General features: G+C 39.2%; 1 protein-coding gene across 1 annotated transcript; it reads right to left on the reverse strand.

Annotated features, from left to right (window-relative positions):
• Window positions 1–18,806: 18,806 nt before the first annotated feature.
• LOC145979826 (retinaldehyde-binding protein 1-like) lies at window positions 18,807–99,151 on the reverse strand. The gene is made up of 8 exons (XM_083112852.1): window positions 99,090–99,151; window positions 58,336–58,515; window positions 55,207–55,298; window positions 53,250–53,400; window positions 26,139–26,332; window positions 25,609–25,719; window positions 23,967–24,111; window positions 18,807–21,469 (listed from the first exon to the last, which is right to left on the reverse strand). The coding sequence occupies exons 2-8, from the start codon at window positions 58,490–58,492 to the stop codon at window positions 21,402–21,404; spliced, it is 918 nt and encodes a 305-aa protein (XP_082968978.1). The 5' UTR covers window positions 58,493–58,515; window positions 99,090–99,151; the 3' UTR covers window positions 18,807–21,401.
• Between the last annotated feature and the right edge of the window lie 24,626 nt (window positions 99,152–123,777).

Raw genomic sequence — 123,777 nt, forward strand, 5'->3', positions numbered from 1 at the left:
ACGAGCGGGAAACATATTGGAAATCAAGGACGAAAATTATGAACAGCGAATGCATGCTTCAGAGGAGAGGGGGTATTCAAAAGGAGGTGGAACACAGTAAAGCTCTTCCTTGATAATTTTTGCTTTCTGATCATAAACGCTGTTGTAATTATTATTATCATCATCATTGAATGGTTAATTAGGTGCTCGGTTTACGCTGTCCCTCCGAATGAAAGATGAAATATATACAAGCCTGCGCCTCCTAAATTCATCGTGGATATGAGGATGAATCGCGAAATGAGACGAACCGGAAACTTCCAATATTTTTTTTTTTTTCAGAATATGCTTCGTTAAGGAGGTCAAATGACAAGTTCCGTAATTGGATTGCTACTTGTTAATTTCATTACGAACGAAGAAAGAATGCATGGCACTTAATGCTGTAATATTATTGATTAGATCATCGTTTATCTTGTCCGAATCGATTAATCTCCTTACGTTCTTCTTCTTCGTCTTGTCGTTTTTCGTCGTTTTTCGTCTTCCTTAACGAAGCATATTCTGAAAAAAAAAAATATTGGAAGTTTCCGGTTCGTCTCATTTCGCGATTCATCCTCATATCCACGATGAATTTAGGAGGCGCAGGCTTGTATATATTTCATCTTTCATTCGGAGGGACAGCGTAAACCGAGCACCTAATTAACCATTCAATGATGATGATAATAATAATTACAACAGCGTTTATGATCAGAAAGCAAAAATTATCAAGGAAGAGCTTTACTGTGTTCCACCTCCTTTTGAATACCCCCTCTCCTCTGAAGCATGCATTCGCTGTTCATAATTTTCGTCCTTGATTTCCAATATGTTTCCCGCTCGTCAGTCAAAAGCATGTTTCTTTGGTTTTTTTAGCACAGCTCTTCATTTCCATTTTTTTGTTCAACGCACAAACTCATGTTATCAAGTCAAGGAAATTCTTCTCTTCTTTTGCATCGCATAATTGAAGATTTGAAGTAAAGCAGGATGTAAGTGCTATTGGTAAACTCACGAGGAAAATGAGTTTTGTAGGAATTCCCTTGTCAATATGAATACCATGTTGCTGCCTTTTGGTTTCTGAAATATGTGAAATTATATTACATTGAATACCAATTAACTATAACTAACTCTCTAGCCTTCTTGAATCCGAAAGTTCATGGCTGCAGCAATATGGGTTTTCCATTTGTAATTATCCTGAGCAAGATTTATATACATTCTATTCCATCTTTACCGATTTCTTTTAGGTCCATCTCCATCTTCGTTTTGGTCCCTTACAATCAGGTTTCCCAATAACAATCCTGTAAACTCTTCTTTTTTCCTTTCTCATTCGTGCTCACCTAAGTCTTCATGATTTAATCATCAATCTAATAATATTTGGAAATTAACAAAAATTATGTACTTGTAACCTTCTCCATTCACTTGTTTCTTCATCCCTTTTAGGCTGAAATATTTTCCTAAGGATCTTATTTTCAAATACTCTCAATTTATCTTCAAGGGATCAAGTTTTCGCATCCATAGGCAAAATTACTGTTTTGTATATTTTAAGTTTTAGTTTCTTAGATATTAAACGAGGAGCCAGAGAAAAAAAATAATACATGCATTTTCCGAATTAAGCCTTCTTTTCATTTCCTCTTTAATATAATTTTCATTTGTTAGTATTACTCCCAAGTACTTGACATTGGAAACTGGTTCAAACGAGTAATTATCACTTGGTTTTCGGCCTTTGCTAACTTCCTTAGCATTATTCTTAATTGTATTTACATCATCTGCATATGCTAACAGTTGAGTCACATCGTTTAATTTTAGTACTTCGTTAGTTTCTTTTACCTTCCTAACACCATATTCTAAGGCAAAATTAAAGAGCAATGGATATGTTGCATCTTTTTTTTATAACCTATCATGAATTGTACATTTGTCATACATATTAACAAGATTCTAAATCGATAATATATTTTGTCTCTTTTGACGGAATCATATGCTTTTTTTTAAAAAAGAAAAGGATGGACATTTTGATTATATTACCACTTTTCTCAAGTGTCTATCTGATGTGAAAAATTTGATTGTTACGTTTAAATCCACATTGATAATCACATATATTTTCATTAGCATATGAGGTTAGTCTTGCTAAAAGATTATGAGATAATATTTTTATATTTTGTTGAGAGTAGAGAAAAATTCCACGGTAATTATTTCAGTTCATTTTATCACCTTTTTTAAACACAGGAACAATTATGGATTCTTTCCACTGTTGAAGGTTTTCTTCTTTATTCCATATTAAACAAATCAATTTATGAATTTGACATATTTATTTATTTATTGAGAAAATTCCAGATACAGCACAGGTGGCTATTTTACACTGAAATTGTCAACAACGAGAAAGCAATAATAATAATAATAATAAGCAAAAAAAATTAAGAGTAACAAAACAACATAAAAGTAAATATCAAATTGACAAAAAAAATAAGTAAAAAAATGGCACTATGTGATATTAATTACAAGCATTTCTTCTGATGGAAGATCGAAAGGCAAACTCGGAGGGAAATAGTACACTGTGTCCATAAATATACTGTCATACTTTAAAGTGGTATTACGCCGCTTTGGATAATCGTATTTAAATAAAATTTGTGACATTTTTGAAAGAAAAAACTCAAATATTTTTGTGCATGTCAACAATGGACACCAAATATCAGCTATAGACAACAATGAACGAGATCAAACATAAAAAACTGAACACTCCTGACAACAATGGACAATGCAAGTTTATTGTTGGATATTTAGCAGGCAGGCAGGTTACATGTGAATTGTTTCCTTTAAAATTGTGTTGTTATTACAGTAGTAGTTGGTGTGTTTTAGAATATCATTACACGCAGAGTTTGGTGAACGTGTTGGTATGTTTTATCATTCCACGCTGAGTTTGGTGAAGGTTCAGCGTGCGGATTGAAATGGTTATGGCGACCCCCACAAGAACGTAGTTGGTGTGTTTTACAATATCATTCCACGCAGAGTTTTGGTGAAGGTTCAGCGTGCTTATAGGCGAAGGTTTCAAAATCATGCTCCTTCACACACGTCAATTTTGAAGTGGTACCTGAGATTTTGTGGCATATGTCATCAAAGGAAAGGCCATTCAGGGAGACCATCTGTCAATGCGGGAATTGTGGAACAAGTGCTTGTTCTTAGTCCTAAAAAGTCTGTACGTAGTTGAACATCCCTAAATCCACCGTATCTAAGATCCTGCGTATGCGACTAAAGTTTCACCCCTACAAACTGCAATTAGTGCACAAGTTGAAACCTGATGACCCTGTAAAAACGGTTAGATTTCTCTGAACATTTTTTATGTTACTAATGGAGGATAACGTAAATCTGTCAGGAAGAATAATTTTCAGTGATGAGGCAACATTCCACGTTGGTGGAAAAGTGAACAGACATGATGTAAGGATTTGGGGGGAGTGAGAATCCACACGCAAATTTTGGAAGTTGAAAGAGTGTATGTCGTATCGAAACGTCAAGTCATTTTTCTTTCGAGCGACCACTGTGAAAGGTCCTGCTCACTGAATGCTTATTTCCACAATTGGAAGAAATTGAAGGCAATTCATTTATTTTTCACCTCCTCGCTGGTATTTACATGTTCGGAAACATCAGAATGAGCAGCTTGGATTGGACGTGCCGGAAATGATGACAATTGGTCGCCGAGGTCACCTCACTTATGGATCTGTGACTTTTTTTATGGGGTTACATCAAAGGTTGTGTCCATTGCCTCAAAACCTGCAAGAACTGCAAATTCGCATCACTTCTGCAATCCAGTCCATGTTGAAGCGTGTGTGGCATGAATGGGAATATATCGCCTTGATGTCTGCAGGGCCACTCGTGGGGGGCCACATTCAATGTCTACGAGTTGTAAAATAAAATATTTGAGTTTTTCTTTCAAATATCACCAATTTCATTTAAATACGGTTATCCAAAGCGACGTAATACTAATCTGCGAGAAGAGGTTAGAAATTTGGCATGAATCTATTGCATAATTTGTAAATCAGAAGACAATGACTAACAGCATCAAAGGCTTTGGCCAGATCAAAATATATAATACATCTAATTGTGAATTATTTGAAATGCATGTCTGTGAGAGTAAAACAAACAGGAGCTATCAGGAAGAAAACCATGTTGCTTAGAGCTTAAGTACGGAGAAACAAAATTTTTGTACAGTCTGTCTTTGATTACTTTTTCACAGCTGATGGAGAGAGGGGAGAGTGAGGAGATTGGTCTGTAAGATGAAACAACATTTTTGTTACCACCTTTGTGAATCGGTGTGATGTTAGCTTGTTTCCAAGCTTGAGTAAAGATGCCTTCCGAAAAACATCTGTTCAAGAGAATGGAGAGGGGGATAGCACAGGGGATTGCACAGTTTTCCTGGGGAACATGGTGTTGAAATCGTCCGGTCCTAGGGCACGGTGAGCTAAAAGAGACGACACCTCATCGGGTGTAGTGACAAGCGTTGTTAGAGAGGAGGAACACACTGGTCTTACGTTTTGGGTTCAACAGGGGTGGGGGTAACATATCACTCTCACAACCTCTGAAAATTTTACAAGTCCAGCGTTAAAAATTGCTAATATCTCGAAAAAGGTGAGCGCGAAAATAAATCGAAAAATCTCCCCAAACACCACCCCTTGTCGATTTTTGGTGATGTAGAGTACGTGTACAAAAGTTTGGTGGTCCAGGGTGGGCCAATTGCCGAAAATATATTTTCATCGTCCAAGAAATAATCGTAGAGGTTTCTGTCCCATCATACCAAAAAAATTGATACGGGTCGCGTCTCTGAAAATTTTCCAAGTCCAGCGTTAAATATTGCAAATATCTCGAAAACGGTGAGAGATAGAAAAAAAATCGAAAAATCTCCCCAAACACCCTCCCCCCTTGTCGATAGCGAATTACGCCGGCATAAGCTAAGTACGTGTTGCTAGAAGGCCTTCGTCGTTGCAAGTCACCTAACCCATTCACTAAGAAATAAGAAAAAAAAAATATTGACGTACTGAAAAAAGTTGACTTGTTCACCGAGTTCAGATGTTTACTCATTGATGACTCCGTGGTTGTCGTCTATCAAAAACCTAAGTACTTTGGAAACAGTGAGAGTTATCGAAAAATCTCCCTTGTCGATTTTTTTTTTTGGTGACGTAGAGTACGCGTAGAGAGGTCGGGTTTAGTGTGTCGGTCGAGTCTCGGTGTCCTCTGTCCTCCCATACCAAAATAAACATAGGTCATCGCTCAGCCCACGTACAAGAACTTCACGATACTGAGCGACACGTTGGTATTGATCGAAACGTGCTCTCCGTCTCATAACATTCGACAAACCAATCGCCGTGGGAGTCGCGATCCTCGAGTTGTCGAAGCTGGACATGTACAAGTTTCACTACGACATCATGAAACCACGCTATGGAGAGGCGATCGAGGTGGCGTACACCGACACGGACAGCTTCGTGTACAACATCCACACCGATGATCTATACGAAGATGTCAAAAGCATGAGCCAGCATTTCGATTTCTCCAATTATCCGAAAGATCACGCTCTCTTCGACAACAGCCAGAAAATGACGATCGGGAAATTGAAGGATGAAGTCAACGGCCGCATCATCACAGAGTTTGCGGGTCTTCGAGCGAAAATGTACGCCGTGAAAATCCAGGACGAGACCGAAATAAAGAAGGCAAAGGGGGTGGGGCGTTCGAGCACAAAGAAACTAACCGCAGAAGATTATAAGTCGTGCTTGTTCGACAAAAGCAAGCAAGGCATGACCTAACATCGGATCACGAGCACCATCGACCAGTTGCGTACATCCACGATCAACAAAGTGGCGCTTGATCCCCACGACACCAAATTGAGGCTACTGGACTGCAACATCCACACCCGAGAATGGGGATGCCATGACAAGGAAGAAATCTGCTCGCACCATTAGACTTTCGCATCAAAAAAGTAACTATTTTTTCGTATTATTTCTTTGCACCACTTTTTTTTTTAAAAAAAAAACAATCATTCACACTAATTTTTGCATTCACACTCTTTTTTTTGTATTTTTCTATCATATTATGTACACTATTTGAGTATATTTTTTTATTTTTTTCAGATGCTGCACCCTACGGAAACTTTTTTAGTTCTTACACATTCCATTCTTAACCAAAATTTTTTCTTCTCTTCAATTATAAAACACACACATTACACACGGAGGTCCTCTGTAGGGAGTCATGGGGGGGTTAAAAAAAAAAGAACCCATGAAACTCTACAGAGGCATGGCTTTGATAGCCGTGGCCATTAGAACTGTGTTGGGCACCACGCACCCCTGGCGGGATATTTTCTTTTTTTGGGGGGCCAGGGATTTCCTTAACAAAAATAATTTTGATTATCACACACACACACACTTCGTAGAAGATCACACATGAGTTTTAAAAAACAAAAACATCGTGGCAGATTACGCTGAGAGCAAGGTCGTGGTAGAATACACTGAGGGAGCTTACAGTAAGAGGAGACAGCAGCCTTATAGGAAAATGTCGTAAGTCATTTCAAAAGTAGGTCATAGGACGAGTTAGCATAAGAGCAAAATTTGCAGGAGGTAAAAAATAGCTTTTTCTGTCCAACTTTTCTCTCATTGTAGGTTAGTTTAGTCCGTAAAACGTCGTAAAATAAAAAGGTCGTCAAAGGGCTATGCCAGAACGAAGCATTTCACTAGGAGGTAAAAATAGCTTAAAAAGTGATGCCAGAGCTTTTTCTGTCCACTTTCTCTCTCATTGTAGGTTAGTTTAGTCCGTAAAACGTCTTAAAATAAAAAGTAGGTCAAAGGACTGCGCCAGAACGTTGGGTTCATACTACTTTCATGGTATAAAAATAGTAAAATTGTGGGATTTTTTGGTATTTTCCCCTTGGAAAATTAGCTAAATTCGAGGTATATAAATAAATAGAAAATAAACGTTTACAAACGAAGCAAATACACTTCTCATTTAAATTATAACTGGATTGTATAGTCTGCAATATACGTATGTATATTGTTGTAGAGAATTTACACTAAATATCTTAATGCTCGTTATTGTCTTAATGTTCTAATTTCTCTATTATGTAAGTTTCTTACATAATCGTGTTTCACTGTAATCTTCGAATGCAGATGATGGCAGTTTTGGAGAAACTGCTTACATGCGAAACCTCTGTCACTTCTGCTAGTTGCTTGTTGTTCGTTTGATGTCACTTTCATGATGACGTCACGCTACTTCGTTCCTTGGCCGCTATAATAGGAGATGTATGTGTTTTGTTGATATCGCTCTCTTCCACGTCGAGGAGGCGAGTGTTGCAATCTTCATGAAAAGAAACCAGTTTATTCAACGAATGACAGTTTGGCGTGGTTATCACGAAATTCTTTTTTTGGAAGAGGACAGTTCCTGTATATTTTGATAAGATTTAACAAAATAAATGCATTTAGTTTTTAATTCAACATGGATGCTTCGATTGGACTGCTTGTTTTGTAGCGCCGCTTTTCTTCCACTTTGACTAATCGCGACAATGACGATGGAATGACAATGATCTGTCCCATTTGAGTTTCTGTGGAATTATGTCTCTTTGACTTCTTTCTCTTCGGATTCTGACTGTTCTTCAGACATTTCGTCGATTTTATCATTTTCTTCTTGTATTTTCTCCTTTTCTTCGAAGAAGGGTTTGACTCTTGTTATGGTAAATGTGTCGATTTTATCCTTTCCCCGCTGTCCTTGTAGATTATTCGTACGCTGTTGGCATTTTCCATTTCAATAACTATACCATGTATTTTGAAGTAATTTTCGAAGTGCTTAGGTACATTTCGTTTCGGTACTGTGTCTACAATTAGCACTTTTTGTCCAGCTTGAAATTCAACATGCCGTGTGTGTTGATTTGAGTACTTTTTCTGTGTTTTAAATTTCTTCTGGAGATTTTCCTGTGCTTGTTCACGCATCGTTTGCAATATGTCTAGGCGTTCCTTGTTAGAGTGCTGCAACGAATTTGGATCTATTCCTAGCAATGAATCCATCGCAGTCTTTGGTTCGTAACCGTGCATAAGGTAATGTGGAGAATATCTTGTTCCTGAATGTACTTCTGAATTTATCGCAAACGTTATGGCCGAGAGATACAGATACCACTGTGCACATTTTTTCATTACATACGGTCTCAGCCTTTGCTTTAATTTCTGAATATGTCTTACGGCAAGTCCAAATGTTTCGTGGAAGTCTCTGTTTGCGAATCTGAGTCTGACGTTCAATATTTGACTCAATTGTTCCATGATTTTTGAAGTGTGCGCTGGTGCACGATCAAGCGTGATGTTGTCTGTCACACCAAGTCGCAAAATGATATGTTCCATTAATGCATTGGCAATGGTTTCGGCGTCGACTGAAGGTATAGATGTCGTTACCATGTACGTGGTCGCTTGATCAACGCAGTTGAGAACGTAGCGAAGTCCGTGGTTGGCTGTGGCCTGCAGTGGACCGCACTTGTCGATGACCCACTTCTTGGCTGGGGTGGCTATCGGTTCGAACGTCTGAAGGGTGAGCTTCATTGGTCCGAAATCTCTCTTCGACATCTGCCATTCGAGGCAACTTTTTGATTTCATGTACACCCATCGTTTTAATCCTGGGAAGTAAAATCTTTTCCTGATATTTTCATACGTGGAAGATGGTGAAGCATGAGTTGCATTGTATTCACTGCAATGAATCTTCTCGAAAAGTTCGTCTTTTAATTTGTGTGGAATGCACAAGAGAAGTTCCTCTGTCTTGTATCGATGACGTCTGTACAGTTTGTTGTCTTTGATGACGTAAAACTGTGCTGCTCGTACTACTCCTGGATCTTGCATCGGATCGTTGTTGATGACAATAATGATAGGGCCGAATAATGGATCCCCTTCTTGATGTTATCGAATGCTGAAGTTTTCGTCCTCTAGGTGGAAAATTAGTTCAGAGTTGTCTTCACTGTCGGCAGGAGCTTCCTCTGCTGGATAGCCTCTTAAAGTGTCTACAAGGGCATTTCTGATGACTTGACATGTTTCACATCGAAGGAAAACTGCTGTAGTTTCCGAGCTCTCCTGTCAAATTTGATGCTTGTCATAAATATGATATGGAGTGATTATCAGTTAATAAAGTAAAATGGCTGTTTAGCAAATAATATCTAAACGCTTTTACTTCATAGACCACTGCGAGAAATTCTAGTTCAAATATTGATTTCTTCTTCTCTGTGTTGGTTAATCTGCGGCTCGCAAAGGCAACAGAGTGGCGTGAGCTTCCGTCTTCCGAATCTTGCCAAATACTGGCTGCGAGGCCAACTGTAGAAGCATCGGAGATGAGGTAGATCTTCTTGTTTTGAAAATACGGTTTGAGAAAGGGAGAACTGAGAATTTTATCCTTTAGTTCATCGAACTCTTTCTGGTGCTGCTCTGTCCACGTGAACGGAAAGTTCTTTTTCAAAGGTTTATATATGATATCCGATAAAAATAAGAATCCGGACACATATTTTCTAATGTAAGAACAAAATGCTAAGAAGCTCTTCACGTGTTTCTTATTGCTAGGTGTTGGAAAATTCTTGATTAAATTAATGATTTTGTCGGAAATTTTCATCCCTTATCCAGAAAGAAGATGTCCCAAGACGATGGTTTCTGAAAATGCGAACTTACATTTCTTTATTCCAACTGTCATGTTTGCTTTCCTAATCCTATCAAATATTTGTTGAATTGGGGAGAAATTCTCTTCAAAAGTGGAAGTTGCTATGCACAAATCATCTAAATCATCTACTTGATTGTCGGGAAGACCACTAAATACAATGTCCATTAGCCTATTCATAAAACTACTGGATGTCTTCATGCCCATAGGTAAACATCGGTAACAGAATGAACCACAACCTGGAATTGCGAAGCTGGTAACTGGACGTGATTCTTCTGATATTGGAATTTGAAAATAAGCTTGATCCATGTCCACTGTAGTGAAAAAAATTTACCCGCAAGACGTGCTAAAATGTCATTGCAATCTACAGTGGGATATGAAACATTGTATATTACCTTATTAATTTCTGAAATGTCTGAAACTAGTCTGTAGGTTCCATTTGGTTTCTTAACTAAGAATATGCGATGACGAAATGGTGAGTTTTCACAAGGTTCAATGATCTGTTGTTCTTGAAGCCTTGTTATTTCATTTTTCATTGTTTCCTTGAATTTATGGGTATGGGAATTTGCGTAGCAAATGGAGGAACACATTCATCAACATCTATGTGTGCTTCCATTGCGATTGTTTTAGAAAAGCACTCAGGATTCTAATACATGATATCTGCATAAATGTAAATTAAATTTTGAATTTTGAGCTTTTGGTCCTCTGTTAGTTCTGGATTTATATCAATTTGTTTAACATCATAAAAGCTCCTATGTTCAGTGAGTCGTTTTAAGGTTTCCTGGTCTAAATTTTCGTCACCTTGCTCGAATGAATGATGTACTTTATGATCACTATTTGCATTCGAATTGACGTTAGTGTCATAAATTTCAGAAATTATTTGGTTACTTCCTGCTGAACCAATTGGAGTGTTTTTCTGTATTACTAACGGATGATTATTTGTGTTTGTTAGCAAAATGTGGGGTTCTTATTCATTAACTAATGCATAAGGTGCTAAAACATCTAATGAGTTCAACAATTCTTTATTCGGTTCAAATGTGTTATATTTAGTCCCAATCTGAACTAGCCGTAGTTTTACATACGTTGAGGATTTCGGTTTTAATGTTATTTCATGTTGTGCTACAAATGTTGAACTTTGATTTAAATCTAACATTTGAAATGTTTGATCAGGAATGTTGTGTACTTTGCTTTCGTCACTAGAAAATTGCCATTTTGGTGAATACCCTAATCTCTGCAATCAGATCGTATTATCTCCTAACGATATATTTGCTTTGGTAACAGTAGTATAAGCCGGAGACGGATTTCTTAAAATTTACAGGAGAAAAGACGAGAAAGTACTTACGAAATTGCGTTCTCTAGTTTCTGAACGTTTGTGCACTATTCTCAAAATTATTAATTTGGAGTTCATTCATTTTAATTTCCAAATCTTTTAATAATAATAATAGCCGGAAATTGTTTGAGGTGGTGGCGGGGGAGAATGTGAGCCCTTTAGAAAGGACGTCAATTTCGGTGGTGATGAGGTTGTGACTGGAAAGGTTCAAGACGGAGGTGCAGTCAGTGGGTGGTTGTGGGTGAGGATTGTCAATCTGCTGGGGGCATGTTTTGTCCAAGGACTGGTGTTATTCTGTGGTGTGGTGGGGGTGGAGTGGGTAGAGGCAGGGGTGGGTGAGGAAGTAAGGGACATGTCGATTGTTGTGGTGGGAGGGGAGGGGGCATCCTGCATTCAGGGCTTGTCGGCAGAGAATTGATAGCTTCTCCGATGACAGTGTGACTTAGGTCACAAAATATCAACGTATTTCTTTTACTGTAGTAAGTGTTTACTGTCTCCTTCATCATTTGTATTTATCTGCCCTTCTGGCACCTTTTCTCATCCTATTCCTGTTTTTTTTCCTATCTGGAAATATATATATATTTAGCCCAAAAGGGCTAAATAAAAATCAAAAAAGGAGAAAGGAAACACTCACTGGACAGTGGAAAAATTCAGAATTTTCGATAACTTAGTAGCATCTTCGGTGTGAAAAAAAAGAGACTGAACCAGAAGTTGGGGCCCTGTAGAGTAGCCAGGTCCCCATCGAAGAAGAATCGGTACGTAGAACGGAAAAAAACACAGTTTCGTCACCAGGCTTGTCGAAAACTGTGAGTGTGTGGGATGGGTTGTTTTGGGAGGGTGGGATGAGTTGGGTTGGGAGAGAGGGTGGGATTAGTTGGGTTGGGAGAGACGGTGGGGTGAGGTGGGGACGTTATGGGTGGCCTTGTTCAGGCCAGGTGGAGTGGTTGCACTCATGGCTGATATATAGGCCCTCTCCCATCTTTTGCGAACAGAGGTGTTGGCTGGTTGGGGTAGGAGATGGATGATCGCTACCCGGAAGCAGTCGTTGAAACGGATGTTGTGGTGGTTGGTGTGGACAGCGACCATAGACAAACTACTAGGAGAGACTTGTTAACTCAATGTTAAAATCTGTGGCCTTAATACGTCACGGGCGAAACTAGCGACACCTATTGGCAGTGCACCCAACTACGTTGCCGATTTGCTTCTCTGTGGGCACGCTAGATGGCAAGCTGTGTAGAGGAGAGGGAGGGGAGGGGGTTGTACCAACAAATATATTTTAAATATTTTTCTGTTTCTCCTTTTTACCTTTTAAATATCCTACTGTTAAGATCATCTTCTCTTCAATGAAAGCATGAGCGAAATAACTCATTTCGCAGCTATAGGTTACAATAACAGTGCATTAAACTGCATCCACCCACTGCCGTTGCTAACGAGTCCAAAACAAAGCATCCTCCATACATCACGACCCTTCGACCCTTGTCTATCCACGTCTATTGTCCAACTGGCGGTGACAGCCGTTTCAAATTCAAAGCTGAGCTCGCGGGGGCTGGCAAACGTTGAATGAGTGTTGCTAACTCTACCCGCAGAAAATGAGCTAAGCACTGGATGACAGAAAAAAATGTTTTGTGTAAATAAATATCAATGTGAAGCGCTGTGTAATATAAGCTTCATATTACAAGCAGCAAATACCAAGGATTAGATATAATTCAGAATTAATACTAATTAATAAATAATTAGTTCTAAGATGTCTACAGTATTCTTTGGGAACTCAGGGCCACATTTCGAGTTTCTTATTCAAGGAAAGAAGTTCAACACTGTATTACATAATGCACATGATGAATAAGACCATGTCGCATCCCGGATGGCGTAATGGTAACTTCGTTGCCATGTAATCAAGGTGTGTCGGGTTCGATATCATACTGGTGGAGACTGGAGAGTGTGTTCGAAATGGAAGTTTTTAGATGAGGGAATGTTAGCTCGAGCCGTGAGTTCAGTTGTTGAATGCTCCTATATTTTCAAATAATAAATTATAAAATAGGACAGATTGGGATGCTTTGCGTAGATATTTCTACCTTGGAGATACCCCGCACATCGTTGTCCATTTCAAGCATTTAATGGTGTGATCCCACTTTAACCTGCTGGGCCAGTCCCAACTAACCTATCTGTGCATGAAACAAACTTAAAATTCAAGACTTCTTCTGGAGATATTCCTGCGAGAACTTTCAAGTAGATGTCCTAAAAACGTTCAATGTAACTAGGATCAGCAAATGTATATTGTGTTTGGTTTCACTGTTAGCTGGCGATGGAGTGACATCTAGCGTAGAACTATGAAATACTTCGCGACTGACAAGCGCATAACTTGGGTGCACTGCCAATAGATGTCGCTAACATCGCTGACGTCACGAAGACCACAGCTCGTGGCATTAGAGTTTCACCCCCCTGACAGCGACAGTGAAGTCCAGGTTGTGGGTGGAGGAGTGGTGGTTATTGATGCGGAGGTTGAGGGCCGTTGATGTTTCCCCCAGGTGAAAATCACCACAGATGTTGCAGGTGAGGATGTAGACCAGGTTTGAGACATGGCAGGTCCCTTTGTGATGGAGGGTAAATTTGCCAGTGGCCGTGTGCACCTGGAGGGTGTGAGAGGTAATGAGGATGGGGCAGGTTTTGCACCTAGGGCGGTTGCATTTATGGGCAGGGGGGTGTTGGTTGTGTGGTGACGGAATGTTGTTTGAATTACAATTTTGAACACATTGGCATCACACAGACTAAATATATTTGTGTGGGTGGTGAGAGGTGGTAATAAGTAATGTTGAAATAGAGAAAACATCTTCTTGTAGCCTTCAATTCTCAGGAATTATACTTGAATTTTATCATGTTCCTACAGTAGCCACCCTGAAGCAATCAGACTGTTAGTTATCAATAATGATCATCAGCATTAGCTCAGCCATACCTTGATTATTTAGTAGTCTAATGTGTTTCTGTTTGTCTTGTGTAGTATCGGTGGTGTGTATGTATGTGTCTTGTGTTGTAGTTGTGCTGTATATTATGTTTGTGTAGTAGTTGTGCTGTCTAATATGTTGGTTTTGTTTTGCGTAATAGTTGTGCTGTCTAATTTGTTTGTGTTTGTCTTGTGTAGTAGTTGTGGTGTGTTTGTGTTTATATTTTGTTATAGTTGTGATGCGTTTGTGTGTGTCTTGTGTAGTAGTTGTGCTGTCTAATGTGTTTGTGTTGGTCTTGTGCAGTAATTGTGCTGTCTAATGTGTTTGTGTTTGTCTTGTGTAGTAGTTCCTCCATTCATATTGGGGGTTAGGCGTAGAGCTAACAACTCTGCACGGTAAAAACACATGTCAAGAAACAACAATATGAGGCCATGGATGTTCCCAAGGTAAAATATTCCGGAGGTAAAATAGTCCCCCGTTCGGATCTCCGGGTGGGGACTACTTTGGGAGGTCTCTGGATTAAGGATAAGATCTACATTAGGAATAAATATATTAAATTAAGCACCTGAAATGTTCTGAGCCTTTACCGGGCTGGGGCATTTCAGTGTACAGTTAATGAGATAGTTAAGTATAAATTAGATGCAGTAGCTGTCCAGGAAGTTAGGTGGCCAGGAGAAGGGAATTGAAAAACTAAAAATTATACTTTTTTTCTATGGTAGTACTGAAAATCATAATTTTGGAACAGGCTTTTTTATAAATAATAGAACTATCTCGGCTCTTAAAACAGTACAATTTATTAATGACAGGATATCATATGCAGTTTTACAGGGTAGGTGGTGTAAAATTATTTTAATAAACATACATGCACCAATGGAAGATAAAGATGATTATACTAAAGATGATTTTTATACACAGTTAGAACAGGTCTTTGATAAATTTTCTCAGTATGATATGAAAATTCTGTTAGGTGGTAAAATTCTCCAGATGGTAAAACTCATAATCAGATAGATCATATTCTCATTGATAAGAGAAGGCATAGTATAATTGACGTTCGTACACATAGAGGTGCTGACTGTGCCAGTGACAATTATTTAGTAATTGCTAAATTAAGAGAAAGACTCTCAATGATAAATCATAAGCAACAAAATCTAAAAGTTCTAAAATTTGATACAGGAAAGTTTACTGATGAAAGAATTAAGAAAGATTACCAAATTAAACTGTCAAATAGATTTGATGTTTTGCAGGATTTAAATGATGATGAAAATATAAATGAAACAGACGTAAATAAGAATTGGGAGCACATACGTAATGCAATAGAATCAGCAGCTAAAGAAAGTATAGGATACCATAAACCGAGAAAAAGTAAGCCATGGTTTGATAATGAATGTCATAATCTTATGGAAATAAGAAATCAGGCTAGACTAAGGTGGTTAAATAACTCTGATGATACAAATCTAAACAATTATAATAGAATAAAGCGAGAAGTTAACCGCACGTTTAGAAGTAAGAAAAGAGATTACTTGAAAAGCAAAATTAACGAAATTGAAACAAACAGCAAAAATAAAAATATCAGAGATTTATATAAAGGTGTAAATGAGTTTCGAAAGGGGTGGCAACCTAAAGTAAACTTGATAAAAGATAAAGACGGTGATTTTCTAGCTGACCCAAACGATATTCTAAATAGATGGAAGAACTACTTTAATGACCTTTTAAATGTCCATGTAGGAGATAAATCAGAAGTAAATGAAGTACACACAGCAGAACCTTTAGTTCCAGAACCTAACTTGACTGAAGTTAAAGATGCTATTAAAAGGCTAAAGAATAACAAAGCACCTGGCATTGATTTAGTACCAGCTGAGTTAATTAAATATGGTGGAAATTCATTAATATGTCAAATTCATAAATTAATTTGTTTAATATGGAATAAAGAAGAAATCCCTCAACAGTGGAAAGAATCCATAATTGTTCCTGTGTTTAAAAAAGGTGATAAAATGAACTGCAATAATTACCGTGGAATTTCTCTACTCTCAACAACATATAAAATATTATCTAACATTCTTTTAACAATTCTAACCCCATATGCTAGTGAAATTATAGGTGATTATCAATGTGGATTTAAACGTAACAGATCAACTACAGATCAAATTTTTCACATCAGACAGACACTTGAAAAAAAGTGGGAATATAATCAAAATGTCCATCAGCTATTCATTGATTTTAAAAAAGCATATGATTCAGTCAAAAGAGATAAACTATATAATATATTAGTCGAGTTTGGAATACCTAAGAAGCTTGTTAGTATGATAAAAGTATGCACCAGTGAAACAGAAAGTAAAATTCGTGTGGGTATTAATATGTCTGACAAATTTACAATTCATGATGGGTTAAAACAAGGAGATGCATTATCTCCATTGCTCTTTAATTTTGCCTTAGAATATGCTGTTAGGAAGGTAAAAGAAACTAACGAAGGACTAAAATTAAATGGTCTGACTCATTTGTTAGCATATGCAGATGATGTAGACTTACTGGGGGATGATGTGAATACAATTAAGAATAATGCTAAAATATTTTTCAAAACTGCTAAAGAGATAGGTTTGGAAGTTAACAAAGAGAAAACTAAATATATGCTTACAGGCGGAAACCAAGTGTTAGGTAATAATCAAAATCTAATTATTGGTAACAACTCGTTTGAACCAGTTTCCAAATTCAAATACTTAGGAGTAATATTAAGAAATGAAAATTATATTAAAGAGGAAATAAAAAGTAGGCTTAATTCAGGAAATGCATGTTACTTCTCACTTCATAAACTTTTGTCTTCTCGTTTAATATCTAAGAAACTAAAAGTTAAAATATACAAAACAGTAATTTTGCCTGTAGTATTATATGGATGTGAAACTGGGTCCCTTACATTGAAAGAGGACCATAAATTGAGAGTATTTGAAAATAAGATCCTTAGGAAAATCTTTGGACCTAAAAGGGATGAGGAGACAGGTGAGTGGAGAAGGTTACATAATTTAGAACTACATAATTTTATTCGTGTCCAGATATTATTAGAATAATTAAATCAAGAAGACTTAGGTGGGCAGGCCATGTGGCACGAATGGGAGAGGAAAGAGGAGTTTACAGGATTCTTGTTGGGAAACCTGATGGTAAGAGACCTGTAGGAAGACCAAGACGAAGATGGAGGGACAACGTTGAGATGGACCTAAGGGAAATCGGTAGGGATGGAAAAGAGTATATAGATCTTGCTCAAGATAGGGAAACATGGAAGGCTTGTGTTGCTGCAGCCATGAACCTTCGGGTTTAAGAAGGCTAGAGAGTTAGTTAGTTAGTTTAAATCTTTTAATTGATCTTGTGTTACAAAGTTTTTTTTCTGTTTGCAGTTCACCGTTTACTTCTTGTTGATTATTTGAGTTAGTCTGAGGTCCTTTTATGGGAGGTTGGGTTACTATGTTTTGCAATCCTATCTGATTTGTTGATGCAACTAGACCTTGGGTATATTTATGCTCCGCTAATTCCCTAGCTTCTCTGTACGCTTTCTCTTCCAAAAGAGTTTGCTTTCTTTGTAAGTTGTTGATGAACCGTAGAAGTTCATCCACCGAATTAAAATTCTTGTCGGAAGCTACTTGAAGGTACTGCGAACGTAGTTCCCTCACAATGTAATAAATTACATGCTCCATTGATGCTTGGGGGAGATATTTCTGTATCAAGGCATGCTTACGCAAGATGTAAGCTTGCGGAGTTTCCTGAATTTGTTGGACTTGTTCCTTTAAAAAATCCTCAACCAGGAGAGGTTGACCAATGTCCGTAAAAGTGTTGGTAATTTCCGTTTTTAGCGTTAGATACTCCTTATTTGCATAATCTGGTTGAGATTTTATTCCCGTTATTAAATCTAAAGCGATTCCAGTGAGGAATAAAGGGAAGGCAAGACATCTTTTCTTTTTGCAGGGGTCCAAGTTAATGCATCCGCCATATTTTCAAAAGTTGTGAAAAAATTATCAACTTTTAAGGGTTTTGCCGCTGAAAACTTTTCAGGTTGAATAAAATTTGGTAAGTTCAATGTCATGACTTCAGTATTGTTGACAACGGTGGAAGGAATAATGGCAACGCAGTCCGTGGAATGTGCAGTGTTTGTGGAAAACTGCTGTATGTATCGCGACCTTGCCCTGGTGACTGGACGAGACGGTGAAATCTGAACCGTTAGTTCCGCCAGCTGTTGAATCCTCGTTAAAGATAAATTTAATTCGTGTTCATTTTTCCTTAGGATTCCTAATTCGCGTTCTGAAGCACATATTTCCTATAAGGAACTAGCACCTACAACTAAAAGTTACAAAAAAGACCGGTGCCTCCAACCATGTTTCCTCTTTCCCATACTTGTATTTTTTTAATACCGGGATCTAAGTATAGGGTGAAGAAAAGGGACTAGCGAGAGGTTGTGTAAATAGACTCAGACCTTTATAAGTTCGGAGTGACGCCTCCGTCCTCCAGGTACATACCTGCGCTCTTTCTTCCACGATGTTGACTCACTCAAGCCAAATCCAAAATTGATCTCCAAATTTCCTTCCGATCTTCTCAGATCGGTTCGGTTGCTTCGCTATACAAATTCCAATACTGTCGATTCATATCCGTCTGTCAGGCTGATACCTTTCCACGGATGAGGCAAGTAATGGAATTTGTAAGGTCTGCATTCCAAACCGACGAGAACATCCTGTCTCCGTAATGTTTCGTTTTCAAGTGCACCTTCTAATTTTTACCTACAAGTCAACATTATATAAAGAATCTCAAATGTTGATTGAATAAAACTTCATACAACACTTCTTAAGTGTGTAGCTAATAAAATAATTGCACAAACATTTTTAGAGAAGAAATCGAGAAAACACAGCATGCATGGTGAAATCAATAACTTAGTTTATTGCTCCTTCAACACTTTCAATTGGTATCTACTTACAAAATTGCTATTCAAATGAACCCTCACGGACAAAAAAAGACATGGTAAATGTTGGAATGTTGTAAAATTATTTCATTTCCATTGTAAGAATCCAATATAATAAATAATATTTTCTTTCACTGTCATTTGTTTGTGCTCTTAGACAAGGCCTGCTTTATAAAGACCGGAACCCTGAAATGTGGCAACGCTGTCTCGCCGGCCTATACATCCAGCTAAGTAGTATGGACGCGAATAGCAAAATTGATGTTGACTCTTAAAAAAAAAACACTGGAATCTGTGTAAAATGTTTTCCTTTTTCCAAATCTGGATAGAAAATTGTCATTACGATGTAAGTGGAAAACATACATTAACAATTCAAATATAAATTTGCAGTTAAATAACTTGAAATAAGCAGAATATTCAATGACAACTTTGCATTTCATACGCAGTATCAAGTATGGCTTGCCCTTATTTTATTTGATAGCATTTCGGAATGAAATTCGAACCTAACAACTAAATATTTAAATGATGGAAGATCTACCATACTGGACTTAGAGTTCTAGAAGTAAGATGTACGAAGAAGTTGTGGATGTGATATACAAGCATGAACGAGTGTTACATTCAGAGTTTTAAAAAATCTTATGTAGCCTACATATTCTGTACAACGTCTTCATATTAGCAGTCTATGACATAATTGCAAAGATTTTGGTCAACACACAGCACATTGTAATTACGATGTGCATATATACATATATTTGTTTCGTTCGCATATAGCCCATGTATGTACACGGCTACATAATGCCGACTGCTGGTGACATTCTAGTCCCTGCAAGAAATTGGATAATTATGCGTGGATTAGAAATTAAAAGGTATTATATTTCAGTTGTTGTTCTCTTGCGGAGATATGTTACAGTGAAGGAATTAGTGATTTTATGTTCTACAATTTTTGTTAGGTTAGGCAATTTTATGCTCTTATCGGCTTGTTTGAGTTTGTATTGTTTCCCGAATTCTTGTTTGAATGTTGTAGTGTAATCTTTGTACTTAATACAAGTAAAAGCTTAGCATGTGGTGCCTCATGCCCACAACTTTTCTCAGCATTAGCGTGGAATTTGTTTTTTGCGTAAACATGTTTTAAACCTCTATGTCATGCTTATATAACAGTATATTATCAGTTCAGTAAAACAATAATCGGAAAGAAAGAAGTGGCAGTAAAGACAAAAATGCAGCTATACAAATCAGTATTGGTCCCTACATTAACATATGGAATGGAAAGTTTACCACTTCAAGATAAACATCTGAGTAAAATTCAGGCTAGTGAAATGACATACCTGAGAAGAGCTGTTAATAAGACTAGGAGAGAAAAAGTGAGGAATGAAAGAATAAGAAGAGAAGTGGAACAGGAGTCGCTAGAGAAAATAATTGAAAAGAGACAGCTAAAGTGGTGGGGACATGTATTCAGAATGAATTAAGACAAAAAGGTAAAGCAAATTCTAGAAGTAAAGGTGCAAGGTAGGAGAGGTAAAGGAAGACCAAGGATAATGTTTGAAGACAGAATGGAAAAGATTGGAAGAGAAAGGAATAAGACAATAAATATGATGAAGAGAATGATGAGAAGCAGACAGGAATGGAGGAGATGGATCGAGGCAACCAACCCTACGCTATGATGGCAGAAGGGGACTAGAGGAAGTAAGTAAGTAAGTCATGCTTATAGTTCTTTGACGTCGCCAATTTATTTTGCAAATGATAATTATGAATATTAATGACATCAGTAAGGGATATTTATTATATTCGATGATTCACCACATGTGAAATGTACGGAATGCTCCGTGAAATGCTGATATGCTGCTCAAAACATATTGTTGGTTGGTTGATTTGGTGTTTCAAGTCCACTTGATGCACAGTAAGGCTAATTGGGACTGGACCTACAGTTTAAAGTGGGATCCAAACCACTATGTCCCTCCACCGGGTATCGAACCCGGGACCACTTGATTACAAGGCGACGACGTTACCACTGCGCCATCGGGGAGGCACTGCTCAAAACATGTAATGTATAGTTTTAACAGCTTGATAACATTTTCCTTTACTTAGGAAAAATTACGTTCAATACACTAGCGAATACAATTTGAGCGAATGAAGTTATTACGATATGAATAGGCTACATACAATTATTATTTTTCTTTACTTTTGGACGTTCATTCTCTAATGTTTCTTCCGAGAAACATCGGCCGGCTGATGTCACGGTTTACAGGGTTGCCAAATTGAAGGTTCCGGCCTCTATTAAAGATGGCCGTTGAGTTGAGTTCGTTGGTGTTTTAAGTCCACTTTATGCACAGTAAGGCTAATCGGGACTGGACCTACAGTTTAAAGTGGGATCCGAACCACTTGTGCCTCCACCGGGTATCGAACCCGGGACACCTTGATTACAAGGCGGCGACGCTACCACTGCGCCATCGGGGAGGCCCTAAAGATGGCCGTGTCTTAGAGGATCTCATTTCTTCTTAACTTTTTCAGGTAGTTGAAAAAAGGTCATCTCTTCTTAACAGTGGTAAGCAATTTATTTCTTCAACTTTTTCTTGCCTTTCTCCTTCTTACCGACGTTTCTCAATCCATATGGAAGCATTGCTGGAAATTAAAAAAATATAATTCGTTTATATATTTTATTATCTAAAATTATAAATCAGAAGGAAAAAATATATTTTTCACTGTTGGACGAAGAACACCTACATTACCATTTAACGTGCAAGTTTTACACCAATAACAATATAAATACATTGAAGTAGTACCACGGTAGAGCATAATGCAAATATTCAATTGTACAAGTCTTTAATCAAAGTTCCAAAAACTGCCAGTTATTAAAAATGTTTGCATGTATTGCATAGACGCTGAGAGTGCGGTTTTGAAATGAACCTGTTTGAAATGAGATCAAGACGTCAGGCGTCAGTAAAATTGAGATGAGACTGAAACATAACTTCCAAGGGTACAGTCTTGTACAAGAGTATATTAAATTGAAGGGTAAAGTATATGGAAATTAGACCTTGCGAAACGATATAAAGTAAAATCAGACGCTATTCGCCCCTTGTCTAAAAGCGCAACAAATGTTTATTTATTTATCGAATGACTTTACTCAGTTACGTAGAATCAAATCACAAGTTCTTATGTTCTGATCCTGCTCATTCTTAAATACTTTGGTCAAAGTCATTTTAAGTCAACTGTACGTAGCATAAGATATCGTGTATGTTACAAACGCGACCCAAAATATAGAGTCGTATTTGCTCGGTGACCAATATGCTCCATTGGGAATTAATCAGAACTTGGTCATGTTCCCCGGCTGACGAAGATTTTCGAATGAGGGTATTTCATGCCACAATTAAAACTAGCTTTCCAAATAATTCGATAAACAATGTTCAGTTATATTATCAGCATATTATTGTAAAAATACATTTCCACATATATTTAATGCGTGTTGGTCATCATTATAATGCTTAATGTAATACAATGCAAAGCTACATCTCCACAGATAACATCCGACGTACCCAGTTTTGGCACCCAATCGCCACCATACTCTCCCTTGGTAGACAGTGCTTAGTATTAAGAAGTCGTATTGCAGGGACAAATGTGGAAGAAAGTGATGGGAGTAACTAACTGCCTCTCCACGAACCCCTATTCGGTAGCCTTACATCCATGGTTACAAAAATAAAACTCCTAAATATTTCAGAATACAAACATGTGCAGCTTGCATATGCACACATCAAACACGTTGATTTAGCCAAGCACAAAATTGAAACTTTTGCAAATTTGAAAAATCTTCGATGTTCTTTTCGCAGTTTATCATAAGTTCCCATTTAAGTATTTCATAGTTCGAGCTAATGGAAGGTAGCATGGCCCCCATGGCACCTCCACTGCGTATGGGCCTGTATGTAATATGTTAAAAAATGTTAAAAAAATCTATTTTAATTATCACAAAGAAGTGCATATACTTGCAAGGACGGCTTAGAGGGCGGTCGACTCGATCGACTGACGGGGTGCCGCCCTCAGGGGGCCAGAAACCGGATATTCCCCCTTGAGTGGCGCCCGAGCCAGAGCCAGAACACGTTTTCGGATCTGACTTCTCCCTCAAAAAATGTATTAGAAAGGAGGGGAGAAATGGAAAACTGTTAAAAATGAGGCAACAATTGCAAACCATAAAATAAGCATGGCAGGAACATAGAGACACACATACATACTCAATTTAGTGTGAGTATGGAGAATACGGTATGATATGTCATAAGAATGATAGAATCCCCTTTGAGTGCAGTATTAATTAATTTATATTGTAGAAAATCTCTTCTCTTATCCGGTTTTGCAGTACCCCTCTAACTTTTTTTCCATAGTGAGCTGTCTGTGGCAACAGGTTGAACATTTTAATTACCAAGTGTCTGTAAACATGTTGTATTGTGCTTATTATAGTTGATCGTGTGTCTAAATTATAACTGAATTTTGTGTTGTGTCAATTCCGGGGGTCTTAGATTGAATTCATGAACATTTTCTTTGGTAAACATATGTGGAAAAGAAATTCCCCATTTGCATTTTTATTACTTGCATTCATAATATCCTATGCTTGCATTTTCTTTTAATCAAATGTCCATCCAAATTTCATGTACAAACAGAGCGAAATAATGTAACAACCAACTAGGTAGAATATGTGTGTGCGTATGTGTAAAGAGCGAGAGAGAGCGAGCGAGAGAGAGAGAGAGAGAGAGAGAGAGAGAGTCAGAGTCAGTCGTAAGGAGCTCGCAGACTCCTCCGGATCCATCATCTTGTGGAACTTGCAATGTCATTAAGCAAACAATTATAATTTGAAGTGAATTTGCATATTCAGATGTGAAGAAATTAAAGCCAATAGAGGATATAGTTATGTTTATTAAAATTGTATTGTAAAAAGCCAGCAATGGAAGAAATGAAGCAACTTTTTGCAATTTTTGAATTTCTTTGAGATATCTTGGATATTGAAATTCAGATGTGAATTGAATGTTCTGTACTTTACGTAGGGTACACAGAGTAACTCATCGAACGACTACAAATTAAGAACAAGAATAAAAATTTGATTAATCTGAAGCACAAAAAATATATATGTTTATACCTTTGAACAATTCCTCGTTATCTAAAAGCTTATTATAGAAAGTGGAGTTGTCGAAGGATGGAGCCAACCCTCCGATATCAACTGGTATGATCTCGGGATTCACCATTTCCAGAAAATCTTGCAGGTTACTTCCATGGAAGTGTATCTAGAATAGGGAATACATATATGTGATATAAATCTATTTTCTAAAAAATATATCAGTTTTGTATTAATTAGGGCTAAACAAATACAACTTAAAACAGATACCTATACCGATACCGATACTTATACCGATTCCCACCGATACCGATACTAACTAACTTCTTAAAGCCAAAGGTTCATGGCTGCAGCAACACAGGCCTTCCATCTGTTCCTATCCTCAGAGAGATCAATATACTCGTTTCCATCCCTATCGATTTCCTTTAGATCCATCTCAACGTTATCACTCCATCTTAGTCTTGGCCTTCCTACTGGCCTCTAACCATCAAGTTTCCCAACAAGAATCCTGTAAACTCTTTTTTTTCTCTCTCCCATTCGTGCCACATGGCCTGCCCACCTAAGTATTCTTCATTTAATCATTCTAATAATATCTGGACATGAATACAAATTATGGAGTTCTGAAATATGTAACCTTCTTCACTCACCTGTCTTCTCATATGTCCAAATATTTTACTAAGGATCTCATTTTCAAATACCCTCAAACCTTGTTTCTCTTTCAATTTAAGGGACCAAGTTTCACATCCATAGAATACTGCAGGCAATATTACTATTTTGTATATTTTAACTTTCAGTTTCTTAGATATTAAAAAAGAAGACAAAAGTTTATGAATAGAAAGGAATCATGCATTTCCTGAATTAAGCCTGCTTTATATTTCCTCTTTAATATAATTTTTATTTGTTAGTATTATTCCTAAGTACTTCAATTTGGAAACTGGTTCAAACGAGTTGTTTTCAATAATTAGATTTTGATTATTACCTAACACTTGGTTTTGGCTGTAAGCATATATTTGGTTTTCTCTTGGCTAAATTACAAACCTATCTCTTGAGCTGCTTTGAAAAACATTGTAGCATTATTATTGATACCGATGTTGATACTTTAAAATTGCAACACAAAATTTGTTCAAAACATTTTATTATTTGATTAACATTTATTTATTTATTTATTTATTAGTGAGTGAGTATTCCTCCAATTGCAAGCATTAACGATTTTAAAATACCTTTTATGTAATCACAAAGTACAGTTTTTTAAAATAATATTGCTAAAAATCAATGTAAACCTCGAATTTTGCAAAATTTTCAGAATAATTAGTCTCCGAAAAACTGTAGCTAGACATTTTGTCAGACCCAGCGAACGATGAAAATGCCGGAAAAATATCGGTAAATAAAATTTAACCGATACTTTCCGATACCAATTCATCGGCATAGATACCGGCTCAGCCTTAGTAATAATTTTTAAAAATAATGAGTAAAATAATTTCACTTTTCTCCAGTGAAATATTGGATATTTGAGATTTTACGTCGAGTTTATGCAGAGTAGGATAATCGAGAAAGGTTATATATAGCTTATAGTGAGACTTATGTAATGTGCACCGAAGCCGAGACACTTACATCACAAGGAGGCCAAACCCCCACTATCACTACTTCATGTTGTATGTAGACTTACCCTACTAAGAAGTTTTCCAGATAAGAAGGGCTTGAACAAGTTGTAAACTAATCCGAACCAGAATGGTTCGTTTATTACATTAACTTGTTTAAAGCGAAGTGGGAAACTATCCTGTGAAGAGGTTAAAGGAAAATGTATTAAATGCATACTCTTATATTTATAACGTAAAAATCATTTTTTAAATAAAAACAATGTTGCTTAAAGTTTTCCAAGAAAATTTCTATGCTAAGATTTACATAGAAATCTAAGAACCAGAACGGAAAATTGTATATTTACACAACAGATGAACGTGAAAATTTAAAATAACATAATTCACTACCATAAAAAGTAATACCAGCCCAGCTGATCGCAGACATGAAAACAAGTATTATGTTTGTTTTATGCTTGGAGAGCATTTTTCTGTTTGCCTTAAAGTTCCAGTTATGGATTTAAACAAAAAGGATTCTGTAACTATTTTCAATGAAAGTACATTGTATTCGTTATTCGGATTCGTACGGAAATAGTGCAGTGAATATATGTAATGTAATCACCTGTAGGAGACTACTCCAAGAGCGTATCACCTTGGGAGTGCATATTCGTAAGTGTTGAAGGCCAAAACCTCCCATATCAAATACCATCACAACACCAGACACTTGAGTGATGGGGTCCATGGCACACTGCTCCAATGCGACATAAATTCCATTGAAGGACTCAGTTGGAGAAACCACACTGAAATCAATCGGACCTAAACGAAAGTACGCATCAACGTTACTTACTCGCAAACGTGTGTGAAAAATATGCATGTATGTTTTTACATGTTTACACAATCACACAATACCCCCCTCACACACACACGCACACCACACACACACACATACATAAATTAGTATCTATTGGTGGTCTTAGGTTTGTACATATATGCATGCTTCATTTTATGATATATCAGGCTTGAAATTTTAAAGATAATTGTGTTCATATTTTCTACATTTAGTGATAATTCATTCAGAAGGCATGTTAGTTTATTAAAACTAAAGCATTAGAAAAATAAAGATATATATATATATATATATATATATATATTTTAGAAAACGCAAATGGATAATTTATTGTTTAAAGACAATTGGACCATTCAATGGGCTTGTGAAGAAGCATCGAAAGGGAGGTGGTTCAAACTGACTGTCGCCTGTTGCAAGTTCACAGGCCTGGATATAACCTCGTACTCCTCACTCCATCATCTCCAGTAAGTGCATGCGAGGTGAACTCTAGGCAAGTGTGGCCCATGTAGTCTGTGAACAAATTAGAGATCCAAGTATTCGGTTAAATTTGAAGGTTCAAATATTAATTTATGTTGGTGTGTAAGGACAGCAAAAATCATGATTGCAGGTAATAGATATGACTACCAATCAAAAATTGTGGATGTTTACTGCTAAACGACCATATTTCGGAAAGGAATGGTTCTACTTAAATGTAATGTGGCTTATTTGTCTGATCATATAGAGTTTTTTTCGACAATACCAGCTGCTAATTAATACGTCATGGATTACCAAAAAATATATAATTGTTTCTGTATTAGCTTTATGTTTATCCTAAAATTACAAAAAACAAAAAAACTTGGCATCTTAGAAACAATATTCGGAATAAAAGTTGTAGTGTAGGTGCACGTTCTCAATTCGGCATGTTACATTTTGCTTAACGTTCACACGAAACGAATCTATTTTATAGATTGTGCAGAATGCATGAAACCTTAAAAGGCCTTAATTCTATTTAATTGTACCTAATATAGCTGAAATTTACTATTGGGAATCGCACTATTGTTGGGTACCTGCATTACTTTGCTTCTTTTTTTGCTGGAAATAGGTATTAGTAGCGTATACAATGAATTTCGCTTTGTTATTGGTGCCCATGGAAGAATACTACGCCTAGCAGACTGTTTATTAGTTATTGTAGACAAAATGTCTGCTTTCAATAAGTACAATCTATAAATAAAGATATATCTGAAAGGTGCGGATTTTGCATCACCGAATGAAGTACTTATGTCCACCAAAAGACAGTTTGTTCAACTTTTCCGCGAGTAGAAATTTTGAACAAATATGAAATGAAATTTTTATGGCCAATGTTAAACTAGATTTACAAATATCAAAGTCTTAAGAAGATTAGAATCGGAAGCTTTATCCCCCTATTCCAGAAAATTCCTGCTCATAAGTCAAGTTGAGAAACGCTTGTAATGAACACTCACAGACAAAAAAACGGTGTGTTTATGTGAGAAATCAAATTCATGAAAGAGGGCAGGACAAGTGAAAGATAGAACATCCACCATTTGGATTGGCCGTCATTTCTATTAGCTAACGCTTTCACATGGCTTTCCGTACTCACCCATATAAAATTGGTAATAATGGAAATTTTTGCATTCAAATAAAGCAACATCATGGCTGCCCTAGAAACTAATAGGAATTCCGAAAACAATTGCTGCAATATAGTACGTTTATATCTCTTACTCTCGAGGCATTTAACTACAAAGAGAATGCGAATAGAGTCCAAAGCATTTGAAGAAATTCCGACATCGCGAAGTGCACAATGCGTCGTAAGGGGTTTAATGTGATTGTCAATAAACAAAAACGTTATTGTTATGCATAAATTATATCTACAAAGTCTGATGGTTTTCTTGAGAACCAGTGTTTCCGCATGGGCTATTAGCATGGCAAACTATTACGAGAACTTGAAGCTGTGTATCGGACAAACGTCCAAAAGTTTCATCACTGTACATAGGCACAAAATACAATTAGAGTGTCTGCAAAATTCCAAAGTGTGAATCAATCATAAGATAACGTAACGTCGTTCAGACAGAACAATTGTGAAAAAATAATAGTAGAGATAAAAAGGAAGTTCTGCAACAGAAAGTGATAATTTTTTTGCAACCTTAACGGAAAACATCATAAGGCAAACGCGAAAGTGATTCGCTCGTGTACTTTTCTTAGTCTAACTTAACCTAAAGCAAAAAGCTGGCAACCTTGCTTTAGGTTTGTCTTATGTAGTTCCAGTGCATAAAGCAATTTTGTCAACCTACTGGGCTTTTTCCATAGCCTTTTACGATGGGGGTTTCCAGGAAAAAAATGGGATTTGGCCCACCCACTTAGGACCACCAAACTTGGTATAAATCGACAAGGGTGGCATCTGGCAATATCTTTTAATATTTTTTATTTATCTCTAACCGTTCTCGAGATATGGTCCACTGACGAAATTTCGGGGGTGTGCCATATTAATCGTAGCGCGCTCAAAATTGGTATGCGTATTCTCTACTATCATAAAATGTTTCTTTGAAGTCAAAATTGCAGTCTGTTTTGCTCTATCTCTTACCGTTTACGAGATATTTAAGTTTTTTTTATTGAGGAAACCTAGAGGGGGTAAATTTGGTTCTATGACGACCTATACCAATTTTGGTAGAGGAAGACAGAGGACACCGAGACGATGTTAACGCAAGAAACCCCACGTCTCTGCGACCATCCGTTCGAAAGTTACGAAGTCTAGAAAAAATACAAATTTTTGGAAGTTGGCCCACCCCTTGACTTAGGACCACCAAACTTGGTATACGTAATCTAAATTTACCTAAATCGACAAGGGGTATTGCCATTTTTGCTCTATCTCTTACCGTTTTCGAGATATTTAGCATTTTAAGTTTTTTATTGAAAATTTTCGGAGGAGGACAGCTGTTAGCAAACAAAGGAACAATCTGAGATGGGTGGCACTGTCAGCACCATCTATGAGGAAACAAAAAAAACTAGGTGTTTTGGTGGGTAAAAAAGGACAAATAGGATCTTGCCTGGTATGTTGATTGTGTATTAGGGAATATTGTAAGTGGTATTGTCATATATTAGAGCGCTCTTTTGATAATTAACTTATAACTGCACACAGGCTGTCGTAATTAACATAAAATATCCCGCCCCTCGTTTCTTCTAGCTTGTGCAATGTCAGTTTGGGTAGGATCATAGGGTGAAATGTGATTCTCCTATGATAATATCTGGCTGACTAGCATATGCGATTACGAAGGATACATGGCTGCGCATGTGACTTCTAGGATCAAGCCTATGAAATTGGGGTCCTAGTAATTTGAAGCAAATGGCGGGATATTTTGCAAAAATTTTCCTTTACAGTTAACATTTTTTTTATTTCACACATTAGGTGAGGAAAATTGTGGCTTCTACAGCTTGACAAGCAGGGATGCTCTTTCAGCGCATGCCATTAGTCACATATGAGAGAGAAAAATAATATTATTTGACAGTCTACAGATCTGAAAAAACAAAACAAAAAAAAAACAGTTTTTGGTTCAACTTGCTGTCGAGTATAAAATAAAATAACGATGCCTATGAACTTGTTTGGATTCAAAAAGCAGACTGTCATGGAAGCACCGAGACAGGCTACTACGCCAAGCTTCGACCTGTTGCCGTCCATGCTATCCAAACTGAGTGGCTTGTTTATTATTCACCTGAACAGCATTTGGACGAAATACGACGAGGACGTTGGCAAAATATTTTACGTCTTCAACAATAATTTAAATTTCTACAAGTTCCCAATCAGCGGTAAATTTAGGCTAACTGTCAATCTAGAGAATGTAGGTGAAGTCAAGGTTTCTTTCGGCAAGAATATTTATCGCCTCAAGCACGATAGGATGAACAATGTCACCATGTACGATGTATCTGCCGACGATTGCTTGTACGTGGAGTTGCTGGGTGATTACGACAAACTCATCCCGCTTTTTGTGGAGCTTCAAATAACCTATCCTATAATAAATAAATAACCATAGTAGCAGCAATGCCTAACGACATTTTCGGTCACACGAAACGCGACGGCCACGGCGACGAGCTTCTCATGCTCGACGTCAGGTCAAGAAGCTGAGAAGCGACCTGCAGGCCCTGCAGTCCACGCTCAACTCCAGCCTCCAGTCCGAGATAGCCAGCCTGCAGTCTCAGTGCCTGGACCCTGTACTCAAGATCGATGCAGAACTCAAATTGCTGTTGCAAAAATACACCGATTTGGCGTCGATAGACAACCTCGAGAACCTGGCGCTGAGCGTAGGCAAGCTCCAAAATGAACTTCTGAAGCTGCAGCAAACGCAGACCTCCGACGTGGAACAGCTGAAGCAACACTTGCAGGACCAAACTTCCAGCATCCAAACCGAGCTGCAAACTTTCATCCAGAGCATCAAAACACAAGATGACTACGATCGCGTTAACGCCAGCATTGCTAAATTGCGCAAACAGTTTCAATCTTTCAAAATCCCTACGTTGGAAAGTATCAAGGGAGAGCTTCAAACGGATGCTTTGCACGCAGCCATCACCGACGCTCAAACTAAACTACAAACGCTGGAAGACTTCATCAACAATCTACCTTCGTCCAGCGAACTGAATGCTATTGCACGCAGCGTTGCCAACATCAAGCTCCGGCTCGAGATCTACGAGGACTTTGGGAAACTGCAAGGTACCATAGCTCACATCGAGGATGCACTTGCCGTCATCAAAAATGATCTAGCGAATGTTCACGAGGCACTTGAATGTAAACTGCCAGGTATCAGGAACACTTTGGCCAGTGTTCAACAACAAATTACCAAGCTTGAAAATCTAAACACCGAATCAGAGTTGTCGCATTTTCATCACTTGATTGACGACATACAGACTAAGCTGGAAACACTTCAAAAATCCACTCCCACCCAGGACGACATAACACAACTGCAGGAAGGTATAAGCGCGGCAGCGAATGCATCGGAGTTGGATGCTGTGAAGAAAGCTCAGGAATTGCTTCAGAACACGGTGGCTACCCTGCCTACTACGCAGGAACTAAAAAGCGTGAAGAGGACCCTGAACCGAATACTCAAATCGGACGACATTAAAAACATCCAAACCGAAATTGCAACGCTTCGGGATGCTGTTGCTACCTTGCCTACCAACCAGAACGTCGGCGAGCTACATGCCTTGTTTGCAGAAATTAGGACCCAGGTCCACGACCTTGCAGCTCAAAACTCCAAGTTGACACTTGTGGAGAGCCTGCAGCAAATTATCGCCAACGTAAAAGAGCAAATTGGTAGCATAGAAGCAGGCCAGGAATCTGCTATATCTAATTTCAGTACCCAGCTGCGCGAGTTAAACGAAAAATTCAAGAGACTTGTTGTCGACGTGAAAATCAAGCCCGACTACGACACTGTTGTTGGTGCTATCGAGGAACACCTGGAATCGGTAAACGGTAGATTTGAGGATGTGGAGAGCGAGGTTCGAACCAACGTAAACACCCTGAACGCCTGCATTGACAATATTAAGTCCACTATTGTTTTAGAACTGTACAGCATTCCGAACAGAGAGTTTACCTCCCCCTTCAATCCGAGGGCCAAACTTTACATGCTGACCCCTGCCAAAGCCTATCACCAGTTTTTCATCGCTGGTACACTCCAGTTTGCCAAGGTTTCATACTGGTCTTTGCCTCATGCAACCCACTACCCACCCATGACCGTAACGAACATTGGGGACGAGCCTAAAATAAGAGGAGTGGAGTTGGTTGATTTCACCCACCCCGAAAGTCGCGAGACTGCCTATGCCGAAAATGCCACTCAAATTATCGACATAGAAATAGGTGATAAGCTGTACATAGAAACCCGGCATTGTCTGCGGCCTGAAATCCCATCCAAGCTATATTCTTATTTTCACGCAATGTCTAGGCAGGCTATTGTGAACGAGCTGCACAAACCTGCACGGTGAAACTACAAACGACTGGCGGTAGTGACCAAAGGCATAGACGACTTGTGGCAGGCTGACCTTGTGGAAATGGGCAGTGGCAACTTAAAAATTTTACATAAAATCAACAAGGGATACAAGTATCTTCTCACCATCATAGACACATTTTCAAAATTTGCGTGGGCTTTACCACTCAAGGCAAAAACAGGAACCTGTGTAGTGGAAGCATTCAAAACTATTTTTGATGAAAATAGCAGGCGACCTCGATTTCTTCAAACAGACAACGCAAAAGAATTCTACAATTCTGTCTTTCGCCAATTTATTCAAAAACAAAATATTCAACATTACTCCACTTTTAGTCACATGAAAGCGAGCGTAGTGGAACGTTTCAACCGAACTCTGAAAACACGGATGTGGAAACAATTCACGCTTCAGGGGAAGTACAAGTGGCTCGACACGCTTCCTGAACTTGTTAACAGCTATAATCACAGTTTGCATCGCACGATAAACATGAATCCAGCTGACGTCAACAAATCTGACGAGCGACGTTTAATTTCTACGGTTTAGTGTCCAAAGTTCAAATTTACAAGCAAGAAACCGAAATACAGAATTGGAGATCAGGTGAGAATCAGTAAAATTAAGCGTGCGTTCGAAAAAGGCTTCACAAAAAATTCGAGTACGGAACTTTTCACAGTAGTTCGAGTCTTAAACGGAAACTGTCACAAGTATATAATAAAAGATAATCGCGACGAAATTCTAAAAGGAAGATTTTACGAAGAGGAACTTTCTAAAACAAAATACCCCGTATCTTATTGAGAAAGTATTGCGTAGAAAGAGTGACAAACTGTTGCGAAATGGCTGGGACTCGAGGAAAAAAGTTGGATAGACGCAAACGAGGTGATTGTGTAACGGGTGCTTGGGACGTGGTACGGCGACTGCCAGATTTTCCATCGGAACATCAGGATAGGAAAAATGGCGAGCTTCTACCCGACAACATTCGCTGCATTATTGTTGGACCTTCTGGATGTGGAAAAACAACGTTACTTATTGATAATTTTCTTCTTGCGTCCAACTGGTTAAACTGGAGGAACAGGCACCTGTATGTTTCCTCCAAAAGTTTGGAGCAATCGAAGTATCGCCAGCTGTCGAAACTGTACGAGCGACTAGACATAGCTATTTTTGCTTCTGAAGTGATACCACTAGACTGCTGTCTCGAAAATTAGGCGGTGGTTTTTGACGATGTGATCCTGGAGAACCAGAACGAAATTCGCAATTTTTTACTCAGGGTCGGCACAGAGGCATGGACTGCTTCTACCTTGCTCAAAACTTTTTCCAAAATCCCCAAGCAGCTACTCTGAGACAATGCTAATTTTATTTGTTTGTTTCGTCAAGACTACACCAATTTAAAACACGCTTACGATGATTATGTAGGTGGGGACATAAACTACAATCAGTTTTCCAAATTTTGCTCTTCATGCTGGAACCAAGATGATTTCGGATTTGTCACAATAGACATGACGAGGAAACCCAATAACGGAAAATACAAAAAATAATTTTCTTATCATTGCAACGTTACAAGAAACGTCTTGACCTATTATAAATAACTACACACCAAAAAATGAAACGCAAACTTGCAGACGACAATCTGAAGCTACGTAGCTAGCTGGCAAAACGGTTTAAGGATTGGAAATCTGAAAATCGTGGAATTTACGAAGAGAAAACGCGTTAGGACCAACCTATCATCGATGCCATCAGTGGACTTGGTAAAGAAATCAAAGATGTCACCGAGCAAAACAAAGAGTTAATCAACGAGCTTGTACCACTTACTGCTCGAAATTATACCATACCCACACCTATATTAGCATTCACACTACTCCGTTCGAACTTACTCCGGCTCCGAGACGTCAGGCCCTAGGCAGTACCTCTTCGGACAAGCTAGTCGAGCTGGGTCCGTTGGCGAGGGATTACCTAAGCACCGGGAAATTCGAAAAAGACGAGGTGTTCGGATTGTACCCGACCATGGAACATAACGAGGGTGTAGTTTGGAAAATTGGGAAATCAAAAGTCACGTTCGAGGGTGACGACGTGAAAATCAATTTGGGCGAGAAGAACAGCTGGACTAGGTATCCCGGCACCGTGGGGCTGTGGGAACTTAACACAGAAAAGCAACGTAAAGATTATACAGAAGAGGATTACCAAATTTACACAGAAATTTTAATCATGACGGACGCCCTGTACCCAAAACAACAAAGCAACACAGAATCGCGTGAAATCTAGCAGTGGAGAAAAGTACAGGAACCTCATCAATATGGACCCAGCTCAAGACTGGCAGATGTGTCAAACTCTACAATACCCTACCTAAAGAGTTTGTTTGGGTAGACGACGTAAGAAAGCTTGTAGATCGATTGCTGGTTATCGCAGGCGAAGAGAATGCAGGCAATCGCAACTTCCACAACGAGAAGGTGGGCATCATGGACATGATTAGCACCAAGCTTAGCAACTTCATTGTCAACGACAGCAAAGGTATAGGTTACCTCATCAATATCATCAACACCCTGCCTCCCAAATTCTGGAATGTAGCCGAGGGTCGAAGTCTCGTGAACGATATTATCAACAAGCTACCCTTCGAGATGCACCTGCCAGGTTACCAGTACTGCGGTCCGGGTACCAAACTCGAACTGCGACTGGAAAAAGGAGACAAGGGAGTGAACCCACTGGACGCTGCATGCAAGGATCACGATATTGCCTACAATACTCACACAGATCTCGACGCACGTCATGATGCCGACAGGAAGTTGGAGCATGCAGCTTTCGGGAGACTCGTCAGCAGAGATGCCTCGCTAGGTGAACGGGTTGCTGCATTGGGTACGAACATCGCCATGAACACAAAACGAAAATTGGGGTGGGGGCTGTAACTAAATAACTCTTGTGAAGAAAAAGCAACTTGTATAACCAACCTATCATCACTTCATTGCATCATGGGGCAAAGCCTTACCTTTTCACGATATATATAAATAACATACTATCACCATGAAGCCCAAAGGTGTCGTTTACCAAATACCCTACGCAAACCTCAAGTCTCTCGGAGCTCTTGATGGATTGCTTACCAAAAAGCAGCGCAAGAAGAAACATTCCTGCTTGGCAAAAGGTCATGGAATGAAATTGCTGCTTAGCATTCCTCAGTTGAGGAAGTTACAAGGTTCGCGAAAGCAGCAGAAGACTGGAGGTTTCATATTCAGCATCCAGGCTATCTTGGCAGCATTGGGTCCTGTAGGCAGCTTGGCAGGAGGCAGTGCCGCCATTGCCAAGACCGTCATCGATGCAAAAAAGAATAAAGAGCAGAAACGTCAGAACCTGGCTATGGAGAAGAAGGGGAAAGGTGTGACCAAAAAGCGAAAGAACAACCTCGAAGCTTTGAAAAGGTTTAAGAAAAAGAAAAGCCCCTGTCCAACTTCGATATTGAATATCTGATCGAATTGTTGGGGGTCAAGCACTTCAGGGGCTTTTCATGTCTGATTCTCTACCTTCTGTTGTGAAGAAAAAAGAGTATGGTGTGGTTAACCTAGACCGTTACGAAAATCCAGATACACATTGGATATGCTACCTCAAAGCCAACAACAACAAAGCATTTATTTTCGATTCATTCGGAGGCACGCCACCTGCTGGGTTGGTAAAGTATCTCAGTGTTGCCAACCTCTACTACTACTATGACGAACGCATCCAGGATTTCAGCGATGTGAACTGTGGCCATCTCTGCGTTTCCATTCTTGTCTTCCTCTCGCAATTAAATAACCCAACAATCGAGGATTTCCAGAAAGCATTGTGGCAAATAAAGCACTTTAGGAGTATTCCATCTCACAAGCGAGAATTCGCTTCTGAAACTCACATTGCATGACGATATCATCTATCCTAAATCTATTGCTCTTCGTGCATTCTACAGCATGTACCTGATACCTAACGTGACGGTACACAACAATACCATCAAAATTGGCAGCGAAAAAATCAGCATCACCCCTGGCCAGTACAACCTGTCTACCTTGCAGGCTCAATTGCCAAGAAGTGTACTGCTTGTCGCAAAATTCTGTAACTCACAGGGTGGAACTGGTGTCTGCCACGGAAACCGTAGACCTGGGTACCATCGGAGAGGTATTGGGATTCGAGAACAGCACAAAGCTCGAACCTGGCATCAAGCACATTGGTGCTAACATTCCTAAACTTCTAGCCATCGAGACCCTGAACATACATTGCAATGTGACAGAAGGTATGATCACCAAATCCTCGGACGGCATCCTAGGGAGTCACAAGCAGACAAGTATTATCGCTACGTTCAAACCAAACTCTGAGTTCATGGAGCCAATTATCTACACACCCTCCCCACCGATAAACTTTCCTGTATCTCGTAATCGCATAGACAACATAGATTTGGCTGTTACCAACGAGAAGGGGAGGTGGTACATTTTGCAGGAGCCACGACCGCAAGCCGTCGTGGAGATTAACATATAATAAATAACCATCATGGAGCAAATCGAAAGTTACGAGTAGCGGTCCTTCCCTCCCAATCGTCGCACGTTTGCCAACCTTAACGAAGCGAATCGAGAGATAGAATACGATGTGGACGTCGGGGATGGATTCATTCACCCTCACAGAGCCGATTTGTATATCAAGTTTGATGTTGTGAAGAGAGACAACGGCGAAGCATTCCTTGCTAATGCAAATTTAAGACTTGTAGATAATTTTGTGCCTTACTTATTCTCGCAGGTGGAAGTTAGAAAGCATGGCACCGTCATCGATAGGGTTGACTACCCCGGGATTACCTCTACAGCTGTGGGAACACTGAAACTCTCCAAGACCGATGCAGCATACTACCAGGCAGGGGGATTCGAAGCAGGTACAAAAATCAAAACTCAAAGTCACACAGTACTGTTTCCTATGCGCCTGCTTCCAGGCTTCTTCTCCGACTACACAGAAATTATGTGGAAGGGTGGTTTGCGCGTCACTTTTCGCAGAAGCGCCAATGACAACAGTGCGCTGATGCGTTACACCACCTTGAGTGCAGACGGTTCGGCACTTCGCAACACACTACCCGATCGTGCCAAGTGCATCATCCAGTCCATGGAGTTGCGCATGCCCGTAGTGGAATAAGAAACTAATTACGCTCTCAAGTACAAAGCAGACATTTTGAAGAATCCGCAAGTACCCATCCAATTTTACGGTTACCAGTGCGTGCAGAAACCTGCTTCTGGCAACCATTTTGAATTTGACGTGACCACACAGTTTAACAGTATCCGGTACGATATGCCAGAATTTGTGGTCGTGCTCTTCCAGACTGGGGAGGACAACAACCAAGAAAAAGATTCGAACCAGTTCGACAATTGTAAGATCAAGAACATCTACCTCAAAAATGGCAGGAACGAAGTTTTCCCACGTGAGAACTACAACCTGAACATTGCAAACAACGACTACCTGAAACTGTACGAGGCATACACAGCTTACAAGAGAGTGACCTCCGGCAACGTGGAAGTGTACTACAACCCCAATGAGTTCATAGCTCGCAGACCCATGTTCGTCATCAACACATCTAAAAGAAAGCAGGTGGTTGTTAACGATCGCACCAACATCAAGATTGTCTGTGAGTTCCACGATGCTCTGCCTGCGGACACACTGTGCAGCGTCATCCTTATTGCAGAGAAAACTTTTGTGTATGATGTCAGGAACGAGTGAGTGACAGAGCAGTTTTAAATATGCATAGGAAATAACAAGAAATAAAAAAAAGCCATGCTTGAGCGCGCAAAGGAACTTCCCCTTTGGCCCTGCACATGCCCCAAATTTTCGCCCCGTAGGACACGGCGGGAGTTAGTTCCGTTAAAAAATATACATAGTATATATTTAACAGATATTGTTAATTTTTTGTATTATTTTGTGTAGGTCAACAAAAAATTCTGTTGATTGAATATATAGTATGTATTACAAAAAACTGTGAAATTAATATTTTGAAAAAAATATCCCACCTCCACCCCCTCGTTTTGTATTCGAGGCCAAGAAAAAACACTAGTAAATCAAATTTCTTTTTATTTTTATTTTGGGCACACAGAGCAAGTTTTACCTGTTTTCAGGCGATAGTGACCCCACGGCAGGGTATGAATCCCACATTCGAGAATACATCTCTTGTCGTCTCGTGCATCAAGAGCAATTTTTCTGACGGTGTTGGTTGTAAGTATATGTTTAACACTCTGGATGCGATACTTTTTTCGCAGAATCGGCTTTTTGGTTTCGAGACACTCGACGTAGTCTTCAAACTTGCGTTTTCTCTGAACCACCTGCTTGCCTATGCCTTTAGCTTTTTTGGTCACAGAACTCTCAGCTCGAATTGCATATGCTTTGGCACGAAGACCAGCAAACTCTAATATAATATCCCCATCTTTTTCATCCTTTAGTTTGCCAGGCACTTTTTTGTTTCGAGCCAAGATTTCATATCGATTTGGTTGGGGATAGCTCGACGTGTCGAACAAGTTAACAAGGGCTGGAATCGTGGTGATATCTTTATATGCGTTAGCAGTGTGGGCGTGATATACCAGACTGTCCGTATCTGTGTAGAGAAGGTTGATGTTGGTACCATAGTGCAAGCGTAGTATATCATAATATATCGCGAACATTTGCAGCTTGCTTAACTCTAACACTGTGGCACATACATAGACTGGTTTGTTGAGCTTTACCTCACTACGATTCATGTGTACCAAAGCAAGCTGTTCGTTGTAGATTTTTCGATATTTAAACAGTGGGCTTGCAACAAGTTTGCGACAACGGTCGACGCTAGTAAGCAACCTTATGTCTTCACGATTTCGCGTGTTTTCCATGGTTTTACCAAATATTATATTATTCATATCCTTAAAAAATTTGCGATCAAGTTCCGAGTTAGCAGCAGTACGATGTTTAGTATTGAGGTCGATGTATCGCTTCAACCAATTTGAATGGTTGAAAGTGAGGACTCGGTGAATTGCTGTAATCGTGACACCTCGTTGCATCAACCACATGAAGATTTCGGTAGTGCAACCCGTAACGCTTTTTGGGTTTGAAATCCATAATAAGTTTTCTCTGCTTCGACGCAGGTGGACACTTGAATTCCGATGCTGGTGGTTGGTCGCAGAACACATCCTGTAGCTTCTCGGAAAACTCGAGGTCTACCTCGACAAAGAAGCCTCGTTCCGAGTCGTCGAAACCTTCTACGTCGAATTTGGAAGGATCAGATTGCTCAAATCCTCCAAATGGAAGTTTTTGCACCATGGAGTGCCCGTAAAGATTATTAGCATCCGTGTACATGATGTAGCTGGATGGTTGAGAAGGGTCGTTCCCGGTCGACATGTGTTTTTTGTTGGCGCGAGCATACCGTTGTGACACCTGGACCATGCCATCCCGAACAAGCTTTTCCACAAAAAGCATCATGTCCACATTGGAAATAAGCTCGAGCTTGATTTTTGTTAGAAGGAGCATGGCCGACCATGCCAGCCCGGGGAGACCGTAGAAGTATGCAGGGTCCAGCTTGTAGATTTGCATTGCATTTGCGCGAAACGCTTGAAAAACGTCTGCAAGAAGTGTTACATCACGTTTTAAGTAGGCATCGTGGTATTCTCCAAAATTTCGACAACCCAGCTTGAGCCACATAGACTGAGCATGCTGATATTCTTGATCGCTGATGCCCGAACCTCGCAGCCGGCTGTGAAACTTAGCCTGGGGAGGCAACGACTTCTCCTCGAACTTGGAAGGGTCGCTGACATACTCGTAGGGGTAGACCCCCTTACACCTGAAGAGACTAGCATCCTAGTTCGGGAAATTGGCTGAGGTAATAATTAGTTGATTGTTGTTGAGCATCCCAGCAGGAGCATCGAGACCTGCCTGGAGAAACCTCAGAGAATCGAGAAACCGAAGTTCTATGCCTTGCAGCCATTTAGAGATGGCAATGTAGTGCTCCTCATTTTGTGCTACAATATTAATGCGCGCATCGTCGTATGCCTGATAAGGTGGTGAAAATCGTACCCGGAGCCGTTATGGAAGAATACGGGGACGAAGCGCGGGTCCTTAGCTTTCAGGTTGCACCCGTTACACCAAGAATCAATATAGCTTCCGGTGAAGTGATCGTGGTGTCGAACTTTCTTTTTTTTCCTACTATCAATAAATTTTTCGTTATAAACTGGACAGTGTGTAGCCTCTTCGTGTTTACGCTTTTCTTCGGGAGTTAAGTCTCGCATTGCTATAGGATCTAACAATACTTCTCGTATCTTGTTCACATCTACAATCATCCTCTCCAGAAAATGTTTGGCTGCATCGGGGCCGCGATATACATATGGCTCAGGGGCAATTATTTGATTTCGTCGCACCACAACATAGGCAAAACTAGAGACCTTGTGAATTTGACAAGGCATGGTAGAAGAAACTTCTGGGTTGGGTTTACAGGTGGACAGCGGTTGAAGGAAGGCCTCTAAATGTGCAATAATAATAGCAGGGTGCTCTCCCATAGCACTATGCGCCCAAAATTGCTCCACAGTACCAGGCTCGGGTAAGACTGCAACCCCAGGCCTGTTGTCGTTACAATAGCGCATGTGGTGTGCTAGCTTCTGGGCAGCAATGTCGGGACCTTGAATGTGTTGGTAATCTTGTGGATTTTGATTATCGAACGTGGACAAGCACCTGCGACAGACTTCTATACAACCATCATGAATGCTTGACACAATTCGGTTGCTGATAAATGCTTGCTAGGCACACAGGTACGACTATGTCGTGCATAATTAGCACTGGAAATATTTTTTTTACATGTAATACAAATCTTCGTAGGACGCATTTTGGGGGGGTGTTTATTTATGTATGTAGATATGCTGATGTATGATTTTTTAGATGTTGAATCCACACGTACTGTTGTACAATTAGGTACAATATGTTGTACAATTAGGTATAAAGTGCAGTACAATTAGGTACAGAGTATTGTACAATTAGGTACTGAGTGTTGCACAAATAGATACCCCAAAAAAAGCAATACAAGAAAAAATAACTACTCTTCAATTAGTCTCACAAAAACTCAACTTCACTGCACTGTGTATACAATTTTTAAAAATCAAACAGAAAACATCACCATGTAAGGCAAATCTACAAGGAACTCTGCGACAGGACGTCCGTACTCTTCAAGCTGCTCTCGCAGACTGTGACTGACTGCTCTGGCCCCCCTTATATAACCTCGGTTTATTTATGACGTATTTTTCCTCCAATCAGAAGAGCCCACATTAAGTATGACGTATATTTCCACCAATCAGAAGAGACCACGTTAGATATGAGTCATCATATTACCTCATAATTTGTTGCGCAATCAGAAGATATGAGCCATCACATTACGTAATAACTTGCGCAATCAGAAGATATGAGTCATCACATTACGTATTTTTTAACTAATCAGAAAACACAATACCAAAAGCATTCGCCTCTAGCGCATGCTAATTACTGCTTATATATTTACAACTTGCAACCACTCAGATTAATGTGTAATGACCGATATATACAAGTACATAGATTCTGTTATTATTTTGAGGGGTCCTATATTGGACACACGATGGGGTCCGACATAGGGTCATCATCTATATATAAAAAACATCGCCCGTGTCGCTGTTAGGTTGCAGGTGTGGATATTATCAAATACAGGTGGGGGTCCGACTTTGTTCAATTTCTTCTATATAATTTATTTTCATGAACACAATGTCAAGAGCATCTACCTCTAGCGCAGGTCGCTTGTTGCTGATATATTACAACTTACAGGCTAATAAGAGCTTATGCGAAAGCACCCCTGATTGTCGAGCTGTAGAAGCCACAATTTTCCCAACCTATTTTTTCTTATTTGTAAAAATCCGAAATAAAAAATGTTAAGTGTTTAAGGAAAATTTTTGCAAAATATCCCGCCATTTGCTTCAAATTACTAGGACCCCAATATCACAGGCTTGATCCTAGAAGTCACATGCGCAGCCATGTATCCTTCGTAATCGCATATGCTAGTCAGCCAGATATTATCATAGGAGAATCACATTTCACCCTATGATCCTACCCAAACTGACATTGCACAAGCTAGAAGAAACAGGGGCGGGATATTTTATATTAATTACGGCACCTTGTGTGCAGTTATAAGTTAATTATCAAAAGAGCGCTCTAATATATGACAATACCACTTACAATATTCCCTAACACACAATCAACATACCAGGCAAGATCCTATTTGTCCTTTTATACCCACCAAAACACCTAGTTTTTTTTTGTTTCCTCATAGATGGTGCTGACAGCGCCACCCAGCTCGAGATAGTTCCTTTGTTTGCTAACAGATGGCGCCCACTGTCCTCCTCCGAAAAAATTCAATAAAAAATTTAAAATGATAAATATCTCGAAAACGGTAAGAGATAGAGCAAAAATGGCATTTTTGTCGATTTAGGTAATGTAGATTACGTATACCAAGTTTGGTGGTCCTAAGTCAAGGAGTGGGCCAACTTCCAAAAATTTGCATTTTTTCTAGACTTCGTAACTTTCGAACGGATGGTCGCAGAGACGTGGGGTTTCTTGCGTTAACATCGTCTCGGTGTCCTCTGTCTTCCTCTACCAAAATTGGTATAGGTCGTCATAGAACCAAATTTACCCCCTCTAGGTTTCCTCAATAAAAAAAAAACTTAAATATCTCGAAAACGGTAAGAGATATAGCAAAACAGACTGCGATTTTGACTTCAAAGAAGCATTATATGATAGTAGAGAATACGCATACCAATTTTGAGCGCGCTACGATTAATATGGCACACCCCCGAAATTTCGTCAGTGGACCATATCTCGAGAACGGTTAGAGATAAATAAAAAATAGCAGAGTAGGTGGCCGGGTTCACCAACCGAAAATGGGGCTCGGTGGGGCTCGCAGTGTTGCCAACCGCTTATTCGAAAAAATCACCAAGGTTTTTGGTCTAACCTAACCTAAAAAAGCAAGGAGTTGGCAACTTTGCTTGAGAGTTCAGAAACCGGAAGTGGGGCTCGGTGGGGCTCGCAGTGTTGCCAATATTTTACTCGAAAAAAATCACCAAGGTTTTTGGTCTAACCTAACCTAAAAAAGCAAGGAGTTGGCAACTTTGCTTGAGAGTTCTGCAACCGAAAGTAAAACTCGCAGTGTTGCCAACATCTTACTCGAAAAAATCACCAAGGTTTTTGGTCTAACCTAACCTAAAGCAAGGAGCTGGCAATTTTGCTTGAGGCTTGTCTTACAGTGCATAAAGCAAGGAGCTGGCAACCTTGCTTGAGGCTTGTCTTACAGTGCATAAAGCAAGGAGCTGGCAACCTTGTTTGAGGCTTGCGTGACAGTGCATAAAGCAAGGTTGCCAACCTACTGGTACTTTTACCATAGCTTTTTACAAAAGAGAGAGAGGGAAGAGTTAAACAACCGACGGCCTACCTACAGCTTTTTTGGTCTAACCCAGCCTAAAGCAAGGAGCTGGCAACCTTGTTTTATGCACTGTAAGGCAAGCCTCAAGCGAGGTTGCCAACCTACTGGTACTTTTACCATAGTTTTTTACAAAAGAGAGAGGAGAGAGAGGGAAGACTTAAACAACCGACAACCTACCTACCTACAGCTTTTTCTGGTCTAACCTGGCCTAAAGCAAGGAGCTGGCAACACTGCTTTATGCACTGTAAGGCAAGCCTCAAGCGAGGTTGCCAACTTACTGGTACTTTTACCATGGCTTTTTACAAAAGAGAGAGGAGAGAGAGGGAAGAGTTAAACAACCGACAACCTACCTACCTACAGCTTTTTCTGGTCTAACCTAGCCTAAAGCAAGGAGCTGGCAACTTTGCTTGAGGCTTAGCCAATTTATATACTGGCGTAACATGCACACACTAAACAAGAAGAGCCGGCAACAAATATATACTGCCGTAAAAGAGAGAGAGATTTATGGCTGGCAACAGTAACAAGCGAATGCGCCATATCGTAATTTTCCAACTCCGTATATCGTAACCTTTGTAAACCTCTCTCTCTCTCTCGGGGGAACGATGTGCCACACGCACACACACACACACACACACACACACACACACACACATGCATGCATGCGTATGTATTGCGACGCAAACAAACAAACAAAATAATAATTGTTGTTTTTAGGATTCCTGGCCCCTATAACCTCGCCAGGGTGCGTGGTGCCCAACCAAAAAAAATAAAGATTTTCCCGTACGTCCTTCGAACGTAAAATTGATTGACGTGGGGGTCAATTTGTACATTTACCCGTGTATACTATTTATTATTAATTTAGCCGTGTTCTGTTTGGCTTCCACGCCACCGGTATGAAATTCATGATCCCACGATAAACATCAACTTCTGTACCGGGTGGAACATCCACTCCGACGACGTGAAATTCGCGCCACTCCCAAGTTCACACTGAAAGGGGGGAAACCAGCTACTATACGTAACCCCCGACCAGCTTGTGATAATGCTGCCGTGGGAAACACAAATATTGCTTGTTCTGCAACGCTTTGCTGAAATAATAATACGAGAAATGGCAGTTGAGTTTGCGCCCTCGAACCTGGTCCGCGCGCAACACGCTCTGGCAACACAATTCGGGTTGCCCTAAACTCAGAGGCCTAGTGAGTTGGCAATACTGACACGACCTAGTTTTTGCTTATATTGTCGCCGCAACCGGATGCGACTTTCGTTTTCTGTGGAAGCTTCTAGACAGAACAGTGAAGTTTTTGCGACTGTGCGCGATTATATTATTATTTGTGAGTGTTAAATTGCTAGCAGCCTTTTGTAGGTAAGTTTTGTTTTTTGTTATTTCTTTTGCATGTGTGTGTTAATAATAATAATTACGAGTGGCGTTAGTGAACAGAAAGTGTTGTTTTGATTAAACATCGAAATTTACGATAAACAAAAAAAGAATATGAGCATACATAACGTGCGCTTGAAAAAACTATTCTTCATCGCGAATAACATAAAAGCGAGGTAATAATCGGAGAGAGTGATTATGATCATGTTAGTTTACTCATGGTGGATGGTATTGACGGGTGTACTCTAAGTTGGATTTGTTGTTTTATGCACAGTAAGGTTAAGCGAAACTGGACCTACAGTAAAATCTACCGGGTATCGAAAGAGAGCCTTCCCGTAACTTACTTCATGTACAATTTATATGATTTTACAACTGTGAAAAGAAAGCATATGTGTTCTGTATGCACATATTTATTCTTATTTTTCGAAGTTGAATGAAAGCACATGTTTTTACGTTCTCGTAATACTAACCTTGCTCCACTGATTTTAAATTGCTTCCATCCGGTTTTTTTTCTGTGTTATTTCCGCATGCACGCAACATTCGCTTTCAATAGACAGAAGGAGTGTTAGTATAGCAGGTTCCGAGTTTACAATTTATTAAATTAAACAATAATTTATGTAAGAATATACTTGTACTTAATCTTTTCCATTTACAACAGTATAAAATAAGAGGAATGTGTGACAATATCCATATTAATTAGGAAGGTATGTTGTATGCTAGGTTGGCTAATTGTGTCTTCTACAGCTTCACTGTATAGAGGGAAGATGGAAAAAGAGAGCTCTACGGAAACTAACACTCTTAACAATATTGTACGCCCGTGAAAATTATATATAAATAAGACTTAAGCGTATTATCTGCTTTCATGTCAGATTTTCCCAACCTGTGAGCTGTAGTGTTTAGGTGACAAGCGACCTCTTGAGGCTTGCCTTACAGTGCATAAAGCAAGATTGCCAACCTACTGGTATTTTTGCCATAACTTTTTACAAAAGAGAGAGGAGAGAAAGAGGGGGAAGAGTTAAACAACCGACAGCCTACCTACAGCTTTTTTTTTTTTGGGTCTAACCTAGCCTAAAGCAAGGAGCTGGCAACTTTGCTTGAGGCTTGCCTTACAGTGCATAAAGCAAGGTTGCCAACCTACTGGTACTTTTACCATGGCTTTTTTACAAAAGAGAGAGGAGAGAGAGGGAAGAGTTAAACAACCGACGGCCTACCTACAGCCTTTTTTGGTCTAAGGCTGCGTCCGAATCGGCAGCAGATGTCACCTAGAGCACTGTTCCATCGGAGGATCCAACCAACCTCTGTTGTCCGAATTTGCGGCAGACGTGGAGTCTGAGGGAAGAGCAGAGAGGCGCGACAGATGCGCGCTTGAACTCGCTGTGACGCTGCGCTTGGCAGCCATATTCTAACCTTTATTTTGTCCAGACAACATTTACTGATTAGACGATGTAAAACTCAGTTATACTTTAACATTTTATCAATAATACTGAATGTAGAAAAATTGTAAATGATAAAATAGCGTGTTATATTTTTAACTAGGTGGAAATTATTGTCATGTTTGTTTGGCGTCTGCCTTCTGCTTCCGTGAGATGCGCCTGCGCCCCAGAGCGCGGTTGGTGAAGTTCGGGCTGACACCTGGCGGGAAAAGTGACAACCGTACTACAAGGGGACATGTAGATTCGGACAACTTGGACGCGACTTCTACGGCACTCAAGAGCAACAGTAGAAAACAAGACGGAGTGCTTGCCAATCTGGACACGGCCTAACCTAACCTAAAGCAAGGGGCTGGCAATTTTGCTTGAGGCTTGCCTTACAGTGCATAAAGCAATTTTTGTCAACCCACACACACTGGGCAAGAAGAACCGGCAACAAATATGTACTACCTTAAAAGAGAGATGGGTGGATGGCAACACAGTATGCTCCGTATGGAACAATGTGCCACACACACGCATGCGCGTGCCTCTTATTATTTCTGTATTGTGACGCAAACAAACAAATAATAAGTGTTGTTTTTTAGGATACCTGGCCTCTATAACCTCGCCAGGAGTGCGTGGTGCCCAACCAAAAAAAGTAAAGGTTCTAACGGCCGCGGTTAGATAACCACATACCTCTGTAGAGTTTCACGTGTTTTTTTTTTCTCAAAAAATCCTATGGGACACTTCTGTTTATCAAAAATTCGAGATATATTTGCAATTTAACGCTGTGGTTCGTTGAAACGTTTCTCACAACGTTGCAACATTTAGAAAGTCGTTGATTTTGTTTCTGTATTTTCTATCGTTGGGTTTCCTCGTCATGTCGATCGTCGCGAATCCGAAATCGTCACTGTTCCAGCAAGAAGAGCAGCGTTCCGAAAATTGATTGATCAACAGGCCGTTGAGTTTAGTTCGAGAAAAACGAGGTTTTCGGATTGTACCCAACCATGGAACTCAACGAGGGGTTGGTTTGGAAGAGAGCACCTGTCTGATGTGACCGCTCTCTGTTTCCAACTTCGCCACTGGACCGTTAACAAAGCCAATTTCTACGCAATTCATAACCGTTGGTTGATATGTAAATATATTCAGCAATACTGAAAACACACAGACGTGATGATGATTCAAGCAGATCACGATACAGCCGTATGCATGTAAAACTATTTTCGTCACACACAGGCAAAAAGATAAAAAATAACATTTCTCTCCTTCCCTCGCTTTTAGCCATCTTCAAATAAAGTAGCGTCCAGTATCCTTCTAGATAGGAGGTGAAACATGACTAGCAAAAGTAATGAAATCGAAGTGTGAATTATTTTGTTATGATCTCCCTCCCTTCTTCGCATGCATGTTTCATATCACGCTCGCTGACATTGAAATAAGCAAAAACAATTGCAAGACAGCACAGATTATAACCCATCGTAACTAGGTCTGTTTTTTTTAAAAAAAAATAATAATCGTCGGTCCATATGACAATGCTTTTGTGACGTGCACACCCTTTTTTTTGGTTGTTGTCCGTGATTAAATTTTTTATCATTGATAGGCCGGGGACTGAGCTTCTAACTTTCCACATTTACAAACAATATCGTTTACAATAATACCTTCGCTAGAAAGCACAGTACAATAAATATCCTTTTTTATATATAAATATTTTAAGTTATGCAATAACTTTGGACAGCAGCTAATTATCATGGCATTATATTCGCGTCCATGTCTGAAACTAGTCTTTATACACACAGCCAACTCACTCATGCAATATAATATCTGATGTAATATAATACAAACAGCTGTGGAAGGTTGTCGACTCTTCGCGAAACAGGACGTACACGTCAGAGTTGTGCAGAAGATAGGGTCGACCCCCTTGTCGATTTTGGTGATGTAGAGTACGTGTACGAAATTTGGAGGTCAAGGGTGGGCCAATTGTCAATTTCTTTTCGATAGGATCATCGTAGAGACATGCGCTAGCATTGGCTCCTAACAAAATAAACATAGGTTATCATGGTTGAACCCCCTCTGTCTGAAGCAGCAGCATGATATTGACATTTCGTAGATGTAGTATGATTATTCCTTTATATTTCAATTTATTGATGAGGTAGATAATTATTTACTTTCCAAGTCCAGCGTTAAAAATTGCAAATAACTCGAAAACGGTGAGATATTGCGCGAAAATAAATCGAAAAATCCCCCCAAACACCACCCCTTGTCGATTTGGGGATGTAGCGTATGTATGCCAAAGTTTGGTGGTCCTGAGTTCAAGAGTAAGGGATGTTTGCACACACCCTCCCAAAACTTTTAATCACTCGTAACTTCCGAACATGTAGCCATAAAGAGGTCTGGGGTTTAGTGTGTTGGTCGAGTCTCGGTATCCTCTGTCCTCCCATACCAAAAATTTAGTATAGGTCATCATCATAAAACCAAATTTTCATCAATCGAAAAAATTTTCCAAGTCCTGCACAGCCCGTTTACGTTTGTCGCGACTATCTTGAATTAACTAAGCAAGTCCAGATAGCGTTGGCATTATTCTGCCTTCAGTTTCTTCACAGTAACATCAATTCATATTAACAACTTACGAGAGAACATCATGCATCTCATTTACAACAGAGCAATTTAATATCCTCGTCTAGTACGCTGCACTTCTTTGACATTAGATGCAGTGCAGGTGTATCCCGGTGTCAGGCTGGTGTAAAAAAATAACGTTCAACCAAGTAGACGAATAGCGGTGTTCAAGTTCAGAAGATTCAACAAATACCTGTCTGCTGCTTTAAACGTTCATTTGATTAGTTAACCACTCACCACGTGGTCATACATCTTATTACACCTCTCCAAGACGTGGTGCAGACACCAAATACACTACATGACACCAAATCAACAAGGTAGGTTGCACCGTGTAACCAACTAGACGCATGAGTGCAGTCAAAAAATGCAGCGAACTAGACGGAGCTATTTGAATCAAAATAATCACGTGGCATATCTTTGAATCTGACTTCACCCACCCCTCTTTTTTTTTTAATCCTTAATCGCGACAATAATTGACCGACTTTTTAAGTTTACTCTATGCACAGATAGGTTAATCGGGGGACTGGGCATACAGTTTAAAATAGAATTGGAATCCAGTAGGTATCGAACCCGGGACCCTTTGATTACAACGTGACGACTTATTGACAAGAAGAGATATTTTTTTTTGGTGACGTAGAGTACGCGTAGAGAGGTCGGGTTTAGTGTGTCGGTCGAGTCTCGGTGTCCTCTGTTCTCCCATACCAAAATAAACATAGGTCGTCATGGAACCAATTTTTTCATCAATCGAAAATTTTCCAAGTCCACAGCGTTAAATTGCAAATATATCTCGAATTTTTGATAAACAGAAGTGTCCCATAGGATTTTTTGAGAAAAAAAAAACACGTGAAACTCTACAGAGGTATGTGGTTATCTAACCGCGGCCGTTAGAACCTTTACTTTTTTTGGTTGGGCACCACGCACTCCTGGCGAGGTTATAGAGGCCAGGTATCCTAAAAAACAACAATTATTATTTGTTTGTTTGCGTCACAATACGGAAATAATAAGAGGCACGCGCGTGCGTGTGGCACATCATTCCCCCGAGAGAGGTTTACAAAAATCACGATATATAAACATTTGGTCCCCCGGGGACTTAGAAAATTACGATAAGATGCATTCGCTCACCATTGTTGCCAGCCGTAGGTCTCTCTCTCTTTATCTTACAGCAACGTTGACATCTCTATTTTTTTAGTTGCAGGTGGTTTGCCAACACTCTCCAGTTAATAATGCTACATATTATACACACACACGCACACACATACTATATTACCATCCACCCATCTCTCTCTTTTACGGCAGTGCGTGTTTGTTGCCGGCTCTCCTTGCCCAGTATGTGTAGGTTGACAAAAATTGCTTTATGCACTGTAAGATAAGCCTCAAGCAAGGTTGCCAGCCCCCCTGCTTTAGGTTAGGTTAGACCAAAAAAAAAAAGCTGTGGGTAGGTTGTCGGTTGTTTAATTCCCCCTCTCTCTCCTCTCTCTTTTGTAAAAAGCTATGGCAAAAGTACCAGTAGGTTGGCAACCTTGCTTTATGTACTGTAAGGCAAGCCTCAAGCAGTGTTGCCAGCTCCTTGCTTTAAGTTAGGTTAGACCAAGACAAAAACCTTGGCGATTTTTTCGAGTAAAATGTTGGCAACACTGCAAGAAAATAGAGTTTATGCCTTACAAAAACAAACCATTAAGACGAGTCCCACCGAGCCCCCACTTTCGGTTTGTGAATTCTCTATTTGGGTCTACTTCAACCTGGGAGAGAAGATAATGCCCGAGGGCGAAACCGTGCAGACGCTCTACGAGAAAAACAAGATAGACGATCTGTTGCAGTACAACGTCCAGGATTCGATGCTTGTGAGAGACGTGTGTTTCTGAAAAACAGACTCGTGCAAACAATCGTCTCAACATATTGCCAGAGCGTGTTGCGCGCGGACCAGGTTCGAGGGCACAAATTCAACTTGCATCTCTCGCATTCAGCAAAGCGTTGCAGAACAAGCGATGTTTGTGTTTCCCACCCGGCACGGAAGTTGATGTTTATCGTAGCGTCACGAATCCCACACAGGCTGCACGGAAGCTGATCTTCACGTGTATTTCTCACAGGACATGCTAAATGCCACGTGCATCTGCAAAATCATAGCCTTGCGTAAAAAATCAAAAAATTTAAAAACAATAAAACTTTACCGCCGGGCAAACTGCTCGAAATAGATGCCAAATAGAACACAGCTAAATTAATAATAAATAGCGTGTACAGGCAAATATACGAATTGAAAAACATCCCCGAAGAGATTCGCCCCCACGTCAATCAATTTTACGTTCGAAAGCCGTACGGGAAAACCTTTACTTTTTTGGTTGAGCACCACGCACCCTGGCGAGGTTATAGGGGCCAGGCATCCTAAAAAACAACAATTATTATTTTGTTTGTTTGTTTGCGTCACAATACACGCGTGCGCACACTATTGTAAGAGAGATGGATGACTGGGAGGGGGGCACATCGCCCCCGAGAGAGAGAGGTTTACAAAGGTTACGATATACGGAGTTGGAAAATTACGATATGGCGCATTCGCTCGTTACTGTTGCCAGCCATAAATCTCTCTCTCTTTTACAGCAGTATATATTTGTTGCCGGCTCTCCTTGTTTAGTGTGTGCATGTTACGCCAGTATATAAATTGGCTAAGCCTCAAAAAATAGTAGCTTTTGCTAAGTAAAAAAAAGCTGTAGGTAGGTAGGTTGTCGGTTGTTTAACTCTTCCCTCTCTCTCCTCTCTCTTTTGTAAAAGGCCATGGTAAAAGTACCAGTAAGTTGGCAACCTCGCTTGAGGCTTGCCTTACAGTGCATAAAGCAGTGTTGCCAGCTCCTTGTTTTAGGCCAGGTTAGACCAAGAAAAAGCTGTAGGTAGGTGGGCTGTCGGTTGTTTAACTCTTCCCTCTCTCTTCTTTCTCTTTTGTAAAAAGCTATGGTAAAAGTACCAGTAGGTTGCCAGCTCCTTGCTTTATGCACTGTAAGACAAGCCTCAAGCAAGGTTGCCAGCTCCTTGCTTTATGCACTGTAAGACAAGCCTCAAGCAAAATTGCCAGCTCCTTGCTTTAGGTTAGGTTAGACCAAAAACCTTGGTGATTTTTTCGAGTAAGATGTTGGCAACACTGCGAGTTTTACTTTCGGTTGCAGAACTCTCAAGCAAAGTTGCCAACTCCTTGCTTTTTTAGGTTAGGTTAGACCAAAAACCTTGGTGATTTTTTTCGAGTAAAATATTGGCAACACTGCGAGCCCCACCGAGCCCCATTTCCGGTTTCTGAACTCTCAAGCAAAGTTGCCAACTCCTTGCTTTTTTAGGTTAGGTTAGACCAAAAACCTTGGTGATTTTTTCGAATAAGCGGTTGGCAACACTGCGAGCCCCACCGAGCCCCATTTTCGGTTGGTGAACCCGGCCACCTACTCTACTGATATTGCCAGATGCCACCCTTGTCGATTTATACCAAGTTTGGTGGTCCTAAGTGGGTGGGCCAACTCCCATTTTTTTCTTTCTAGAAACCCCCATCGTAAAAGGCTATGGCAAGAGCCCAGTAGGTTGACAACATTGCTTTATGCACTGGAACTACATAAAGCAAACCTAAAGCAAGGTTGCCAGCTTTTTGCTTTAGGTTAAGTTAGACTAAGAAAAGTACACGAGCGAATCACTTTCGCGTTTGCCTTATGATGTTTTCCGTCAACGTTGTAAAAAAAGAATCACTTTCTGTTGCAGAACTCGCTTTTTATCCCTACTAATAATATTGCACTTTTTTGTTGGATGAATTCGTTTTTTGCAGGAATTCACTTCCACAAGCGCCATCTTTCTCGCGTTAAAATGCCCTGCCTACTGTCAAAACGTCGAATTTTTTGTGCATGCGGCTTCACGCCACCCGCGTGTGCATTCTTGTTTTATTTTTTTGGCGGGGGGGGGGGGGGGCATACAGTACAGAGGTTTCTGTCTAACTTATTGCTGTGAAAATGAATTGCTAGGCGGAGCAGAGGCGAATTTTGGACCTCATAAACGAGCTGATTCACCAAGCAAACAAGTAATCATGCATGCATTGCTATAGGATAAACGGGACCAGTTTAAAGTGGGGTTGAACCCGGGGACTTTCATACCTATTCGGTAGATGAAGACTGTTCTCCCTTTGTCGTCCCGTTCGTCCAATACGGTGAGGGCCTGTTGGTCGTAGAACCTCTTCAACGGTCTCGGACTCTCCGGCCGGAGGGTGTCAGGGTATCTCTCTTTCAACTCGTAGTATCTTTTGAGCTAAATAAAAATATAATTACTGCTAACAAGTTTAAATTGACTCTAGTGCGCATTTAAATTTCTTATAAAATAACCCAAACTACACAAATAAATTTCACGATGAATCAACAAAGATATAAAGAGTACGGTTGGATCTCTAACCAGATATGTAAGTATCAACTTACTTAACATCTGCATTTTCCTTTTCAACGTCATCTTACTCATAAGACAATATATTTATTATTATATAATGAACCAATAATATTATTCTCAAATATGGTATTTATAACTAGTGTAATTTTAACAGAAGCCTATGTATTCGTGTACACATTGACACGCACCCACCGGACTGTGTAATGTTGTAATAAGATTGTTTCTCTTCACAATCGAACTTTTCAGAGGTTTGGCAACGAAGAGGGACACCGACTCACTTTACAGCCAATATACGTGTGATATATACTTTTATCAGTTCAGTTCATATAAAAATATGCATTTAATGTCTAATCAAAACAACACAGTTTCCAAAAACTTATAACATGAATTATATTTTAATCTTCTGCCGTCAGGAAAAGCAACTCATTTGCACACAAGATAGAAACAGTATCTCCAACTCCAATATTTGAAATATAGAAGACATAATTATCATTAAACTTACATTTCATGGCATCTTCAGTGTCGTCCACACAACGAACATTTACCTTATTCTCTTTCGTTCTATCTTATCCATAATTAACAAGTAACTTGCAAAATTTCTCCATCATTATGCTTTTTCTTACAATAAACCAACATCTTCATTATCATATTTCTTTGTCACCATAGCCGAACAATCTGTGGCCGAACCTTTTAGATTATTACAATTTTAACAGTCACATACGAAGGTCTGTCGTTAACCGCAATTTCAACAGAAATGCGTCATGCTGTTGAAATTGTATCGATCACTGACAAGGCCGTTATAACATATTACAAATGCAATACCTAAGGTAATAATCACGAATGTGTAACCTACATCCCTTGCATTTCCTTTGGAGTACACCATATCAATGAAAGTGTGAAAAATTCAACAGTACTCCTCAAAACATGGCTGAAACCCCTAAAGAAAGATAAAATGGTGTCCAATTTTCTCTGTAAATGTTCATATTTCCTCTAATATCCTAAGACATTAACTAACTGGTTAGGCAAAAACTGTTTATAAAATGTTCCGCCTAAATTTATCTACAAAAAACAAAATGAGTATTATCCTATTACCCTTAACGTTTACCTAAAAAATATATATAAATGTACAATCTTGATTATTTCTCTGTCTTCAATTTTTAATTTTAAGGTGAAAAGAATATATTTTATTTCACCAATACATTACTAAACATTTGCTGAGCAGTGTCTCAAGATACAAATTAGGAATTCTTCAACGAATATGTTGATCACGCAGAAAAATAGTAACAAAAGGGCACATCATTATATTTTCCTAGACTTGCTTAATTTATCATCGACACATGAAAATTGGTAAGCGGTAATTGTGAGCAAATTTTATGTTTGTATTTCGTACATTAGAGATTTCGAAAGTATGGGGGAAAACCCCTAAACTAATTGACACAGAGCTTCGACTTACCCTATTTTCATGACCTCTACCGTGACTATAGCCTGTCATGAAATTCACCATATTATCTATCTGAGGCTGCAAGCATATTTGTATGATGAAAATTTTCGCATCTAATTAATCGAAGTATCTGCTGACGTAGTACTTAGGTTGCAACTTCCTGGTAAAATCGTGAGTGAATGAAAAAGGAGCTTTAATAGAACAAACTGATTATGTATGATAGAAAAACTTACCAACTTTATTGCCCTCTCCTGTTCAAATTTTCTAGCTCTAAGAAACGACAGCAGGAAGCAGTCATCTAACCTCGAGTGAATTCTTTCCAGCCCTGTAATATAAATATGGAAAATTCTAACACATTTTATATACCGGGTGAATCACCTAAAACTTGCACCACAAATTTTTCAGAAATGAAAGGTGCTATTGATGTGCTGTTTTCACAGAAATGAAGTGTAACCAAGGGCTCATAATTGTAGCCCATACACAGATTTTATAATTATAATAATGAGTATTTATTTTACCGCTGAGAAAAAATCTAAAAGGGTCAAATCTTGTACAGGTCATCTTAGTCGAATCCAACGATTTGGAAACAACCGGTGAAGATAAGCTGTAGTACATCGTACACTATGCGCTGGACAGCCATCATGCTGATACCACATGTTCCTCCTAGTCTGCAGTGGAACGTCTTCTATCATCTGTGGAAATTCGTCTGTTAGGAGGTTGAGATACTTTTGAGAATTTAGTGTTCCTTCTGTGAACAAAGGGCCAATGAGCTGATAGTTCACTATCCACACCACACATTCAAAACTCCATGGACGCTGACGTTCCACCTGACGAAGGCAATGGGGATTGTTTACGGACCAATAGTGCATGTTTCGGAGGTTTACTTGGCCATGATTTGTAAATGTTGTTTTATCACTAAACAAGATACATGATAAATCTTCTGTATGTTGTGTTAATGCCCATGTACAAAAGTTAACACGATTCTGTTAATCATTTCCATGCAGCTGTTGATTGAGAGAAGCATGATACGGATGGAACTTACGACGGTGGAGAACGCCTGAGTCATGCCACTTCCTCGTACGATTGCATAGGAATTAACGTGTGGATGTACAGCAACAGCAGCGAGAACATTAATTTCACCCTCTTCTCCAGTTTGTTTCTGTTACGGTTTCTAGGTTGTTACATTTCCAGTTTCACGTAATTGGTTGAAGAGGTTCACAAATAATTGTCGCGGTGGGTTACGTCTATTCGGATATTGTTCCGCGTACAGAGCAGAAGCACTAACAGCATTATTCCTACATTCTCCATACACCATCAACATGTCGGTTGTTTCAGCATTGGTAAACACCATCTTCAACCACGTCCGACTTATTGCACTATCATCACATAACTGACAAGGAAGTCGCAATGCAATGAGTGGACTGTAAAGGAAACAAACATACTTACATCATAGCTTTGTAACTAAGCAGTTGAATAGAGCAGACAACTGCCGGTCTGTACAATTTTCAAACTACGCTAGCTCGAAAACTACTTGTACTAGAATCCTGAAAGAAACACCATTGACATTCTAATTTACTCTAGTTTAATTTTGTTACTGTCAATAGGAAACAAACATACGAACATAATAGCCTCGTAACTAAGCAGTTGAATGGAGCAGACAACTACAGGTCTGTACAATTTTCAAACTACGATAGCTCGAAAACTACTTGTACTAGAATATTGAAAGAAACACCATTTACATTCTAACTTACTCTAGTTTTCATTTGTTACTGTCATTGTTCCATTTGAAAAATGTAACTTTCTAAAATAAATACACATTCTAATAATTATAAAAATCTGTGTATGAGCTACAATTATGAGCCCTTGGTTACACTTCATTTCTGTGAAAACAGCACATCAATACCACCTTCCATTTCTGAAATATTTTGGTGGAGGGTGCAAGTTTTAGGTGATTCACCCGGTATATCACAAGATATTATAATATTTTCCCACCTTGACCTGTCTCTTTGCAAAATCTTCTGCCCTCGCCGTCGAAGTTTTCGGACAGGTTTTGTGAAATCTCGTGTTAGAGATGGGATTCCTCATTGCTCTTAATTTATTTCAAAAGCTCAGCATGTATTACTCGAGAAAGGAGAAAGTTTGCTAGTTTGAAAAATTTAGAAGTAATGTTATGTGCATATGTGCTCATAACGTTATTTGCGTACGTTGGTGATATAGTTTCCATAAACACTTCACAATATCAACACCCATCACGCACACACTTACACATTCTTAAACAGCATCCCACACTACTTCATACACATTGACACCCAGCTTCACATTCTGTTGTTTGGATGGCTGAGCACATTTAATGGTCTATTTAGTATGTCACAACCGAAGTTTCCTAGTTCGAGTCAAGCTCTGAAAGTGCCTATTAATTCATCAATTATATATATTCATCACGTATCACCTTGTAATGAGCTGTAATTTGAAGTAAACTGGCATGTTATATCTAGGAAAGAGTCCTTTCTAGCAACCGAACGAAGTTGCAAATTCCATTTAACCAAGTTAATACTTAACGGTGCAAAAACATGATAAACATTTTTCACAATTATGGTATTACAGTGCCTCCCATTCTCAACCATTCATCACTTCGGCTCGATCACCTACCTCCCCTCCCCCTTCCCTCCTGTAACGCTCCAATTAAGATACGACACCGGTCATAATTCATTAACAACCAGGATTTCCAAACATTAAAAGCTGTCGAAATAGGATGGCAAACGGAACTACAATTTGGAAATATGGACTAACTAGAAAGTTGAAAATCTAATATCCACTTCATTTATGATATTTCCGAAAGTATTGTTTTACATTTGTGTTTAATTTATGTTAGATAAATCTGATAAATTGTGTGAATATAGGATATGCTAGGTTAGGTAATGCAGGACAAAATAAAGATAGATAAATAAAGGAATAGTATGATTAAAATAAATTGATTAGATCTGATGATAGGTAAAGATAAATATAAAACTGAAGTTAAAATTATAATAATAAGTAATTCAAGAATCTTCGTGAATGTAGAATGCTTTAAAAATGAAATAATAATAGGAAATATTATTTTCACATTATTAAAGGAAAGTACATTAAATTGACTTAAAACACAAACAGCAACACTTAATATGGAACAGATTTCGTTTTTAATATAAGCAAGTAAGCCCTTTTTTTGAAAGTACAATAGATTATATGGTTATAACACTTTAAAGAGATATAGGTACATATGGAATGTACGTCTATGCCTCGGTAGTACTTAATTCACACATAAAGGGGTCAAATTATGTGGATATTTAAAAATTAACTAGAAGGTGAATCAACTTTGCAATTACCTTGAACTTTCTCCCGAAATATTTGGATTTCCTGAAGCACTGTTTCAGAGTTCTCCCCTAGTTCTTCCCTGGCTTTTTCTGCCCATTCTGCTGGAAGGGGAGTGTATCTGAACCTTTCGTCAGAAAACAAAGATGACACGCGGGGTTCTAATGTCATTGTCGTTGGCAAAGCTCATCTATCTGAAAGGTAAACGTGAAATAATTTAGTGGTGTTATGTTATATTTGAGCACACGCAATACTCGATTTTTCTCACTTTTTGTTATTTATTTTTACTATCTTTCCTCTTTAGACTGGGAAAGTTTTGTCATTGAGTTCTCCTTATAAGGAATAAAATTGAGATTGAACTTTGTCCTGGACCAGCAATGAACAGAACCACAGTGGACCTGTATTAAGACTTTTCGTATGTGTCGTTCCAAAATATATATATATATATACAGGGTGTCGCAAAACTATTTCAACAACGCTTGGGTGCTGGTAGATATCATAAAAACAAGTAACTTTTCCCTATAAAGTTTACCTCGAAAGCGCTTAGTTTCTGTGCTATAAGCGCTTAAAGTCTATCCTGTACGTATGCAACCCAACACAGCAAACGCTTGCTCTGACATAACTAGCAGGGGCACGTGGCAGGGTTGCCACTAGCGTTCCTAGTTAAGAGAGACGACTTAAAAACAACAACTTGGGAGTCTTGCCTGAGCAAAATCCAAAACATTAATGATACTTGCGATGTTGTAAGAAGGATTCACAGTATTTATAAACTAACCAAAACAAATAATGGGCAGACTGAAATTCAAGATTACTCATTCCAAAATATCTCCATAATTGATTGATTGATTTGGTTTATTTTAATTCGCTTTTCTGCCAGCTTTGGCTAATCGCGAAGATGAGGATATGATGAAATAACAAATGACACCAATGTCTAGACCAGGATTTAAACCCGAGACACCTGGCGCCGTAGCGAGCTGTGCTAACCACATCACCACGGAGTGTTTCGTATATCATGTAATATCAACAATTGCAAGGGACACGTGATATAGGGAAAATCCACGAACGAACAAATGTAAGCATGATGTGTTTGCTGCCTCGTTTCGAACACGCAGACTGTAATGTAGAAATATTCAGCGAAAAATGCATGCTCGACCAGGACTCGAACCCGGGTTATACCAATTTATTTGAAAATTATTCCTATCTGTAATAGCGTTATTGCTAATCGTGTTTGTCTCATAAGGAAATAATTGCGAGGCTCTTGTAATTTAATGATTGATTCATTCATTGCTTGATTGATTTGCTTTATTTTACTTAGCTGTTTGTGCCACTTTTGGCTAATTTACGAAGATAGTGATGAGTGATGATATGATTCAATTGATGAATGGACACTCACAAACATACATGCCCAAGCCGGGATTCGAACCCAAGACCCCTAGCTTATTTTAGAAAACAGTGACAACCTATAAATTTTACCGACAACTGATATGCATGTAAGAAAAATTGTGTGTTTCAAAAATTGGTATCAAGAAAATTCGGGGAAACTGCCCCCCTTAATCGCCGCCACTGTTTCGATTTATCGTTTCCGCTTAACATCCCCCTCTCCCGCCAATACACCCAAAAACAGGGAAAAATTACTAAGGTAAACAATGCATTATTTCCAGTTTGAATTACTGAAATGCCTTCTTCTCTGTTTATTTAGTGTTGGAAATTCTTTAACCTATTTCTGAGAATTAACCCCGCCACCATTTCCTATAACCATGATACCGACGAATTATTATTATTATTATTATTTTCAATTTCAATAGCTATTTGTAATTTCACAGCAGATTTCCTATATTTCATTATCAAGTCTCTGGCAATGCTCAAACTTCATGATGCGAATTGCAATTCGCGATACTTAAAATTATTGTTTCAAATTTTACCTGTAGGAGTTTATAAAATTTGCCATGATGTCTGCTGATTTTGGTGATATAGTGAAAGCAAAACCTTCGCCATGCAACTGCAAGGCTTTGGCAACGAGAATAGGTTTTGGGCTTTGGGTGCGCTACAACTATTTGCAATGGAGTTATGGAGGAAGTTGGCGGCATTAATTTTTGGCGAAATGAATTGGAAAGGAAATATATTAGGCAAAAGCATCGAAGATCTTATGAATTACTAAAACAATACACACAGTGCTTGCATTATATCTTAAATACTGCTTACTTTTCTCCAAAACAAAAGCTAAAGGAAACTAAATATAAAATACTTGGGAATCGCAAAATAAATCGTTCCTCCGCCGCTATCCGCACATTCGTTGCTGCAATCTGTTGACAGTTTCTTTCGGAAGGGTCACGTGCTCCGATATCCAGTTTCCCCCGTTGGTTTCTCTCGGCTTGTTCGGTGGAGCTCCTATAACACAGGAAGAATACAGCAGAGAGAGTTCATAGCGCCAGATGCGCGCCGAGTTCTCGCTGCCTGATCTGGTGAACCTATCTTGTCAACAGTTGGAGGAAATTGGTCAATTTGAAGTATTGTGAGGACTTTATGAACGAAAAAAGTTGCTTTATAAAATAAGTATCTTGAAATGTAATGTTTTATACAGTAGAGAAGAAGACAAATTGAAGATTTTCCGTTTTCAGTTGGGGGTTCTTGAGCTCCGTGAAAACCCTTCAGGCGAACCTCTGCCACGCTCTTATGGGACGAGATGTTGACACGTCAAAAAACTTGCATGGTATGATCTTATTGATTGAATAAATGTTGGATGGTGATATCTCTTTCAAAGCTCTTTTTTAACAAGTTTAGCTTCTCATGAAAGACACGGTAATAATGTCAATATAGTAAGTTACACAGTCGAATAATTCTTGGGGTATTATTCTTCGGAAATTCAAAAGTGTCTGTAAACTTGCGAGAGCTGCGACACACTTCAGTGTATATTCTAATCCGTCGCTGCAACCTTTGCGATGGAATGTTGCACAGAATAAATGCTTCATGATTTCATCTTGTGATGAGCCCAATGTAACAGAGACACGAAGTAAAATAAATCAAATCAATTAAGGGTCTAAATATTTTTTTTTAATATTTTTATCTGCCATCGTTCCTCTTTAGACTGGTAAGGTCTTGTCGTTGTGTTCTGCTTATAAGGAAGAAAAACTAGATTGTACTTTGTCCTGCACCAGCAATGAACAGAACCACAATAGGCCAGTATTGAGACTTTTCTGCTCCTGACATTGATGAAATTACATATTCTATGGTACTAAATGTTCCACAAGATGCACTAAAAATGTTATGTAAAATTTTCAATCATATATTCCTATCGGGCAAAATTGCTCTCAAATTATTATGCCAATTCTAAAAACAGGAAAATATCCTTCTTAGGGACAGTCATATCGCCCAATAGCTCTTAGTTCCGTATTGGCAAGAATCTGCGGGAAGCTTTTATTAAAGAGATTACAGTGGTTTATGGAATGACAAAAGGTATTTCATCCCAGACAAAGGGCATTCCGTAAAGGTTATGGAACCCAGGACTCATTAGTAACATTATCTACTCATATTTATAGCGTTATTAAAAGGAATAAATCAATCCTATCAGCCTTTATCGATATCCAAAGTGCATATATCAATGTAGAATTACTTCTCTATTCAAACAACTACAATTCAATTCAATGGTCTTTATTCTTGGGCGAGGTTCAGCAAATGCTGATCTACCACCTAAATCGAAAAAGAAAGATGTAGCAGATTACCTAGGTACATTGTTTTACATCACACTACATAAATGAAATAACATGAAAGAAACTACAATAAAAAAACTACTACTACACAAAGAAAATCACAAAAAAGAAAACAGATGTCGAAATGTATACAGTGTGTGTGTGTGCAAATAAATGAAAATATAATAATATACATGTATTATTACTTACTTCTGGTTCACATTTTTTTTCAATAATTCACAGGAAACAGTTTTCAATCATATGTGGTATTACTTTGCTTCTGATCATCAATCAGTGAATCATATACTGCCCTACGAAAGTGTTTGTAGTTCAGTAGTTTCATTTCTTTCGGGAGTGCATTCCAGATTTTAGGTGCCACGTAACTAAACGACGATTGCGAAACAGAAGTTCTGCAGCGAGGTATATGGAGATTAGCGGCGTTTCTGGTGGAGTATGAGTGCGTTCCACTCCTGGCTCTAAGCTTTACACTCAGATGTTTTGGGATATTTTTATTTATAACATTGCAAGTATTGCAGGTCATGTGCAGTTTCCTCCGTCTTGACACGTTGAGAATTTTGTGCTGATTAAGCACAGGAAGAACGTTTTCGTGATTTTTAAATCTGAAGACATACCTCATGCATGCATTTTGAACTTTCTGAATTTTGCCTGAGAGCCTTTTTGTGATTCTTGGCCCTTAAAAACATCGCAATAGTCAAAAAGAGGATATATTAAAGATTGGACCAAATTTAATTTAATTATGGCTGAAATAAAGTCAACAAGCGTGTAAAGGCTCTTTAGCACCGAATATCCTTTACCACACTGTTTCAGTACATGTTCAGACCAGTTTAATTTTTATCCATGGTCAAGCCCAAATTTCTTATTGTTTATGAGAATGTTGTGTTCTTTGTTTCAATTAATATTTTACATTCGCTGAAATTAATTTGTTTCAGGAGATTATTGTTTCCGATATTAGTAAATGTAGATTTATTTTAATTTACAACTAAGCCATTTGATTCACACCAGTTGCTTATATTTTTCAAGTCTGATTTAATAGTGTAATTGCATTTTGTAAATTTAGTATATCTGTCGATATATAAATTGCATGTCATCGGTATAACAGTGCACTTTACAGTATTTCGCTGACGTAATCAAGTCAGCAGTTCTTAACGTGAATAATAAAGCACCCAGAATTGAAACCTGAGAAACGCCAGCATTCACTATCAGAGGTGATGACAGTTTATCTGTTAATACACGCTGTTGCCTTCCACAGAGATGCGTCTCGAACCATTTGAGTACTATTGGGGAAAATTTGTAATATTGTAGCTTTGGAATAAGTAGTTTATGTGGTAGCGTGTCAAAAGCTTGGTTGACGTCAAGTAAAACTAACATTGTTACATGGGATTTGTCCATTGCATGGAAAATATCGTTTGTCACTTTCAGGAGAACGGTTCTGTACTATACTGAGAACGAAAACCGGATTGTTGTGGAGGAAGAATGTTATAGCCGCCAATGTACTTACGAACTTGATCGTTTACTATTTTTTCAATGATTCTCGAGAGTACCGGTAAAAAAAAGGTAAAGTGTTCCCCTGTGCATAGCACCACGCCATGAAGGCGTATAGGGGTATAGGGGGTGTGGGGGTAACGCCCCACACTTTCTTGATCCGGTCGTGAGTGGGGGTGATGTGATCAGCATCACGCCCCTGACCGCCTTTACCCCCCAGGGTTTCCCCCAGGTACCCATGTTATTCGACGCTGGGTGGGCGCCGGGGCCGCTTCCAACGTTAGAAAAGTTCCCGGATTTGAACCGGCCGGGGATCGAACCCGGGACCTTGAGCATGGTAGTCAGACGCGTTACCGACTGAGCCACCGCGGCCAAATATTAATGGGGCGAATGTCATTTGTAGAGCTCTGTTTCTATTTCTTAGGTAAGGGAATGACCTTTGCCTCCTTCCACGAATGCGGGAAACAGCCTGTGATGAGGGAATAATTAATGATATGCATTAATGGCGGAAGGATTTTGGGAAGTGAGAGTTTTATCATTTTTACAGAAATGCCGTCAACTCCGGCCGCTTTCGATCGGATTTTGTACACTGATTTTCTGACAACGGATTCATTCACTTCATTAAAAATCAAATCAGCCGCACTCTCGCTGAAACAGCTAGCGTTATACTGGTCACACTGCTGAGAAACTTTGTCGTGGTTTATTTTCAAGTCGCGGCATACATTTTAACAAAGTGATTATTTAGCACATTAGCAACATTTAATGTGGGAGGAAGTTTCCCGATTTTGTTTTTACCACTATAACCCCAATTCCGTACATGTTGCCATATGTGCTTCCAATCATTTGACGAATTTATGATATGTTCGAAATACGCTTTTTTTCTCTTGCCTTATGACCGATGTTGCGAAATTACGTAATCTCTTGTATTCGGTCCAATGTTGACAATCATTTGCCTGCTTAAATTTCAGTAACTCATGATCTCCTAGTTTCATGATTAACTTAACATTTTCTGTTATCCAGGGTGCTTTTCTCTTAGTTGCGCGAACGGTTTTCAATGGAGCATGTTTATCAAACACCGCATTCAATTTTTCGGAGAAGAAACGCACTTTATCTTCAATGTTTGCAAATTCCATCAACGTATTCCAATTTATTTTGCTTAGTCCGTTTTCGAGGCTGTCTTTCACTATCGCATTATGGTTCCTGTAAGTAACTGTCGTGGCCTTAGGTTTTGTTTTGTTCAAACACAGATAAAACATATGCCAAACAATGATCGGAGTTGCTGACTGTTACAGAGACACCAGAATTTATGACATCAGATAAATTATTTACGAAGATCGGATCAATGAAGGTTTGAGTGTTATGCGTAATACGAGTGGGTTCTGTTAAGATTTGGGAGAGCTGGAACTGTTCAGAAAGTGACCGGACGTATCGTGTGTCGGGCTCATTTGGCTTTAAAATATCTACGTTTATGTCACCTAAGATTACTAAGTGATGGACTTTGTGATATATATATTCGATACAATATCTTCGATGATTGATAATTTGGAGTACGGAATATCACCGGGCCTATAAATGCCGCAGATGCCAATACTGCGTTGCTTTTGACGGATCATTATTACGATAAATTCAGTATTATTAATCTCTTCAGGAATAATTCATCTCTCTTCTACCGCTAGCTCCGAACGCACGTAAAATAAAATTCCGCCGGCACCTTTATGCTTGGGGTTTTTCCTAATTACCTTGAATCCTGGTATGTTGATTATTTGATCATTTGTCTGTTCCAGTGGCGGTCCCTCCATGGAACAGAGGGAACAGGCTGTTCCCTCCTACTTACTGCGCTTTCGGGCTATTTAAATTATTTATATTAACATAATAGAACACTTCTTTCTCCCGAAATCAACGTTTCCAAAAGTAACACTGAACAAAATCTTTCACCGTGGCTGGACGTTTGTTGACGTCACCTATCCCCAACGCATCATGGTTCTCACCCCATGCTCTGCCATGGTCTCTTAGTATCATGCCCTCTACTGTCTGAAGCCGAGTATTTCCGACCACGCGCGAAAGTAAACGATCCCCACGGCACCACGGAAGCTGAACGCTCTAGCTGTTCCCTCAGATAGATATTGCGGATTCACTTTTCTTCCAGTTTTTGCTTTGTGCTGAAGTTTAATCGCGTCATAAGTGATACTTTTGAGTGTAGAAAGTCCATAACTTCCTAATCTCGTTGAGAACTTGCGTCTGACATTCATAACGAACTGAAAAAATCTTCTACAGTCTAAGCGTCTGCTAAATGCCTTAGCTAAACGCTGCGAAATAGCTTCCGAGGGAACAGCTCACATCCACCTGTTCCACCAACCCCAAGACCAAAGTTCCAAGGCACGCAGCGGCAGGACAAGAAAGCGAATGTTGCGAGTGTTGTATGATCGACCGGCTGAGTACGAAAGCCTGTAGTTCATTGAACTTTGCAGAAAATACAACAAACCAACACACATCCTAACTGAATTAAAAACTAAAACGAAGTCATACACAAGGCATTTTCAAACGAGTTACTACAACTCTGTAAAATGATTAACTGGATATTCTACCAGTGCAAATTATATTGTTGTCCTTGTTTAATCATGAGAAGGGAGTCTGGAACAGGTCGGGTTTTGTCACATTAACAACTTCTACTAACAGGGTGGCTACTCACCGGGAATTTCTTGAATTTCGGGAATTATGCGTGAATTATTGGCTCCGGGAATTGTGCGTGAATTCTGCTTGAAATTTTCTCCGTAGACATGAAAAATTGCAACTTTTTAAAATCCCAATTCCATTGAATTTATACATATTTATTAATGACCTGAAACAAGTTTTTCACAGTTTAGATTTTATTTTTATCAAGGAAGAAAAAGAAAGCTGCGTGGAAAATGAAACAGAATTCTCCCAATCCGTTTACTTTGTTAGTGTTCTTTGCGGAACAATCCATCTGATGGACGGAAGATTATTGCAAGATAAAATATCTTGAAGTTGATTAGGTAAATTTAAAATTCTTATAGAATTAACAATTTTTCGTAGATTACTATTTCCCGTAACATTTGTAACTTGTGTTTGTAGATGTATTTATAGTCCCGAGTAGCAGTGGCGTGCCCAGGATTTTTGTAAGGGAGGGGTTACCTATACTTTTTCTTGGTAGTCGGCCCTCTTTTTGTTATTTTGTCGTATTTTCCTACCATTGACGTTCTTTTTTAGGAATATTAAACCAAAGGGGGGGTATAACCCCTACCAACACCCCCCCCCCGGGCACGCTACTGCCGAGTAGTTATGTGAAATGACAAATGTAAACTCTGCGCCTTAAATTATATATATGTACCGTCCAAGTGAATTCGAATTATTGGATTCATTGGAATCGCACAAACCATATAGGCCTATTGTTAATATAAGAATTTGTTTGTGTGTATGTGTGTGGGTGGTGAGAGACGGCAAAACCTTAGTTTGAAATAGATAAAACATCTGCTTGAATTTTTGTAAAGTTCGCCTTGAAAACCGGGAATTAAACTTGAATTTTATTATGGTCCTACAGTAGCCACCCTGACTAATCTAGCGAACGTCATGAAAAAACCATCAAAAATCTGCTTGCCATTATTGCATTGACGAAGTTTGAATTACAAGAATACTCAACTCTATGAAAAAACGTCAACTTAATCTACGAATAAAGAGATGAAACAGTTCACGACAAAATATTATTTTCTTTCTCTGATGACTCATAAATTTATATTATCAAATTTTTCTTTGTTGCGCATCAACAATTTTATTTTTAATGCTTTATTTATATTATATCACATTTGCTTTAAAATTATTATTGTCATATAATTTTAACGTGCCTCATGTTTGTCACTTCTGACATTTCAATAAGGGTTGAATTTTACTTGATCTATTGTATTATATTAAGACACCCATGCGAGGGGGAGCAAGTGCAGGTGACCTGTTCCCCTGCCTGATTTATCACCGCACGCCACTTGTCTGTTCCTTAAGCCATGTCTCGGTTACAAGAAGAGTGTCCAAATTCTTTTCTTCTACCGTGTGACGTATTTCGTCAATTTTCGGTACCAGGGAACGGACATTAACATGGGCGATAGTGAAGCGAGACGTGGGGGGGGGGGGGGGAGGGCAGCCCAAGTTGCACTGCCTGCGGGTGACTTTCTTGGAAGGAGGGAAGGTTGTTTTCACAAATTTGAGAGCACAACGGGGGAGCGGGTTTTTGAAATGCACTGGGCCGATGAAGAGGCAGGTCTAACCAGGGGTGGCAACATTTGGAAATTTAACATGAAACAACACATGAAAAGTTACGACGAGAATCAAAGTAAAATTTTTACCTGTGATATGAATTGCATCTGGTTCAAACAATGATCATTGTTTATTTATTTATTTATTTATTTATTTATTGAACTCAACAGGTACATACCTAATTACAGAGCCCATATGAAGGATACATAGTCATTACAATTACATATATTTCTGTAATATAGAGATAGAAATTATATATATATAGACATATATATATATAAAAATATATTAAAATATGTATTATATATATATATATATATATATATATATATACATATACACACTTTATCACACAATTTCAATACAAACTTATGTGTTTTATGTGTTTAAGCTTAGGCCATTGTGTTAATAGTGGCTTTACTGCACATTCTCCACAATGGAGATTTCTTTTTAATTTCGGATCTAGCCTTCTTTATAAGAAAAACTTCATTCTTTAGTCTAGTTTTCGATGACGGGATTCGAAAATTAATCTGGCAGAGTAGATGTTCAGCATCTATTTCGTGATTTAACAATTTCCACAAGAATACTATTTCATGTAACCTCCTTCTGTTACACAGCTTTGTAAATCGACATTCATATATTAGGTTGTCGTAGTGTTCAAATGTGGGGTAAACTTTCTGAAATTTGTATTTTAAAAATCTAAGAAATCTCGATTGGACTTTTTCAATTGCTACACTGTACTTTGCTGTGTCTGTATTCCATATAACAGATGCATATTCAAGTTTGGGTGTTACATATGAATAATACAAAACTTTTAGTGTCTCTATACTCTTGAAATCCCTCCCCATTCTAAGAATAAACCCAAGGTTCTTGAACGCTTCACTAATTATTTGTTCTACGTGTTTATTAAAAGTAAGATTTGAATCAAAAGTAACCCCTAAATCCTTGACTGTAAAATGTCTTGCTAGAATATTGTTGTATATTTGATACTGAAATTCAACTGGGTTTTTCTTTCGACTATATATTACATAATGGCATTTATTGATATTTAGTGTTAAATCATTGATTTTTGTCCACGTTTCTAACTTTGTAACATCATTTTCAAGTTGCACACTGTCATCTTGTTTGCTTATTTCCTGTAAAATTTCAGGTCGTCTGCAAACAGCAATTTGTGTGAGTTTTCAAATGAATCCGGCAAATCGTTAATAAGTAACGTGAAAAGAAGTGGCCCAAGGTTAGACCCCTGAGGTACTCCTGAGGTGACTCTTATCTCGTCGGATGTGTGGCCTTTATACGTCACGTACTGCTTACGGTTCTGCAAATAAGAAGCGAATAGTTGACGCAGTGGTTCAGAAATATTGACGTATGCTAATTTACTTAATAGAATATCGTGGTTAACCAAGTCGAACGATTTGCAAAAGTCGGTAGATATTACATCAACCTGACCTCCTTCGTCCAATGTTGAACTAATACAATTGGTAATATCGAAGAGATTGGTCAACACCGATCTACGTGGTACAAAGCCATGCTGAAACGATGATATTACAGGTTTTACGTGGGTAAATATGTAACGGTGCATGATTTTTTCGAATATTTTTGCTGGGGCTGATAATATACTTATTGGTCGGTAGTTTTGTACGTCATTAGTGTTATTGCTTTTGGGAAGTGGACAAATTGCAGTGACTTTCCATTTTTCAGGAAATTTGTGTTTTGCAAGAATTAAATTGAAAATGAGATATAACGGGTATTTCAATATATCACTGCAACCTTTGACTACATAGGGCGGTATCTTGTCCGGTCCGACTGATTTCTTAGGTTTCAAGTTTTTAATTGCTTTTTCTACGTCTTCAATTCGTATCTCTGTAATATTAAGATTATCCAAAGTTTCATATTGTTTATGGTTAGGCATTACTTTCATGTCATATCTGGGGGATCTTTTTTATACACCGACTGAAAATGCTGTGCAAAAGCTTCGACTACCGATAGTCGGTCTGACAACACTTTATCTTGGAACACTACAGGATCTTTGTTACTTTTCCTGCGTTTATTTGTAACAAACGACCAAAACTGGGTGCTATCTTTTGCAATATTTATTTCCGAATTGGCAACAGAACTGTTGTATGCATCAATAATTTCCTTCCTAACTATTTTTCGAAATTCGCTAAATTTATTGTAGTGGAATCGAAAGTCTACCGCCTGTTTTTTTTCACTACTTGTGGTGATAATGTTTCCTACTTATATTTTTAATAATGCTGCTCGTAAACTAACACGGGTACTGTCTTTTGCGGCTTTTCTTTAAGGGGATACATTCATCGAATATTTTATATATAATTTCATAAAACAAGTCTGTAGCTTGATCAACGTCATTCTTTGTTTTCAATACATTGTCGCGGGTTTCTTTGACATAATTAATATCTACTAGCAGCGAGGGATGGTGTGTGTCTTTAGGAACTAGTGGCTGTGTGTTTCGTGTTACTGTTATTTCCTGCCCATTTATCAAAAACAAATCGAGTGTTTTCCCATTGCTATTTTTAATGTCGTTCAAGCTTTTTAGTTGATATACATTAATAAAGTTGTTTAAGTCGAAATACGTTGTTGCTGATGAACTAGTTAGATTGTAATTGCTACCAGTTATATCTGTCAGATTAAAGTCCCCACCTATCAGGAGTTTAGCGTCACCAGGTTGACAGTGCTTTTCTATGAACCTAAAGAATAAAGTGTATGTGTCTTTGTTACTACCAGGTGATATGTACACAACGCAAATGTACAAGTATATAGTTCCTAATCCATTTAACCATAGTTTATTCAAAATGCAGTCTATATTCGGATGTAAACACGGCGAATCTATTAATGCACTCTTGACGTTTGATTTCACTGCAATTATTACACCACCACCCATTGTTTTACCAGACACTTTTTTTGCTTCGGTCCCCCCTATATACAACATATCTTTCATCGAAAAGTTCACAATTCTCGTGCTAATCTGCTAACCAACTTTCAGTTATCATTATTGCACTAAACCTATTACAAAGGACATTCGTGTAAAATTCTCTTGTTTTGGTTCGGAGACCCCTAACATTTTGGTAACATAATTGAAACAACGAAGTGTCAAGTTCTTCTGAAATACATTTGGAGTCGCCTGTACTTACTTGGCCGTTATTTTTGGTGAGATCTCTTTTGTCACCGGGTTTGCTAGCCTGGTACGCGGAGGGAAATCTTCTATTGTGCCTCGGGGATAAGTTATTGTGACTCGTTGAGGGATGGGGAGGATTGAACACTCTTCTGTCCTCGATTCCTGCTGCATACCTGCTGCGCCGTTCTGCATCGCTGATTGTGGTGCGTCTAGTTTCCTTGTTGCTTCACTGTATGATTTTCTATTCTTGGTTTGAGCTTTTTTGGGGGAAGAGGGTGGATGCTGATCAGCAAAGTTCTGTGATGATGATGATGGTTCTGTAGGTGATTCAACGGGGAGAAGGGGCTGGGTGCGGAGATGTTCAGTTTCTCGACCGGCACTAGGAGAGACGACACACTTGTCATTAACTAAATGATTTGAAGTTTGATAATTGGCAACACTTTCACTTATTACGTCACTCGCTGCACACGGAAGTCCATTTTCACGCAAATAACTTAAAGTGTACGATCTGCCTTCTATCACCAACTTATCAAACCTTATGACTGCATATAGGTTCTGTTCTCTTGCCTGTTGCAAATAGTTTGCCAATTCCCTCCGGGTTTCGCGCACGCCCCTTGCAAAATCCTCATGCACACTAATTCCTGTTCCTCTAAATAAGCAAGCCCTTGCAAGAATCAACTGCTTGAGTTTATAGTTAGAAAATTTAACTATTATTGGTCTCTTAGACCCAGTCCCTAGCCTTTCAGCTCTATCTATATGAAAATCACCGGTGTCTATTTCCAATAAGTCCCACAAAGCATCCCGCACTAGACGTTCCAAGCAGTACCACGTTTCACCTAGCATTTCGTTGAACCCTCTAAATATCAAATTATCTCTCCTCGATCGGTTTTCGAGATCATCTAATTTGTACTCACAAAACTGCAGTTTTTCCTTTAACATGGCGTTTTCTACCTTTAATTCTCGCAGTTCCATTGTTAACGACCTTACGTCATCTTGGACGTTTGATGTTGTTCGAGCCATATTGTCAAGTTTTCCGTCAATCGATTGCAACTTTTGGATAATATCGTCAGTAGTGTATGGACCGGGATTCTATTCCACACCCGAAATAATCAATGTCATTACGATCACCAATCCCAGGAAGAACAAGCCGCTTAGATTAAGAACAGTTTTTGCTTCCACATTTGTCACTGGCAACTTCCTGGCCGATGCATTCCAAGCACCGATCGCACAACGCCACTGTTCTAAGGAATTTCCCATCTTCACACACTTCACGCTTCACTGAGCACGGGAGCCTCGAGATAACACGTCTGTACCGAACGAAAACACACGGCACCCCTTTTGATCATGTTAAAGCGTCGACGTCTTCAGGTGATGCAATCAAACAGCGCCGTCCTTTGTGTGACACAAACACTCGCCCGTCTTGGCTCCAAGCACTCCGTGGTCCCACTCGATCCTCCTTCGCCGCACGTAGTAGCCTCTGCCGGTACGGGGTTAGTGATTCCGTGCTTAACAGTGGCGAGTTCTTCAAAAGCTTCTTCTCCTTCCACACTGCGTTTCTGGAGCGGTAACTAACAAATTTGACAATAATTGGTCGTTTTCCGGATCTCACTACTTCCGCTGCCGATCTCCTTGGACGACCAATTCTGTGGCAACGGTCGACGTGTTCCAGTCCCAGGTGTTGCAGCTACAGTTTGTCGTGTACCACCTGCAGGACGATGCTGTCCACATCCTCGTTTGGTGTTTCGGGGACTACGTGCACCAGAATGCAGTTCCTTCTTCAATATTGAGACAGGTCGTCGATGTCGACACTGTTGTTCTGTAATTGTTTGTCCATAGCATCCAGCTCTCGTCGTAGGACTGCAATGGAATTGGTTGTTGTCTTCTTGAACACCATAAATTCTTCCCTGAGATGGCGAGAGATTGGTGAAGGTCGGCATCGCTCTATGCTGGTCCATGTTGAGCTATCAACACATCAAGCTGCTCCTGGAATGACTCCATTGTTTTTCCCATCTCGTCCACTTTGTTAGAGACAACGGCAATTGTAGGTTTCGACATATTGCAACCAGGAGATCCACGAGAGAAACTATATTCCTCTGGCAGAAAATATGACAACGTAACGACTGTGGAGAGAAGAATGCCACGGTCACATAGGGGTGCTAACGCGGAGCTCTATTCACGCACGTCCATCTACTTCGACTACCAAGTATAATATTACTAAACGTGCCACATCGTATACTCATAATGACATGGAAATTGTTCGGTAAAAGGGAACTTTATTTTCACTTTGGTTCAAAAATGTTAGGTCCAAAATGCAAATATATTTGACAAGGATTACCAGATTGAAGTCCTCTGAGCCCATTATTATTTCATTATTACAAATTCCAATTGTTTCGCAAGTAAATTATCTAGTGGTATATTTTGATCATTTATTATCATGGCAGCGTCAAACCAATATGATGAAAAATAGATTCGAAATCACATTTAATTTACTTAAAGCCATGGAAAATACTAAATAGGGTGTATGTACATCCTACAAGCATGTTCATGTCTGTAATGATGCGATTTTACTGGATCCTTTCTTAAGTTATAAATTGTGTATGTCTATGTTTTCCTGTACGTTTGAGATCTTGGCCGCTGGGATAGGTAGATGTGTCGCTGGACAGCCGACCAGCGGTAAGTTTCCAGTACAGCGCCTTGAATAACGTAGTGTGGAAAACGACCCAAGAAACTGGTTCCCCAGACGGATGAGAAACATAGATGGCAGTGCGATCAATGTCGGTGCTAATTTTCTTATGAAAGTAATGCGGCTTAGTTAGTTTTTTGAATATATTATGTAGATTTGTTTGTCTTGAAAGGCGGTAAGTGAATTGATGGAAACAGTTATATTTGTGGAGTGATTTGCAGTCACGAAATGGCATTAATTTGGAAAGAAAAGTAAAATAAAATTAATAATTAATAACATGCGTGCGTAACACAAGAAGAAACATCGCAATGTGATTCCGGACGTCAGGTCTTGGACTGTGTATTAGAGTTTATTTTTCTATGTTATTAAAATATAAATAGTATCCTTAGAGATTTTTCATACCGAGGCGACAAACCACAAGTGTCGCTTGAAAGCGAGCAGTCGGAAATCAATGCAGCCTTTCGAACCGTAGGGACATAAGCTCTGACTGCACCGTTTCCTCAAGGGGATTTTACCACGCGACACGCGACAAACAATACGAGGATTTCATACCAAAGCGACACGGGTCATTCGATCAAAGGTAACTTTCATACCGAAGCGACACATTTTGCTTGGAAAGGAGCCAATCAAGAGCAACAGTTCACATCGTAGCAGCATGACGGGATGCACAGGCCAGCGGTCGGTTGGTGAAATCCTCAAGCGATAAGTGTCGCATGCCGCTTGTCGCTTTGGTGCACAATCTCACTAAAGCAAGACACTCATTGCATCGCGTATGCGCGAACAACAAACCACGGCAACATGTTGCAAGCTATTGAGGAAATGGCCCAGTTTGAGCAACGCAGAAGCAACAAAGCGACACGTGTGGCTTATCGTGTCGCCTAGATCTGTTGTAATGTGCGGTTTATCGTGTCGCCTATCTGTTGTTCGCAAGCAACGCTTGCTAATAGACTGAAGGCACCATGTCGCTTGTTACTTAGTTGGGAACTCCCCCTGTAGCGCGTTGCTTCGGTCTCAGCACCCTTCCTTTAAGGAGCTTTCCGACCGAAGTAACAAGGAGCACACGAATACGCCATATGAACGTGTCGTTTGCTGTTTGGACCCTCATGTGCAATGAATGCTATTTTACAATGTGGAAGTGTGTGTCACTAGTGTGACAGTGTGAACATCCCGTGTCGCTTGTCCCATTGGTTTGAAAGTTTCCTTAGACTCATGTCGATGGCACTAAGAAAATTTTGTGGGGTTCCCCTTGTCGTTTCACGCAATCATCATTATCATCATCGCCGCGATTAGTTTAAAGCGTAAGAAAAGATACAGTAAATATCAAAAATATAAATGCTTCAGTGTGTATATCTTTAAAAGAAATGATGATGATGATAATAATTCATTCATTCATTCATTGTTTTCTGCCTAATTGGCAGGTTTTTCACTGCAATCTCCAGCTTTCCCTGTTCTCTGCCTTACGCTTCGTAATAGCATACGACCCAGTTAATTTAATATCATCCATAAGCTGATATCTCTTTCTTCCACGGACTTTTCTTCCTTCAACCATTCCCTCCAAGGCATCTCTTAGCAGGCAGTTTCTTCTTAGACAGTGTCCTAACCAGTTTCTTTTCCTCTTCTTGATGGTCTGCAGTATAGATCTTTTTTTCACCAACTCTTTTCAGTACGGCTTCGTTTCTTACCTTGTCCGTCCATTTTACACGCTCCATTTTTCGCCATGTCCACATTTCAAAAGCTTCGAGTCGTTTCTCTTCATTTCTTCTCAACGTCCAGGTTTCTGCACCATATAGTGCTACACTCCACACAAAACATTTCACTAATCTCTTCCTTAGACTTATGTCCATGGGTCCACAAAAAACATTTTTTTCTTCTATTGAAAGCTTCTTTTGCTATTGCGATTCTCATTTTCACTTCTTGGTTGCAGCTCATGTCACTGCTTATAGTGCATCCGAGGTACTTGAAGCTATCCACTTGCTGGATTCTTTCACTGTTTGCTCTCACATTAATATTCCTTGGTTTCCCTCCCATAACCATTGCCTTTGTCTTCTTTACATTAATCTTCATCCCATACTGCTCACAGCTGCTGTTTAACTCTTCTAACATACTATTTATGGTTATTTCATCCTCAGCGAATAATGCCATGTCATCAGCAAATCTTATGCAGTTTATTCTTCTTCCTCCTAATTTGATACCTCCTGTGCCCTGGAAACAAGTTTTCACTAGATCTTCTAAATAAATATTAAACAAAGTAGGCGATAGGCAGCATCCTTGTCGTACTCCTCTTCCAATTTCAAAGCCTTCTGTCATTTCGTCTCCTGTTCTCACTTTAACTCGTTGATTCATGTATAAGTTGCTTAGAAGTCTTCTCTCTTTCAAATCTACACCAATTTTCTTCAGAATTTCTAAAAGTTTAACCCAATTCACTCTATCAAAGGCTTTCTCCAGGTCTACAAATACTACAAACACCTCCTTTCCTTTCTCTAAAATGATAATAATAATGAATCTAATTCATACACAAAAATTTAGTTGCCAAGAGCATTCCACGCGTATTTTTTCTCCCGTATTATTAACGAAAGTATGACGATAACAGGACGTGGTCGACTGTCTAGAATGTTCGTTAATATCTTTGCGACCACTGTACCAAATATCATAGCAATTATCACATTCATAGAAATGCTTCATGTAAAAGAATCAGACGTTGCAGCGAAAACTCACTTTACTTCCATTATAAGCAGACGAATACCAAGCACCGGGTTCAACACCAGCGCCTCTAGCGGATTATTTTCGAGTGGAACCAGCCAGAGAAAGCAGAACCGTGCCGTTTTCCACACTACGTTATTCAAGGCGCTGTAGTTTCCAGTAACGGGTTAAGCAATTAGCCCGGCCTATAAATAGGAAGGGCCGGGGAGCAGTGGATCTCAGATGTTTGGCGGAGTACAGCGATGTAACAGGTATCCTCTTCTCTAAGGAGAGTGGCTGGGCGAGCTTTCTTTCCTTACTATGGGAACCGACGGGGATATTAACTTTCTTTCTTTAATACACACACTTGCTCTTTTCACATTATTTCAATAGTTCATTTCATGTGGAAAACCGGGTACCCATGTACACATACCTTCAGCCACCTTTTTTGGTACTGAAGGGTTTTTTTTTCACTCGTGAAGCCAGTAGCTACGCGAGTCTACACACTCTCATCGGGAAGGGGGGACAGGGTACACCGAAACGTCCAAGAATTAACTAATGTAAATATAATATGAATAAACATATATATATAAGGAAATGGGCGATAAGTTATAATTTGAAGAAGTACCTGTCCATTGCCTAAACTAGCATCCACAGAACTTCAGGTACTGCAAGTTTTGAACCTAGGGACAAAGATTCAAAAATATATGGTTGTGTATATTGTGTATGTTGCTGAGAATGGCCTTAAAAGCACAAACTATACCTATGCATAATGGGGGCTCAGAGTTAGGGATATGTTTTTTGTGAAAAGTACTGAAGGCATATGTTATTGCGAAGTGGAAAGAAAGCAACAGAAGACAAAATGGCAATCTAAATAGACAGGGAACACATTGCCAAATTGCTATGCAATACGAACTTGGAAAGAAGGCCTGAGGAAGATATTGTTGAGTAACTTGAGAGACTTTCTCTAAACCTTACGGAAGGAACTTCGGCAAGGACGGGTGAGGAGAAAATGAGCAAAATCCTCGAAAAAAGCAACATTAACATTCCGATCTTTAAGGGAAACGTCGGCGATGTAAGTCCACGCGATTATTTGTATGAATTGCGCAATTATCAGGAAATTATGGAAATTGGAGATGCTTTTCTCTTAGATGGAATCTTGCCGCTTTCGTGGAAGGAAAACGCCGCAGATTGGTTCAGATTTTCGAGACCGTTCGGCACTTTTATTGAATTCGAGAAGGGTTTTCTCGAAAAATATTTTAGTGTCGATTACGAATCGGAAATAGCAAGGATCATTCAGAACAATTACCAGTCACCAGACCAGTCTCTTCTTGCATTTATTCGACACACGAGGAAGCTTTTCGCAATGAGGGAGAAACGGGGGACAGAAGACGAGATCATCCAGCATGTTTTGAAATTTTCCCATCCTAAATTCAGAAGCACCTGTACGATAGAATCTTTGCAACCTTGAAAGATCTGGAGATTCGTGCTATGGACATTCAATAGATATTGTATTCAGAAGCCTTCTACTATTGCCCGGAACTGAGGGACAACAGTTCACCACATGTGTCCGCCGCATTGACTTCAGGGAGTGGCACAAGGTAATTAGCAGCCGCGGGGACAACGAACCCTTTCAGCCTAATCGGAACAGAGGTATCAATGAGTGCCATAAATCCAGGTCTCTTCAACCGCCTAAGCCTTTCCGGGAATTTTGGAACCCCGTCGAGAGCAGAAGAACCAGCGAGGAGAAGGGGGTATGATGGTCCGCAGAAAGGCGCCACCTGTGCCGTTTCTAAAGATACCGTTAGACCAGAACAGATAACTCCGGTTCTTGCACACGTAGAAGGAAAGCAAAACAGGGAGAGGAATAGGGAAATACGCAACTGCAGAAATTTCACTTCTGGTGACAAAAAACCGTTAGTCACCTGTAAGGTTCAGGGAAAGAACTTCTCGCTATATTTGGATTCTGGTGAGTCTGTTGAGATTGCAAGAGAACTGGAATAACAAGGAAATAAAATTAACAATGAACGTATTAATATTTCTTTGGGAGTTGGCTCCGTACAATCATGTGGGGAATTGTATCTTACTGTACATTTGAATAGGATGAAATTTAAGCATAAATTCGTCGTTCTGCGCAATTGTTTCACGGAATTTATCGTAGGTCGTGGGTTCATAAGGAAGGCCGGCATATCGCTAAATTTGAAGCAGGGAGGCTACAGTTTTGAGGACAGTAACGTCATTCATTTATTTTCTGCCTAGAAGAGGGAAGTGGGAAACAGGCTTCCGTTCTCACAGCAGAGGAGAACGTCGACAGTGGAAGCTGGAATTGGACTAACCGCGACGATGACTGCGACGATGGAAAGAAATTAAACTGTTACTGAAGCAACCGGGACAATGGGAAATTGCAAACCACATCCCAAAACTGAGGACATGCTTGACCGAGTTGAATGTTCGACTGACACTGGGCAGAATCAGTTGCAGATTTCAGCGCTTTGTGTACTGCAGAAAGTACGAAGCAAATGAGGAAGAAACAGAGGGAAAATTTGCTTCGGAGCACAAAACTGCCCATGGTTCGTCTCTCTGAAAATAAAGAAATGGAAGATTCTTCATTGTTGCTGTTCTCTGCCACGTAGGCTTCTGGACACAGCCTACCTCATTTCCGAGCAAATAAAAGACAAGTTTCTTGCTTACGTAGCGAGAGCTACAAGGAATGAGGAGGTGGAAGGAACGAAGAGGTACAAGGAAAAGGTGAAGACCCAGTCCAAATCTTCGTACTTCGACAACGAGGGAATTCTTAGGAGAAATTTGCCTACGGAAAAGTGTAAAGAGAAGGGAAAAGGAAAAATATGGGCACCTGCATCTCTACGTTCGCAAATTCTCGTGTCGTTGCATGACAATGCATTCGTTTGTCATCTTGGGAGATTGAAAACCTTAGCGCAGGTTAGGGAACAATACACTTGGATAGGCCTAATTAAAGACGTTATCCAGTATTGTAAGTCGTGCCAGGCATGCTGCGTATTAAAAGATGATAGGAATTAGAAGCAAGATTTCATGTCAAGTAAGGAGGAAACGAAATTCAGGATAGAAGACGCCAAGAAGAAAGCTTGTGATAGGAAACGCCGCAAATGCACGTTTGAGGTGGGGTATAAAGCTTGACTTAAGGAACGTCCTATCTCTGATAAGGCCCGCAGAGTAACCAGTAAACAGTCGGGGAAGTCCTCTGGACCACACACAATTGTGGAGCAAACTTCGGCAAATACTTTCAAAATGAAACCAACAAGCTCGGGGTGAGTTGGTTCTGGATTAGGTCTAGCTTGGCATTTATAGCTGTATGTAGGATGTCCTTCAGAGTATGTGTTGCATTTAGGCGGATTATGTATGTTCGTACAAGTATTGGTAGAATGTGGTCCAGAGCAGTATCTACATATGGCTGAGTTTGGACAGTTGGTTGTAATGTGTTGATTGTATGTTTGACAACGTTCACACCGCACTGGAAGTGGTGTTGACGTCCTGGAAGGTTCGACTCTGTGCTTTCGGCAGTATATATAGGCTCCATTATGCAGTAGTTCATCGATGAATATCTTTATCTACTGTCAGTATGCGAACCATATAGGTTGGTCCGCTGCCATTTTGAATTCTCATGCATGTATGGATAGTGTGTATCTCCGTCTGAAGTTCTTCAGTGATTACTGCGTCGGTGTATTTAGGGGGCACTGCCCGAATCACCACTGATAGCAATTGGGCTTGTTTAGGCGGAGGAGGTTGCTTTGGACGTGTGGGGGTCAGTGGCTTCATATTGCCATTTGTTCCAAAAATTTGGTAGAAGGCCTTGTCTCTGATAATGCTGTAGAAATGTGGGTCAGTAGATTTTATAAGTATTCCGTTTCTGGTGAATACTATTTAATTAACTGAACCTCTAGGCACATATTTTAGGATTTGGTTTAGGATATGTTTTAGAGTCTTGTATTATGTGTCAAAGTTGGTGAGTAGGAATTTACATAAGTTGGTATCATCTTGTTGTTTGGTGTCTAGTTGTTTTGCAGGTCCTGTATTTGATGGTGGATTTGCTTCATGAGTGGAAGTCTTCTCATGGCTGGTATGTTGGTTTTCTCTTCTCACTATCTTAGTTGGGAACCTGGATCGAGATCCATGTGTGAGAAGTGATCGTTGAGAGCTTTTTCTCCTACGTTCTTTTTCATGAAAACGCTTCTCTTGGGTGCCACTCCCAGCTGGTGTTCGGGGAGGTGATTCTGGGATGGTGGCAGGTAGACCTTTGTGGTACCCGTAAGGTTTGATGCATGTTGAGCCCGTTGGGCTCAAAGCGGAATTATTAGCAAAAAAGATCCCAGAAATCTTTGATTTTCTTCTAAGCAAGGCAGAATTCACACAAGTGCTATAAACGGGAATTGTATGCACTGTTTGCTGCAGATATAAGCGCGTGCTTCAAGCGTGGGTTGCAAACACAGGTTGCTATAGTATAAGCACGTGTTGCAAGCGTGAGGTGTGCGAAAACGGTTTCCTTCAAAGTAAGCCCTGGAGGATTAGGCTGTTGGTTACCAGAGCTCCACCATTAGATGTTTGGGGGCTACAACCTAGTTGCTGCCACCTGAAAAGTGTCTTTCAAGCCAGATATCCATAAGCAGCATGGCGTTCAACAAACTACCTCAGAGACTCCAAAACACTGTGTAGACTACAATTACCTCCAATCGTCCGTTCCAAACGTACTGAAATTGCAGTCACAGCGAATATCCCGAGGGGATTTACTTTCGATGCACTGACGTGATTTTTCAGCACACATAGCTCCTGATTATATAGTCATGAATCAGCAGGTTTGGTCGTGGGAGATTCACTTTTATTAACTACATTACATTTTCTTCTCATCCTCGTAGCTTAATGTTCACACATCTTTCGAGGGGTGTTAAAACACAATTTTTAACTATATTTATAATCAAAGATACCATTATTTGTGGTACGAAAATTTTAGTTTCTTTTATACATTTTGTCAGTCCCATCTAGCGACTTCAGGTAATATCAACATCATAATGTATCTACATTTCACTTCATAACACTGTATTTCGGTTTTATATAATTTTGTCATTATTGTTGATGTCTAATGAGTATGTCTATTATTATATTATATGAGTGTGACTGTTGTTATATTTTTTAAAAAATGTACCCACTCACGCGAAGTAATAATTACTTAAACTTGCGTCCAGCTTACCATAAAAAGCTTGCTATCGTAAGCTTTCTGCAAGCTTGTGTGATATCTGGGAATATTCCTTGGAGATTTGTGATGCTATAAGCGAGCATTGGCCCTATTCTTGTATGCAGTGTATTGCAGCGTTATGATTCTAATATTTTAAAAAGTTTCAATCGCTAAAAGTAGCAAATTACAAGACGCTCACCAAAAAGAAAAACAGTCAGGAGCTTCTGATTCGCTCAGGCCTCAGGCGTAAAACACACGAACTGAAAATGATGTTCAAAGCTACTGTCTATGCTAAGTATATATAAGGAACGGGTTTTCCCGGTTGAACTAAGTAGGATTTACTTGATTTTAGTCTCGATTGTATTGTAGCGTTTAGTAATATTAAATCAAAATTTTCTGATTCTAAGAAGAAAAATATGAAATAACTAAATATAACAAGTAAATAAGTTTAGAAACGCTAATGCTTCCATGCAATTATTGTTTCAATTCCAAGAAAAAGTGTAAAAAAGTATACACAACAAGAATACTATATGACCATTTTCTAGGTGTGTGCGAGACAGAATTGTTTGGGTCGGACGGGAAATGTTTTTAATCCCGACATTTGGGACGTGTTGGGAAATTCTCAGGACGGGAAATATTCAAAATTTCCGGAAGCTCAGGAAATCTCGAATTCTACAAGTCATTTTTACTTTAAATGATTGTTTTTGCATTTCTGGTACAAAAACGAACACTTTTCGATAAGTTACAGACATTTACAATGCAGAAATAGTCAACGACTTTCAAAAATGACCATTCGGTATTTTCCGACTGCTCAGGATACCAAAAAGTCAGGAATTCATTTCCCGAAGTCGGAATCGGGTCGGGAAATTATTTTCCCAATCCTGGTCCCGATTTTTCTGGATCCCGCACAACCCAACCATTTTCTAACATTCAAAGCATATCCTATTTATGTTCATTGTTGAATAACAAGTTCTGGATCAGTTCTAGACGTGAATTAGATATCCAGAATTGGATATTCAGTTTTGGAAGAGATCTGGCGACGTATTTGATATTCGGAATTGGACAAGGTTTCTTACAACCAGTTCTACACACGTTTAGACTGGGTATTAGATATCAAGAATTTGTCGAGTTTTAGATGTCCAGTTCTGGAATCCTATAGACGTCCAATGGATATCCAGTTCTGGAATCCTATAGACGCCCAATGGATATTCAGAATTTGTAATCCAAAATGGATATATAATGAACATCCAATAGATATCTATAATATCCATGGATCTGATCTGGACATTGTGGATATCCAATGGATATCCCTGGGAGATTTGTGCTGCATGGGTAACTAAGATATGAGAAAATGTTTGATTAATGAAGTGACAAAACTGCATAAAGCATGGTGAAATTTAATCAAGACGTTATATGGTATAGAATACAGGGTGGCTCAATAAGTCACTTAACACCCCCGGTACAAGGCCACTGCAGCGCGCAACATAGAAATAGTGATGACCAATCTTTATCAGGCCAAGGGGAAACCACATTGACGCCACCCACACGGTTGGTGGCCATCTTGATGTCCGCCATCTTGAATTCAACTTCAGAATTTTAAATGGGAAGGGGGTCGTGCGACATATCAAAATGGGCTAGAATTTCACGAGAAATGCAATGGTGAAGGTTTTTTCGACGTATCTTTAACCAGTAAAAAGTTATGACTGAATTCTTGTACCAATTAGCTCCTTTTCGAGGTGTTAGAAAAATGCCTTAAAATTTGTTTAGCGCATCGGTAATGCATCGAGATCAAAGTGACGTCTAGGGAGAGACGTTCGCATGCCATTGCACATTATTTTAATCGGATACATCCATGAAGAGCTGCTCATTATGAATGGTTGTCGCGAACAATTTACAGTGTGACGCTTCTATTGAATTAAAAGTCCTTCACAGTGACAAGGCTAATGTTTATGTTCAGAAGGAAGTTCATAAACAGAATATTCGATGCTTTTTATCTGATAACCCATTTTTGACAGATCAAAGCTGAATGGTTAGTGTTTGTAAGTTAATGGTGTGACGTGCTGTGTGGAACACGATTGGTTAGTCAATTTTCCATCAACGGAACCTTAAATGCTTAGGGCTACTTGGATTTGTTAAATAAACAGTTTTTTTTCATCCTTGCTTATGGAAGAAGGTACTTTTTACAGAGTTTTTTCAATAGGGAAGAACACCAGAACACTTATGGGAACGTTATGAAGCAGTTTTTGTCCAAAGTTAGTTATCAGATGACAAGGGTCACATATTCTGTTTATGAACTTCCTTCTGAACATAAACATTAGCCTTGTCACTGTGAAGGACTTTTAATTCAATGGAAGCGTCACACTGTAAATTGTTCGCGACAACCATTCATAATGAGCAGCTCTTCATGGATGTATCCGATTAAAATAATGTGCAATGGCATGCGAACGTCTCTCCCTAGACGTCACTTTGATCTCGTTGCATTACCGATGCGCTAAACAAATTTTAAGGCATTTTTCTAACACCTCAAAAAGGAGCAAATTGGTACAAGAATTCAGTCATACATTTTTACTGGTTAAAGATACGTCGAAAAAACCTTCACCATTGCATTTCTCGTGAAATTCTAGCCCATTTTGATATGTCACACGACCCCCTTCCCATTTAAAATTCTGAAGTTGAATTCAAGATGGCGGACATCAAGATGGCCGCCGACCGTGTGGGTGGCGTCAATGTGGTTCCCCCTTGGCCAGGCAATGATTGGTCATCGCCAATTTCAAATTCCATGCTGCAGTGGCCTTGTACTGAGGGTGTTAAGTGACTTATTGAGCCATGAATGAGAATGCATGAAATTAACAATTTTTTTAGTGCAAAGACACGTGCAAAAAATTTTGAAAATAGATGATACTTCTTTGACGAAGAAAAGAGATTTGTATAGGGTGAAGTTACCCCTAACAGCTACACAACCTTGCAATGACGTAGCGTTATCTACAAGGTGATTCACGAGTTCTACAGCCAGCTGGTTCCATGAATAGGACTGCGAACCTCTGGAAATGTCTTTAGTGGGGATCGCGAGATAACTCGTCTCCGTAAGACACTACAGGATTTATGTCTGGGGACCTTGGTGGCCAGTCCATGCGGTGTATTTATTCAACTTCCAGAAAGCATCCACCAATTTGGTTCGATGCGCACATGTATTATCATATTTTCATTCTTGAAGTTGAAGTCTGAGCCAACTGCGTCTCTAAAAAGTCGCACATGTTGTTGGAGTATCTCGTTTGTGTGCCTATGGGCAGTAAGAGTACCTCCAGCAGAGAAGTGCAGCTCTGTACGTCCATTGAGCAGTATGTTCTAGACCAAACTGGTCCCTTTCCACGATATTCCTTGGATTAAATCGTGATGGAGGTTCACTCCAGATAAATGTGCAACGGGAATCAATTTGCAAACTGAGTCTGAACTGATATGTGAAAGAGCATATCCTCCGTTCGTTCAGGGTTCAATTTAGATGATGTATGCGGAGCCTTCTGTGAACTGGATCAAGCGGGACACACATAGAGACCAGCTGTCCTGAGTCTCCAGTACACAGTTAGGCGAGAAAAACTCTAACCACTGAGGTGGTTGCAAGCTTTGAGGACACTTGTCTTGCAGGCATCGTCCGGCTTTGTCGTGCAGTTAAAGCCAGATATTGACCTTGTTGTGGCGTTGCTACTCGTTGACAACCTCTCATACCTTGAACATCTAATGTGTCATGAAACCGTTTCCAAAGCCTGGAAATGACTGTGGCACATTCAACGTTCACGTGACTTCAGTCTGTGTTTGACCTGCTTCCAGACGTCCGGTGATTAATCGCTGACAACCTTCTGTCATGTTCTTACTGTACATTGAACACTTTACCAACAGATTATCCTCGGATCACAATGAGCGTTCTATACAGAATGAGGCAGTCTTGTTCTGATATCTTGTGTTTTGTTTACCTTTCAATCACGGGCCTATTTGACACTAGCAATACTGTTGCCTTTGAGCGTAAGTTGAGTTACACTCCTTGATGATTATGTATGGTGGTAGTCCAGGACTCCCCCTTCCATTTTTCTACTTCTTGGTTTATTGTTGTTTATTGAGTTGGTGTTTTTAAATCCACTTTATGCACAGGAAGGCTAATCTGGACTGGACCTACAGTTTAAAGTGGGATCCGAACCACTATGTGCCTCCTCCAGGTATTGAACCCGGGACCTCTCCTTTTTTGACACTACCGCATTATGGTAAAGGAGTAATGACGTCACCTGTGATCATCAACAGCCTATCGAGATGCGTAGACTTGGATGATTCTTTTCTGCTTTTTGTTTTACTACAATACTTGGAAATAACTCCTTCTGATAAAAAGTGTGATGGGAACTTAGGTTGGAGCATGACGTGAGCCTTGAACATCCCTTTTCGCAAACAGATACCATCGTAATTTGCCGAAATATTTGATTTTGGTGTCATGCAAAATCCTGTCATCATATTCGGGGTGTAAGAGACATCCAAATATCAACCTCACTTCCACGAAGTACACTCTGGACTGTATTTTGCACACCAACATTGTTCTGACGTCTAGGGCTTCCCCGATGCCACAGTGGTATCGTCGTCGCCTTGTAATCAAGGGATCCCGAGTTCATTACCCGGTGGAAGCATATATATCGGTTCAGATCCCACTTTAAATTGTAGGTCCAGTCCCAATTAGCCTTACTGTGCATAAAGTGGACTTAAATGAAACACCAACTCAATCAATCAATGCTATGGCGTCTGGACCCATGGGACTTGAGTTGAGGGCTGACTATATATGTGTTTGTGATTGTATTTTTTTCTATTTCATCTTATAATTAATTTTCATCTTTGAAATTAGCCAAAAGTAGCAGAAACGAGAAGTAAAATAAATCAATTCATTCATTCATTCTGACATCTTATTCATCGAATCAAGGAGATCCAAGATTTGCAAGAGATTCAGGCACATCATCTTCTGCGACATCAAATGCGTTCAACAACAACTTTTTTGCCTTCTTTGCAAGTACAAACATAAACTTGGATACCATTAATAGATAGTGTGAACACTGCCGCCAAAGTGACTCTCACACCTTTCACCAGGAGGAGTTATGTCCAAGTATTGCAGTGAAATAAAAGCAGGAAAGAAACATCCAAATGTATCCAGCCCAGTAGGCTGTTTAATAGAGAAAGAAGAAAATGAGGACGACAAAGGGATCATTCTTGTCAGATTTACAATACCTAGAACTTCAGAGAAGATTACAGTTGACATGTGGTTGCGGAAAGAGGAAATGTTCATGCATATGCCGGGATCAGTTCCTGCAACGTACTGAACTTTGTCTTTGTAGTGCAGATGAAGAAAAGTGTGAAAACATTGACTTACAGGACAGAGACTCAGATAAGAGTGACGAGGAATTTTAATAAAGTGACTATATTGATGACATGGTATTTCTCAAATGATTACAACCACTCTCAATGTTGATGACAGGTGAGCTGCTTAAATTTCAAAAGACAATGCGGAATTCACGGTGGAGATGTTATTACTCCTTTACACTAATATTTATAATAATAGTAACGATAATGATAATAATAATAATTAACATTTTTCACTTGTTATTTATTAACAGAAAATGCCTTTGCAAAAATCTGATAAACGAACTCTAAATCAGGTTATGGATAATGTTTCATGTGCAGAACATCCAAGGTGGCCATCTTGAATTTGGGAATTCCTGTATGATCTCTGACACATTATCCAGCATGCCTCCAAATGAAAGCATCCTCCATACACATGTCTTCCGCTCGTGTTAAAACCCAACAAACGTACAAATGGTCAAAATTACTCCTAAAGGGGTTAAGGAGAAATGGTCTTTCTTATTTGCTAATGTCTGAAGAGGCTGCCATCTTGGATGTATGATGTCACACAGGAAATACGCCATAATAGTAGGCATCAACCAAATATCACAGGCAGTAATTTAACCCCTTTATAAGCCAGAATGTCAAGTAAAATGTAAAATATGCATAGAATCCTTGCAGAAAAGGGCACGAAATAGTTTCACTACATATATCTCCATAACAGTGCGAGATATGAAAAAAACTGTAAGAATTAATTTTGTTCCATTCTTAATGGTAAGCAAAACATGTATATACACAAAGTTTTCCAAAACCACTATTAAAGGAGTTATAATGGAATTTCTTAGTTAGTGCATGAAGCGGTAGCCATCTTGGATTTATGACATCACACAGGCTTTCTGCAACAATTGCGGGCAAAACACCTGCCTGGTAGTACGTTATTGTGTACCACACTAGAAACATTTTACCGGTAATCATATGTTCTATTTATTCAAAAACTCACGGGATTACAAATGTCCCTGGACTATATGAGGAAGCGATTGTAGTAAAACTGCCAAAATTAAAAACTTAACAACAAGGTATTCGATTTCCGGGGAAGCACACACATGTTTCCTTCATTCGTGATTATCATCATCGTATCCTTTAGCCATTGCGCAAACTTCAGTAACAAGTTCTACAGTACTCGCCTCTGTGTGAATGTAAGACATTTAAAACGGAATGTCACATTGTGATCATCGCATGATGCTCTGCAACACATCGCACCGGCTGGAGGAAGGAGGGTGTGGGGGTGCATTTCGGGCACTCGTCAGAGGTCTGGCGCTTCAGAGTGTCCCGCTCCAGTTAAAATTATTGTTTGTGACCAGTTTATTGCAGGTTTATATGACCTTGGCTTGGTGGTTCCAATAAATCAACTAATTTGATTTTTTCATAACTTCATGGGTTGTTTTGACACACTTAAAAGGATCCAAGGTTACTTAAATCATATTGTGAACAAATACTAAATTAAAATTGTGTATTTAAATCAACTAATGTTTATATGCAATATTCGTTTAATTATAGAGTGAAGTCAGGAAGTGAAAATGTTATTTTATTATGAAACAATATAAATTCGCTACAGCATGAAAATTCAATGAAAAGTAAACCAAAAGGAATTGTGAAAGAGGATGGTGATGAAACTTTTCCACATTCATAGGTATAACAATTGTTTGATATTGAACACACAGAGTTTTCTAATAAAATGTAATGAACGTCGAACCATGAAAAGAAGCACCAATTTACAAGCTCACATAATTCTTGGTTTTAACGTTCAGCATGTTCTGCTTATTGCTCTTAGGTAGTAGCACGAAATTGTGATTTTATAGAACACCTGTACTTCAGACTAAGGAACAAAAATCTTCGATTTTTTTAGACGTCTGAAATATTTTGGTTGTATATTGTATGACCCCACCTAGGGCTGTCTGGCCCTGAAAGAAGTTAAAATTAGCTTTACCAGCTTTTCAAAAAATCATTCGGCTATTAAAAATTTTGAAACAAGAACATTGTTTTTAAAAAGAATTAAGTCTATTTTTAATGGATTGTATCATCCTTTAACTGTTTATTTGGAATAATTTAGTGACGGTTCCGAGAACAACTTAATATTACAAAAACTGGCTGTTTACCGTCGATAGCGTAGTGGTTAATGCAGCTGTCTTATCATTAAAGGGACAGTGTTCGATTCCTATGGAGAGGGAACAATTTCACAGCTCAGGAACTATTACAATTGACGGTATCTGTAAGTGACATTCTTGAAAATCCATGACAGTTTCGAAACGTTTTTATAACGTCACTTATTTATAAAATCAGATTAACCGCAACGGCAACTGAAAAGCAGTAACTCTCCAAAAAAGGAGCGAGGAGGTTAGCGACGAGCGAGACTATTTTGTGGGTGCAGATTCCATTTTCATATGGCCTATGTTCCTAAATAGCTATCACATGTAAATTTCTCTTTTGCGGACGAAAGTTCATTAAACTACCAGGTTATTTACTACTGGAGTCTTCACTGTTGAAAAACCGGCAATGAAACGGGAGAGAAATGTCCCTGTCTATTAATTATTAAAGGTGGAACATCAAAGTAAAATATAAGTGAACAGTCTGGCATCTTTAATCACCCGAAAGCCATCGGCAGCAATTTACAACGATAGTACCCATATGGAATCTTACAACCTGCCAATCATGGAAGCATATACAATACCTTCAAGGTAGAATGCTATTCACATGCTTGCCAGTTACATTATCACCTCTTCTACATGAAATATCAATGAAAAATTGAAACCAGATATTTTTTTAAAAAAATTTAGTTCTTGCGTTTATTATTCGCAAAAATTACATAACAGTAATTCAACTTCACATTTCTTGATTTTAAGTAGTGTCGATAGGAAACTTCCTTAAGTTCAAACAGTATAGCTCTAATGAATTTCGAGCTTTGAAAATGCATTCTTCTTATAAATGATTTGAACATTTAAACGCCTGTACACATAGCAAACTGTTTGTAAGGAACATGCGTTTAGTGCCTGCAAGCAAGAATTTGACATCACTTGCGCTTGCATCTGACACTTTGAAAACGGGAAGGGGAGGTTTCAGTTTCGGATCCTGGGCCACGCATGAGTGTGTTATTGTTGTTGTTGCATTATCTACTAAATCTAATCATTATTCATTCTCAATATCACGATTAACTCAAGAAATAAAATTGCGACAAAAATTGAATAAAATAATAATATTCCCTGGATGTCGACCAGGCTAAATAAATAGGCTTTTGAGAGCTAGCTTATCATTCCTATCATTAACTCCGAAAACTTGATAACATCCCCACAACGATATCTCGAGATAACCAACTTCATTCAGCAGCATAAAACTTCAAGACGTATTTTACGTAATACTTTTCTTTGTACCAAATGGCCCCTAAAATATCTCCTTTATTTTAATACGACAATCGGGAGTAATTCTACAGTATAAATTGGAATATTACAGTACTATTCACTAGCAAGATCTTCACCTGCTGTTGGACCAGGGACCGTTTAATTAGAAGGTGATATCTCTAGGGCGCACAAAGGGAAGTTCAAAGGTCACTTGACCGCTTTACAAGATAAAATTACGGCTTACTTTTCCCAAGAAGAATCTGGCGCCTGGTCCCACAGCCATTAAAATCCTCTGTGAGGTTATGGGTTGTCCTTACGTGTGCTGAATGCCCTTTTAACAGATTCAGCTTTTAGAAAATATTTGGAGATTTTAAGAAAGTTTTATGAGTTTTAGTCTTAGTAGGGAGTTCATCTCCGATAGCCTATCTATGTGTGTATATATGTGTGTGTACACACACGCACACACACACATTGCAAAATAAATATTTAAGTCTTTATTTTCTAATTAGAAACCCTGTGGAGTCTTGTAGCCTGTTGAGCTACATAATTCATCACGTAAAAAATCAATAAAATATGTAAATATTAGTCTACCATCATTGATATGTTATTGCTTAACATTTTAACTATTACATGAAAACCAAATATGGACGAAGTTCTTGAACATGTCTTTTTGACTCATGTTTCGAATCAACACTGCACAGAATAAACCAAGACGTTTTGCTGTCTAGAGAGTAACTGTTACCCTGACATCAGAAAAGAGGCGAAACTTGATTGTTGGTACACCAAACATACTTACGATCCTTTATATTCTTTACGAATATTGCAATTCATACGAGTTATTGTGCAATGGAACAGCAAAATCAAATTAAATACATGATTCATATGTAATGAAGATATCCTGGATTCGGTTTTCAACGCTGGTACGCAAGGTACCTTTATAAGGTATGCCATTCCCGAGGTTCCGAGATTTATTCCCATGATGCTGTGCGCGCTATGACGTCATTAAGCGGACAGAATGGAATTTACTTCGTTAGCGTTTACGGAAGCTTGCCATAAATGTATTGATTTTTATGTGTACGCACCTTTTCTTGAAGTGCCCGTATAATGAGTACAAATCATCTTGTCTGTTCTGTTGCCACGTGCAAAAATAATGGAAGGAAATCGTCTGGAATAAAATACCATTGCTTCCCAAAAAATAAGTTGCTGCAGCAGGAATGGGTGAATCGTTGCAAACGAAGAGAGAAGTTTAACGTTAACAATTCACGTGTATGTTCAGTTCACTTTTTACCTGAAGATTACAAAAGAGACCTGAAAAATGAATTATTAGGGTTGCCTTTGAAAAAAGAACTTCGAGCCGAAGCAGTTCCAAATCAGCACGTTCCTAATTGGCACGGAATGCCAAGCACATCACAAGAATCTGTAAGTAATGCATTTCTATAAATCAAATCAATGTAAAGTTAAGTTTAGATTGTGTAATGGTTCTTTGCCCTTACCCGTGTGAGATAGGTCAAGAATGGTCATTACAATTTTATTGTTACATACTTAGTGTTGGTCTTAATACTGGGTTGGAAATGTTATGTTTAACAGCCTTATTATTATCCACGCTTTTAAAATGCCTTAGACAGCAGCAACTTACGAGTTGCACAATTAACTTTTCATAAATTATTCAAATTAAAGAGGTTCAATTTGTTTCTCCAAACTTCAGACTTATTTCCACATTACTCCAAACGCCCTCCACATCATCACATGTGTAACTTCTAAAAACCACTACACGATCAAAACTCAGTTTCTGGTTATTTATTTACTAAATATTGAGAGTAATATAGACCCTTTCAGCTTTGAAGCTCAAACATCACCGAGAAATAAATACTTTGATTATCCCGTGGATAGCCAACACTAATTTTAATTTACACTTGTATTCACATTGTGCTCGTTTGTAGACAAATTTGTATTATACAATTAGTTGAGAAAATTTAATATACGACTTATAAAACAGACGTTTTGCCCTTGCACATCCTTTGAACATTCTCGTCAAACATTGAGGTTGTAGATAATAGCTAAAGAAGCGAATCATTGTAATGCATACGTATCAAAACGAATAAAGTTCTATCAATGATATTTTAATTATAATATTATAACACAATATATTGTCATGGGAAGGCGAACAAGCACCAAAAACGTAAAGAGTCAGTCACATTACAATATATATTTATCATAGCATAAATAAATATATAATTTAAAGACACCATACAAAATCTAATACTTTGTGTTTCTGGATTGAATTGAATTTATTTTATATAAGCTCAAATGAGCCACAGTGGTCCAGTCGGTTAGGCGTCTGACTGCCACGCTGAAGACCCGGTTTTTCCATCTTTATACCGAAGTTCCAGAGTTCAAGTTCCAGCGTGGGCATGAGTGTTCTTTGTGAGTGTCTCTTCATCAATTTAATATAATCACCACTTATCCTCATCGTTAGCCAAAATGGAAGGAAAGAGATGCTAAATAACAAAAACACAATTACAAAATCATCCTAATCGCAATCAACTTGGAGAATCTGAAGAGTAACGTAAAATAGCTAACATACAAATACATACCATCTGTATGAAAGTGTTAATAAACTACAGAGTGGGTGAAAAATAACTCATAATTAGAAATATTTAATAACCATAATATTAATTGATCGATTTTAATGGAACCAGTTATACGTCGCACAGTAGAATGGCACAACTTTACAAGTGCTAGAAGTTCACATAGGCACAATTGTTAAAATTCCACATGTGCCAGAACATGCCGAATGCAATTCTCCAACTGATCCAAAGTCTTTGGCTTTGTTTTATAAACTTCTTCCTTCGCCCACTTCAACACTTAAAAGTCACGTAGGGTGAGGTCAGGGCTTCTTGCTGGCCATTCATGTGGACCGCGACAACCCAGCCAACGTCCCGGTAATTTGATGTCGAGTCAGTCACGAACAGTGCGTGCAAAATACGAAAGGGCACCACCTTGCATGACTATGACTTCATTTAAGTTTTAATAGAGAGTTATTTCTCACCCACCATGAACTTAGCAATTATTGTGATACTTACAATATTGTCTTTTTTTATGTTGAAGCAAGAAGACAGCGCCTTCAATCAAGAGAGATAAGAATCAGGGCAATGTCGAAGCTAAAGGGACTCTCACCAATTAAACTAAAATGCAGTCAAATGACTAATACTCAACCTATCATAAAGTTACAGGAAGTTACTGAAGCTCGTGAGGAAATTAACAAATTAAGATCTGAAATCGAACGTTTAAAGAAGATTAATTCAGCGAAAGACACGGCGTTAAAGAAATACGATGCAGCTTTAAAGAAAGCAAAATATTTAGGTTCTGTGAAGAATGCACGGAAAGTGCTATTGACAAAGACTTATAAAAACAAGGTAGTGAATAAGGAAGTATACAAAATATTGTCCAGGTGTTTTACAAAAGGGCAGGTTAAGTGCTTGTTAAGTGAAGGGAAACGAGTGAGGTGGAATTCAGAAGACATTGCAAATGCATTAGCTTTGAGGGCTCTCTCAACAAAATCATATTCATTTTTGAGAAAACGTAACGTTCCACTTCCTGGACGTTCAACTCTTCAAAAGTGGACTAAATCATTTAAATGCAGACCTGGAGTTTTAAATGAAGTATTATGTTTATTGAAAGCTAAAACAAGTGATTTTAGCGACATGGAACGCCTTACTGTACTTTCGTTTGACGAAATGAATATTGACTGTCGCATCTGCTACGATTCGTGTGATGATAAAATATTAGGACCACATAATAATGTCCAAGTAGTCATGCTTAGAGGTTTGTGCGTTCAGTGGAAGCAACCTGTGTATTATGATTTTGATATAACCATGACAAGTAAATTGCTTCAAAATATTATCGAAGAATGTGAGAAATCAGGATTGAAAATTGTAGCAGTCACGTGTGATATGGGGGGAAAGAATGCCAAGGTGGCGAAGGAATTGTGTATTGATACATCGAAAACTTTTTTTTCGAACCCTGTTGACTCTAACAGGAAGGTGTGGTTTTTCTACGACGTCCCCCATCTTCTAAAGCTTTTGCGAAACCATTTTTTAGACGAGGAATTTATTTTACCCAGTGGTACAGTAATAAAGAGAAGTCTCATAGAAGAACTTCTGGAACGCCAGGCATCAGAACTGACAGTAACTCATCACATAACAGATGCTCACATAAATGTGAAAGGTCGTGCCCGTCAAAATGTAAAAATGGCTGCAAGATTATTATCTCGCCACACAGCATGCGCCATACAACATGTGTTACACAAAGACCGTGAAGCAAAGTTCTTCCAACTAGTAAATGATGCCTTCGACGTATTAAATTCTAGACGTCCTTACGACAACAAAACGCCATTGCGTAGTGGTTACGGTCTTAATATCCAAAGTCAAGAAAATACCATAAAGAGGTTTGCAGAAATTTGCTCACAATTGCGTGTCGGAAAGAGAAGTAGCATACTTCCATTTCAAAAAGGTTTCCTAATATCAATAAAATCTGTGATTGGTTTATTCGAAGAAGTCAAAGCATTCAACGTACCATATATTCTTACCTCCCATCTGAACCAGGACTGTTTAGAAAATTTGTTTTAACGAATCCGAGGTCTTGGCATTTTTCATAATTGCCCGTCACCTTTCGAGGTGCGCAATAGAATTCGGTTGCTCATTATGACAGGAAGTGCTTACGACATTCCCCTCTCTACAAGTGCTCCAGTTTCTGCTTCTGAAAAACGCCAGGAATGTGCAGAAACTACCGAAGATCAAGAAGAAAACTTAAAAGATTTTATAACTAATGAACTTTTTATAGGAATTGTTGATGAGAAAAATGTAACATCTTTTCAGAACACGTCACAGGTTACAGTAGATCTAGACTTACTTTCACATGAGACCTTACATGCAGACTCGACAACTTTACAATGTGATCAAGACGTTAATTTGGATGCATTGCGTTATCTTGGTGGATATATCGCACACAAGTGTCGCCATATCAACAAACATTTGGGAAAGCCAGGCACAACATTTCCAATTCCTGACGAAAGTTCCAGTGACAGTGATTGGATAGCCATTATATCTCGTGGAGGGCTTACAGTTCCATCAGATCAATGGATGGACACCATAAAACAGTTTGAGATTACATTTGCACTTTTCCACGGAGAAAGATATGCAAATGCTCCCAGCGTTATGACTTCGTTGTGCAAGATATTAAAGGAAAAATTCCAGGATATTCACGAGAAAGTTATATCAGAATATGTCCGGACAAAAACTTTCATTAGAATTAGACATTTAAATAAGTCTCTCCAAACAGATGCAATAAATAGGTCAGCAGCAAAGAAAAGCCGGCAGTGGACTACATCGACAAGAAATCACGCAAAATAATGTATGATGAAATAAAAACTATGCATTGTTTTGGAATAAATGTATTCTCCTATCGCGTATTTCATCTCTTGTTATCAAATTAAATTAACAGTTTTGGTCAGGCACGTATTTAAACATTTATTTCGGGGAGGGCGAACCAAGTGTCTCAGAAATAATAATAATAATATAAACGCTTAAATTAAAATAATTATATTATTATTATATTAAATTAAAATAATATTAATTAATAAATATTAAATTAATATTGTAGGTAAAAATCGGTGTATGAATAGAGATATAAAAGCATGTATTCATTATCTAGCCTACGTGTAATTAAGATCGCTAAATTTGTATAAAAGCAAATGCCCTGGCAAGGAAATCAGGTTCGAATCCCGGCCTGGGTATGGATGTTTGTGAATGTCCATTCATAAATTTCATCATCACGACTCGTCCCCATCTTCGCAATTAGCCAAAAGTTGCAGAAAAGTGAAGTAAAATAAACCAAATAAAAAAAATAGATTTAATATTTCATATTTGTGTTGATTGATTGAATTCGCGTTTTAAGTCCGCTTTTTGCACAGAAAGGCTAATTGGGACTGGACCTACAGTTTAAAGTTGGATCCGAACCACTATGTGCCTACACCGGGTATCGAACCCGGGACCCCCTTGACTACAAGGCGACGGCGCTACCACTAGGCCATCGGGGAGGCCATATTTGTGTTGCTTCACAAGACTTATTTTCTAATTGCGCACTGTATTATTAGTAAAACACATTTTATGTGTGTGTTGGATATGGTATGAGATTTAATTAGGAAAAGCGATGGATAATGTAATATTTATACAAAGTAAATTAAGGTATTATGTTCTTACAACAAATGTAACTATTGCAGAATAGGAAGCCAGTGCCAAAATTCCTTTTTTTTTTAATTCCTCGCAGTAGTAAATATTGTTACAAATAAAATTTAAAAATTTAGATCCTCAACTCAGGTGGATAAGAGACCAAATTATAATTCTCAGCTTGCATTTACCTCCGATTATTAGAAGTATCATTCGACCGAAAAGCAATCTCTGACTGTTGGCTGATAAATGCGACGTGCCTAAAATACAGGAAAACGTAACAGCATAATCGTTCCATTATTTTTTTTTTGTATTTGTATTACTTTTGTTTTATTTCAAGTATAATTTACCTCTTGGCTAATCGCAAAGATGAAAATGAATGGTGAGTAGATGAAATGGATGAAGGGATGATCACAAATCCATGTGGATCACAAACAGCACAGAGTAATACACAGATTGTTGGTTGTTGATTGTTGGATTGTTGTTGATCCCTTCGGCCCTCGACCCGAACTAGCACTACACTGAGGCTCCGGAAGATCCGCTGTCGTCAATGTCTTCAGCTTTGGACCCCAACTGGAACTAATAGTAGACTTCGTTACTTTACGGTATTTAGTCCATTTCATCTTAGAATCACTAGATCTTATAAAGCCACCAATGGACACTGACGGATCACCAATCGACAGTATGAATGAACTGTCACACTTACCTTTGAATTCTCATTAACAGATTTTGTTGTACAGATCAACTTGGAAATTGAAGCCACGTATTTTAACCTCATTATATTCTAGAATGTTCCGCAGATAAAACGATTCGTTAATGTTACCAGTATTTCGACTCCTTCTCTTATTCATGAACTTTCCCTCTCGCGCTTTCCAGAGATTAAAAAATTACCATGAATCGCCCTACGTGTGGCGCTACGTTTGCAGCTTCCAAATGCTGACAAGTCTTTACATAGTGCAGCGACAACACCGAAAGCTCAAAAAAAGTTTTAATGCAATATTATCAACAACAGGGTTATAGAACAGTCTCCGTATTGCCTTGGTAAGTATTTCTCTCCTTATATCATCGGCACACTATTCAAGAAAACAAAAACCTAATTTTATGTAGTGTAAACTGAAAAAAATTAAGGTGGACTCCAGCCCCCTGATCCCACCTTGGGTGCGCGCTATTAACAATAACAGGGTTATAGAACATTCTGTGTCTTGCCTCGATAATTATTTCTCTCAAATTATCATCACATTATTTAAGAAGCCATGAACCTAATTTTATGTAGCGTAATTTCCTGAAGGGGGTGCTGGAGACCCCTGATTCCCACCTTGGATACGTGCTTGACTCGATAATTATTCCTCTCCTTAAATTATCGTCACATTATTTTATTTCCGACCACAAGAAACCAAATACCTCATTTTATCTATTGTAAACAGAAAACTTTTTGGGGGGTTCGAGCCCCCTAAGCTCCCCCTTGGATACGTGCCTGCTACGAGTGTCCCTTCATCAATTTAAACTAATCATCACTCATCCTGTTCGTCGCGATTAGCCAAAAGTGGAAGAAGACGATAAATAACAAAAACAAATTTATCCTCATCGTGGCGATCAACTGGAAAATCTGAAAAGTAGCGTAAAAATATTAAAGGGAAATTCCAGGACATTCAGAAAAAAGACATATCAGAATATGCCCGGACAAGAACTTTCCTTAGAATGAGACATTTAAAATAAATGCAATAGGTTAGCTGGAAAGAAAAGCAGGCAGTGGACTACAGCCTGCAGGGACAAGATATCACGCAAAAAATAAACTATGCATTGTTTTGGAATAAATGTATTCTTCTATCGCGTATTTTATCTCTTGCTGTCAAATCAAATTAACAGCTTTGGTGTATAATATCAAAAGATGCATGAAAACACAGCGTTTCATGGGCCATCTGCTACATTCTACGCATAGCTTTCAACCGCTCGTGTCCGCTTGGTGACGTCACAAGCTCTAGCCAATAACGTGCAAGTCGCGGAGTGGCCCCCCCTGGCTGGTACGTACATATCATCCAAAGACTTCAAACTTTCAGACAGTTGTATGGAAGGAAACCTTCAAGCCGTATGTGAGATTATCAGTGACAACTGTGGGATAACAATTGCCAGTGCATGCAGTCAATACCAAAATTCCATAAAGAAAACTGTACAAATGGTTTGGAAGCAGTGGCGGCGATTGGATTCGAAAACTTTTGGCGGAGTCAAGGTGCAAAACGAGTAGGCAAAGACACATTTCTTCCCTTTCTAGATAAGACTTGGCATAGTGAAGGGGCAAATGTGTCAAAAAGCTGGGGGCGGGGGGAGGGTAACGGGCCCCCCTAAACGCTGCCAAAGTTCGGATGAGTTAAGTGACGCCACAAATGACGTCAAAGGTGGTTATGTTATGAATTACTGAAAGCATAAAGATGAGAAATTTCAAGTTAAAGATCCTCGTTGTCCTTACACATGATAATTAAATGCTTATTAAGAGTTCGTGTCTTTACAATTATTCAAATAAATTGAAACATGTGCAGTGTAACACTGCATTATTTTGAACTGTGTTTACAAATTATTATTCTCAATTATTAGAAATTTACAATAAATAACAATACATAAAGAGGCATATGCTTACCTTCTGCTGGAAACGTCTTCCTGGGATCTGCTTAAAACTGACAAAACTATCACTTGGCAACACATTATATTTTTTTTATCGTTATCGCAAGAGTTTAAGGAGCAGTTATTATCTCTTAGCATTCAAGAAGTTTTAAAATTATCTGCTCGAACACACATTTGGAAAATGATCAAATATTTGTGCGTATCATAGTAATACACACAATACAATATTTACTTTTTATTGAGCATATCACGACAATCAGTATGACGAAATTGTGATAGAGAAGTTATGGTAACAAAAACACACCTGAAATCCGATTCAATGAACATTGTAATATAATCGTAAAGGAATTTAGTATATCTTGTGAAATTCTTCGGCACAAAAACGAACGAACGAACTGAGAGACAAATATTGCAAGTCACTTATCTTATATTATGCTTCCTAAGACATTTTTTTGGTACCTTCTTACAAATTCCCATTCACAAGCGTACGAATTATTTAGTTCTACATTGAGATTTGTGTCTCAGTTATTCAAATCGATAAAACAAATATATCATGTATAATTTCTATACATTATACAGTGCCCTTTTTAGCCAACGTGCCCGTGGAGCGGCGGCTAGCGCGACGGGAAGTAAGATCGCATAAGCCGGCATTTAGACGCACAGCTGTACGCTGACTTGCCACTGGACGCGTCAGTTCTTCATTTTCCAGGTGTCCTGTTTGCACGTGTTTGTGAAGTGTTAGGGTGTTAACAAGTGTTTTATGAGGTTGGACCAAATGAAAACTGAACAGTGGATGTATTGGGTTACATTTATGTAGGTATGTGTGTGGCGACAACCCTGTGTAGAGGTAGAGTGGGAGGTAAGGAATATAACCCCTAATGCATAATAGACTCGCCCTAGATAGTCGCGCGTGAGCAGTCCTGATAATGCCACGTACAATTTAAAACAACAAATATTTATGTACGACTCTTCTTTCATTACTAATTCCTGCAGGGAAGTTATAAGGTGTTTTGCAGCAGAATTCCTAGAGGTTCCCGTTCCACACAGAGAGTGTGTTCGGAAACTTGTAAACACATTTATGGAAACAGGGTCTGTTCTTGATAAGAAGGGAAGGTTGGAAAGCGTGTGCTTGCTGAGGAGAAATAAGACGACGTTGGAGCACAATTGGAACATATGGCTTAGAAATCCCTCCGACACCTAACACAAGAAACATATCCATGTCTTCTGCGCAGCGAGTTACCAAGCTTTTAAACTTGAAACCATACATTAGAAGAATTCAAAGAAAATATCGGGGTAGTAATTGAAGCAATTTTGGAAGAGTAACTGATACTATTTAGTGAAAATTTCTTTTAAAAAATGCCGAAAATGAGTGGAAGCAGGAGGACATCATTTCCAATTCCTCTTGTAACAAGATACGTGCTCATTTTTATTGTAACTGTCAATGTAATTGTACGAGCTTATTTCATTGCAAAGCTAGTGGTTCGTTCCACTTACGCAGATGTTGCATCCAGTTTGACAGCGAGGCTAGGAGAGGCACTATATATATATATATATATGTGTGTGTGTGTGTGTGTGTGTGTGTGTGTGTGTGGGTGGGTGTATGTGTATCACGTTCCTCGACAGACAGGATACTTGATATTGTTAGTTGAGAGGCTGTAATTCGTTATCTTATTTCGTATTTATGGAATTTACTACAAAATGTAAGAAAGATAAACATAAGTTCAAATTTATTTCATTGTGGAGTTTTGTAATATTCTTGACTGGTAAAGTGCACGAAGTTGTATCGAAAGGATTACTAATTAGTGCTGCCATCTGGAGAGCATTTGCAGTAGCACTATCTGAAGGAAAATTTCAGTACTAGCATGTCAACATACAGGGCGTTCCATTCAAACCTCCCACATTTAATTCATCATTGCTAAAAGGATATGAGACATAATGGAATGCGAATGGTGCTAGATGAAAGAGAACTCAAAGAATTTTATTGCATGACCTCGAAGTCCACCGTTCTCTAACTATGCAGCGCCACAATCGCATAAAGCACAATGATGACTCCGCAGCAGCACGCACAATCTGTAAACTGGTATGCAGACCAAATCAATCAGAAATTACTGGGGAGAATATGAAGGTGAAGCACCTTATGGGAAAATCATTAAGGCATGGTGTGCGAAGTTCTTGGCTACTCTAAGTGTTAATAAACAATCCGGAGGTTCTCAGATCGAATTTTATTCTAATTCAATTGTATTTGTTAATTTTTTAGGAAATTCCAGATGCAGTACATTGTGGCCATTTTACACGGCTGCGTTATATATAATGTTCTATTGCCCTTGTTTAATAAATGAATATATATATATATTTATTTATTTATTAAGGAACAAATGGTAGCAAGGATCGAAACTAGGACAGTTTTCAATATAGTCAATAATTATAACGAGTGTCCTAGTCTGTTGGAGTCTGTGTTCCCTTCCGTCCCGGATTTTGTACAGGATCTAAAGGCTTTCGAGAAATTGCAATTTCTTATTCGGAAGCGCAAAATCCAGGATTTATTGTCGGAAGCGAACACCGACTCCCTCCTCGCCCAGCTGCGAGCGCCTTACAGCACGCACGTGAGACCGGAAGCGCCGGTGCTCTCTCCCGAGGTTGCACGCTCACGCGAATCCCCGGAACTTGATCTCCGGGTGAAGGCCCTCCAAGCGCAACTCGACGCGCTCCAGCACAAACAGATGGCCACATCGAACCCGCAACCTGTCCCTAAGGAAACGGGCCTTGAAGAGCAGCTGAAGAGTCTGACTCTTCGGCTGGATGAGCTATCCTGTCCGTCTCACGGCCAGCAGTCGCCGGGCGACAGAAGACGGAATGACTTCTACCACCCCCGCAATAATTATCGCGGTCAGACAAACAGAAGATTCTATAATAACAATAGATCATTTTCTTGTCGCGGCCAAGGCCAATACCGTCCCCGGTCTAATAACTTCAATAGGTTTGACCGAAATGACCAACGCCAACAGTGGCGACGGGGTAACTCGCGGTCAGCATCTCCCAGTTTTCAATCATCTGCGTCGCGACGCGGACGGGTGGAGCAAGGGGAACGCTGTAAACGGTGTTTGTACCCCTATCACACTTCGGATGTATGTCAGGCCACCGATAGTGATTTAAACGGCCAGTAGCTACTTGGAGACGAGACGTCCAGGTAGCCCCCAAGATTAAATGTCTCTCCGTAAAGACTTTTCCCCACTCGGAGTTAATTTAAGTCAGTGCAGAGCTGGACGGGCAATCACAGAAGTTCATTCTTGATATCGGATCTATAATTTCTGTAATTGGTGCGCAGGACGTTCCAGCCAGTGCGAAACGTTTCCAAATTCACACTCTCATACAGGGTGTGTCCAACACACCCCTTGCGGTAAAGGAGATCGCGCTTTTGACGTTTTCCTTAGGTGGATATCAAATTCCGACATCCCTTTCGGGTTCTTCCACATTTTCAACAAAGTGTAATTCTGGGGAACGACTTTTTAACGAAACAGAGGGCTAATTTGGACTTCCATAGAAATCGTCTCATCCTGTATCGTTTTGGATCTCCAGTAAAGTCTTATCTTCGGGCTACTACCCACAGGGCTTTCGAGGTGTCTCTCAAACTGGCGCACATGATCCAGGCTAATCTTATTCCCGAATTTGTCGCGGCGCGGAAGATAATAGTGAACCCTCGCTCCCACCTTTGTATTCCTGTGCTTTTGGTGAATGGTATCGCCGATTCCGACACGTTATTGGAACCTGACGTGCCGTTTCAATAGAAATCTGGCTTATTAATACCTCGGGCAATTCCAAATACTAAGACCAACCTTCTCTGGATTAGCAATCCATTGACGCATAGAATTACAATTCCCAGAGGTCAGCGTATCGGCGCTGCTGAAGTGTGGGAACTCCCCGTCCCGGTGACCCACACCGGGACACCGGTCGCCCCGACCGGGGAATGTGCGAGTGACACCGCCGGTGTATTTCCCACCCCGGCTCAGGTGAATGTCACGACAGAAACTGAAGATGCAAGTCACGCATCTCCGGTTGACAAGCAGTTCGACATTAATCCGGACCTTACGCCCATACAAACACAACAATCATTGCAGCTCTTGAATAACTATTCCCACGTTATTTCTTGGTCCGAAACTGACGTGGGTCGAGCTACAAATTACGTACACCGCATTCGCCTGAAAGACGATGTTGTTTTCCGGTCAAGGCCGTACCCGGTGCCCATTCATTTGAGAAAAGAAATGAATGAGCAAATCGTATCCCTGTTACGGCAAGGGGTCATCCGGGAATCAACGTCCCCTTACAACTCGCCTGTGTTTCTCGTGCGCAAAAATAATGGGAAATACCGCATGGTGCAGGATCTTCGTGCACTGAACTCGAACACCATCTTTGATGCCATTGGTATGAACGATCTCAATGAGACTCTATATCAAATGGGCGGCAAACGTTTCTATTGTAATCTTGATTTGCACCAGTCGTATTTTCAGTTACCCCTGTCGGAAGACAGCAAGCCGTATACGGCATTCACAGTGCCAGGAATGGCCATTTTGAACTTAATTTTGCTGCAATGGGCGCCAGCACCAGTCCTGCCGGATTAACAAGGTCGATTCACCTGGCTTGAGCACAAATGGATCCTTCCACGCCTCCTACATGGATGATCTATACTGATTTGCCGACGAGTTCTCGGTCTTATTGACCACCCCCGAACAACTGTTCAAGTGTTTAGAGGCGGCCGGTTTGAAACTTACCCCTTCTAAATGTTCCTTCGGTTATAGCCAGATTATCGCCCTCGGGAACCGGGTTGGCCTTTTTGGTTATTCTATCTCGGATAAGGTTATCGACTCCATTACACATTACGTCCAGCCCAAAACCGTGCGTCAGGTGCGCCGCTTTTTGGGTCTTACTTCCTACGTCTGGCGGTATATCAAAAACTAGTCGGACATTGCAGCACCGCTTCAAGTTTTGGTAGGAAAGAATAAACGTTTTCAATGGGAAAAGGAACAACAAGACGCCTTTGAAGCATTAAAAAAGGCTCTTATTACGGCCCCCGTTCTCTTGCCGTATAAGCCTGACAAAGAAGTTCGGGGTTATACTGATGCATCGACTACCGCGATTTCCGGGATATTGATGCAACAAAACTCTGAAGGGGCGTGGCTCCCTTGTGCGTATTGCTCACGAAAATTGAAAGATCACGAGACTAGGCTCGGGATCATTGAACTTGAACTGCTGGCCATTCTTTATACGTTAAAGAGCTTCAGGTTCTATCTTTTAGGACGCCACATATTTTTGTTGACCGATAACAAAAGTATAACGTATCTGCGCACCGCTAAATCTCTATCCCCTAAACTCTTACGTTGGTCCTTATCGATAGATGAATATTTTTTTACGGTTTCCCATTGCCGCCGTACTCAAAATCCGGCGGACCCCTTGTCCCAAGATACTAGTATCGAACCGACCGACGACGCGCCAGAACTGGAAGAGACCAAGGTTTTATTCATGCAGGATAAAACCATTGATATTGCCTCTCATCAGCGCGCGGATGAAACCCTTGGCAGTATCATTCGCATTTTGGAGGATCCACAGGGGGAGGGCAGCCGAGCTCCCGCCCCCTCCAACGGCAGGCGTGTTACCATTCCATCGAAAATGGGTTGCTCTATCGGCTCCATCGAATGGCCTCGGGTGCACAGAAGCTTCTGTGCATACCGACCGCCCTCCGTGACACCTTGATTGAATCTCTCCATTCATTGCCGACCGGAGGCGGCCACATGGGTTTTTCCAAAACTTACAATCGAGCCCTCAAAGAAATTTATTTTCCCTTTATGAAGAACTTCATGCAGCGGGAAATCAGCGAATGCGCGGTGTGCCAAGCGAATAAGAAGCCGCCCGGTTATCCGGCCGGCGAGTTATTAACTTACCCGCCGCAAAAACCATTCCAATCCATCGCGATTGATTTCAGTGGCCCTTATCCTGCTTCAGGGCCGCTCAGACATAAATATATACTCGCGGCGACTGACTTCTCAACCCGGTATATGGTCGCACGTTCTACTCTCGACGTGTCGGTTCAAACGGCGGCCGACGTTCTGTATGAAGAGATTATACTCCGGTTTGGGATCCCAGAGACCATCCTTACCGATAAAGGAAGCGCATTTACCTCTAAACTTTTCCAGGAGTTGAATGAAAAGCTCGGAGTGAACCTCAAGTTCGCGCCCACGGCGTGCCATAATCCGCTGGGCCTCCGGGACAAAGGACATTTTTCCTTGCAGCAGATTCTTAAAAACTTAGTAAATAATGCTCACACGAATTGGGATATGTATCTTGGCCCCGCCCTATTTTCATATAACACGGCCCACCAGCAGAACTTGCGTTTTTCTGCAATTTATCTATTGCATGGTTTCGAACCTCGCACTCCTTGGTCTGCAATGTTACACAGGAGCGTCTGTGCAAGCGTGGAGAAACGAGACTTAAAATCCTAGACAAAGCGCGTGCCGGGGCCGCGGAGCACCTCCAAGCGCGCTATCAAGCCGTTAAGCCAGCTTATGACCGACGACATTCTCAAATCTCGTTTAATAAGGGCGATGAAGTCCTTATTTTTGATGCCACCCAGCGCATCGGAACGTCTAGAAAATTTTCTGGACGTTTCACTGGGCCTGGTACTGTAATAGAACGCGTTAACCCCAATTCGTATCGTGTCCAATATCCAAATAAGCGGGGCGTTACTGTCATAGAGGAGATTGGCGTACAGCGTCTGAAACTGTATCATTCCCCCACGCCTGAGTCCGAAATTCAGGATTAGAAACCACCAGGACGAAAAGGACGTTGTCCCCCCCCCCGCCTACGTAGCTTACGAACCGGTCATCTCTTTTTCTTTGGTTACAATCAGCGGTCAATGAGCAGCGCCGTCCAGACAGGCAATTTTTTTGGGGGTTCATTTTAACTTAAAATATATATGGCTAATCAATAACAATTTACCTATTATGCGAGAATGTTGTGAAAAGTATTAGTTAGAGCCAGCCACCACAGTGGCGCTTAGCGACACCGTGAGTCACCCACACCAAATTCCAGAAGGCTCAGAAGAAGCAAAGTCTGTTAAATAACACTAAGAGTGTTTATACGTAGCGTACAGTGTAGTAGTCTCAACGATATAAGTTAACAATTCAGATAAAAGGCGCTTTTTTTTCCCTACGCGTCCCCTATGTACACTTCGCAACATCTTATTTGACCGCCCTGAAAAATTTCGAAGTCCGGAATTCGTAAATTTGGCAGCATTGCGCTTCAGAGCCAACTAAGAGTACCCAACTTTGCAACATTTCATCTTCCTGAATGAAAACGCTCGTGATTTTTTTTTCATTCTTTCACATTCCATAAAGTAAAGATACCCTAAAGCAGTAATAAAATATATGAGTAGACAAAAAATTGTTAAGTAGAAATACGAATGTTGAAAATCTTTCAAGATTCTTCGTTCTGAATTTGAAAATAGGAAAATGTATGTGCATTGTGAAACACTGAACAGGTTCTCATCCACCTGGAAAGAATTGCGGTAACATTTGAATGCAAGAAGGCAAATTTATGATGATGTTATGCGAAATGTTTAGTAAAGATACCTTGCACAACACCAAACGATTCTGCAAAGTGTGTCTTTTCCTTGGTTCTTGGAGAAAAATGGTTCGAAACTCCGGCACAATGTTGCTTCAACTGAGATTAACGTGTTTTAATGAGCTTTCTGTTAGCAAGCCCCTGGAGTAGTTGGTTAGATGACAGCATTTTCGTTTGTTTTTTTCTGTTTTCGTCAAGAACGAAACATCGTAGGTTCAAATCCCACCCTTTCCTTTTTATTTTTTCCTTTTTATTTACCGAGTACGAAGTGTTCTAGTAACATAATATAATATTACATGATATTACTGTAAATATTTATACGATGCATGCTCGGTGGCGGCGATTGGGTTTCAAAACTGATGGGACAAAGTGGGGGGAGGGGGAGAGCAAGGACAGTTTCTTTTCTTTGGTAGATAATGTTTAGCATAGTGCTGGGTCATCTGCCCCTCCACACTCCATAATCATCGCCACTGTGCATGCCTCAAGTAATGCTTCTACTAATGTTTTTAATCTTTCAGTGATTGGCAGGATTTTAGGAAATACTCTTCCTTTCATTCAGCTGTTATAAGTTAACACATATTAAGAACTTACATGTCAACTTTCTGCATCCGGAAATGCTGGACATAAATCGCACAAATATCAACGGAAATATCCAAGAAACGTAGATAAGCATTCTCGTCCAAAGCCGTTTACTTCCCGAAAAAGATTTTGCAAAGAAGTTGGTTTGAACCCATGACCTTCTATTCCATAAGCAAACGATACCCCTACACCACACGGTTCACGTTATTTTCTTCACTCGGTTCGGATCCAACTTTAAACTGTAGGCCCAGTCCCGATTAGCCTTACTATGCATAAAGTTGACTTAAAACACCAAATCAACCAAATTCATCTCCTTTCAAAATGGGCCTTCTATGATACTGTAGTCGGCCAGCATCCGAAAATACAGTTCTGCTTCGCGTATACCAGAGTGTAATTGCATTTAATATTGTGACTAATTTTACTTTAAAACTACAGATTAGAGCGATAATAGTGTCCAGAAAAAGAACCTCAAAGTAGATCTCACACAAAGTATTTTAATCCATTGCCAAACATTTCAGTTAAGAATAATATTATGCTTTTCCATTAACCGTATTTTCGATTCATGGTGAATTTGCTAAAAGAACCATGTCAAGAAATCTAAATATGTAAGTTTTACTAGTAAATGCATTTAAAATGCACGAAACAACAGGGGAGGAGAAAAATAAACCTCAAAAATAAGTAAAAATGCAACAAAAACTGTTAAAAATACTGACATTTAAACTAAAAGGCAAAAAAGGCCGAAAAATGAAAAAAAATGTAAAATAGAAAGTGTTTTCCGGCTTTAACTGAAGGGAAACGGACATGATATCAGGTTTTTAAGGGTCAGAAAAAAAGTTGATTTTTCATCAACTTCCGGACCCTAATTAGTAATTATGACCATTGATAAAGTTGGAGGTAGCTTACTTAAAATTTTCTTGCTGAGGGATCGTATCGTCCCATATCTCCACTTCATAATAAAGAAAAAACATGAAGTTCATATGTCTTCCTCTGTAGTCGAGCGGGTAGTAGTCTGCCTGCAAATCGTGCAGGAAGCAGTTCGTAGCGAGCTCCACTCTTCGCGTGAGAAGGCTTAGTGATCGAACTGTCCGAGTTAGCTAGGGCCGTATACGGTTTGCTAGTGTTGTGTTAGTTTTTTTTTCCCCCTTTGGAGTGCAAGCAAGGTTTTGTCTACAATTACCGTGAGCCAGTGAAGATACGATGAAATAGTTCACGATGAATACGCAAAGAGAAAACACCTTGAAATTTGTTTTCAGTGATGTCAAAACGCGACCTACGTCATTGGATTTTCATCGATGGTTTCATGATGTCTACCAAGTGCCCACGAACCAAGTGCTCAGTTTTGAAATAGATTACTTTCGTAAGTGTTTGTACGTGAAATTTGCGACAAAAGTGGTAGGAGAACGGTTACTAAATGATTTTGGTGCTGAGGTAATTTATAGTGACGTAGATGGTGACCATAAGGTTGAAGTAGAATGGGCCCACCAGCGACATGTAATTGTCAGAATCCATGTAGTCCCAACTGAATTAAGTGCAGAAGTGATAAGTAGTGTCATGAGGTCTTATGGGGAAGTGTTGAAAATCGAAGACGAGACATACTCTGCAGATCACATTTACCCTACTCGAACTGGACGTGTCTTGATCAAAATGGTACTACGTAAACCCATACCCTCATATGTAAACATGAATGGAGACTCCTCTTGGGTAACATACCCTGGGCAGGTTCGTACCTACATCGCGTGCTCCGAAGAGGGTCACGTAGTCGCTCAGTGTCCTAAGCGTCGTTCCTCTGGAAACCAGCCCCGCAGGGGGCCGGTTAATATACCCGCTGACAATGTCCCGATGGTATATGAACCAACTGTGCTACCCGTACGGACTAAACCAAGAGATTCATCTCCACCAGTTGCAGAAGTCCCTGCGTCAGGAGATAACAATGGAGGGAACACGGATAGCCCCAGAATCACCGACGAGAAGACAGGTACCAGACAGGAAGTTAGTGTGAAGAATGCACCAACAGGAAGGGAAGAGATGGAGCAGCCAACATTGACCACTTCGGAGGAGATGCATCACATACCCCCGCCCCCACCCCCAAGTGCTTTGTTCGCGGAGGCAGAATTCCCCGTAGTTACCTCTCCTAGGAAATCACGGTCAAGATCTGTATCAAGGTTACGGTCAGTGGCGGAAGAGTCCATGGTGCTACGTAGAAAGAGGAAGAAAAATAATGAATGCGTAAGTTCCACAATAGTTCATAACGAATTTAGAGTAGAACCTGGTACCCCAAAACAGGATGTTTCAAAGGTTAGTTTAACAAGTAATTCAGGAAATGGAACTAAAGAGAAACCTTCGACGAGTAACAAACTTACCCCAGATTTATTTAGTGGAAAGCATAGTTAATGCATTATAGGCAGAAATTAGAGTTTAGTAATGTTGAAGAATGTAAGTAAGTTTAGTTTTCTTTTGTGGACAGTTATAATCATGCAAACATTTACCTTGGCATCTATAAATGTGAATCAAATGCAAAGTAAGACCAAACTAATTGCTCTCAATGACATCCTCATTAAATCGTCTATTGATGTGGCCCTCTTACAAGAGGTAGCCATAGACGATTTTTCTGTACTGAGCATGTTTAAAGTATACAACAATTTTACTCCCTTTGCACAAGGGACTGCCATAGCATGTAGGCGACACTTGGATTTACGTAATGTAGTGCCCCATCCCACGGGCAGACAAATAAGTGCCAAATTAGGCTCAGTGTTTCTCTGTAATGTGTATGCTCCGTCAGGAAGCCAAAACATACGAGAAAGAGAAGATTTTTTTTCAACAGTTGTAGGGGCCGAGTTGACATCCCACACACTAGACACTATACTAGTGGGAGATTTTAACTGCGTAATTCGTTCACAAGATCAAAATCCAGGATACAACTTCTCACGTGCGCTCTATGAATTAACGCAGGGGTTACAACTGCGTGACGCTTGGATACACTCCAATGGCGAAAGTCAAGGTTACACACATATCACCTCCAATAGTGCGTCAAGGATCGATAGGTTTTATGTCGCACCAAGATTTCAGGAATATATAATTAGTGTTCAAAATTTTCAGTATGCTTTAGTGATCATAGTGTCCCAATTCTCAAAATAAATTTAGATTTGATCAAACCCCGACAAGGTAGCGGATACTGGCTTTTAAATAGCACATTATTACACAATGGTAGTTATGTCCAGCTAATCAGGGAAACGTGGAACGAACTCAAGGCCTCTCGGCCAGTGCAAAAGACCCTAATCGAGTGGTGGGAAACTCGAGTTAAGCCTAAATTTCGTCAGGTCAGTAAATTCTTCAGTGCAGAGGTTAGTAGAGATCAAAGAAACAAATATAATTTTTTGTATGCAGTCTTGAATGATCTCCATCGTTTAGCAGTGCAAGGTATTTTCGAACGTCCCTATGCATATGAAATAAAAGCGCAATTACTTGCTATACATAGGAAACGAAAATCTGCAGCAATAATAAAGAGCAAGATTCTTCCTATAGACCCAGACGAGCAAGCCACACTAAGTCACATTCTTCAAGAACATAAACACGCCAGGAGTCACGTTATTCATAAATTAACTTTAGATTCCGGTGAAGTTGTCACCAGCCCTCATAGTATACACGACAGGTTTTTGCAATACTATAAGAATCTTCTTGGTCAAGCCTTTAATCCAACAGAAACGCAATGCAATTTTTTGAACTACCTCTCTGCGTCACTGACAGAAAATGAAAGAACTGAGCTCACACAACCGTTTAGTAAAAAAGAGGTTCATGATGCAGTATTCAAAGCTCCGAGGAAAAAAACTACAGCCGAAGATGGATTACCTTCAGAATTCTATCAATGTTTCTGGGATCTAATAGGAGACGAATTAACGGAATGGGTCAACGAAGTGCTGACAACAGGGACAATAGGGAAGACCAGTAGCACGGGAGTTATAGTGTTAGTTAACAAAAAGGCAAATCCAAAGTTCGTCACAGATTTTAGGCCAATTTCCATATTGAGCAGTGACATCAAACTTATAAGTAGGTGCATAAATCAGCGTTTAAAAAAATACATGGTTAAACTTATTGGCAATTTACAGTTCGCTTGTAATACGTCTCAAAGTATACATCACTTGCTACAAACGATAAGAGACGTAATTATTACCAAACAAAATAAGAATGCATCAGAGGCAATTCTATCTTTAGACTTTTCCCAAGCATATGACAGAGTGAGCCAGTCTTTGTAAGACTGTACAAAGTCTTAGAAGCATATGGCTTCGGAGACACTTTTCTTAATTGGATAAAGACATTATATAATCATATGCTGCTAAAACTCAAAATAAATGGTTTCTTGACAACAAGTTTTAAAATGCGACGAAGTGTACTACAAGGTAGTCCCTTGAGTAGCACATTGTACGTCCTCACAATAGCCCCCTTTTTGTTTAGTATCCAGCATCATTTACAGGGCATTTCTATGGCTTCCACCACAATACAAGTTGGCAGTTTCATGGACGACGTCACGATTTTTCTCAAGGATGAAAGAGATCTGTACAGTGTTAAAAGCCAAATACATACTTTTGAGCTCACATCAGGAGCAAAACTAAACAATCGAAAGTCATTCCTGATGCCCCTTGGCAATACGGAGATCCCTGTAGACAAGAAAATAAAAGTTTTAGGTATAAACTTCTATGCAAATATCGATGAAACGATCGAAGCCAATAGTAAACTCACGTGCGAGAGGGCAAACTACGTCCTCAGAGTGAACAAGATGCGCTCTCTGAGTTTAAAAGCACGAGTAAGATTTATCAACGTTTTTGCTCTCTCTAAACTTTGGTATGTAGCAAAAATCCTGCCCTTTAAAACACAGCACTTAGTCAAGGTCAACAAAGCTGTTGGCTGCTTTTTGTGGCACGATACAATTTTCCGGGTGGCAATAAATGAGGTCACGTTATCAGAGAAGACAGGTGGTTTGGCACTAATACACGTGAACACACAGGCAAGAGCATTGTTTGTACAGACTGGCCTTCAAACAGCTTTCTCACTGCACGAGTCAACGATCCAAGCATGTATACAGACGATAATACGGAACATTCCATTAGAAGCTTCCATCGATATCCAAACTATCCCCAAAAGGTTTTCGTTTTATAAGGACATCGCTTTACAGGTATGCTACCAGTTATTACGACATGAGACAATTACACCATCTGTTAAAAAGTTATATAGTGAAATCAATAGTTTCAAGCACACAGTACCACGAATAGTCAGGGATTTCAATACACATAATTGGCCACAAATATGGGAAAATGTCTCCGCCAAACACCTTTCAAAAGCTGGCCAATCAATTTGGTACAAAGTGGTTCATCGTGTTATAGTGACAAGAGATAGGACATACCAATATGGAATCAGTGACTCTCCCAACTGTATATCATGCAACGTGCCTGACTCTTTAGCCCACAGGATAACGAAGTGTCGCAACTCCTCCACGGCGTGGAACAAATTGCGAACAATGCTCAGTCGTATATGCCGCACCTCATTAACAAAGTTTACGGATACAGATATAGTTTTTCCTGATTTCAATTTTTTTCCACCAACAAAACAACGAGCAGTACAATGGTTGATAACAGAATACTTATTATATATATTTCACAATGACGAGAGCAGTTTTCAGAAACAATTCAGTATCTTCTTGCAAAAACAATATGAAAAAATTCCTCTCCAAGCAAGGAAGAAGTGGTATGCAAATTTCTTATTAGTGCTTTATACTTAATTTAGGTCAAACAAAAATGTAAAGGTTAACCAGATAGAAATACAAATTGTAATAGCAGTAATACACTTATGTCAAAAACAATGTAATTCCATAACTTGTATATCAGAATGAGACAATAAAAAAAAAGCGGGTTAAGGCGTTCACTCGTCTTGAGATCGTTCGCTGCGGGACGGCGTAGGTTCGAATCCGGCTCTGGTCGGAATTTATTCGGCCTACTGTTCCTACTTTAAACAAACAACAAAATACTTCCTATCTAAACGATTGCTTGTTCAAAACACGGAATTTTTACACAATTTACAAAATATGACAAAACGCCAATAGACATGTGCATCATTTTTCCCTTTCAGCTTTTCTCGATTTTATCTGAATTCGTTTCCTCATGAAAATTGCCATGAGGAAATTATAGATAGCTATGACATTATGTGTGAATTGGTTTCTTCAAACTGGTAGCAAATTTTAACATGAGCCACCTGGAGAAGAGGTAACGTGCTTGATTCTTACGAGGGAGGTCGTAGGTTCGATTCTCCACCTAGGCAGGATTTTTTCAGGAGTATATCGTTGGGTGTAAAGTTTATCCACCGTGCTAAGAAGTTAACATTGGTCTCTGTATTTCACGAGAGGAAAGAAAATAGTAAGATAAAGTTATTTCGATGATAGGAGGAAGTCACATGCCACGTGGAATGCGCAGAATCAAGTTACATTAAGCTAAGTCTGTAATGGTGGTTTCGAATATTGCAAAGTTAGTGCGGAAAGTTTGTTATATCTAATACTCGAACTTTCTGTTCAAAGAAGACAAACATTTTAGATACAAAGCAGAGAGGAATTAACGATCATTATGAGGTTTTGAATTTTTTGTTTGTCACTCACTATATAAATACTTATTAGTAGTTTCTTATCGTATCGGCCTTCGTCGCAATAACAATTTATTTATGTTAATTGGCGATTTACTGTTATTTTAGACGCATGGTAAGATGATGGTGAGGGGATTGACAACAGTCATTACGAAGGAACGGACATAAAATTACCAATGATAGGAATTTGAACTCATTAAACGCTCTCCTTCGTTACAGTACTGCACTACATCACTACTTAACATAACTGTATATCTTTTTTTAGTATATCGAAATCAAATAATCAATATTTTAGGTGTCAGTGAAGAACAAACAATACATATCTTAAATAACATTACATTTTGCATCCTGAATACATATATGTGTTTTGTGAATTAATCATGATGTGTGTGTTAACACAACATATGAACAATAATAAAAAGAAAAGTTTTAACTTTAAATCCTGGAAATATCCAACTTCTAAGGGGAAATATGCGCAAAAGGGACGTCCCTCAAGTGTGCATCGGATTCATTTTTAAATATTCTAATAAAATAAATAACACAAAGCGCTACAGCCCTTGAAGGGCCTTAGCTTACCTACCGACTGCTGGTCTCCCTCCCACACTGTTCCTCCGTCACCTGTTGTGTCCTGTTTTAGTCCTAAAGAAAGACTAAAAATTAAATGGTATGACTCAGTTGTTAGCATATGCAGATGATGTAGACTTATTAGGGGATGATATAAATACAATTAAGAATAATGCTAAAATATTTTTCAAAACTGCTGAAGAGATAGGTTTGGACGTTAACAAAGAGAAAACTAAATATATGCTTACAGGCCGAAAGCAAGTGTTAGGTAATAATCAAAATCTAGTTATTAATAACAACTCGTTTGAACCAGTTTCCAAATTCAAATACTTAAGAGTAATATTAACAAATGAAAATTATATTAAAGCGGAAATAAAAAGTTGGCTTAATTCAGGAAATGCATATTACTTCACTCTTCATAAACTTTTGTCTCCTCGTTTAATATCTAAGAAACTAAAAGTTAAAATATAGAAAACAGTAATTTTACCTGTAGTATTATATGGGTCCCTTACATTGAAAGAGGAACATAAATTGAGAGTATTTGAAAATAAGATCCTTAGAAAAATCATTGGACCTAAAAAGGATGAGGAGACAGGTGAGTGGAGAAGGTTACATAATTTAGAACTACATAATTTGTATTCATGTCCAGATATTATTAGAATAATTAAATCAAGAAGACTTAGGTGGGCAGGCCATGTGGCACGAATGGGAGAGGAAAGAGGAGTTTACAGGATTCTTGTTGGGAAACCTGATGGTAAGAGACCTGTAGGAAGGCCAAGACGAAGATGGAGGGACAACGTTGAGATAGACCTAAAGGAAATTGGTAGGGATGGAAAAGAGTATAGAGATCTTGCTCAAGATAGGGACAGATGGAAGCCATGAACCTTCGGGTTTAAGAAGGCTAGAGAGTTAGTTAGGTAGTTATAAGTTTAATGCACGGTTTAAAAAAGACGCACCACACGAGAATAACATATCCAGGGGGTACCAATAATTTGTGGAAACTGGATGCTTGTGTAAAGGCAAGCAGAGTTCTGGCCGATCTCGTGTTTCTGATGACGGCATTTAAAAAGTGCGTTAGGCTTTTAAGTGAAGTCCCCTCAAGTCAGTGACTAGAGCAAGCAAGATGCCTCGAATAAATACCAATTACGACGGTTATTCTACTACTGGATGGAGTCCCCTCCCCCTTTTCAATTTTCACAGCGCTGGATCGGACGATTTGCAAATGGAGAGAGGACTTGTCCCTTGGCCACCCGGCTCGCCAGGTATTACAACGTGTGATTGCATTATTTGGGAGGTTGTTAAAGGCAGCGTTTATGTATCACCCTAGTTGGCCGCGGTGGCTCAGTCGGTAACGCGTCTGACTACCATGCTAAAGGTCCCGGGTTCGATCCCCGGCCGGTTCAAATCCGGGAACTTTTCTAACGATGGAAGCGGCCCCGGCGCCCACCCAGCGTCGAATAACATGGGTACCTGGGGGAAACCCAAGGGGTAAAGGCGGTCAGGGGCGTGATGCTGATCACATCACCCCCACTCACGACCGGATCAAGAAAGTGTGGGGCGTTACCCCCACACCCCCTATACGCCTTCATGGCGTGGTGCTAAGCACAGGGGAACACTTTTTTTCTTCTTTTTACCCTAGTCCATGTCCTTCCATGAACTTCGTGATCGGGTAACGCATGCACTGCAGGCCATTACAGCAGACATGATACACTAAGTCTGGGATGAGTTTTGTAATCTTCTAGATAATCTAGGGTATATACATTGAAGGATTGTAATAAATGCGTAAGAAACTAGAAAAGTTGCACTGCTGACGGTGTACGTTGTGCCCGTGTGTGAAAAATAAATTCTATGTGAGCTTTTCATACAGCACCATTCTTTTGTGTATGCTCTGTATAATAATGCCATTATTTTTTCGGCAAACTGGGGTATTTTAATCTCCCTTTTGCGTAACTACTGATTTTACGATTGCTCCACAACATATCGGAAGCTTATTTATACATTCGAGCAGCGGTGCTTTAGTTGGTAGGAAGTCTAAATGCCACGCAGAAGACACAAGTTTGATACCCTTAGGAGGGGGGATCAATAGTAGAAACTTTTCCGATATCGCCAACGCATAAATCGGCTCTGGTTTCACGCAGCCTAAAATAAATGGCTGGGGGTAAAGTGATCAGCCACGACTGTCCGTTATTGAAAAATTTTCAGAAATTTTTACATCACCTATAATTTTTGTAGGAAGTTATAGTTTTACCATGAACTTTTAAAATTAATTTGTGTGAAAGTCACGAAAACAAATAAAACCCAAAGTACTGATAGAGCATCTTGACATCATTCATGGTAGCAGAAGATCCACACTTTAAATAATTATTTAATTATTATAATTGACTATAGAATCTGGAAATATACGTATATGTACCTCGTATAGATATATAGATGAATCTTGTTTCCTTTCTTAAGTATGATACTGTGTTTCCGGGTTCGATACCCGGTGGAGGTACATAGTGGTTCGGATCCCACTTTAAACTGTAAGTTCAGTCCCGATTAGACTTACTGTGCATAAAGTGGACTTAAACACCAACTCAATCAATGATACTCTATTTAAAACAAGCTTATTTTCGTCTCTTTCGTCGAACTTTTGTCTTATCATGACGATGAGTATGGATGGATATTAGATAAGAAATTGATGAAGAATGAAGAAACTCTCATTCCCTGGCCAAGATTCGAATCCTGGATATTTGATGGCCTGATAATGACGTAATCATTCAATGTTCATTATGCCTACCAATTTGCTTGAGTGTGATGTGCATTGCAATAGCATTCTCAAACATCGAATGTAAATTATTTATGCTACTTTATTATTATTATATTATATTTTTAATATTATTGCTAATCTTGAGATTTCTCTCATTCAATCTTGAAAGTAGCCAAATGTGAATTCCTTTTATGTATCATTCTACCTGAAATGCAATCAGAAAGTAACTAAAATAAACTTACGCTACCGTATGTAACAAACTTTACTTCTGTTTACTGCTGGCCTTGGGCCTTAGCCAATTTCTGAATCAGAAACAGAATTAACATGCCATTATTTAAAATTATTATTATTAATAATTTCGATTTTAATTTTATTACCATTAATGCAAGGCTGTTCATTCTTTTAATCCCTGCGCCGACGTTTTTCGAACTGCAGTCGTGATGCAAAAGTATCGTAATTTTTTATCTTGGTTAACTAATATTTATACATGTCCTTTGTTTAATTACTTATTACTAATTATAACTATAATATAATTTATAAACATATTATTTATAAGCATGGAATTATCATGGTTGTTCAGTGGTTCTACTATAAGAAAATTAAAGAATGTTTGAAAACATTGTTACTCTGCAGAACACAGTACTTACTTCTGAGAATTAAATTAAATAATAATAATAATAATAAATTTTCTTTATTCAGCGGGCGAGGTTCAGCCAAGGGCTGCTCTGCCACCTAACCCTTGTCAATATGAGAATACATATGAGATGATTATAAACTTATGGAGCAGTAAGCTAAACGTAAAATAATAATAATAATAATAATAATAAAAATAAAAAATGAAGAAAGAAAAAAAATACATAGGAATTCGTTGCAAAAAAAAAGTGTAACTAGAAATAAAAAAGAAAATAGTAATAAAAATACAATAATACAATTCCTTATAGTGAGTGACTTGATACCTTCAGTATGTGCCCCGACTCTGCCATTGTTCCATTAACAGCAGATCTTTTATTTTACCTTTAAAATATAATGGGTTGTTTACACTAGCGATATTTGCAGGCAATGCATTCCATGCTTTGGGAGCCGAAAAGGAGAAAGATGATTTGTAGGCCGTGGTAGAGTGATGGGGTAAATCGAAGTTGTTCCGCTTACGGGTAACATACTGATGGATTTCCCTACGGGAATGCATCTTCTCAAACAGGTACTGCGGTTTACCTTCTGTCAGTATGCGGCGTATAAAACAGAGATAGTGCAACTTCCTTCTGTTTGCCATGGTAAGAACCTGATTATTATTTAAGAATGGAAGAATATGATCGGATCTTTTTGCTTGAAAAATGTATCGGAAGCAGGCATTTTGCACCATTTGTATTTTTTTACTGAGCTTTTGCGAGAGTTGAGGGCCGTAAACATTATCACAATAGTCGAACAATGGGTAGATTAATGCTTGGATGAGTCTTAGCTTGCATTCCGCAGGGAGGAAGTCACAATGGAATAAGCAATAAGCTGTACGAAGTATGACAGCTTTTCTTTGTGTGACTGTTTTGCTGATTGTCAGTCCTGGATAAGTCCTGTTGCTAAATTGAATTTCTTCCGTTACTTTGAAACATAATAGAACGTACTGCATCAACTCTGCACTTGTACGTTTAACTATAGCTGCAATACTACCATAGCATTCGTGATCTCATCAAACACTCCAACATTATGGCGATCACCGTGGCAGAGAGGTTAGCACGGCGTGCTAGGACTCCAGGTGTACTGGGTTTCATTTCTGGTATGGACATAGGTGTTCTTTGTAAGTGTCCCTTCATCAATTTTATCATATCATCAGTCATCCTAATCAGGCATCGTACCATACTACCTAAAAGTGGTAGAATAGCGATGAACAATAACCTAATAAAATCAATACAACTGCATTTTTGATCTTCTCATTGTTCGATATTTTCGGTTCTGTCCCCATACCCTCTCCATGCCTCAAAAATAATCCTGGGTACGGGCCTGCTTACATTCCTCATTTTCTTGCCATTAATTACTTCGAAAAAATTATGTCAAACAAACGAAGAACTTAGTGTGAAACGTATGCTTAGCTTCGGAACGTATCATTTTTGATACATGATCATTACAGTAAACAATATTATAAAAATTTATATAACTGTAGAATAGAATCAATAGACTATCTCACAACTACATTACATCTTCAAAATTAAAATATAATGTGGTACTGACCTTCAGGTTTCTTGTTCTTAACGTGAAGCTTAATTTAGAAAAGTGCTAGTTCTTTCAATCATCCATTTAATGTTTGGGATATCAACATTCTGCGGAAGAAATTAAACCAAGCGAGTGAAACATTGAGGCTTTACCTAATTGTCCACGTCCATGTAACGTGAAGGAATTGAAGCCGTTTTGAGGAAACATTATTTTTTTTTCACTGACGCATTTCAAAAATGGCTATATATGGCCTTGTAGAATTTACTGAAGAAGAATGTGAGTAGGAAGTGCAGTGATGACTGTTCAAGTCAGCACAAATGGTTAAATAAGCACTGCAGTCATCCGAAATTTTAACATTGTTAGATCCTAGCAAAATATAGTAACCATTTGTGATGCTTCGAGCTATAGATTAGCATGGACGTCCGGAAGGGAGGGGGAGGGCACGGCCCGCCTGAAAAATGAATTTCCACTTAAAAATTATATATTTCACACATAATTTCATTTCAGATACAGTAAATTATGTTAATTATTATAAATTCGTTGAAGAAACATGATCATTTCAGACTGAAATAGTGTTTTTTTGAGGAGACATCACAATTATGGGGGAAAATATGCCTCTTTGCTCCCCCTAGAAAAAATGACCTTCCTTGCCCCTCCCTGGAAAATATCCTGCGGACATCCATGCGGATAAGGTAGTAAGTGATGCCATAGAATTAAGGGTGAATTGCAAAAAATAGAGTGAGCATCTACTACTCTTTCGCAACATAAAATGGCTTATTGTCATCATGAAAACGAGCTCTATCAATGATATTTGTAGTGGAGAGATTTAGAAAATATGTCTATGGAAAGCAATCCCAAATGTGGACTGATTCGGTACCCACCAAACAACTACTGTAATCTGGAAAGGCTATACACATTATGGCTTCATCCAGGATTCAACGTTGGTGTTTGTTCTTGCCTAATTATGAATATGAAATAGTGTACAAGAAAAATGTTGAAGTAGCGGATTTATTGTACAGGTTGTACTCAGTAATAACAACCATGCACAGTTAAACCCGAGACCCCTGGCGTCGGAGCACGCTGTGATAAGTGTTGTGTATTACACACGCAGATTGCACTTAACGTGTCGAATTGATTATAAAATACCTGCATAATCGAACATTATTTATTTAACACCAAGTTGCCACCAAATATTTAACAACGAACCCAATGTATATATGGCAAAATACGTACAATCTGTTACTACACACACATTTACATTTCCGAAGTTCTTATAAACTGCACAGTCCTTTTACATACGCAGCGTCACACATGACATTCCCCCTCGTCGATGAAATTTTGCGCACTAACCCCACATCCCCTATACTACTTCATGGCGTGGTGAAAAGCACAGGCGAGCACTTTACTTCACTTTACTTTACATTTATTTACTTCGTTTTACGATAATCACTCAAATCGAATCTGCCAGGTGGTTTTCTTTGCCTCTGACGTCTTCTTACTATGCTGACTCTGCTTCTTCACGTCTATGCAAATCCATGTTCCCTGTTGCAGCTTCTTCCGCCACTTCATGATAGTCTCCTCTCTCGTATTCCTTAAACATGTCATTCTTATTTAAATATCTTCCTCCATGGATTTCTGGAGATGCTTCATTATTATTATCGCCTGTTTTTCTGCTGTTATGGTGATTCCCTCTCTCATTTTGTCTCACATTCCACCACTTTATCTGGTTTCCATGCACCAACTAACATCTTTACCAACTTTAATATACCATGTATACGTCCCTGCTCTCCGCACAACTTCACCTTGAATATAGAAAGCACCACCGCAATCTCGGTTAGCAAGATTCACCCAAACTTTGACACCTCCTCTGGTATCCTCACATTTGTTTTCGTCATAAATACCCTGCAACAAACCTATATCATTTCTAGGTCTCGGCTCAAACGCATACATCATTTCAGCAGGGGATTTGAAATTAACGGTGTTTCGAACCATTTGAATACTACGTAGCTCATCTAGCAAAGAGCTAATCAAACCAAAATGCTTGTCATCTCTTCAAGTTTCGCTTAATTTTCATTGTAAGGCACTTTTAATACTTTGAACTTGTCTCTCAGCATTTCTATTACCAGTGGGATGATAATCCTGTGAATGCATCAAATCATTCCCTTGTTCTTCACAATTTTTCTTGATTTATGTAAATTGGAAGGGAGGACCATTATCCGTAACTACAGTGCAAGGCTGATTGCATCTTGAAATTAGCCTCGACATGAATCCTTTTACATCCTTAAATGTTGTAGATGATACATCCTCACATTGTGGTCATTTGAAAATGCGTCATCTACGAGAAGCAATACTTTTTCTTGAAAATAGAAAACATTCCATGTGTCTCCCAAGGCTTCGTAATTTCATTCCAATCATTGTATTCTATCTTCTTGGTGTCGGGTTTCACGGCATTACGTACGTCGTATGATTTTACGTTATATCCAATGCATTTGTGTATGCCAGGCTCCCAATATGTTTCACACGATAGCAACTTCATTTTAACTATGACGTTGTGATTCTCATGAGCTTTCTGTAAAATTTGTTGCATTAGGTATAATAACTCTAGAACTCCACAGTTGTATTTTCTTTGCGTTGAATTTCATTTCTTCTTCTTCAAAGTGCTTCAAACTCCTTTGCATTTATTTTTGATTTCTTAATCTTAGATTCTGGCCAACCTTGCATAACGTACTTCTTGACCTGCCTCAGTTTCTTGCACCGTTTGATAGACATCTTTCAAGCGATCCGTAAGCTTTTCGACAATCCGACTGCATTTACAAACTGAAACCAGTCGATATCGTTTCTCCTCGCAAAGGCAACCTAAATCCGCTACTTCAACATTTTTCTTGTACACTATTTCATATTCATAATTAGGCAAGAACAAACACCAACGTTGAATCCTGGATGAAGCCATAATGCGTATAGCCTTTCCAGATTACAGTAGTTGTTTGGTGGGTACCGAATCAGTCCACATTTGGATTGCTTTCCATAGACATATTTCTAAATCTCTCCACTACAAATATCATTGATAGAGCTCGTTTTCATGATGACAATAAGCCATTTCATGTTGCGAAAGAGTAGTAGATGCTCACTCTATTTTTTTGCAATTCACCCTTAATTCTATGGCATTACTTACTACCTTATCCGCATGGATGTCCGCAGGATATTTCCAGGGAGGGGCAAGCAAGGTCATTTTTTCTAGGGGAAGCAAAGGAAGCATATTTTCCCCCATAATTGTGATGTATCCTCAAAAAACACTATTTCAGTCTGAAATGATCATGTTTCTTCAACGAATTTATAATAATTACATAATTTACTGTATCTGAAATGAAATTATGTGTGAAATATATAATTTTAAGTGGAAATTCATTTTTCAGGCGGCCCGTGCCCCCCCCCTTCCGACATCCGGATTGTCGAAAAGCTTACGGATCGCTTGAAAGATGTCTATCAAACGGTGCAAGAAACTGAGGCAGGTCAAGAAGTACGTTATGCAAGGTTGGCCAGAATCTAAGATTAAGAAATCAAAAATAAATGCAAAGGAGTTTGAAGCACTTTGAAGAAGAGAAATGAAATTCAACGCAAAGAAAATACAACTGTGGAGTTCTAGAGTTATTATACCTAATGCAACAAATTTTACAGAAAGCTCATGAGAATCACAACGTCATAGTTAAAATGAAGTTGCTATCGTGTGAAACATATTGGGAGCCTGGCATACACAAATGCATTGGATATAACGTAAAATCATACGACGTACGTAATGCCGTGAAACCCGACACCAAGAAGATAGAATACAATGATTGGAATGAAATTACGAAGCCTTGGGAGACACATGGAATGTTTTCTATTTTCAAGAAAAAGTATTGCTTCTCGTAGATGACGCATTTTCAAATGACCACAATGTGAGGATGTATCATCTACAACATTTAAGGATGTAAAAGGATTCATGTCGAGGCTAATTTCAAGATGCAATCAGCCTTGCACTGTAGTTACGGATAATGGTCCTCCCTTCCAATTTACATAAATCAAGAAAAATTGTGAAGAACAAGGGAATGATTTGATGCATTCACAGGATTATCATCCCACTGGTAATAGAATGCTGAGAGACAAGTTCAAAGTATTAAAAGTGCCTTACAATGAAATTAAGCGAAACTTGAAGAGATGACAAGCATTTTGGTTTGATTAGCTCTTTGCTAGATGAGCTACGTAGTATTCAAATGGGTTCGAAACACCGTTAATTTCAAATCCCCTGCTGAAATGATGTATGCGTTTGAGCCGAGACCTAGAAATGATATAGGTTTGTTGCAGGGTATTTATGACGAAACAAATGTGAGGATACCAGAGG

This window comes from Lepisma saccharinum, chromosome 26 (genome assembly GCF_977018435.1).
Source record: "Lepisma saccharinum chromosome 26, izLepSacc3.1, whole genome shotgun sequence".
In the NCBI taxonomy this organism is placed as follows: domain Eukaryota; kingdom Metazoa; phylum Arthropoda; class Insecta; order Zygentoma; family Lepismatidae; genus Lepisma; species Lepisma saccharinum.

Coding starts and splice junctions, on each gene's coding strand:
- LOC145979826 (XM_083112852.1), bottom strand. CDS start 58,492: ATGACATTAGAACCCCGCGTGTCATCTTTGTTTTCTGACGAAAGGTTC. Junction 55,299..58,335: donor ATTTCGGGAGAAAGTTCAAG/GTAATTGCAAAG, acceptor TTTATATTACAG/GGCTGGAAAGAATTCACTCG. Junction 21,470..23,966: donor TAACGAGGAATTGTTCAAAG/GTATAAACATAT, acceptor TTTAATTTCCAG/CAATGCTTCCATATGGATTG.